Raw genomic sequence first — 126,084 nt, forward strand, 5'->3', positions numbered from 1 at the left:
TAGTAAAAATCTCTATGGCGACATGGGTAAAAGGATTTCACATAACCTAGCTAAGTTTATCATATCATTATAGTTAGGGAGAATAATCAGAATATCACAAATGATTACTCAACTTTTACTTGTTTGACACTTTAGTCACTCACTTTTTAAATATATCATTTTGGTTACTCAATTTTAACTCTGTTTAGTCACTTTGTTATTTTTCCGTTAAATTACAATATCAAGAATATTTTCGTCCAACTAGCCTTAAAAAACTGAGAAGTCTAAATTGGATTAATTAGGAGAAGTGACTAAAGCGAGATTTTGATGAAATTATCCACTAAAAAAGGCATATTTACAGAAATATTGCCTATTTAATTGAGATTTTGATGAAGGATTTAGAAAATTCACTAAAGTGATTGATAGAATATTAGTTGGCCGGGTGACCAAAGTGATATATTTGAAAATTGAATGGCCAACAAAGTGTCGAATGAGTCATAGTTGAGTGATTATTTGTAAATATTCTCTCTTCTAGTTATAATTATCAAAATATGCATAGATCATAAAGACCATATTACGATTAGAGGTATGTTCTACAAAAAATGAAAGACGCATGATTTCATCCTTTTTGGACTCTTGTATATATACATCAATCGGACGCAATTGATTTGATGTATCAAATGATCATAATTTTGCCATACTGGAAAATAAACTTAAATTGTAGCTAGCAAGTATGTCCATTGTTTAACGTTAACAATAAACATATATTACAAACAATATCATGTTAGACATGGATAGAATAAAATCGCAAAATTCAAAATAATAGACTATATGTATCCTACCCAAACACAAAAAAAGTATGCCTATAGAAAAAAATTATACATGATGTATATTGATGATATTATTTGATACTACTCCCTCATTTTGCCCCACTAAATTTTTCCAACTAAAAGTTTGTTCAAGCCGTACTAGTACTGTATATATGATTTGATTAATCATGGTGGATGTGTTTATTTTTATCAACAATGCTTAAACCGAGGTGACTAGAGTTTGAAGGTAATGGACAGTTTCTCTCTTTTCTGTGGTGACTAGTTTTATCACCTTGAACCAACTTTTCAGTTTGCATAAAAATGGAAACTTCAACATTTCCTTCTCTCCTTTTTGCAGTATCTCTTATTAGCTCCGTGTTTGCTCTGTAAGGATTATCATACCATTTCAACCATAGAGTAGGAAAGATCGATAATAGAAACCACAATAGCAATCTTGAAATTGGCTCATATATACAGCTAGTAGTCACATTTTCAAAGATTTCTAGGTCTCAAATGGCAAACTAGATCAATGCATGAGAATCGGTAATTGTCCTGTAATGAAGAAACACGAGCCACTTGACAACAATAGAAAAACACTCTAGAGCTCACAATCGTTAACTTTGTCATAATAGAGACCTAAGCAATCACAACTTTTACCCTATTCCGAAAAGGCAGAAAGAAATTGATCACTAAACTTGAAAGCTATATAAAAGGGTAAAGAGCGAGTCAATATATCTGGAGACCAACAAGAGTAGAACGCTAACAGTATGATGAGGATTTAAGGATACCAATTGAAAGTAGACAGAAAGAAATAATCATTTATATATAAACCATCCAATAATGCCTACTATCAAGGATAAATGGAAAATCCGTTAATGTCAAAACTCCTTTAACATAATATCCCCATACCATAATGTACATTATATATCAAAAGCAAGTCCCTGCTTCAGCAACATCTCCATTCTATATTTTAGCACTATCATTGTACGTCTTCATTGTGAGACTGAAGACCACCATCAGAATTGAATGAGTTGTTGCAAGATACACACAGAAGAAATTACCACCAGCAAACTTTTTGGAGTGACTGCTCAGAATAAATTATGAGGAATCAAGAACGAGGATGAGATGTTGTAACCTATATGCAATGTCTAGATGTGATTGTTCAGAAAAGCCATGCTTCACATAATGTTACGAAAAATCGCATTTTTCAAAAAACTTCTTCTTGCAAAATATTGAAAATTCTTTGCAAAACACCAAATGCAAATAATAAATTTGTTGCTAGGGTCTTTGTAAAGCACGGAGAAAATTCCTTGCAAAACACCAAATGCAAATAATAAATTCGTTGCTAGGGTCTTTATAAAGATTCATTTGCAAAAAAGCAAATACAATAAACAAATATAGTATGTGCTACAACCAAGACCATTAAATAAAAGAATGATCATAACGAAAAAAAAATTTGATGAGGAATTAAAAATGAGGGAAGGAAAACAAGGATCAAGTGTTGGTGATGAAAAACTATAGGTGATGCAATGTTATTGCTAATGCATGGCGTGACACGACTAGATGTGACCCAAAAAATGTAACAGTACTCCACACAACAATAAGTAATAAACCCATTTTCCTTTTCGCTATTGTCTTCTCTATATCTCTCTATCAATTTTTTTCTCTCTCTACGTCAATTTTCTTCTGACATTTATACCTAGTTTGTAGCGCAGTAGTAGTACTACGCCTGCATGTACCGGTTTGCTTTTTCTGCTTTGACGAGGTCATGCAATCATGTTTACATGCACGATGATGATGATGCATGGTTATTATCCCCAGGATGCATGATACATCATTATTTTATTCATTTTTCCTCTTAATTCATCTCTAAATATGTATATATCAATTGACAAAACATTCTATCAACAAAAATCACTCATCCACAATCAAAGATAATTGCTCAATGTTTGTGAAGAATGAAAAAAAATATTCACGTTCTAGAGTCGTAATCGAGTCGGATATTTTTAGTGATTCCAGTTTGGGTATCTAGGCACATAATTTAGTTCAATTTGTTCGCCCATTGTCCCTAGGTATTGATTCGGAGATTTGTATCTTAATGGCTTTGCAATTTTGCTTTGTTCATCGCTTTTAGAGTATGCATCGATGGTATTGATGAGATTGGTCACCTTAATTAGATTGGTCACCCCTTCTTAGTATCATCACCGTGGGTGAGATAATTTCACGGCCCTAAACCACCTATTTCAATGACAAAAAAATGATAGTCGAGAGAATCCGGCTATTATTTATGAGGAAAAAAGTTGAGATTAAAGAAAATTAGGAAATCAATCTAAAAATTATATTCATGGAGGTAGCTTAGGTACTATTAAAAATGACGGATAATCTTTAGAATAGTAGCTTGTGTGACTCATCTTCGGTTATGGACGTAGACAATTGAACAGCTCGGTTTTTCCTCTTCTTTTTCTACAAAAAAATATCATGCAAATTGTTTTTTCTACATAATGAAATGTCAAAAGGTGACTCTCTTGCAAAGAGATAAGGGATCGGCGAGGATAAAAGTGACTGCAAGGATGCTCATAAACAATGTTCTAAACTTGTCATGCATGGTGTTGGAAATAATAACGGATTAACTTGACTAGCCTAAAAAAATTAAACTAACATTGGAACGTATTATTGCAAAAATTCAAATATCCTCATAGATGATAAAATTAAATAGTTTTTCCTATACACTTCAATTCATGTATCATTTACAGTAATACATATCATCTTATATGCAATGTTTAGATATAAGAAGCAATTAATATTTTCGTTACATTACTAATATGTGACCAAAAGTGCTACACTGCACTCATAGCTCAAGAAGGAGAATAAGCTGCTCTACAACTCTAACCAATAAGTCTCATCCATATAGTGAAAGGGTCTCCATCTGTTGTTGGTATGCAAAGGGGAAAGAAAAATCGTTTATTGGGGAATCAGTTTTGATCTCTCTCTCTCTCTCTCCCTCTTCGCATCTATTTTCTCCTGGCAAAGATAGTGGAAGATTTTGTTTTTGTTTTTATATATTCTCATTGATAATGATCCCTAGTTTCTACTTTCTAGCTCTACTACTACTGTACCCAACTACCCTTGTTTTTCTCCGTTTGCTAGGATATGTGTGTTCATTTTACTCATTTTTTTGTTAATTCAAAAGCCTTCCTCCCTCCTCCCTCTCAAGTCAAAGGTTAAGAGAGGCAAAAAGCCACCTTAACCTTTAAAATTTATTAAAGAAGAAACAAATATACTAGAGAAAGGGGACTAGAAAACCAAACCTTCCATACAAAACTGAAACAAGCTACAGAAACCAAACTATCGAAATATAAATAAATTTTTTTGTATTTTAATTAGGTATTACACTTTAATAAAGCAGGGGCAGTTTACATTGGTCACCCCTTACTAGTACCACCACCATGGGTGAGATTATTTCAAAGCCCTAAACCACCTATTTTATTGACAAAAAAAAATGATAGTTGAGAGAATCTGACTATAATTCATGAGAAGAAAAAGCTACGATTAAAAAAAAATTACGAAAAAAATCCAAAAATTATAGTCACGGGGGTAGCTTAGGTACTATTAACGACGATGGAAATCCTTAGAATAGTAGCTTGTGTGACTCATATTCGATGGGAAATACAACCATCTTTAGCAACTTCGAGTAATGTTGCAACATTTTGTTTGTATATGCATGCATACAATTAGCTTGTCGTGATGTTGGGAATAATAACGGATTAGCTTCACAAGCCTAAAAAATTTGAATTAACATAGGTACCATACACTCTAATTCATGCATCATTAGTCTTTTCATTTACTTCTGCTGAGTCTAATACTACTAATTTGAACTCCTTCATTGATGATAAAATTTGAATACTACTAGTCTAATACTACTAATTTGAACTCCTTCATTAGTCTTTTCGAATTAAGTCGATGTGTGGGTTGTTGCCTGTTTGAGGTGTACGTGATGAGCTAGTAAAAGTCTCTATGGCATGGGTAAAAGGATTTCACATAACCTAGCTAGGTTTATCATTCTAGTTATAATTATCAAAAAATATGCATAGATCATAAAGACTTTGTTACGATTAGAGATATATTCTGGAAAAAATGAAAGAGCATGATTCCATCCTTTTTGGACCCTTGTATATATACATCAATTGGACGCAATTGATTTGATGTAGAAATGATCACGATTTTGCCATACCAGAAATAACTTAAATTGTATCTAACAAGTATGTCCATTGTTTGGCTTTAAAAATAAACATATATATATTGCAAACAATATCATGTTAGACATAGATTGAATAAAATCACAAAATTCAATATAATAGAGTACTGTATATATATATACTACTCAAACACAAGAAAAGTATGCCTATAGAAATAAATTATACATGATATATATCGATGTTATTCTTTGATATCACTCCCTTAATTGGGATTCTTTCCCCACTAAATTTTTCCAACTAAAAGTTTGCTCAAGCCATACTAGTACGATATATGTGGTTTGATTAATTATGGTGGAGGTGTTAATTTTTATTAACAATGCTTAAACCAAGGTGACTAGGGTTTGAAGGTGAGGAACAATTTCTCTCTCTTCCATGGTGACTAGTTCTATCACCTTGAACCTACTTTTCAATATGCATAAAAATTGAAATTAACTTCAACATTTTCTTCTCTCCTTTTTGCAGTATCTCTTATTAGAAAACCTCTACGATGAAGTCGTTCATTCCTCGATCTTGATATATATGTCATTATGGATGTAGACAATTGGACATCTTAGTATTTTTCTTTTTATCACATCAACAAATCATAATTATAATAACTAGTTTTACATGGGTTTGCACATCCAACTTACGAAGGGGAGACTTATGCGACTAAATCAAATGATACTATGCTTTTTCCTTTTCTTTTTATAAGAAAAAAATATCACACAAATTGTTCTTTTTACTTAATGAAATATTAAAATGTACTTCTCTCTAGAGGGATAAGGGATCGGCGAGAATAAAAGTGCCAACAACAATATTCTTGTTATGATGTTGGGAATAACAACGGATTAGCTTGACTAGCCTAAAAAGTTTGAACTAACATAGGTACCCTCAGAGCATCTCCCATGGTAGGCTAAAAGCCAAATGGTTTTAACCTACCAAAAACAGAATATTCCCTCTAATATGCTTTTTTAGCCTATTAACAAAAAGCAGTGCTGCCACCGTATGCCAAATTTCATAAGCCAAAAATCAAATATCATCACATCCAACGGCTATAATTTGAAAATGACTATAATTCCAAGCTCAGAATATATTTTCGAGTATGGTTTTGACGAGGCTATCAATAAAATTAGTCGTTTTAGTTAAATGAAAATAAATATATCATAAAATTAATGATTACACATTTATTTAAAAAATTCTAAACATATCAAATATTGGGCTCATAATGAAGATCTCAACAAGATATTTACAATGATGTAATTTTAATATTTAGTAACATTATAAATAATCCATGTATATAGGAAAAATGATTTTTCTTAAATGTAAAATTCATGTTCTTAAATAAACAAAAAAACAAAGTCAGCAGGGCCCACCATTTGGCTAACCAAATCTTAGCCCAAATTTGGCCTAGCAAATTTGAGAAGGCCAAATTTTTTTCTTGATCCATGGGAAATAGCTTACCGTGGGAGGATGTTTTAGGCTATAAATGGGATTATAGCCTACGGTGGGAGATGCCTTCATTGATGATAAAATTAGGTATTACTTATTTCCATACACAAAAGTACTATTCACCTGACGTACTGCACTACTTTCAAGTTTCACCCTTTCAAATTTTTGCATCCCAAATTCCCAATTTAGCTCTAAAATGATACTAGACTAGATCAGCGTATCATTAGCTCCCACTAATCTACTACGTACCATGCATATAGTTTTTATTTCTTTATTTTTGAAGTAATTCCTATAAGAAAAAAATAAAGATAACAAGTTTTGGAGTGAGGATCAGGCCAGGAACATATATAGAGTTGGTTCACTTGTGCATTAATACTATCAAGTGATTTTCTCAACCTCAAAAATTAATCTCACTTAAATCTTTTCATTTGGATTATGTAAGAATGCTCCCGAATATGTCCGTATTTTATACAATGCCATTTCAGTCCTAATCGATCAATGGATGAAATATTTCGTACATTCATGGTAATCTCGATCATTTGATATAATAGAAATGCGTACGTGCACTGTCAAAATATATGTATTTGATTGGCCAATTTTATTTTTTTACAAAATACATATTGGTCAAAAATTTGATATGATATACAAAATTTGAAAAACTTTGACAATAAGAACTAGGGTCCTAGTTTTTTGTTCGTTAATTCGTAAAACCATTTTTGTTTGAATTAAGCTGATGTGTGGGCGCACTATTGTCTGTTGGAGGCCGGTGTACGTGATGAGCTAGTAAAAGTCTCTATGGCATGGGTAAAAGGACTCCACAGTCCATATATCCTAGCTAGGTTTATCATTCTAGTTATAATTATCAAAATAAGACTTTGTTACGATTAGAGATATGTTCTACAAAAAATGAAAGAGCATGATTCCATTTTTTTTTTAGACCCTTGTATAGATGCCATCAATAGGACGCAATTGATTTGATGTAGAAATGATCATAATTTTGCCATGCCAGAAAATAAACTTAAATTGTATCTCCATTGTTTAACGTTAAAAATAACATATATATTGCAAACAATATCATGTTAGACATGGATCGAATAAAATCGCAAAATTCAAAATAATAGACTATATGTATCCTATCCAAACACAAGAAAAGTATGCCTATAGAAATAAATTATTCATGATATATATTGATGATATTCTTTGATACTAAATTTTTCCAACTAAAAGTTTGCTCAAGCCGTACTAGTAATGTATATGTGATTTGATTAATCATGGTGGAGGCCAGTGTTAATTTTTATCGACAGTACTATGCTTACACCTAGGTGACTAGGGTTGAAGGTAATATCGGTTTCTCTCCCTTCCATGCATGGTGATTAGTCTTATTACCTGGAACATACTTTTCAGTTTGCATAAAAAATGGAAACTTGAACATTTTTTTCTTCTCTCCATTTTGCACTATCTCTTATTGATTAGCCTTGTGTTTGCTCTGCAAAGGATCATCATGTCATTTCAACCGTACCACAGAGTTAAAAACTGAACGATACTCTTTTTCTAAGAAGAAAGAATAAACAAATGAAGGATCAATAATAGAAACCAAACAGCAATCTTGAAATTGGCCGATGGTAAATTTTGCAAAATATTGAAAATCAGTGGAAAACCTGCATTTTGTTTCAGCTTAATTCCCTCGTTAAATCTCTTGATCAAGATGAACTAGCTGATTAGGGTTTACAATTAGTTGGAATTAATTTCAAGGTTGTTGTTGTTTTTGCGCGCTTGGTTTAATTGGCTCGTTATATTAATTAATATTACTGCTTCCTCAGTAGTGGTTTCCGATCACAATTGCTTAGCTGTGGCCTGCGATTTTCGTCAAAAAAGTAGAGATTCTCTTTCACTATTCCGGCAAGATCGAGTTGCAGAGTCTCTTTTGTTTTCTTTGCATTGCTCGCAGTTTGCTGGAATTAAATTTTGTTTACCAAAAATGGAAAACTTTCAGGCATTGACTTATGTAACTTCCGGCCTTAATAGGAGGTGGCTTCCTCGAGAAGTTATGCGGCTTACGTTTAGTTGTAGTTTTACTGGAAATGTAACTAGTCTGTAAAACATTGTAGGACGGAGTGTTTTCCTTTTTCCGGTAAGATCAAATCCTTGTCTGCAGTAAATTGTAAAAAAAGGGGTCTGCCATTGGAGGATGTGTAACGTGCTGCTCATACCATCCAAATTAGAACAATTGGGAAAAGCCATGCTTCACATAGCATTACATTACTAGCACTACAAGAAAAATAGCATTTTGTAAGGAATTTTCTCCGGGCAAAATATTGAAAATTTCTTGCAAAACACCAAATGCATGTAAAGAATAAATTCATTGCTAGGGTTCTTATTAATTGTAAAAGATGCCTTTGCAAAAAAGCATATACAACACGAACAAATATAGTATGTGCTGCGACCAAGACCATCAAATAAAAGAATGATTATAACAAAAATCAAGCTGTAGAGCCGTAATCGAGTAGGATATTTCTTGTGATTCTGGTTTGGGTTTCTTGGCACACAATTTAGTTCAATTTGTTCACCATTGTTCCTATGTATGGACTAGAAGATTTGTCCATCTTAGTGATTTTGCGATTTTGCTTTGTTCATCGCATCTAGAGTCAACATCGAGGGTATTGGTGAGATATATTGATCACCTTAATTAAATTGGTCACACCTTATTCCTACCACCGTCACGTAATTTCACGGCCCTAAACCACTCATTCCAATGACAAAAAAAATGATAGTTGACAAAACTGACTTCATGAGGAAAAAAGTTGAGAATAAAGAAATTACGAAATCAATTCAAAAATTATAGTCACAGAGGTAGCTTAGGTACTATTAACGACGATGGATAATCCTTAGAATAGTAGCTTCTGTGACTCATCTTCGAGGGGTAATTCTTAGAATATATACGCACCAAGGTGACTCTCTTGCAGAGGGATAAGGGATCAACGAGGGTAAAAGTGCCTGCAAGGATGTCAACAAACGATGTTCTGAACTTGTCGTGCATGGTGTTGGGAATAATAACGGATTAGCTTGACTAACCTAAGAAAAAATTAAACTAACATTGGTGCATGTTATTGTAATTAAGAATTCAAATATCCTCATAGATGATAAAATTAGGCATTAGTTTTCTCATACACTACAGTTCATGTATCATTTACAGTAAAAACATTTCATCTTATGTCCAATCGATCTCTAGATGTAAATTAATTGCTAGGAGCCTAGGAGAAGAAGCAGGGCTTTCGTGACTACTAATATGTGACCAAATTAAAGGGATTCTGTCCCCACATTTGATCCCTCCCTCCCCTCGTCTATTTCCTTCTGAGTTCTGACAAAGATAGTAGATGAGTTTGTTTTTGTTTTTATTCTAGACGATAGTTTCTAGCCCTGCTGATACTGTACCCAACTTCCCATTTGCTTTTTCTCCTTCTGCTGGGAATGTACTTTCATTTACTGATTTTTTTTCCACTTAAAAAATTAAATAAAATTCAAAAGCCTTATTTCCTTCTCTCTTTTTTTGCTGAAGTCAAAGGTTAAGAGAGGCAAAAAAGAAAGCTTAATCTCAATATATTTTTATTTTTTGAATGAGCTCTATAATTTTATTAAAGAAGAAAGAAATATACAAGAGGTACCAAACTCTCCCATACAAAATAGAAACAAGCGGTAGAAAAACCAAATTATTGAAATGCAAATAAAATTTTATGTATTTTGATTAGGCATTTCATTTTAATAAAGCAAGGATAATTTCGAAATATAAATAAAATGAAATAAGCCACCTTAGATTGGTCACCCCTTATTCATACCACCACCATGGGTGAGATTATGTCACTGCCCTAAACAACCCATTTTAATGACAACAAAAATGATAGTTGAGAGAATCTTATTATTATTCATGAAGAAAAAGTTAAAATTAAAAAAAAAATTATGAAATCAATCCAAAAATTATAGTCACGGAGGTAGCTTAGGTACTATTAACGATGGGTCCCGTTAACGACGATGAATAATCCTTAGAATAGTAGTTGTGTGACTCATTTTCGATGGGAAATACAACCATCTTTACTCGAAGTTGCTAGCGTAGCAACATTTTGTATGTATATGTATATGATTACGCCTTGCCCTAATAATGTATTTATTTTTGCGTTAACTTTCATCGGCCTTAAATCGATCATTTTACTTCTTTCTTTTTGTAGTTTCAAATTGTTTGCTATCAAAGGAGGATGAGTAACTTTGTCTAATTAATGCTAATAGCTTGAACTCCTTCGCGAGAGTGCAACAAGTAATTCGGGGAGTGGGAATAAAACTTGCCTTCTATATACGGAAGATCGATCCTTGTGTCTCTTCTATCCCTTGATTCTCTTCTCTCGTTGCCCTCTTATTATGCATATCGATCTTCCTTTGTTATATCCAAGATGGGGTAAGCTAAAGTTCATATTATTCTACAGTGAAAAAGGGTTTTTATATTATTGAGTAAATCATGTCCAATGAAAAGGGTTGGAATCTCTCTCTGTTGGTGATATCAAAAATGTATTATGCAAACTAAAACTGTGCTTTACTTTACAATGGAACAAAGGAAAAATCCGGAGTTAAGGGGCTTACCTACGGTTGTGGTACAGTATAACTCATGGCAAGGTGGGGGCTTGATTGCTGTCAGCTATGAGGCCCGGAAATATGGTGTGAAGCGGTACGTATATGCACTAGTCCCAGGCCAGAACTAGAATTTTGAATGAAATCTGGAAATTGAACATCCCGCCAAAAGCAAAACTCTTTGCTTGGCTCTTGACAAGGAAAAGATTACGAACTAGAGAACGAATAGCTAGATTTAATGCTAATTTTGATACTGCTTGTCCGTTCTGCAGTGTAGGGGTTGAGGATCTAAACCACCTCTTTTTCTCTTGCCCCTATGCTTCGGATGTTTGGAGGACAGCTGGGATCTCTTCTCTTGGTTTTAATACATTTGATGATTGGTTTTCTTCTTGGTTCGACATTGGATATGAAAATATTTCTACTGAAAATTGTGTTCTGATTTGCTGGAAAATTTGGGAGGCAAGAAACAACCTCGTCTTTAGGCAGACAGTCTCCTCACCTGCCTCAGTTGTCTTCTCCTCTGCGGCAATTGCTAAAGATTTCAGATGCGCCAACTCGGTGTCCATTTCAACTGCTTCTTCAGAGTCGGCCTCCCCTCCGGTTCTTCGGCCAAGACGTTCAGACATTAAATGGAAACCTCCCTCTCCTGGTTTCTGGAAGCTAAACTTTGATGGTTCCGTCGTTGGAAACAAAAGTGCTGCTGCGGGTTTTGTCCTTCGAGATGAGCATGGTAACCCTATTTTTGCGGGGTCCAGAAATATTGGCATCTCCTCAGTTCCTGTTGCGGAAGGAAATGCTCTTCGTGATGGACTCTATCATGCCCTTCTCCTCGGATGTAGGAAGATTTTAGCTGAAGGTGATTCCAAGCTTCTGATTGACGTTGTCAATAACAAGTGTGCCACTCCGTGGAGGCTTCGTACTCTTGTTAGAGATATCGATAACCTTTCTACCAATTTTGAGCACATTGTCTTTTCTTTCATCCCTCGGGAGGCAAATTTTTTGGCTAATGCGATCGCGAATCAAGGTCACCTTTTGAAGACTCCTACTACTTGGAAGGGAAGACTCCCCCTTTCAGCCCTTTCTGCTTTCAACTTTGATTCTTTTAGTTTCGGTTGTCCTAGGGGCTTCCGGTTGTAATTTTTGTTTTTGCTCCTCAAAAAAAAAAAAAAAAAATATGCACTAGTCCTTTTTTTTTATTTGTAGACAACCGTGTTTTGTTTTTGTCTGAGACAACAATGATGGCATATTTTGCAGTTCAATGCGAGGTGCTGAGTCAAAGCAAGTCTGCCCACAAATTCAGCTGGTCCAAGTCCCAGTAGCACGTGGTAAAGCTGACCTGAACTCATACCGGAATGCAGGTTCAGCGGTCTCTAGTCTTCGAGAGACATCAATTTCTTGAGTTCTTTCTAGTAATCCTCATAGCGAATTGAACTCATGGTGAACTTTCTTAAATTTGTAGGTGGTTTCTATTCTATCAAGGAAGGGTCGATGTGAGAGGGCTTCAATTGACGAAGTGTATCTTGACCTTACCGATGCAGCAGAAACCATGTTAGCTGAAGCTCCTCCAGAAAGCTTGGAAGAAATTGAGGAGGAAGCTCTCAAGTCACATGTTTTGGGGCTCGATAATGAGGTTGGGTACAATGCCTTTGGACATGTCAATACATTTTGTTAATGTATTTTTAATGCAAACCTGTATTTGCATTATCATCTCGAACTTAAATGTCTGAAGGGTTGACAGAGATATATTCATTAATTATACAAAAACGGGTCCTTTATAGCATAATCTGATAAATGGGTGGTTTCGTTGATTTCTTTGATTGTGTGCACATATGGAATAGAGAAGCAGAATCTATCAAAAGTTCATGCAATGATTATCTTTCTGTCATTTTCCCTTTTTTTATAAAGATCCATCAGTTTGCAGAACACAGCAACATAATAGTTAGCATCTAGGTACCACAATTCATTCCTCTGGGTGGGGTGTGTGTTTATAAATATTCACTTTTTGAAATCTTATCAGAGGTAGAACTATTAACTGACCCCTGCAAGAAAGGGATATTTAGGAAGGGTTTCCCATAGGCATTCACGAGAGAGAAATTGCAGTTTTATTTTTGTTTCTTGTCATTTAACTGATGTTCAATATTCACTGCATCACTATCCCCTGCAAATACGTATTTAGAAATGTGAACTTTGCTTTCCCTACTTTTAAGCTTTTTCGTTTTGCATCAGAAATAATTGTGACACTGATATTGGTTTTGATTCAGGACGGAAGTGAAGCCAAAGAAAATGTGAGGAAATGGCTTTGCAAAAGCAATGCTGATCGTCGTGATAAGCTATTAGCTTGTGGGGCTCTCATTGTTGCAGAACTTAGGTTGCTAGTGTTGAAGGAGACAGAATTTACTTGTTCAGCTGGCATTGCTCATAACAAGGTAGAAATTGAAATTGTCCTATGGTTTCAATTATTCTTTTTTCTTTTGCTTATACTGACTATCTTCTGTCAAAGACAATTACCTTTATCAAGAATTTGGTTGTTTTTGGACTCAGCTCATGTGTACTTTTGTTATTAGATGCTGGCCAAACTTGCAAGTGGTATGAATAAACCTGCACAACAGACTGTTGTGCCGTTATCATCTGTGAAAGGATTGCTAGAGTCCTTGCCAATTAAGAAAATGTAAGGTTGTTATGTTTGATCCAGAATATAAAACCCTTTTGTCAAATTGATATGCCACAAAGTCACTACAATTTGCAAAATAAGAATGCATAGTTAAGTAGCAATCTTTACGTTCAGGAAACAGCTTGGAGGAAAGCTGGGGAGTTCCTTACAAACTGACCTGGGTGTTAACACTGTCGGAGATTTATTGCAGTTTTCAGAGGAAAAGCTACAGCAACGCTACGGAATTAATACTGGGTAATCACCTATCATTGGAGTTTGAAAATTCTTCTGTGGTATTATTTGAATTGTTTTTTTACCTGTAATTTTCTACATTTGACCACATTTATTGTACATTTGAAATTTTTCATTCTCTAGGCTAAATATGATCTGAAAAAGTACCTCAAACGTTCATAGTTACTATTATTTTTTCTAGCTCGTTGGGGTAACTTGTTTAATAGCTTGTTAGGATCTCATTTCCGATCATTATTCATGATGCAGTACCTGGTTATGGAACATTGCAAGGGGGATAAGTGGGGAAGAAGTTGAGGGGCGCCTTCTTCCGAAAAGCCATGGTTCTGGGAAGACATTTCCTGGACCTCAGGCTTTGAAGACGATTTCTTCTGTAAGTGATTCTCCTCAATAGATTAGTACTTTTTACAGTTGTTGGTGTACGATCTTGCCATTGCTTGTGGTGGTGTAAGGAACATATGTTAATTCTAGAAGACATCCTCCTACCTGGTTTCTGTCTCGTTTTGCAGGTTCAACACTGGCTTAATGAACTTTGTGAAGATTTGAGTGAACGTCTTCACTTGGACTTGGAAGAAAACAAACGTATCGCTCATACACTAGTGCTGCATGGCAACGCATACAAGGTACCTATCTATTTTCTAATTTGAACCTTTTTTATCCTGTCATTTTTTCCTCATGAATTTAGATTCTAGTAGATGTTTTTCATTTTTTGTTTTGTTTTGTTCTAATCATGAGTTATCCATCAGGCCAGTGATTCAGATTCACAGAAGAAGTTCCCTTCTAAATCTTGTCCCCTTAGGTATGGGGCTGCCAAGATACAAGAAGATGTTCTTAATCTTTTTCAAGCTGCATTACGTGAATACTTAGGTCTATTCACAGCCAAAATCCAAGGAAGTCAAAATAACCAATGGGGAATAACATCCCTCTCTGTTTCAGCAAGTAAAATTGTTCCTATACCATCGGTAAGTACACAAACTTGGTTCTTAGTGTGTTGTGGTTGGTCCCCATTCTTTTTACCAATTCCACAATCCACATAGATTTCTAGATTTCTCTCTAGTTCTGGTCTCCTAAATATACACAGAAGTGTAGAACGACTTAAAAACACTAGAACATGAAATTTGCAGTTTGTACTTGCAGAATTTTCTATAGGATAGAATTTTCTTAGATGCAATTTGTGTTTTAATTACTATACTGGGGTAGTATTCAAATATGTATCTCTGCATGTTATCATTGTTATGTATTTACAAGATTCATATTTCATATGAATTTGCTTCCTAGTAAGGGTATAAGAAATCCAAGGTCTGGCACTTTTCCTTGTGGAGAAAAAGGAAGTTCCTCCCTTGTGATTTTTCTCCCAGATCTTAGCTCCCATTCTCCAGTACTTTGTTTTTGCCAATCATCTCAGTAATAAATTTAGTTACTTTTCCATCAAATTGCTTCACCGGCACATAGTAAGCCCTATTGGTATGTTGAATCTTCTGTAAGATATGATGGATATGCTATGTGATGCTGACTGCATTCATTTGATTGCATGATCTCATGATTCATACATAAATTTTTCTGCTGGGGAATATGCTAATAATGTGATACTCTTTCATGTGCAGAATCCGTGTTGCTTTTTAAAAAATCAAGCACAAGATGAATTCATGCAAGAAAGTTTACCCTTGCCAACCTCAGGTATTATCCTGCACTGAATATCACTCTTGGTTATCCCACATATTTTCCCTTCCATCCTATAACAAAGGGTATCTATGTAGGGAGCGAACACTTCTCAGGAGTGAATCAAAGTCAGCTAATGAAAAATTCTTCTGGTGAAGACCCTTCTGTTAAATTGGCCATGCCTGGTTTCAGAAGATTGGAGCAGAAAAGGAAAACAGTGAAAAACAAGGTACACAGATGCCTTTTGATCATATCTTTAATGGCCTTGTTTTTTGTATCGTATTGCAATGCTGTCATGAAAATGCAACCTGAACTTAATCTATTAGGAAATACTGGATATTTGGATTCTTTGTACACCAAGAGAATGTCTCTGAATTTGAATTGACATCATTCATGTAGTGGGTATTGGGCAATATTAAAACAGCAAAAAGCAAGGAAAAATGATTAGCACTTTAAGATCAAGTAACATTGGTATTAGGCCAAAGCATGTATCAAGTAATTACTTGAGGGTCTAGTAGTAACGGGGAAACTGACGAGCAAAAGTAGTATGCAACAATAGCAGTTCTCTTCATGTTTCATAATCCAAGTGCTTATATTTGAGCGTGCATAATACTTTTGTTGACTTTTGGTTGATACTTTGTGCAGGGAACCTCTTCAATATTGAGATTTTTTAAGAACCAAGATCCATCTTCCTCTCCGAAAAAGCTAGAACATGTAGAAAATACTGAAGATGCTAAAGCACTGCTATCTGTTGGTAAGTTCAGTGTCCTCCGGCTATCTGTTTTTAATGTTAAGAGTTTTTGTACAGGCCCTCAGTCTAGAAGTGATAATTATTTGGATCATAATCAATCTGAGTTGCCAAAAGAAAGGCCTTTCGAAGAAACTGGGACTTCTAGTGCACCTAGTTCATCTCAATTTGAACAAAGAAGGGGAGTATGGAGTTACAATAATGACGAGATTGACCCCTCTGTCATTGATGAGTTACCACCAGAAATTCAACAAGAAGTTCGTGCCTGGCTCAGGCCTCACAAGCGGCAAAATGTAGCGAAACAGGGTTCTAGTATTGCCTCTCCCTTATTGGGAGATAAGGGAGAGGATCCTCTCCTGAGCTCATTCCCCTCCTGAGCTACCTGAGCTTTTCATTAGATTCCAACACGTGGATATAATAAATCTAATGGTTTACAAACTATTCTTGTCTGTCTTTTTTCATATGTTCATGGCTTCATTCACTCCTGCTGAGACTAACTCTCCTTCCAATTCTTCTTCTTCTTCTTCACTCAGCACCAAAACAAACAATGACTAATCAAGTGGGTTTCAATGAATTTCATACAGAAAGAGTTTTGATTTTCTTCAAAAAAAAAGAAAAAAAAAACAAGCAGTGTTTAAAGGGCATATCCAAAACTGTGGAAGCCGGATTCCTCACACTGTTAAGCCCCTAAATTTCCACAAGGTTGGCCAGTATCTGAAATGCCCCAAATGGTGAATTTGTGTAGTTGAAAGTGTATCCCGTATTGCTTGAGGAGATAAAAACTGAAATTTTACAGGGAAGAACATTAATGGAACACCCAGCCCCAAATCAAACCAATTGCAACCCCAAATTCAGCCCCAAAACAATAAAAGGTGCAAAAACACAAATCTCAAGTTGCTATCCTAGATTTCCATTTACATACCCTTTTTTGAAAAATTAACAACAATATTGATTTGAGATGAGTGGGTTCGACGTCAGGGGAAGTGATTGAATGATCTCTTGGTTCTTGTTAAGAGAATCCAATTGAGATAATGACACCTGCAGGAGAGAGCCATTGAATAATAAATCCTTGAGCCCAACAAGATATGTATGATCCCTTCTTTTCTTTCAACCAATTGCATCTAGGGTTAAGCCATGGATATGTATGGTAGAGAAGAACGCTGACAGGAAGAGGGAAGAACAGGGAAAGAAGAGAAAAGAGATTGATCTGGAAAGGGTATTATTGTAAAATTAGTAACCACATAATATTTGGACCGTTGGATGTAGTATGAGCCACGTGCCTTTATCTCCTCAAAAGCTTAGGCAGCTCAGGTGAGAAATGAGCTCAGGAGAAGATTCTCTCCCTTATTTCTTACCCACAAGGAATGCATAGTGTTAGAGAGATTTGTGTAACTGAAGATCCATGCTTTGTATTTTGTACCATTGAATACTGTTTATGACTTAGTTTTGATTGCATGGATCTTCAGTTACACAAATCTCTCTAACACATAGTCTATGATATTCTTATGTAAATAGGCGTTATATATGTAAATCCAAGTAATTGTACAGAATCCAAGAAGGCAAGAACGTTGGAGCTTTGTTATGCGAGAGCTTTATCATGGCAGCTCTCTAAGACTGAAATAGATAATGAGGTTTACGCTGTAGAGCAGAAAGTGTGAGATGAATCATAAATTATATTTGTTATTAAAGATAAGGATGTTGCAATGTCAGTGATTCCTTCTTCATGGCAGCCTGCAGTTGTATGCTAATCATTGAACCCTATATAAATCTTGAACTTGAATTTGTGCATCTGTTTATTAAACAATGTTGTTAGACCCAATTTTTTTTTTTTTTAAATCAAGGATATATTAATAGAAGGGCAGATCACCCCATGTTCTGACAATCATAGTTGATCGTGTCCAGAATGAAGTCTGGAGAATGTTGTCATACTCAAATTGTTTAGACATGATGATCCTTTATTCTTAAAATTAGTAAAGAGACTTCAAATTAGTTGAGTTATTAAAAAGTGGATGAGGGTATCGAACTTGAGATCTTTACCAAATTGGTTTGCGAAAGACCGAAAAATACCGAAAACTAAACCCGATTGCCCAGGGTCCGAATGACGGACCAAATTAAAAACGGGTCGGGTTAAAGGGTTTTGGGCTTTGACCCGTCCGTTCCTCTGCGACGTCCACTCCTCCCTTTACCTCTTCCCCGTTGTCCTCCAATTTTCCCAGAGGACTCGGTAACCGAAGTCCCGGTCCTGTCCCGAAATTCGTCGGTACGGGCTGGGATCAAAATCTGAAATTTACTGTTTGGGCCCGTCCCGTCCCTTCCCGTAGAAACGGGCCTGGTACCGGTACTAGCCCAATCGATACCGAGTAATCCCATCCCGTCCGGTCCCGTTTAAATTAATTACATTAAATCTTTATTTTTGACTTGGTTGTTATACTGCATTGCTACATAATCGGCATTCCTTCATTCCTTCATTCCAGTTTTTGACTTGGTTGTTATATTGCATTACTGCATGATATGCAATACTGCATTTCTGCATTATCTGCAATACTGCATTCATGCATTATTGCATTACTGCATAATCTGCAATACTGCATTACTAAATTCTTGCATTACTGCATAATCTGCAATACTGCATTATTAAATTCCTGCATTCCAGACTTCCAGTTTTTGAGTTGGTTGTTTGCAGTTTGTACGTATTGTCCATCTACATTAGATCATTTCTTCTTGTCATTTTACATTGTTTGGTTTGTTTTAAGGCAAAATTGAATGTGTAGACTTATAAGTTGTAGTTCTAGGAGGACATATGTGTGTACAGGGGAAAAAAAAAAAAAAAAGGGTCTGGGATCCCGAAATGGGCCTGAGCCCGACCCGATCCTAATCGGTTTCGGTACCAACTTTGAAAAAACTAACCGGCCCGTCCAGGCCCGTGCCCACCCCTAGGTAAATGACTCACCCTCATCTTGAACTCCAACACCATCCTCATCTTCCACCGAATTGGTTCCCGTTCTCAGGGGCTCCTTATCCTTGTCACCCTTCTGACTCGGTTTGCTTTTGGATTTGGACCTCTGAGCCCTAATATCATTTAACCCATCAATTCGAACAGAGCTTACACTTGGCCCAAACAAAACCCCAGGTCCAAATGTTTAGGACCCAAGCCCATACTAGTTCCCTCCCACTAGAACTTACCCGAAACTTCTTTCAACTTTAACTCGCCATTGCCAAGACTTGATTTAGGTAATTCCTTCACATTACGCTCCAATAAATTTAATACCATGGATTTCGGATCCCCTCCAGTCCCTGGATTGAACTGCCAATCATGCGGATTTTTTTGCCGGAATCACACTTGTCATCAATTTCAGTCTTTTCGTCGTCACCTCCACCTCCGACGCCTCAACACCGCCGTCCACCTCCATCCCATCCGTATCCCGTTGAACATCCATTTCAAACTCCTCCCTGGATCGGACTGTTAAACTTTATGTTTTTGAATAAGATAGTTGGGTACGTTGGGTATCCTAATTCCTAAGAAGTCAGTTTGTTTACCAAGTCTTTAGGAGTGAAGTTGAGTAGGAGTCTTATTTCGGTTTACTTCCTTAATTTGTGTAAAAGCTGTTTCAAGTGCAGTCTATATATGTAATTGAAACAGAGGAAATAATATATGCTTTTGAGTCGAATTGCTCAGTAAGCTTTCAGTTACAATTCTCTCTTGCTTTTAACATTGTGGTATCAGAGCCCCCACTGGGCCTGAGGTAGAAGGAAGCAGCAGCTTTCTTGCAGTAGAAAGTGAACATGGCATCCGACAACAACAACTATGTGCAACCAGCAATTCCACGCTTTGATGGTCACTATGACCATTGGAGCATGCTTATGGAGAATTTTCTGAGGTCCAAGGAGTATTGGAACATCATTGAAACCGGGATTGCTGAACCAGCCGCTGCTGGAGAAGTGTTGACGGCTGCACAGAAAAGGGTGCAGGAAGAGCAGCAGTTGAAGGATCTCAAGGCGAAAAATTACTTGTTTCAAGCAATTGACCGCACAATTTTGGAGACTATTCTTCAAAAGGACACATCCAAGCAAATTTGGGATTCAATGAGAAAGAAGTATCAAGGATCAGCCAAAGTGAAGCGTGCACAGCTTCAAGCCCTCCGCAAAGATTTTGAGACTCTTCAAATGAAGACGGGAGAGTCAGTCAATGATTACTTCTCAAGAGTCATGGCTATTGCAAACAAGATGCGAATCCATGGTGACAAGCTGGGAGATGTCACCATTATTGAAAAAATTCTTCGATCGATGCATACAAAATTTGACTATGTTGTATGTTCAATTGAGGAATCACATGACATTGATGAAGTTTCGATTGATGAGCTGCAAAGTTCGTTGTTGGTTCATGAGCAGAGAATTAATCAAGGGGCTACAACAGAGGAGCAAGCTTTGAAGGTCTCTTCCAACACTCCAGTTGCTTTTGAGGGTGTAGGACGTGGTCAAGGAAGAGGCAGAGGCAGATTCAATTCCTATTCCAGAGGCAGAGGGCGTGGTCAAGGATCAAGGTTTGACAAATCCAATATTGAATGCTTCAATTGCCACAGGTATGGCCATTATAGGTCAGAATGTCCTAATTTCTTTAGAGGTCAGGGAGAAAGATCAAATTATGCTGAGATAGAAGAAGAAGAAACAACCTTATTGATGGCATGTCATAACAAGGAAGAAAAGTCTAATAATCTGTGGTATTTAGATTCAGGATGCAGTAATCATATGTGTGGCAATAAGTTGTTATTTTCTGACTTGGATGAATCCTTCAGAGATATTATGAAGTTCGGAGACAATTCTACTGTCTCTGTTATGGGGAAAGGAAGTATCAATGTTCGTATGAAAAATGACGTTGTTGAAAGAGTTCCCAGTGTGTTCTATGTTCCAGATTTGAAAAGCAACTTGCTTAGCCTGGGTCAACTACAAGAGAAAGGCTATCAGATCAGCATTAAAAATGGAGTTTGCCTCATTGAAGATTCAACACGAGGTGTAATTGCTCGGGTTAAAATGACATCAAACCAATTGTTTCCCATAATTATTCAAGATGATGGACCAAGTCTCCAAGCTTGTCTCTCTGCAAAAGTAAAAGACTTGGCATGGCTGTGGCATTTTCGGTATGGGCATCTCAATTTCAATGGGCTGCAGACTCTAAGACAGAAAAGCATGGTGACAGGTCTTCCACATATTGTCTCTCCATCACAAGTGTGTGAAAATTGTATTGTTGGCAAACAACATCGTGTTCACTTCCCCAGAGGAAATGCATGGAGAGCTCTAAACCCATTAGAGCTGGTTCATTCAGACATTTGCGGACCAATAAATCCAACCTCTAATGGTGGTAAGAGGTATTTTATAACGTTCATTGATGATTATAGCAGGAAGACATGGGTATATTTTTTGCAAGAAAAGTCTGAAGCTTTTACGGCTTTTAAGAGTTTCAAAGCTCTTGTGGAGAATGAAGTTGGAAGAACAATTAAGGTCTTGCGAACAGATCGTGGTGGAGAGTTCAACTCTAAAGAGTTTGCAAGTTTCTGTGAGATGAATGGCATTAGAAGGCAACTCACCGCAGCTTACACACCACAACAGAATGGCGTTAGTGAGAGGAAGAACCGTACAATCTTGAATATGGTTCGAAGCATGCTGTCAAACAAATGCATTTCCAAAAGCTTCTGGCCTGAAGCTGTGAATTGGAGCATCCACATATTGAACAGAAGCCCAACATTTGCTATCAAGAACATGACTCCTGAAGAAGCCTGGAAGGGACACAAACCAGCGGTGGATCATTTCCGAATTTTCGGATGCATCGCTTTTGCTCATGTTCCAGATGAGAAGAGGAAGAAACTTGATGACAAGGGAGAGAAGTGCATTTTTCTTGGCATCAGTGAGCTCTCAAAGGCTTACAAATTGTACAATCCTATCTCAAAGAGGATAATTGTTAGCCGTGATGTTGTATTTGATGAGAGTAGAACATGGCAATGGACTGTTGGTAGCAATGGGAATCATATTTCAGCAGATCTTGATAAAATGGATGAAGAAGAAAGAAGTCAGCAGCCACCAAGTTCTATTACCACTCATGTAGCAGATTTGCAGTCATCAATCACACCTACAGAAGTTGAAAATGATCAATCACCTGGCTCAAGACCTCAACGAACAAGAAAAAGGCCAAATTGGATGCAAGATTATCAGGTTAGTGGAATTAATCGAGATGATGATCCACTTGTCCATTTTGCTCTTTTTATGGGATGTGATCCTGTTTCTTTCCAAGAAGCAGTTAAGCAATTAAAGTGGCAGAGAGCTATGGATGAAGAGATCAAGGCCATTGAGAAGAACAACACTTGGGAATTGACAGATCTTCCCAAGGGGCAGAAGTCTATTGGAGTTAAATGGGTTTATAAGACGAAGCTCAATGCAGATGGTGAGGTGGACAAATACAAGGCACGGCTGGTGGTTAAAGGCTACAAACAAGAATATGGGATTGATTATAGAGAGGTGTTTGCTCCAGTTGCGAGGCTTGACACAATCAGATTGGTTATCTCAGTTGCAGCTCAGAATTCGTGGCCTATTTATCAACTTGATGTCAAGTCAGCATTTTTACATGGTGAGTTGCAAGAAGATGTTTATGTTGAGCATCCTTTGGGATATGTGCAACAAGGGAATGAAGAGAAGGTGTACAAGTTGAAGAAGGCACTATATGGACTAAAACAAGCACCCCGAGCTTGGTATAGTCGTATAGAGTCTTATTTTACACGAGAAGGCTTTGAAAAGTGTCCGTATGCGCATACTCTTTCTATAAAGTCTGAAGCTGCTGGGAAGTTCCTAATTGTCTGCTTGTATGTAGATGATCTCATCTACACAGGGAATGATGAAGATTTATTTAAGAGCTTCGAGCATTCAATGATGGCTGAGTTTGAAATGACTGACCTGGGACTCTTGCATTATTTTCTTGGCATTGAAGTGGTGCAATCTGCAACAGGTATTTTCATTATGCAAAAGAAATATGCTATGGAGATTTTAGACAGATTTGAGATGAAGACTTGCAATTCAGTTGGAACACCAATTGAACCAGGATTGAAGCTAACTAAGGATCCTAAGGGCAAAAAGGTTGACAGCACTTTGTTTAAGCAGATTGTTGGAAGCTTGATGTATCTTACAGCAACAAGGCCAGATATTATGTATGCAGTAAGTCTTATTAGCAGGTATATGGAGCATCCAACTGAGCATCATCTTTCTGCTGCAAAAAGAGTGTTACGCTACTTGAAAGGTACAATTGATTTTGGTATCTTTTATAAGAAGGGAGAAATGTCAGAACTTGTTGGGTTTACTGATAGTGACTATGCTGGAGATTTGGATGACCGAAGAAGCACTTCTGGCTATGTGTTTATGTTGAGTGGTGGGGCTGTTTCATGGTCTTCAAAGAAGCAACAGATAGTGACTTTGTCAAGTACTGAAGCTGAATTTGTTGCTGCAGCAGCTTGTGCTTGCCAAGCTATTTTGGCTGAGAAGGTTGATTATAAAGTTTGGTTTTGTTCAAGAGGAACCAACTTCAGTGTTCTGTGACAACGTTTCTGCAATTAAGTTGTCAAAGAATCCTGTTTTACATGGGAGGAGCAAACATATAGATGTCAGATTTCACTTTTTGTGTGATCTGTGCAAGGATGGTGTTGTTGATATGATTTTTTGTAGTAGTGAAGACCAACTTGCAGACATTTTGACAAAGCCACTCAAGCCTGCAGTTTATGTGAAGCTGCGAGAGTTACTTGGAGTATGTTCAAGGAAGGATGTTGATTCTGATGGAAAAGAGCTCAGCTGCTGGAGTTTTCTGTGCTATAAACTGATGTCGTAGGGACATTCAGTTTAAGGGAGGGTGTTAAACTTTATGTTTTTGAATAAGATAGTTGGGTACGTTGGGTATCCTAATTCCTAAGAAGTCAGTTTGTTTACCAAGTCTTTAGGAGTGAAGTTGAGTAGGAGTCTTATTTCGGTTTACTTCCTTAATTTGTGTAAAAGCTGTTTCAAGTGCAGTCTATATATGTAATTGAAACAGAGGAAATAATATATGCTTTTGAGTCGAATTGCTCAGTAAGCTTTCAGTTACAATTCTCTCTTGCTTTTAACACGGACAGTACCACTAGACTCAAATTCCGGGGTTTGCATTGTCCATTGCTTCTTTGCCTTAGCAAATAAGCCGAACTTTCTTCCTTCCAAATGACAATATTCTGGGTCTATTGAATATACATCATTTGCTAAAGTCCGCCATCTTCCAAACCGTTCCTCCTTGATCACCCCCTCCTGGTGCATGTAGTAAACATCCATAGCTCACGCGGTCCACTCTCCTACAGAAGAAACACAAATACGGGAGGTGCTCATACTCCAAAGAAAACTTCCAATACGCTCAGCAAGCCTTGGCGTCATAAACGCGGGATTAATACCTTTAACTCGAATCCAGAAAGCTTGGGTGTCCAAGTCCAACACAACAGATCTTGGATCCACCCGACCATCTGTAGTAGACAGCACTATGAGAGCATGATCAAAACACCATGGACTCCCCTTCAACCCTCCGCCTCCGATTTGAAAGAGAACATTCAGCGATCTGAATCCTCCCATTGAAATATATTGACTTCTTCACGAGTTGTCCAGATCCTTTTCATCGTACTCCTTAACGCATCCACACAGTAGGGTTTGCTTGTCAACAATTTCCCTACTAACCAAAACTTTTGTGCCACAATCTCATTTGGATCCTCAATCTGGACCACATTCAAATCCTCCTCATCTACTAACGCCATTCTTCTAGTCAGATCCACAATATATGGTTTCCTCCATCTGACACAACCACCGAGAAACACCTACCAACCCCCCACCTCACGCAACCGAAACCCCACCACATAAACAGGTGGTGAAGAAACTGATTTGAGTGGGTACTTCAGATTCTAGCTAGCCACCAGGAACTCCAAAAAACCCTAACTCTCGAGTTGAGAGAAGAGACTATTCCCGTATTGTACGTTTGTTATTATTTGTTAATTAGGCTCTGATTAATAATTGAGTGGTTCTAGTTGGACCTCCAAATTTGCTATTTGGACCTCCCATACTTAATACACCTCTAATTTACTTTTTAGAATACTTGAAAAGCTAAGTAGACCTCCTTATTTTTACCAAAATGCCCTTGAATATGAGATACAACAATCTGTTATTCTACTTTTTATCTCTATCTTCAACCACGAGAAGAAAAATGAATCAAAATCACATGACATTGCTCTATTATTATTTATTAGTAGGTCTCTCCTCTATCAAAATTAATCAGACAGTTGGTTCTCGATCTTGATATGTTATTGGAACCCCTTTGAATTTGCTAAAAGAATGTTGTTGTCCTTATTTGTCTTTTCATATAAGTTGACAAAGACAATTAATAACCTAAAAAAATTGGAGGTCCAAATATCAAATTTGGAGGTCCAACTAGAACCACCCTTAATAATTTATAATTATAAAGATAAAATTATTTATTTATTTATGTTGACAAAAATAAAAAGTAAAAAAATTATAAACTACCTACCCCATAACTTGTTAGAAAAGAAAAAGATCTTCCAAATGGAAAAGACAAATTCGACACTAGGTTGTTTGCAATAAGATATGTTCTAGTTAAAAACACTGAGGTGTTAACCCTAGACCATATCTTTCTTCTACTTCTCAACAGGCTTGATTTCTAGTTACCCTGTTCATGGTCTGACTTGATTAGATTGCTTTCATATGGTAAACTACTTCTTATATATTTGTTTTGATTTTTTTCCTATATTTGGTTATTATCAGTCCGTAATTTAAAGCCGTATACCATGTTTTTCGATCTATATGAATTTTTTTTCTTTTTGAACAAATCGATATTCATGAATTGCAGAACCATATGATACAGTACTATTTCTGATGAAACGGTTTCGATCTTTGTCAGCCATGGTAAGAAAGATACTGTCTCCTGTCCAGTTATATTATGCATATTCGTCAAAAACTAAAGAGCCTCGTTAACATAAGTTCCTTACATATTCTTTTCTAGTATGACTTGATGATGGTTAGATATTAAGTTATTAACTAATGTTCGATCTCTTGTAATTGCAGCCATCGACAAGGGACTGCTGTGAGTTATCTGGTCACTCCCACAATCTAAATCTGAGAAAAAAACCGGCGGTAAGAAATATTTAACACGAGCTGCAAATAATTATATATAGCGGAATGAAAATTTAATTCTATTAGTAGATTTATCAATCTTTTGGATAAGGGACAGTTGCGACTCAAACTAGGGCACCTCTAATAAAGAGAAAGAAAGTAATGCATATTTCGGTACCTGAATTTTAAACTACGTACTTCCCGTCAGCCATTTTGGTACCTCCTTAACTTTGCCCTTAAAAATAAGGGTGAATGATTTCAACTAACTTTCTGTACATATAAACAGGTATCTGATGCAGTGCGAGCGCTTCCTTTTGATATCATCACTGAGATTTTGAGCTGGTTGCCTGTAGATTCTTTGCTAAGGTTCAAGTGTGTGTGCAAAAAATGGCGTTCCTTGCTTCTAGACTACAATTTCATTGCAAAACATATGGTTCGGGCGAGACCTCTGCAACTTTCCTATAAAAAAGAATGGGACCCTTACAAATATGATACGGTTCTTTATGATGAAAACTTCAAACATATTTCAGATGTGGCTGGCTTGCTTCTGGAGGAGAGTCTTACTTCTCGAGTTTTCCGAATCAGAAACTTTGCAACGCATCAAGTACTTTACTTGCCTGATGCACACGGGAAATCTAGGTCAGTGGGTTTTGTTTTTGATTCATCCACTGGTGAGTGTAAAGCGGCATGTTTTCATTGGAAACAGGAGGGTGACTCTGGCTTTGAAGTAGCCTTTGAAGTTCTAAGTATCGGAAAGGATGATCGATGGAGGACTCTGAAGCTGCCCAAGCAAAATGGCGAACCGTACGTGGGACGATATTTTACAGCAGCTAAGGAAGAAGGGGCCGCTCATCTGGTGGAAATTATTAGAGATGGACAAGATTTCAAGCTAGAAGTTCAATCTCTTGATATATGGAGTGAACGTTTCACCATTGCCACTCTGCCCCGGGGAGCTTTCTTAGACTTGAAAAGAGTTACAATTTTTCTTTGGAATTACTATGTAGCTGTTGCTGATATAGTAGAGGAATCCCTTAACGTCTTGGTGTTGGAAGACTTCAAGGAACACAAATGGAGGAAGATCATTGTTCCCTTGAAATTCTTGAAGGACAATCCAGGTTTAAAAGATGAGATTTGCCCTCAAGGAATTTGGCTAAATGACCTCCAGTTGCACAATGGAATGAGAAAGTATATTCTCGTGTATGATATGGAAAGGAAGGTGATCAAGGCGACGCATACCAAGTCTGTGGAGAAAATATATGAATTCCGAAAGCCAAGCCTGGTTACTCTCAAGGGAATGAAGAATGAATACTAGGGAGCAGTTATTATTTCCGTACCATGGAATCTCTTATTGTATTTCTAGAGAGGTTTGCTCCTTTTCATTATTATAGCATAGCTACTGGAATTCTGGAAACAAGTATTGGGTGTTGATGTTGGTTTTGATGCATCAAGTGTGGGCTAATTAGTTGTTATGTTTTGGCAATAAGGTATTTGGTCATGTTTTGGTTGTTACAGGCAAAGTTTACTTGAAACAAACTTGGTTGTTAGTTGTTACTGCCCAACTTGGTAGGCTTGTCTCTTACAGTGCTGGCTCTCTGCCCTGCTGGGATTTTAGAACTACAAGTACGTAAACTTATGATCATGAGCAGTGAGCAATTATCATAAGAACAGGCAACACATTAACAGTTCTTAATTTCACTTCTTTGTCACGACCACAATGCATACAGTGCGACATTGCTGGAGTAATTGCCTGAGATACTTCACGGAGCAAAAGCTTATCTAGTATATATCGAATCTTTTATATTGAATCAAAATATCTCAAAGGTCAATGTGAAAAACCATACAACTGCATCATTATTTTCTTGACATACGAAAGCTCCGAAAACTAACTATTATAATTATATAATAACAATCTTGCAACATCAGCTTCTACATGAGGCCTCATCCAATATGATATACTACCATGCTGCCCGCTACCATGTTGCATTGGGCATCAGTGAAAGGCAGTCACAACACATTGCAGTTTACATTCAAGTACCTTACATTCTTATTGAAATGAAGGCAATGTCATTCGGGTTAGAAATGGAATGGAAGTTGATGTGAGAAGTATCTTCTTCAATGGCCCCATTACGTGGTTTGTTGTCTCTTTTTGCAGGTTCAGCTCTGGTCTAATGAACTTTGTGAAGATCTGAATGAATACAATTGGACTTAATTAGACGAACTCAAACTGGTTAGACGAACATAAGCTAGTACTGGTAGCCACCGCAAACACTAGTTGGCAGGGCAGTAATTCAGATTCACGGAAGAAGTTCCATTCTAAGTCATGTCCCCTAAGGTATGGGTCGACTGCCACGATGCAAGAAGTTGCTCTTAGTCCTTTTCAAGCGGCATTACATCAGTACTTTGAATTTAATTAATATCCACTAAAATTTAAGAAATAGTAAAAATAACCGATGATAATTTTAACCTAGCTGATAAAGTGATAAGTGATAAAAAGTTTTAAGTCATTACAGACCATAGAACAAGAGATCATAGAAAGTCAACAACCTATAACAATCCGTAAATTCAAGTTATTACGTACAGACCATGATTTCTCCAAATAAGTTCCTTGAGAAAAAAAGAAGAAGAAGAAGAAGCAGAAATAAACTTCAGTATTCACTTCACTTGAACTCTAGAAGCTCCAAAAGTACCAACTCCATCAGACTTCACCTTCATATAGGAAGAAGAAGAAAAGTTAGCGTCTGGTAATAATTAACTTTCAATCCCAGAAGAAATGATTTTTAATCAGTAACAAACTTTCAATTCCAAAACAAACATTCAATCAGTAATGAAACAGAAAAATTCAAATGCAAAGCAATGTATTGTAAACAAACAAGATTGTGAGATGCTTTGCTTCCTGGCATGGAGATCATCATAGCTTCTTTGTGAAACAACAAAAAGAACAAAAAGCAATGCATTGTGAAAAGAGTGCAGTGTTCTATGTACCGGATCATCGATCACCATCCACCATCCAACAGGCTAGCCATTACTAAGTGAAGTTATATAGAGACTCCTAAGTATGCTAATGGATTTTCAAATCATGTCAAGTAAAAGATAGCAGCAAGTTGAAACAGAAAGAGAAATATTACACACGTACAGCAATCAGCATCAGCATATTATAGGTAATATGCATGCCCTCTCACTTTGCATAGTAGTCTACGATACGCTAGCTAGGATCCACCGAAACTGAGTTGATTCACAGATATCATACATTAGATTATTGCAAAGCAGGACTCACAAACACAATAAAACTTGAGAGTAAAACAAATCCATGACACACGAAACTTGCAAAGCAAGACTCACAAACACGAATCTTAAAGGTAAAGCGAATTCATTCTCCAGGACTTACATAGACCCTGAGATTCCTAGCGATTATCTTTCTCGGACTCTGATTCAGGTTCAAGCTCTTTGTCGACAAGGTTAAAGACATTATCGATACCCTGCCATGTCTCTTTTGCATACGGACGTAGATGATGGAGTATATTAGTTTCTTGATCATAAATTGAGGCGAACACTATATATAATTGCATATAAATTGTACACTTACTAAGTGCCGAGCATGCCAACTCCCTAATTGCCAGCTCATTCTGCTCCGGATTCGTTTCTCTGAACTTCCGTTGCTCATTCAGCGTATCCCACCTCTTGATGTCATGAATCTCTTGTTTGTCAAGGTTCGAATTAGGCCCCAAAAATTTCTTTAACTCCTTCAATCGATTAATTCTCGCCTTCTCATTGTCCAACCACGCATTGTCCTTGGCAACACTACGAAGTGCCTGCTCGTAGGCTCCCTTCCAGTTCCACTCTCTTGCCTCGGCCTGATACTTATCAGTATTTCTCCGCCTTCTCTCAAGCCTTCTTTTCTTTCTTTCCTCCTGAGCTTGAATCCTCGAAGCCTCCTGGTGATCATCAAAATCATTATAGGAAGCCAAAGAAAAACCCAAACCAACAAAAACACAACCACTACAGATAAAGCCAAAACTACCTCTGAACCAGAAGCATCCTCATCTCTCTTTCTTTTCTTTTTTACAGAAGACACCTCCTCCTGATCTATCTGAAAACAAACGTACAAAAGAAATAAAAAGCTATTGTAGCAACCCAAGAGATAGAAACCCAAATCAAGAAAAACCAAACAGATGCACAGCCGTTAAAGAATGTTAAAACTACCTCTAAACCTGCAGAAGCGTCATTGTCCTTGTTCACCTCCTGTTTCTTGAGCTTCTCATTCTGAAAACACAGAAAACATAAAAACCATTGTAGAAAATTGAAGGCCAAGAGAACCCAAACCAAAAAAAAACCGAACACATCCATTTTAAAACTACCTCTAAGCTTGCAGAAACATCTTTCTTCTTGTTGATCACCTCCTCTTTGTTCATCTGAAAACACATAAAACGTACACAAAATCATTACAGAAACTAGAAGCTAGCCAAGAATAATCCAAATCAACAAAACAAAGTCATGGTAAGAATAGTTTACAGATGAGTTAAAACTACTTTCGGGTTAGAATCTTTCTTAACATCAGATGGTGCAGAACCAGAGGAAGCCATGTTTGGTTTTGCTTTTGCTTTTGGTATGGGTTTTTGACGGAGCTCGGTATTAGAGAGAGAGAGTAGCAATGCACAATGCAGAGCCAGTACTGTATAGCCTCAATGAGCAAGCATGAAGGGCAATCCAGTAAATAAAAACAAATCCAGCCCCTCTTTCAATCATAACTAACAGACAAAAGTACTATTCACCTAACGTACTGCACTACTTTCAAGTTTCACCCTTTCAAATTTTTGCATCCCAAATTCCCAATTTAATTTAGCTCTAAAATGATACTATCAAGTGATTTTCTCAACCTCAAAAATTAATCTCACTTAAATCTTTTCATTTGGATTATGTAAGAATGCTCCAGAATATGTCCGTATTTTATACAATGTCATTTTAGTCCTAATCGATCAATGGATGAAATATTTCGTACATTCATGGTAATCTCGATTATTTGATATAATAGAAATGGGTACGTGCACTGTCAAAATATATGTATTTGATTGGCCAATTTTATTTTTTTACAAAATACGTATTGGTCAAAAATTTGATATGATATACAAAATTTGAAAAACTTTGACAATAAGAACTAGGGTCCTAGTTTTTTGTCCGTTAATTCGTAAAACCATTTTTGTTTGAATTAAGCTGATGTATGGGCGCGCTGTTGTCTGTTGGAGGCCGGTGTACGTGATGAGCTAGTAAAAGTCTCTATGGCATGGGTAAAAGGACTCCACAGTCCATATATCCTATCTAGGTTTATCATTCTAGTTATAATTATCAAAATAAGACTTTGTTACGATTAGACATATGTTCTACAAAAAATGAAAGAGCATGATTCCATCTTTTTTTTAGACCCTTGTATATATGCCATCAATAGGACGCAATTGATTTGATGTAGAAATGATCATAATTTTGCCATGCTAGAAAATAAACTTAAATTGTATCTCCATTGTTTAACGTTAAAAATAACATATATATTGCAAACAATATCATGTTAGACATGGATCGAATAAAATCGCAAAATTCAAAATAATAGACTATATGTATCCTACCCAAACACAAGAAAATAATAGACTATATGTATCCTACGTACCCAAACACATGCAAGAAAAGTATATGCCTATAGAAATAAATTATACATGATATATATTGATGATCGATATTCTTTGATACTAAATATTTCCAACTAAAAGTTTGCTTAAGCCGTACTAGTAATGTATATGTGATTTGACTAATCATGGTGGAAACCGGTGTTAATTTTTATCGACAGTGCTTACACCTAGGTGACTTGGGTTGAAGCTAGGTAATATCAGTTTCTCTCCCTTCCGTGGTGATTAGTCTTATTACCTGGAACATACTTTTCAGTTTGCATAAAAATGGAAACTTGAACATTTTTTTCTTCTCTCCATTTTGCAGTATCTCTTATTAATTAGCCCTGTGTTTGCTCTGCAAGGGATCATCATATCATTTCAACCGTACCACATAGTTAAAAACTGAATGATACTCTTTTTCTAAGAAGAAAGAATAAACAAATGAAGGATCAATAATAGAAACCAAACAGCAATCTTGAAATTGGCCGATGGTAAATTTTGCAAAATATTGAAAATCAGTGGAAAACCTGCATTTTGCTTTAGCTTAATTCCCTCGTTAAATCTCTTGATCAAGATGAACTAGCTGATTAGGTTTACAATTAGTTGGAATTAATTTCAAGGTTGTTGTTGTTTTTGCGCGCTTGGTTTAATTGGCTCGTTATATTAATTAATATTACTGCTTCCTCAGTAATGGTTTCCAGTCACAATTGCTTAGTTGTGGCCTGCGATTTTCGTCAAAAAAGTAGAGATTCTCTTTCACTATTCCGGCAAGATCGAGTTGCAGAGTCTCTTTTGTTTTCTTTGCATTGCTCGCAGTTTGCTGGAATTAAATTTTGTTAACCAAAAATGGAAAACTTTCAGGCATTGACGTCTGTACCTTTCGGCCTTAATAGGAGGTGGCTTCCTCGAGAAGTTATGTGGTTTACGTTTAGCTGTAGTTTTACTGGAAATGTAACTAGTCTGTAAAACACTGTAGGACGGAGTGTTTTCCTTTTTCCGGTAAGATCCAGTCCTTGTCTGCAGTAAATTGTAAAAAAAAGGGTTTGCCATTGGAGGATGTGTAACGTCCTGCTCATACCATCCAAATTAGAACAATTGGGAAAAGCCATGCTTCACATAGCATATTAGCATTACATTACTAGCACTACAAGAAAAATAGCATTTTGTAAGGAATTTTCTCCGGGCAAAATATTGAAAATTTCTTGCAAAACACCAAATGCATGTAAAGAATAAATTCATTGCTAGGGTCCTTATTAATTGTAAAAAATGCCTTTGCAAAAAAGCATATACAACATGAACAAATTTAGTATGTGCTACGACCAAGACCATCAAATAAAAGAATGATTATAACAAAAATCGAGCTGTAGAGCCATAATTGAGTCGGATATTTCTTGTGATTCCGGTTTGGGTTTCTTGGCACACAATTTAGTTCAATTTGTTCGCCATTGTTCCTATGTATGGACTCGAAGATTTGTCCATCTTAGTGATTTTGCGATTTTGCTTTGTTCATCGCATCTAGAGTCAACATCGAGGGTGTTGGTGAGATATATTGATCACCTTAATTAAATTGGTCACACCTTATTCCTACCACCGCCAAGTAATTTCACGGCCCTAAACCACTCATTCCAATGACAAAAAAATGATAGTTGACAAAACTGACTTCATGAGGAAAAAAGTTGAGAATAAAGAAATTACGAAATCAATTCAAAAATTATAGTCACAGAGGTAGCTTAGGTACTATTAACGACGATGGATAATCCTTAGAGTAGTAGCTTCTGTGACTCATCTTCGAGGGGTAATTCTTAGAATACGCACCAAGGTGACTCTCTTGCAGAGGGATAAGGGACCAACGAGGGTAAAAGTGCCTGCAAGGATGTCAACAAACGATGTTCCAAACTTGTCGTGCATGGTGTTGGGAATAATAACGGATTAGCTTGACTAACCTACGAAAAAATTAAACTAACATTGGTGCGTATTATTGTAATTAAGAATTCAAATATTCTCATAGATGATAAAATTAGGCATTAGTTTTCTCATACACTGCAGTTCATGTATCATTTACAGTAAAAACAGTTCATCTTATGTGCAATCTCTAGATGTAAATTAATTGCTAGGAGCCTAGGAGAAGAAGCAGGGCTTTCGTGACTACTAATATGTGACCAAATTGAAGGGATTCTGTCCCCACATTTGATCCCTCCCTCCCCTTGTCTATTTCCTTCTAAGTTCTGACAAAGATAGTAGATGAGTTTGTTTTTGTTTTTATTCTAGACGATAATGAGCCCTAGTTTCTAGCCCTGCTGATACTGTACCCAACTTCCCATTTGCTTTTTCTCCTTCTGTTGGGATATGTACGTTCATTTACTGATTTTTTTTTCACTTAAAAAATTAAATAAAATTCAAAAGCCTTATTTCCTCCTCTCTTTTTTTCTGAAGTCAAAGGTTAAGAGAGGCAACAAAAGACAGCTTAATCTATATATATATATATATATATATTTTTGAATGAGCTCTATAATTTTATTGAAGAAGAAAGAAAAACAAGCGGTAGAAAAACCAAACTCTCCCGTACAAAATAGAAACAAGCGGTAGAAAAACCAAATTATTGAAATGCAAATAAAATTTTATGTATTTTGATTAGGCATTTCATTTTAATAAAGCAGGGATAATTTCGAAATATAAATAAAATGAAATAAGCCACCTTAGATTGGTCACCCCTTATTCATACCACCACCATGGGTGAGATTATGTCACGGCCCTAAACAACCCATTTTAATGACAACAAAAATGATAGTTGAGAGAATCTTATTATTATTCATGAAGAAAAAGTTAAAATTTAAAAAAAATTATGAAATCAATCCAAAAATTATAGTCACGGAGGTACCTTAGGTACTATTAATGATGGGTCCCGTTAACGACGATGAATAATCCTTAGAATAGTAGCTGTGTGACTCATTTTCGATGGGAAATACAACCATCTTTACTCGAAGTTGTTAGTGTAGCAACGTTTTGTATGTATATGTATATGATTACGCCTTGCCCTAATAATGTATTTATTTTTGTGTTAACTTTCATCGGCCTTAAATCGATCATTTTACTTCTTTCTTTTTGTAGTTTCAAATTGTTTACTATCAAAGGAGGATGAGTAACTTTGTCTAATTAATGCTAATAGCTTGAACTCCTTCGCAAGAGTGCAACAAGTAATTCGGGGAGTGGGAATAAAACTTGCCTTCTATATACGGAAGATCGATCCTTGTGTCTCTTCTATCCCTTGATTCTCTTCTCTCGTTGCCCTGTTATTATGCATATCGATCTTCCTTTGTTATATCCAAGATGGGGTAAGCTAAAGTTCATAATATTCTACTGTGAAAAAGGGTTTTTATAATATTGAGTAAATCATGTCCAATGAAAAGGGTTGGAATCTCTCGATTTCTGTGGGTTTTGTTAGGGTTTAGTATTTATTGTTGAGTAAATCATATGTCCAATTTTAGACCGACCCTCCACCATTGTTTTTCCATCTCTATTTGATACCTGGGTTGTAGAAGCAAACTAAATAAAGTTCATTTTGTTATTAAGAAATGCATTGTACAGTGAAGTTGCTTGTTTCTTTCGGATGCATTTCAAAGTCCGATTCATTAATTCGTTAAACCATTTTTGTTCAAGTTAAGTTGATGTGTGGGCTGTTGGAGGTGTGCGTAATGAGCTAGTAAAAGTTTCTATGGCATGGGTAAAAAGATTTCACATAACCTAGCTAGGTTTATCATTCTAGTTATAATTATCAAAATATGCATAGATCATAAAGACTACGTTACATATAGAGGTAAGTTTAAAAAATAAAAGGAAGCATGATTCCATCCTTTTTGGACCCTTGCATATATACATCAATCGGACGCAATAGATTTGATGTTAGAAATTATCATAATTTTGCCATACCGAAAAATAAACTTAAATTGTATATAACAAGTCTGTCCATTGTTTAACGTTAAAAATAAACATATATATCTGATACGCTCAAAGCAAGCGTATAATTTAACCCTGAAAATGTCATTAGTAGTATAAGCAAGTAGGGATCGTTCTATTCCGGGGATTGAGGGTACACCTGTCAATGTAAGACAATTTAAACAATTAAAATAAAACAAAGTATAATATTTACACATATATACATCATGTACGAAATTAAGGGGGTTTTAAGGTTTTGGTTTTCGAAAAATAAACTAAGTAAAGAAAACAAAGAAAACTAAAAACATAATTACACGAATGGAATGAGAGAACAAAGATCAAAACTGAAACTATGATCAAATTCGATTAAACCCTAATATTGTTCATCTAAGTCATGAGAAAGGAGTTGATCATGTGAAATATTCAAAAGCAAATAATTTCCCATTTTTTACTTTTCAATGCTAATTAACCTAAGTGAAAGCACAAAGATTAATCCTATCAAACATGTAATCAAGCCCTAGAAAGCTAGTCAATCATGACATGTTTAACGCATGAAACACATAGAAAGGCTATCAACTCAAGTGTGCAACTTAGTATGAAAAAGTCCACCTAATTGCAATCCTCTTTAATTAAATTCGGTTTTTGTCCAAAACCTTTACAACTTCGATTCAAGTTACACAAAACAAAAAGTTGATTTCATGTTCTTAAATCTAGCACCATTCATATCAAAACCCTAAGTGTTTCGAACCACATAAGATTAAAATACAAAAGATATCTATAAAGCAAATTTAATTAAACAAACTCACATAAGCAACTCTCGAATTACAATAATAGAATCTGAAAATTTCATTCAATCATATAAAATTTCAGAATTGAAAATTTTGTTCAATCATGAATGTCAACTAAAACAAAACCAACGAAATTCAAACAAAGGTTACAAAGTAGAGGTCGAATTACACCGTGGATGGAAGATGAGAATGGATGATTTTCGTTGGAATCCTTGAAGCTTGAAAGCAAGTCTTCAATGGTGGATGGTGGAGGAATATGTCACGGCTCCTTCTTCTCACTTCGGCCTTGCTTGAACTCCGTGGCTTGCTTTAGAGGATGGAGAGAAGATGATAGAGGCTCACGGCAACAATATGTATTTTCTGATTTTTTCTAAGGTGTGTGGAACCCTTCTCAACGTCAAAGAGGTGGGTATATATAGGAGCACGGCTAGGGTTCACAAAGCAATCAGAATTTTCCACATAGCTTCAACCAATGATAATTCGCCAAGTAAGCTTGTGATGTGGTCCAACCAATCATAGAATGCCAAGTAAGCCTTGTGATGTGTTCCAACCAATCATAATTCTCTAAAATACCTCCCTAATATTTAATTGCCGAATTTCCTTGAAATTATTCTGATTTTCTTCATGAATTTCGGCCAACATTCCTTTAGGGAATTTAGGGATGAATCTAGACGCCTTTTGAGCTTTTCCTTGGTGCACACATATTTTCCTTCCATAAATATCTCCCTTGAATCTCTCTTTGCGTCATCTCCTTGATTATTTCTGATTTTTACGTTGGCAATCACACCAATTTACTCCTCCAACAATATTTCTTTCCATAAAAATCTCCCAAGAAAATCTCCCCTTGAAATCCTCAATCAATCATCTTTAATTCCCACGTTGTCACCTTGTTTTCCTTAGGTATTACACGGCAAATTTAATCTCCAAGGAAAATATATTTTCCTTTTTAAAAACTCTTCCTTGATTTCCTCTTGCTTTGGACGGCAAAGCTCTTAAGTCTCCACATTTTTCTCTTGACGTCACAAAAAACCTAGATCACATAGGCCTTCCTCCATTTTTGCCGAAAATCCAAGTCTCTTGATATTTCTTGGGCTTCTTGCGTCACCTCCTTGCCATGTCATCTTCATGAAGCTTCTCTTTCCATTTATGAACTCAATTCAGCTTATTTATTCCAAAGACCTGAAAATAGAAGCTTTCTAAAATAAGAAATGGAAACTTTCCTAAACTAAAATGGAAACTTTCTAAAAATGGAAAATAGAAACTATAAAACGGAAACTTTCTACAATTAGGAACTTTTCCAATCAAAGAATGGAAACTTCCCTAAACAGAGTTTTATTAAGGAAATAACGCAGAAAATATAGGGAAATAACAGTTAAAACGTCGCATTAAAATGCTCCTATCAATATCGCAAACATTAACATGATAGACATGAATTGGACAAAATCGCAAAATTCAATATAATAGACTATATGTATCTTACCCAAACACAAAAAAAGTATGCCTATAGAAACAAATTATATATACATGATATATATTGATACTATTCTTTGATACTACTCCCTTATTTGAGATTATGCCCCACTAAAGTTTTCCAACTAAAAGTTTGCTCAAGCCGCACTAGTACTTAATATATATGTGATTTGATTAATCATGGTGATTGGTGAAGGTGTTAATTTTTATCAACAATGCTTAAACCGAGGTGACTATGGTTTCAAGGTAACGAACAGTTTCTCTCTCTTCCATGGTGACTAGTTCTATCACCTTGAACCTACTTTTCAGTATGCATAAAAATGGAAACTTAACATTTTCTTCTCTTCTTTCTGCAGTATCTCTTATTAGCTTTGTGTTTGCTCTGCAAAGATCATCATATCATTTCAACCAGAGAGTTAAAAACTGAATGATATTCTTTTTCTAAGAAGAAATTAAGAATAAACAAGTGAAGGATCAAGAATAGAAACCACAACAGCAATCTTGAAATTGGCCGATCGATGATAAATACAGCAGTCACCTTTTCAGAGATTTCAAAGTCTCAAACGGCAAACCAGATCAATGCATCAGAATTAGAAATTATTTGTCCTGTACTGAAGAAACACGAGCCACTCAGATAACATTAGCCAAAAAAACACGTACTCCAGAGCTTTGTAATCCATAACTTTGTCATAATAGAGACCTAAGCAATGACAACTTTTACCCACTTCCAAAATCGATTGATCACTAAACTTGAAAGCTAAATACAAGGGCAAGGAGCAAGTAAATATATATGGAGACCAAGAGTAGGAAGGATTTCAAGATACCAATTGGAAGTAGACAGAAAGAAATAGGGATTTTATTAAACATAACGCCTACTTGAAAATCATTTATATATAAAAACCATCCAGTAATACCTACTGTCAAGGAGAATCCGCTAATGTCAAAACCCTTTTAACATAATCTTCCCTGTACTACTCTCCATACCAATAATGTACGTACGTTATATATGAAAAACAAGTCCGTGCTTTAGCAACATCTCCATTCTACATTTTAGCACTATCATTGTCCTCTGTGAGACTGAAGACCACCATCAGAACCAATTACTTGTTGCACGACACTGAGAAGAAATTACCGCCAGCATACTTTGGAGTCGTTGCCTTTTATTTATCAGTAGCAGGTTTCTTTCCCTTCTTTGCAGGGTGTGGTCTATCGCTGTGGGCACCCTTCTTACCATCTCTTACAAGAGAATACGAAGTAAGCAATGGCGAAAATCTGTAAAGTTTCAGTACGTTGTCTCACCTCCGCTTGAGATGCCCTTGTATTGGAACTTCATCGTTTAACACAAGTGACAAGAAAATATGGATGCAAAATCTCTCATCTATTACTTGAAAAAGGTCCCGCAAAAGTTCTCATCTACTTGTAATTACAACATCTAGTCACACACTTACACCCAACCATTTGTGTCGAGAGAGTAGAGATAGAGAGGGAAATGCATTAGATATAAACTGAAATAAAATGTACCTGTAAGTCTGTAACACTATAGCAACTTGGTGGATGAGACACTTGGAACACCCTTCTAATTCTTTTACCAATTACAAAATATGACCGATTGAGCTAGATCGACCTATCTTGTATGTGAACATCCTACGTTAAAGTCAGATCGATCAGTTTTAAAACCCAGTTCTCTTGTTGAATAAGATCACATTATCATAAAAGAAAAATGTTAAATGCTAATCCATCTGGTAAAGGTTTTGGCTCAAAACTTAAACCTTAGTTAGCGCGCTTTTTTATGAGCACTTGGGCAAACATGGAACCAGCGTGTATGTTAGCAAAACCCTGTATGTCTCTACTAATTTACGCCGCCGCAGGGATATAAAGTTGGTTTTTCTTTCTTAAAAAAAAAAAAAAAATTGATTTGGAGGGAAAAGAAAGAAGAAGAAGAAGAAGAAATGCCAGTGGCAAGACCTGAAACGTCGGATTCGAGAGTCATTGCTCATGTAGACATGGACTGCTTCTACGTTCAAGGTTCCTTAATTCTCCTCCCTCAATTTCTCTCTTTTCTCCCTATTAGGGTTTACAATTGCGTAAAATGGCAGGGATGAAATTCCGATTTAAGAGAGACCCATATCAATTTTCTGGTTGAAGCATATATCTTTGTGGTGCCCATTTATAAATTTTGTAGCTTTTGCTTCAGAAGATTGAAAACCATGGGATTTTTTAGTGTTTTTGGAGTTGTGTTCATTATACTCTTAATCTGTGATTGTAGGTTGCTATGGATTCTTGTAATTCATCATTGTTTCTTCTTTTAGTAAGGAAATTTACATTCTTGATTTGACTGGAGGATGGAAATCCAAGAGATGACAACTAATCTAAGCAAACAAAATTCTAAATGTTGAATTTTTTGACACACTAATTTCATTCTCGACACTGATTGCATTGGGAGAATGCCTGGATAATTTTTACTTTTATCGGCTAATGTTGGTAGACGGTTCATGGGTAATGACTGACAATGTTGGATACTCCTAGTGGTAGAAGTTTTCTTCTCTGATTGCCCCATGTTGGTGATATCAAAAATGTATTATGCAAACTAAAACTGTGCTTTACTTTACAGTGGAACAAAGGAAAAATCCGGAGTTAAGGGGCTTACCTACGGCTGTGGTACAGTATAACTCATGGCAAGGTGGGGGCTTGATTGCTGTCAGCTATGAGGCCCGGAAATATGGTGTGAAGCGGTACGTATATGCACTAGTCCTTTTTTTTTATTTGTAGACAACCGTGTTTTGGTTTTGTCTGAGACAACAATGATGGCATGTTTTGCAGTTCAATGCGAGGTGCTGAGTCAAAGCAAGTCTGCCCACAAATTCAGCTGGTCCAAGTCCCAGTAGCACGTGGTAAAGCTGACCTGAACTCATACCGGAATGCTGGTTCAGAGGTCTCTATTGTTCGAGAGACATCAATGTTTTGAAGTTTCTTAGCATCAGTAATCCTCATAGAGAATTGAACTAATGGTGAACTTCCCTATTTGTAGGTGGTTTCCATTTTATCAGGGAAGGGTCGATGTGAGAGGGCTTCAATTGACGAAGTGTATCTTGACCTTACTGATGCAGCAGAAACCATGTTAGCTGAAGCTCCTCCAGAAATCTTGGAAGCAATTGAGGAGGAAGCTCTCAAGTCACATGTTTTGGGACTCGATAATGAGGTTTGGTACAATGCCTTTGGACATGTCAATACGTTTTCTTTATGTATTTTAATGCAACCCTACATTTGCATTATCAATTTGAACTCCAATATCTGAAGGGTTGAGAGATATATTCTTTAATTATACAAAAATTTGTCATGGGGTCCTTTATAACATAATGTGATATATCGGTGGTTTAGTTGATTTCTTTAATTGTGTGCATATATGGAATGGAGAAGCATAATCTATCAAAAGTTCACACAATGATCCTGTTTCTTTCATTTTCCTGTTGTTTTAAAGATCCATCAGTTTGCAGAACACAACAACATAATAGTTAGCCTAGATACCATAGATAATTCCTTTGGGTGGGGTGTGTGTTTATAATTTTCAATTTTTGAAATCTTATTGGAGGTAGAACTATTAACTGAGCGCTGCAAGAAAAGAGATATTTAGGAATGGTTTCCAGTAGGCCTTCACGATAGAGAGAAATTGCAATTTTATTTTTGTTGTAATCATTTAACTGAAGTTCAATATTCATTACATCACTATCCATTTTATATGCAAATAAGCATCTAGCAATGGCAACTTTGGTTCCACTACTTTTAAGCTTGTTCATTTTGCATGAGTAATAATTGTTACACTGAAATTGGTTTTGACTCAGGAAGGCAGTGAAGCCAAAGAAAATGTGAGGAAATGGCTTTGCAAAACCAATGCTGATCGTCGTGATAAGCTATTAGCTTGTGGGGCTCTCATTGTTGCAGAACTTAGGTTGCTAGTGTTGAAGGAGACAGAATTTACTTGTTCAGCTGGCATTGCTCATAATAAGGTAGAAATTCAAATTGTCCTATGGTTCAAATTATTCTTTTTCTTTTGCTTATACTGACTATCTTGTGTGAAAGACACCTACCTTTATCAAGAATTTGGTTGTTTTTGGACTCAGCTCATGTGTACTTTTGTTATCAGATGCTGGCTAAACTTGCAAGTGGTATGAATAAACCTGCACAACAGACTGTTGTGCCATTATCATCTGTGAAAGGATTGCTAGAGTCCTTGCCAATTAAGAAAATGTGAGTTTTTTTATGTTTGATCCAGAATATAAAACCCTTGTGTCAAATTGATATGCCATAAAGTCACTACAATTTGCAAAAGAAGAATGCATAGTTAAGTAGCAATCTTTACGTTCAGGAAACAGCTTGGAGGAAAGCTGGGGAGTTCCTTACAAACTGACCTAGGTGTTAACACTGTCGGAGATTTATTGCAGTTTTCAGAGGAAAAGCTACAGCAACGCTACGGAATCAATACTGGGTAATTACCTATCATTGAGTTTGTAATTTCTTCTGTGGTATTATTTGAAATTTTTTTTTTTTACCTGTAATTTTCTTCATTTGACCACATTTATTGTACATTTGAAAATTCTTGTTCTCAAGGCTAAATATGATCTGAAAAAGCACCTCAAACGTTCATAATTACTATTATATTTTATAGCTCGTTGGGGTAACTTGTTCAATAGCTTGTTAGGATCTCATTTCTGATCATTATTCATGGTGTCATTTCCGATCATTATTCATGGTGCAGTACCTGGTTATGGAATATTGCAAGGGGGATAAGTGGGGAAGAAGTTGAGGGGCGCCTTCTTCCGAAGAGCCATGGTTCTGGGAAGACATTTCCAGGACCTCAGGCTTTGAAGACGATTTCTTCTGTAAGTGATTCTCCTCAATAGATTAGTACTGTTTGCAGTTGTTGGTGTACGATCTTGCCATCTCTTGTGGCGGTGTAAGGAACATATGTTAATTCTTGAAGATATCCTCCTACCTGGTTTCTGTCTCGTTTTGCAGGTTCAACACTGGCTTAATGAACTTTGTGAAGATTTGAGTGAACGTCTTCAGTTGGACTTGGATGAAAACAAACGTATCGCTCATACACTAGTTCTGCATGCCAACGCATACAAGGTACCTATCTATTTTCTAATTTGAACCTCTTTTATCCTGTCATTTTGTTCTCATGAATTTAGATTTTAGTATATGTTTTTCACTTTTTGTTTTGTTTTGTTCTAATCATGAGTTATCCATCAGGCCAGTGATTCAGATTCACAGAAGAAGTTCCCTTCTAAATCTTGTCCCCTTAGGTATGGGGCTGCCAAGATACAAGAAGATGCTCTTAATCTCTTTCAAGCTGCATTACGTGAATACTTGGGTTTATTCACAGCCAAAATCCAAGGAAGTCAAAATAACCAATGGGGAATAACATCCCTCTCTGTTTCAGCAAGTAAAATTGTTCCTATACCATCGGTAAGTACACAAACTTGGTTCTTAGTGTGTTGTGGTTGGTCCAGCCATTCTTTTTATCAATTCCACAATCCACATAGATTTCTAGATTTCTCTCTAGTTTTGGTCTCCTAAATATACACAGAAGTGTAGAATGATTTAAAACACTAGAACAGGAAATTTGCAGTTTGTACTTGCAGAACCCTTAATATGATATGCCAGATTTTGATACTTGGTCACTTTTTCTTACCCCTTAAAATACTCAATAAATCTTATGATCATCATCTGCTGGTTGGTGCTGCTGCTGCTGAAAATAAATTGCTTATCTAATTAATAATCTAAATCATGAATTTTAGTTAATATGTTACAAATATGTAATCTGTCAGGGAACAGCTTCAATTATGAAATACTTTCATGGTCATCAGCCATCCTCTTCGACAAAGCAATCACAGGATAATTTCATTGAAGAATCTGCGCCTCCACCACCTTCAGGTGTTTCTAATCTCCCAGTTGCTTTTGTATTTTATCCTACTGTTGCTTGTTCTTTCACTCTGAACAATGACTTGTGCATACAGGTAATGAGAACTACTTGGAGCTGAATGTAGATAAGCCACAGATTGAGTTACCTTGTGAAGAAACTACGATCAAGTATGCTGTGCCTAGTTTGCATCAACTGGAAGACAAAAACAATTTGTTGAATGACCAGGTATTTTTGTTATTTTTTTCTTTTTTGAGTCATCATTTTGATCAGCTGCAACTCAACTCGTGGAAATTTTATATGATGAATATTAAGCAACCATAATGTATCAAATATATACTATAGGATAGAATTTTCTTAGATGCAATTTGTGTTTTAATTACTATACTGGGGTAGTATTCAAATATGTATATCTGTATGTTATCATTGTTATGGATTTACGAGATTCATATTTCATATGAATTTGCTTCCTAGTAAGGGTATAAGAAATCCAAGGTCTGGCACTTTTCCTTGTGGAGAAAAAGGAAGCTCCTCCCTTGTGATTTTTCTCCCAGATCTTAGCTCCCATTCTCCAGTACTTTGTTTTTGCCAATCGTCTCAGTAATAAATTTAGTTACTTTTCCATCAAATTGCTTCACCGGCACATAATAAGCCCTATTGGTATGTTGACTCTTCTGTAAGATATGATGGATATGCTATGTGATGCTGACTGCATTCATTTGATTGCATGATCTCATGATTCATACATAAATTTTTCTGCTGGGGAATATGCTAATAATGTGATACTCTTTCATGTGCAGAATCCGTGTTCTTCTTTAAAAAATCAAGCACAAGATGAATTCATGCGAGAAAGTTTACCCTTGCCAACCTCAGGTATTATCCTGCACTGAATATCACTCTTGGTTATCCCACATATTTTCCCTTCCACCCTATAACAAATGGTACCTACGTAGGGAGTGAACACTTCTCAGGAGTGAATGAAAGTCAGCTAATGAAAAATTCTTGTGGTGAAGACCCTTCTGTTAAATTGGCCATGCCTGGTTTCAGAAGATTGGAGCAGAAAAGGAAAACAGTGAAAAACAAGGTACACATATGCCTTTTGATCATATATTTAATGGCCTTAGTTTTTGTATCATATTGCAATGCTGTCATGAAAATGCAACCTGAACTTAATCTATTAGGAAATACTGGATATTTGGATTCTTTGTACACCAAGATAACGTATCTGAATTTGAATTGACATCATTCATGTAGTGTGTATCGGGCAATATTAGAACAGCAAAAAGCAAGGGAAAATGTTTAGAACTTTAAGATCAAGTAACATTGGTATTAGGCCAAAGAGCACGTATCAAGCAATTACTTGAGGGTCGAGTAGTAACGGGGAAATTGATGAGCAAAAGTACTATGCAACAATAGCAGTTCTCTTCATGCTTCATAATAGCGTGCATAATACTTTTGTTGACTTTTGGTTGATACTTTGTGCAGGGAACCTCTTCAATATTGAGATTTTTTAAGAACCAAGATCCATCTTCTGCTCCAAAAAAGCTAGAACATGTAGAAAATACTGAAGATGCTAAAACGCTGCTATCTGTTGGTAAGTTCAGTGTCCCATCTCCCCTTCTCCTTCTCTCTTTCTGTTTTTAATGTTGAGTTATTGTGCAGGCCCTCAGTCTAGAAGTGATAGTTCTTTGGATCATAATCAATCAGAGTTGCCAAAAGCAGGGCCTTTCGAAGAACCTGGGACTTCTAGTGCACCTAGTTCATCTCAATATGAACAAAGAAGGGGAGTATGGAGTTTCAATACTGACGAGATTGACCCCTCTGTCATTGATGAGTTACCACCAGAAATTCAACAAGAAGTTCGTGCCTGGCTCAGGCCTCACAAGCGGCAAAATGTAGCGAAACGGGGTTCTAGTATTGCCGATTATTTCTTACCCACAAGTCTATGATATTCTTATGTAAATAGGCGTTATATATGTAAATCCAAGTAATTTGTACAGAATCCAAGAACGTTGGAGCTTTGTTATGCAAGAGCTTTCTCATGGCAGCATAGATAATGAGGTTTACGCTGTAGAGCAGAAAGTGAGATGAATCATAAATTATATTTGTCATTAAAGATAAGGATGTTGCACTATGTCAGTGATTCCTGCAGTTGTATGCTAATTATTGAACCCTATATAAATCTTGAACTTGAACTTTGTGCATCTGTTTATTAAACGATGTTGTCATACTCAAATTGTTTAGACATGATGATCCTTTTTATTATGTTTATTCCTTATTTAAAAAGAGGAGGTGAGTTTCGAACTTGAGATCTTTACCAAATTGGTTTCCAGACCGAAAACTAAACCCGATTGCCCATTCAAACCGGTCCGAATGGCGGACCAAATTAAAAACGGGTCGGTTTAAAGGGTTTTGGGCTTTGACCCGTCCGGACTTAATACGCACCCAGCTTTGTGCGCAAGACACCTGCTTTATTTCATAGAGAGCTCTCTGTTTCAGATTTTTCCAATCTCGAAACTCTTGCTTGCTTCTCAGACCATCTTCGCCATTGTCGAAGATCCACCTCTCAGGTCAACTTCTCTTCCCTCTGACCCATATATATGTGTATATAAAGCTTCAATTTTGTTTATATTGAATCGTTCTTCGTCAATGGTGTGTTTGATTTGATTGGAAAAGCTAAGAAACTATGCGAAATTCGTACGAGTCTTTGAGTTTTGGGTTCTACGGAGAAAACCCAAAAGTGGGTTCTGTGTGCTTTGTCAATCAAGTTGAATTTTTGATCCTCTGAGAAGAATTCAGTCATAAAAGAATGAACTTTTTTTGTTTGTTTGTTTAGTTTTGGACGTGGTGTGTGATTAGGGTTTCAGTTCGGTACAGGAGTGTGATATTTTCTTTTCGGATGTTGAGATTAAGTGTCGTTTAGGGTTAAGTAGGGAATTAGAGGCAGGGAACACTAGAAAAGAAGCGGCTGAGTCTAATTAAGCTTTAGGGTTTAAGTATGGATAGTGAGATTCAGGTTGCTTACTTGTTTTTAGGTTGAAGTTTTGAAAATCAAAGTTCTTGATAACCTGGTTTATTGGCTTTTATTGGATTCTATTCCCTGTGTCACACTTTATAGTCTGGAGGTTGTCTGTGCTTGAGCTCTCCTTGTTCTTGGTCTAGTGCTTTCTACTGCTTGGATTGTGTGCCTTTCGGTGAATATAGGAAGCGTTGGTAGTTGAGGGATGTTCTAAAAGGATTACAAATACGTATGTGGATTACATGGAAAGATAAATCAATCAATACTGCATCAACTTCAAATTTAAGTCCAAATACCTCTTGTAACGTCAAGATAGTGAAGTTTTTATTCTGAAGCGTAATGTTCATTAGCTTATTGTTGCGCACACTAGTTATTGAAGGGTAAATCTTGTAAATATTGTTTGTTCTTATTTTGGCAGAGTTCAATGTTTTCAGTCATTCTGTTTAGAAAACAATGCTTGCAGGATTGAAAAATGTGAAACAGAAGCTTTAGCCATTGGTTCAAATGGCTTGAGAGTTCTTAAAAGAAATGGCCTAGTGCCTACGGATGTATTCATACTTTGGTGGAACTGAGTTAGCCTTGGTTCCACTGACATGATGAAAACCAGAGTTTCAGTGATATAGCTGAAGGATGCTCCTTCCACCACTCTTTCTCTATTAATGGTGTCTGAAAATCAAAACATTGGCCATTATTTTGATCATTGGTTTTTATCTGTTGTCTTGTTTGATTATTAACATTTGAAGGTGTATTTGGCTCACTTCTTCCTTGCTTCTCCTCATTGACCAGTGACAATGTTAACTGGTGGTTAATTTTCAGCTGGATAGTTTTACTCGAGTTTTGTTTTCATTATATTGATGCAATCTTTTCCTTAGAGTTCTCTCATATAAACTAATACTTTTTTTTTTTCTCTTTTCCCTCCACATCTTCTACCTTTACGGTTGGTTGGAAGAGCCACCTGAATATATATACCATCATTCTTTGTGTCAGTATTTTTCTTTTCATCCTAAGAAAAGGATTTGGGATCTAATTTATAGTTGTTATGGTTTGGTCAAAGAATTCAAAACTGTGTTTTATCCAAGAATCAAGATGTCATATATATTTGAGAAAAGATGATTGCTTAGCAGCGGAAGTTTGAGAGTGGTTTCATACATATACTGTTTTATGAAACTTATGATTTAATTGATGCTTTATTGACTGGTTTAACTTTTCTGAAGACAGCATTAGAATTCCATGATTTAAAACAATTTTTCATTTTTACAGTTAGTTTTTTCATGAATACAAACTATCAATAATTTCATGAACACCGATGTTCTCATCCTTGCATGTAATTGTGTATTATACATTTCTTGTACACTGATATTTCTTATATTTCGATGTAACTTCTCAGAGTGATATAAGATGTCTCGAAGATATGATAGCCGTACAACAATCTTCTCCCCAGAAGGCCGTCTCTACCAAGTTGAGTATGCCATGGAAGCCATTGGAAATGCAGGAACTGCAATTGGTATATTGTCAAAAGATGGAGTTGTGTTGGTAGGTGAAAAGAAGGTGACTTCCAAGCTCCTTCAAACCTCTACATCAACTGAGAAGATGTACAAGATAGATGACCATGTTGCATGTGCTGTGGCTGGAATAATGTCTGATGCCAACATCCTTATCAACACAGCTAGGGTTCAAGCACAGCGCTATACATTTTCTTACCAGGAGCCAATGCCGGTTGAACAATTAGTCCAATCTCTCTGTGACACTAAACAAGGCTACACACAGTTTGGTGGGCTCCGTCCATTTGGTGTTTCATTTCTATTTGCAGGCTGGGACAAGAATTATGGTTTCCAGCTTTACATGAGTGACCCAAGTGGAAACTATGGTGGCTGGAAGGCTGCAGCTATTGGGGCAAACAACCAGGCAGCACAGTCGATGCTTAAGCAGGACTACAAGGATGATATAACAAGAGAAGAGGCTGTTCAGCTTGCACTGAAGGTGCTCAGTAAGACAATGGACAGCACTAGTCTGACCTCAGACAAGCTTGAATTGGCTGAAGTTTTCGTATTGCCTTCAGGTAAGGTGAAGTACCAGGTTGTCTCACCGGATGCACTGAGCAAACTCTTGGTCAAGAGTGGAGTGACACAACCCGCTGCTGAGGCCTCATAAGTTATCTTGTTCTGATTCTAATCAGCTTTCGGAAAATGCTACATTTGGCTTGTACTTTCATTTGTATGACTTTCTAAAAAGACATGATGGAATCTTGCTCTGTTTTAAGTTCACAACTTTTAATTCCTCCAGGTATTCACTTAAATTAAATCCTGATGAAATTCAGTATGAGGATCTGTTTTATTTGTGGGTTTTTTGTCAGTATGTGCTAAACGATGCTTCAGTTGTAGAAAAGTTATACTCCTTGATGAAAGTTTTCATTTGAATTGATGCTAATCCTACGGCTTTCATTGCATGAATGTGGAACAACATAGTAGAATTTTCGCAAACACAATTTCACACTTAGATGTGCTTGTGATGTGTTCATCAAGTAAGCTTCATGGTCTTGGAGGTTGGATTGGTTGTGTATCTTGGGATAAATTCAAAAACCAGAAACCTAAAATGATTGAAGGTGCTTTCAGGTTGATAATACCACATGCGCGTCCACGGTTTTCTTCATGTCCATGGTCCTTTTCCTTTTCCTTTTTCTTTTTCTTTTTCGTCATCAGACTTCTAGTTCTATCGACTTCGCATTGTAACCCTCAAGTTTCAGTTTATTTGTACTTTGCCACCCATGAATTCAATTTTTTCTTCACACTTTACATGCAAGGCAAAAATCGAAAAAATTAAAAAAAAGATAAGAAAACGACTACCATATTTTATTTTTGTATTCAGTCTGAAGTCCTTTCTAAATGACTACATTTTCCTCTATGTCTATAAATTAATCATAACAAGGGTGGTCTTTATTTTATAATTCAAGTAGGGATCAATTTCAGTTGCCAATCACATGAGAAAACGACTTCATTTCTATCTTTTGCTTTTTTAAATAGTTCAATACTTCCATACCAATCCACCTGATCCTTTCAACTTCAATAGGGGAAGCTAAGCCAAATGTACAAAATTATTAAAACTGTATAATTCTCAATGAGATTGTATATTTGCTTTTAATTTTGATCAGTTTAGTTCTGATTATAATAGGGGCTTATGTTGTAATTTTTTTTCCTCTTAAAAAAAAAAAAATGAGACTATATAATTCTCGATGAGACTTTTAGAGGTCTTTTTTTTTCTTTTATAGTGAGGAAAGACTTTTAGAAGTCTTTGGCTTCATGCCAAAGTAATTTTCTTTCATATTGTACCAAAAAAAGAAGTAAATTTCTTTTACAGAAAGTAATTTCTATATCAAGCACAGTATCTTGACTACAAAACTAATAGTGTTTTACTCTTGTTTACTTGCAAAAAGGGGCTTAAAGAAGCAACAAATAAAAGTGAGGGGTAAATATCAAAAGCCAATAAATATGGAAATCAAATATAAACTAGCAGCAAAACCCAGGGACGCAAATACAATTAACTCCAGCTGCGGTATTTAATCTTCTCTTCTTGGAAGTGAAGGAAGCTGATTTGACTGTTGGTCATATATAAAAACCCAGGAGCCTATATTCTACCTTATTAGTTTCTTTATATGAATGTGATGCTGAAGCTAACTCTGAGGACTTAGCGTTTTCACCGAAGAAATTTAGATTCTCCTCCATGTTTTAGCATCTGGGTAAGCTTCAAAATCTCTTCTTGTTCAGTGTTTTCAATCTTGTTGGCTTATGGAATATTGGGTTCGTGTTGGTTTTGTGTCAATTTGAGTTGAACTGAGCTGATATCTTTTCATTTTCAAGCTGCATTTCTGTCATGGATGATGAACTTGTTGCTGATAACATATTGCCTTCCTTCTTTAGTGCTTTGAATCTGAATCTTTTATTGTTTTCAACTTGTTTGTGGAAGGCTTTTTGTTTATGTATTTTTTATTGACTGGTTTTTGGCAAATATGTATAGAAATGGATTGGAGTATCTGCATTTTTCATCAAGGTCTGAACTTTTTGTTTGTGGGATGAAGAGGAAGTCTCAAACTTTACTGATCCAAATAGTATTTGTAGAGATTTGGACATCTGGGTAAGTCGAAATCTGATTTTTCTTTCAGAAACAGAAGTTGGGCTCCTTTAGATTCAAGATTCTAGTTAATCAAAAATCAAATGCTGAGCCATGGGCTTTGGTTGTCAACAATAACACAGAGGTTAACTTCAATGCGGTTTTGTATATTACCTTTGGCTCTTTCAATGAAATTGGGTCTTTGAATGCTTTGCCTCAGTTAGTGGTTTCTCATGTCTGTATGTTAGAAGCAATGCTACAGTAGGAAATGTAAATATTTGATACAGCTGAATGTTTTGTATTCCAATTTTCTACATTGAAATGGTATTCATATAAGTTTCAATTTTTCAGGGAACATAGTAAGAAAAAAGAATGACAGTATGTTTATGCCAAAGGGATAATAAGCCCAGTCTATGATTTGTTTGGAATCCTTTGCATCTTTATCTTCCCATACTGGCATCACTGGACAGCAATGCTATCAAATTAGAGCTACAGAATTAAGTCAACACTCATTACATGTAATTAGAACTGTATTCTTCGTCACCTAATAACTCTACTATCAAAATGCAGGGATTGTTGGAACTGCTGAAAAGGTCGATTGATCTGCGGAATTATTTGGTGTTTTCATCTTAACATATACTGAAAGCACCTAATTGGACAGTTTCTGACCATTTTCAGTTTTGGGGTTTCACCATACAACAGTTTTACAATGTCATTGTTGTCAAAGTTGCGGTGCATCACGGTGGATGTTACTGGTACATTGATAGCTTACAAGGGGGAGCTTGGTGACTACTATTGCATGGCAGCCAAATCCGTGGGGCAGCCATGCCCTGACTACAAAAGGATGCATGAGGGCTTCAAAAATGCTTATAAAGACATGGCCAGCAAATATCCTTGTTTTGGGCATGCTGCCAAAATGCCCAACATCGTATGGTGGAAAACTTGTGTCAGAGATTCCTTTATCAGAGTAAGATAATTGAAATACCATTAGATGTTTTGGTATGACTGCTTGTGAAAGCTAGCTTCTTTCTAATCATTGTTTATCACACACAAGCTTTGGTAGTACTTGCATGTCTTTGGAGGTTCTGAATGATTCACAGAATTTGATATCTGAATAATGAAAACAACATCCCCCTTAGCAGCATTGTGTCGATAAAACAGTCATCAGCTATTGAATTTGCTTCAATTACTTCCTTATCATGCATTATGAAATGGGATTTCTTGTTTTGGTAATAGGCTGGATATCATTATGATGAGGAGACATTTGAGAAAGTGTTTCGACGCATATATGCATCCTTTGGTTCCGCTGCTCCTTATAGCATCTTTCCCGATTCCCAACCATTTATGAGATGGGTCCGTGAACAAGGTCTTATAGTTGGAATTGTTAGCAATGCAGAATACCGGTATCAGGATGTTATTCTTCCAGCCTTGGGTTTGAACCAGGTAAATAGCTCCGTTATTCAGTAAGCAGTATCTTGAACTTCCAAGTCTAATGATAATGTTACGTGATCCATGTTACGGATTGAACTAAAATCCTGATTGGATGTGAAGTGAAATATTTGAAGTTATACATGCATGTGCACGCATCGTTATATTGACAGATAATAGTTTGTGAAAATGGCTTGCACGCTCCTATTTTGAACCACTGATCATGATGTCATGGAGTCACTTTCACTTAAATGAAAACCACTAATTATACTTGAAGCAGTCACATACATTTCTGTTGGGATGACAGTACTGTATACATATATGCACATCAATCCCCTTGGGCGATAGAGAAGGATTTCTTTTATGTTCTAATTTTCTCCCCTATATGTCACCATGATAGTTTATCTCAATTTTTGTTCAGGGATCTGAATGGGACTTCGGTGTGTTCTCTGGTCTCGAAGGTGTGGAGAAACCAGACCCAAGGATTTATGAGATTGCGCTTAAGAGGGCTGGGAACCTAAAACCAGAAGAGGTTCTGCACATAGGGGACAGCATGCGCAAAGACTTTGTGCCAGCAACAAGTATTGGGATGCATGCACTGTTATTGGACAGGTTTAAGACATCTGATGCTGAGGAATGGAGGAAATCTGGTGCGGTTGTGCTTCCTGATTTGGAAGCAGCAAAAGAATGGCTTACTTCAGAGAAGTCAGCATGCTGAGGGGCTTTTTTTACTGGAAATGCGTTGTAATTTAACTCCGTTTGATCAATCGAACTTTGTTGACTACTACTTGACAGCAGTTCTGTTTCCCCAATTTATTTCTATAGAATAACTTCACCTTACTTTTCTGGTGTTTGATTGGGGTAGGAAAGATGAAACCAGCCCAGAACATGATTCATTATAGAAGATATGTTCTGAGGTTCCTGCAAAGAGATTTAGCCTCCTGCTTTCTCCTAGCAAAATCTTATTTTATTTTCTTTGATATTTTTTTTTCATTTTGATATCGCTTGGATCTGCAGCAACCATTCCTTGATGAATCCAAAAAGAAAAGCGTTCATTAAGTCGAAACGACAACCGTGCATTGCAAAGTCGCATTCTCCTTTGGTTGGCTCCATGTTCCTTGTAAATCTGAAATAATTGCATAATCAGATAATCTTTTGCTGGTTCCCTTTCCAAACAACTAACAAATATTTTAAGCTCTTAATCTCTTTGGCTTTGTGGACAAGGGATCTCTAATATCCACCCAACAACCATTTAAGATATTCCTTGAGATTCATATAGTGTGATGGTGAATCAGTCACGTTAATAAAGCATCCTCTGTGATCATTACATATGAAATGATTAGGTGACCCTCAAATTTGGCACCCATCTTACGCTTTCCTTGATTTTATATTATGACAATAAGCAAAACCCAAACATCTCCTTTTCAACACAAGGATGAGAAAGCTAGTGCCTTGTATTCATTTACACGATCAGCTGAGTCACATCGAACTCATTTTCATCTTAAAATTATAATTTTCAGCAATTATTTTTTTTAACAAAAATTATACGGTGTATAAACGCATTGGTGCATAAATGTCGGTTAATCTTTATAACAATAAACTAATTTTGACCAACGGTTGAGTGATGATAAATTTATCTACAACAAACTTCATCAAGTTGGTCTACATTTAGATACATCCAGAGACTACCAGACCTTTTTCTTTCAATATTCATGTGTTTTTGTTTTGATTCTGATTTAAGAATTTTTTTTCTTTAAACTACAGTCTTTGTGTTTTTCTTTTTGAGAGGGAATTGTTTCAGTTTTTAACAACATTGAAAACTAAAGAAATGGGACCAATTCCAACCACCAATAGGGACCCCAACGTTGTGGGGACAAGTACAGAGACAAAGCTCACTTGGGGTTCTACAGGCCTTTAGCTCTTTGCTTCTTGTCGCTGTAATTGCCACTTCTGCCTCAGCTTTATGCTTATTCTATTGGCTCTCCTCACCTTTTTACAGGCCCTCTCTTCTTTTCCTCTTCACCTCTCTTGTGACTTGTTCAGAGTTTCAGAACCTCCAAAGCAAATGCAGCCCCAAACCCACAACACCAACTTAGAAAAGCATCCATCTTTGAGAAGAAGAACAAGAACCCATTTGCATGTGCACCCATTTTTCCAAAGATTAATGCTTTAAAGATCTGGAATGGACTCTTCAACCACTTGGGTTCAGAGTTAAGTTCATCTCTTTTTCTCTGAAACCTTTCTCTTTCCTTCATTTTCTGTACATTTTGCACGTTTTAGTGGGTTCAGCGATGGTTCACATCTTCAAGGTGTGACATTTTTGCATTGTGCAAAAACCATGCTTTTAAATTCTGGGTTGTGATGAAGATTGGAGAATGTTAGTCTTTGGCTGCTCAAAGATCTCTGAATTAGGTCCTTGTTGTTTTTCTGCTTCTGGGTATTGTTGTGCTGAGTGTTAGCAATGAAATTAGGTCATCAGCAGAGTGATTTTGATGCATCCCTTGAGGAAATTTTGAATGGGAGTTTCAGGAAATTTACATCTGGTTTATTGCAAAATGATCCGGAGTTATCTCCAGGCCATAGCTCCAATGGGAGTAGTTTTCGGAGGTCGAGTTCTATTATGTCCACACATAGTTTATCAGGCAATTCAGCTTCAAGCAAGTTTGCTCCTTCTAAAAGAAGAGTGTTCAAGGGCTTAAAAGACTATTCTAGGAAACTTGTTGACCTGGAATTGTTCACTCATAGTCTTGAGGATTGGGTTTTGGAGAATTCGTGTGAAGATTCAGCCAATGGGGAGCAGGCTTTTAGTGCTCCCTTTATGATGGATGAATTGCGCAAGTTGGATTTGGCATTGGAGGGTGTTTTGTTTCAGCAACTACTGCGAATGCCATGTTCGAGTTATGGTTCAAGTGGTGCAAATGAAGATGAGTATCTTGCATTGGAGGACTTCCTTCATGCCATAGTGAGTGGTTTATGGCATGCATTTTGGCATAAAAGAGCACAACCACCAATGTCTGTATCTTGTCCACGCGGTCTTGGATCAAAATTTTATACTGTGGATAAGGCGATAGCAAGGGGAAGGCTTAATGAGATGAGTGGTTTGGCTTTGATGTCGAAAAATGGGAGTGATCAACAAGTTCAGTGGGATCAGATTATGCAGTTTGCTTTATTTAAGCAAGATATATTGGCAGGTAATGAGTTGAAATTATCGTCTTCCATTATTTGTGAAGCCCTCTTTTATGGTTTTCATATACTTGTTTCTAGGAGTTTGAGCAAGACTAGACCTGCAAATAGCAGTTCTGTTTTTCTTTTGGTTTTAGATTCAAGGTATGGAGGCGTAGTGAAAGTAGGTGGTGATCTTAGCAAACTTGAATTAAACTCAAGTAACCCGTACAAATCTGTGGCTGAATGGATAAAAAATTATGCTGAAGTCAGTGTTTCGCCAGTGGACCGGATATGGAACAAGTTCGGAAATGCAAATTGGGGGGACCTAGGAACCCTACAGATACTTTTGGCGACTTACAACTCCATTGTGCAATGGAATGGACCACCAAGGAAGTCAATTGCCTCATTAGTTTCAGATCATAGCCTTCGTCTTCAGAAGCGTAGGATGGAGTTCTGCCTCACTGAGAATGAGATTGGTCTAGTTCCGTACCAACAATCTAGCCACCAGCAAGGACAAGGAGAGATTGTTGAACTTGAGCAAACTAGTAGTCGAGCTTTCAAAAGCAAAGCTTCACGTTTAAATCTCAAGCAGGGTGAGGTATTGCTACTGGAGGATCAACAGCAGGGTCAGAAAACTTTCCAAGTACAGGAGTCTCTGGTAGGAGGGAGCCATTACTTCTATAGTGCTGTTTGTCTAGATTGTCCGACAGAGTTGTTGACTTTATATGTCGGTGCCCATCCATCCAGACTTGAACCATCATGGGAGGATATGAGTCTCTGGTACCAAGTACAAAGACAAACAAAAGTACTAAACATCTTTAAGCATCAAGGAATCACAAGTAACTATTTGCCGGAAATTTTTGCCTCTGGCAGAATTTTGCATTCTGGTCCGTGCCAGAAGCAGGCCCCCGGGGGTCGATGTGATCACCCGTGGTGTGGGACTCCTATACTAGTGACATCTCCAGTCGGTGAACCTGTTTCATATGTTGTTTCTCAAGAAGGCCCTCTTTCTGCTGAGGAAGCAATTCGCTGCTGTCGAGACTGCCTAGCTGCTCTAAGAAGTGCAGCAATGGCGAATGTCCAGCATGGTGATTTGTGTCCAGACAACATTATTCGGGTTGTTGGTGTACAAGGTGCAAGAAACAATGTTCTCTATGTTCCAATATCATGGGGTCGTGCAGTTTTGGAAGACCGGGACAGCCCAGCTATAAACTTGCAATTCTCTTCATCTCATGCACTTCAACATGGGAAACTTTGCCCATCATCAGATGCAGAAAGCCTTGTTTACCTCATGTTGTTCATGTGTGGGGGAACAATGCAGCAGCAGGATTCAATCGAATCTGCATTGCAATGGAGAGAAACAAGCTGGGCAAAGCGCTTGATCCAACAGCAGCTTGGTGAGGTCTCAGCTCTTCTAAAGGCATTTGCTGATTATGTGGATAGCCTTTGTGGAACACCATACCCCGTTGACTACGATATATGGTTGAAAAGATTGAGCAGGGCTGTGGATGGTGGAGCCGATAGAGGTAAAATGATTGAAGAAGTAACTGCTACATTGAGATTGAAGGATGTAGCCGAGTCCTCAGGAACATCTGGAGGTGGTAGTTGATTTTTGGGGGGTTGTGTTGTTGTAATTACATTTCAACTGCATTTTCTATTTTGCAATATTGGATTGTAAGATCTAGAGTTGGCGTCTTACCTGGCATTGTGACTGAGTGCAAATGTAAGAATTGTTTTGTTCATGAAAGATTGAAACCCTTGTTCTTGGTTCTGGTCTGTTTCAGTTGGGCACAAAAGATAGCCCTTTAATGTAGGAGTACCCCAGCTCTCATCACTGCATAAGGTGTTCTAGCTTAAAAAAAGCAGACTGAAAAAAGAAGCGCGTAATAAAAACTAAAAAAATCAAAACTGGACTTGACACAGGAATTTTTTTTCGGTATATTAATGTACCGATACATTAAGTAGACTTGATTTGATATAGAAGTGGACTGACTCTATATATTAGTAAGCCAGCTTAACTTGATCTCGAATTAATCTATCTCTGTATCGAGTTAGTTTACATCTATACCAAATTAGTCCTTCTCGATGTATCGGTATATTGTAATTTTCACCTAGATTTAAGTGTTAAAGTGAGCAAATACTTTTGTACAGTAAAAAAAAAAAAAAAAACTTAACATTTATTTTCATAGAAGAAAATTGACCTTATCAGCCAGAGACCAAAAGGACCCAACTAGACAGACATAGTATCCACCCGAATCAGCAAAACCCTAAACCCTCAAAGCTGTTTAGTCATTCCCTAATAGAAAGTTTCAACCTTTTCCCTGAAACTGTTTTCGCTTTCAGTAATTTGAAACTTTGTGTAAGTTCTAAAGGCCACCTCTTTTGGGTTGCACTCCATTTGTTCGATGAAATTCCTCTTCAGTCTGTCTACATAGTACTGATGCTCTGAGCACTGCTAGTGCCGATATGGAGAATCACAGCAAAACCCAGCTTCAAAGTTTCCTCAAACATCTTCCTCCTGTTGAGTTCTGCTGTGTTTATGGGTCATCACTACACCCAAATCGTGACAATGCCAAGGTTTGTGCTTTGCCTCTATCTTTCTCTTTGCTCATTTGACATTTGGTTTTTACTTAAATGCTAAAGTTTGAATCTTTGCTTTGCATTTGTGAATTCTGGGTTTGTAGTCAACAATGGTGGATTGCATTCTTGGAGTATCAGATCCCCTACAATGGCATTCTGAGGTTAGCTTTAGATTGCAACTCTTACCTTTATGTTTCTTCTGAATGTTTCAAGAGTTTCTCATGGTGTTTTAGTTCTTTTGGTGTGTTGTACTACTTAGAATCTGAAAGTGAACAAGGATCACTATGCCTCTTGGATGTCGCTGCTCGGTGGGGCCAGACTGGTATGCTCTGTCTCTGTCTCCGAGTCTTTATCATCTTTGAGTTTGATTTTATTTTCATTGACTTGAACTGTATCCCGTGTTAGGTTACTAATGTTGCAGATTACATAGGTGTGGGAGTGCACTTCAATCCTTTTGTTAGTTGGAACGACAAGGTATTGATCACTCAACTACTTGTATTTTTAAGAATAAGCTATTATTTGGTGTGTGGGAGCTTTATGGTCCTGCTTTGAACTGATAGTGTGTTAGTATTTTGTTATGCATTCTGCAATCTTTTGAATCGACAGAATTTTTTGAGGTTCGTCTCATAACTACTGTTATTTGCAGATGTTCAAGTATGGGGTTGTCAGCATGCACGACTTGGTGCAGGACATATCAAATTGGGAGAGGTTCTACTTGAGTGGCCGGTTACAAAAGCCGGTACGTTGTTTGTACCTTATATAGAAGGAACTTCAGTTTTGTAATTCGCCTTTATATTGGTTTTAGTTAATGCCTCATTTGCACTACTGTCTAGTTTCTAGCCTTCTAGGTTCTAGCAGCACCTATAGCACTGCATGATGATGATAAAGTATTGGATCTTGATGAAGTTGTAGTAACATACTTGGAAAAAATCCTTTGGCTGATTTGATATAAACGATTTTACCTTATTGAAAAATCTTCAAGCACTAGACATCCGAGCCTAATGGAAACTCCTAATGGAAACTAAGTGTTTTCTATCACATGCATCGTAGTGTTATAATAAATATTACTTTGTATAGTATGTCATGGGGTTAAAAATTCATACTTGGATTGTCTCATATAGTACATGGCATGATGCTCTATTTATATCTGAACCTCATGTTTTTGATATGTTGTACAGGTTCAAATAATTTCTGATAATTTGAATGTTGGAAATGTAAACTCAGTTAATTTGAGGGCTGCAATAGCTGCTGCTCTCCTTCTTTTGCCATCCAAGTTCACTGAGGTCTGATTCTTTGTCACTGCTCATTTTTGTTTGAGTTTTTTAAGTTTTATAACAAATTCTCTATAATGCAGGAGGATCTGTATGCCAAAATATGTAGCCTCTCATATATGGGTGACTTGCGTATGCTCTTTGCAGAAGACAGAAATAAGGTAAGCTCATATACACCTTACATAATCTACAAAGGGAAAGCAACAATTGGCAGGTCTTCTAATTGTGTACCAGAGTAAAATATAACCTTTCATCTTGTTTCATTTCTTGCTCTACTGCAGGTGAAGAAAATAGTACAAGGGCAATTTGAGTTGTTTCGGTCAATGTATAAGCCATTTATTCAAGAGTATGAGACTAATGAGTTGTTGAGATACTCATTGTCTGGAAATCCTCCACCAGTCCTTTCTCAGGTCTATTTTGATCCTTCCATTGTCAATATGAAGATGATACAAAATTATATCCCCAATTTACTATAAACTTTAGACCAAGCTGAACGTGCAACCTCCATCAGTCAAATCCTTGAACATGAGGCCTAAACTCAACCATGAACTCCAGCATAAACACTTAATTTATGAATCTATATGTACTCTCTATTTGTTTACGTGTTTTCAGTTTCCTGTTAGTTAGTTTTTTATTTAAAAAAATGAAAAAGAACAAAAGAATTGCTAGAACCTTTCGTTTTATACTGCATGCTGTACCCATGAAAGTTGAATTCAGTTAAAGTGATACTTATGTGCATCTTTGATCGTCAGGAAACACTTTTAACCCCAATTACTTTACCCAACAAAAGGTTGATTTTATGGATCTATGGAACTTGTTTGCTTTCAAGACTTCTGTACAGTCACTGTTCATAATTTAAGAAGCTTAAGACTTTTTTATTTTTTAATTATTTTTTTTTATTTTTTGAGAATAGAAGCTTAAGACATTATTCCCTCTTTAAACAGGATTGTGATTTATCAGCAGCTCGATCCCTTGTTTCTTCTCTGCCCCCACTGGTCAGAAGCCAAATGGGAGTGAAGCTTGGAGAAAAAAAAAGGCTGTGCGACTCTGGTATGAACTTCAACTCCTACACATTCTCTGTGAAGACAAAGGTTTCTGAATTATTGATCTGAACTCAGAGTAATATGATTATATGTTAAAATGTTTGTAAGTACAAATTCTTGTGCCAACATCCATGAATATGTGGTGTGATACTGTTTGACTCAACTAGGATGGTATTATACATATGATTCTTGTATAATTTGAAGTCAGTTTATTGCATTCATCATACTTCAATTTAATTCAATTGCAGGTCGAGTTATTAACGAAGTTGTGATTGGCTCAAGACAAGAGGCTGCTCAATGCATGCAGACAATTTTGAAGCGAAAGGTAATGGTTTCAAGTGCAAGACAGGCTGTCTCTGGTCTGCTGGCTGTTGGTGGTGTTAATGGCATGAGATATCTTGGTGCTAAAATGCGCAAGGCTTGGAATTCGTGGAGATGATAATGTACGTTTCTTTTTATTTCTTTCTACCAGTTTTAGTGTGAGACTAGTTCAGGCATATAAGAGGGTGTTTCAAGCATGATCAATTGGTCTCATTCCAAAAATAAATTGTTATGAGGAAGAAGCAAATTTTGTATGAAACATATATCACACTACAAAAGAAGCAAAGTTGTTTACGCCTATTCCTCTCCAACTATCCTATCTTTTTTTTCTCAAACTATCGGCTCAAATCTTTAGCTCCACCCTTTTTTCCTCAAAAGTTTGGTTTCGTCTAATGACCATATGAAAATGAAGACAATGCCTCAAACCATCATTATTGTGGAGAACGACTAGTCTTAGTATGCTCATTCCCATTGAATGATTAGGTAAGTATCATCATCCATGATTTCTGTGGCTCCTTTTGAATAACCATATATTGAAGCTTTGAAGTTATGCATCATGGTTGAAATGTAAACTAAATATAATGCACGTGTTCTCAGTTTGATATGGTATCTGTCATGCACAAGAAAAATAGCCATGCTATCATTGCTATGAGCTAAAAAGCCGGTTCATTTAATATGTAGACCCATCAATCTCATATGGAAAAGACACATAATTTGGGAAACGGCAGTATCTCCACAAGTTTGGAATAGATAAGGACAGAGCTCGGCGAGCAGAGGAATTTCCACATTAAATGACAATGCAAGTACCTATTATTCAAGTAAAAATTGTAGTTTTCTAAACAAAGCACGTCAAGTACGACAATGTTTCTTACGTAGAATCCAAGAAAATTTGTCCACTGGATTGTTAAAAACAACTTGGGCTAGTCTGTTCAATCGTCTGCATCATTTGACATTAAACCAACTGTTGTGGATGGAGCTCAGCTCACAACCTCTAGTCTCAACACCAATAATTGAACAATTCTGAAATTAGGGGATTAGAATCCAAACCAATCTTTTAACATTTCACACTACATAAGTGAAGGGGAAGGAGGCAAGGAGAGTAACCAATATTCTTATATTTCAGTTGCCTTAAGTTTTAGTGAAGAGAATATAAGGGAAAATAGACCTAATGAGTTCCGAGGGAGAAATTGGTGAAGAAGTCCAGCCAAGAACCTACTGGAGATGGAGCAAACAAGATTTCCTGCCAGAAGAGTCCTTTCAAAATTGGAGCGCATATCGAACTGCCTTGTCACAGACGCGCCACAGGTTCAAGGACCGACTCATAAGCAGATCAAATGATGAAAATGAGACTAGGGAGCTCCCGAAACAAAGTGAGAATAACATGAAACGTTGCCTCACATGGTGGGATCTCATCTGGTTTGGTTTCGGTTCAGTAATTGGTGCAGGCATCTTTGTGCTTACTGGGCAAGAAACGCATAGACATGCTGGACCAGCTATTGTCTTGTCCTATGTTGCTTCAGGTATCTCGGCAATGCTCTCTGTCTTCTGCTACACTGAATTTTCAGTCGAAATACCAGCGGCTGGTGGATCTTTTGCTTACCTCCGGATTGAGTTAGGAGACTTTGTAGCATTCATAACAGCAGGAAATATACTTCTTGAGGGTGTTGTAGGAAGTGCAGCAGTTGCCAGAGCCTGGACTTCTTACTTCACATCGCTCTTGAATCGTCCCTCCAACTCATTACGCTTCCACACAAATCTCACTGGGGGCTACAATCTCCTGGACCCAATAGCTGTTGTTGTTCTGGCTGTAGCTGCTACAATTACAATGATCAGCACAAGGAAAACCTCTTACTTGAATTGGATAGCATCCGCAGTCAATAATGTTGTAATATTGTTTGTATTGATTGCAGGGTTTTCCCAAGCTAAACTCTCAAATATGAAACCTTTTATGCCTTTTGGGCCTAAAGGGGTCTTTCAAGCAGCTGCAATTGTTTACTTTGCTTACGGAGGATTTGACAACATTGCCACCATGGCCGAAGAAACCAAAAATCCATCCAGAGACATACCGATTGGATTGCTTGGATCAATGTCAATCATAACTGTTGTATATTGTTTAATGGCACTTTCACTGCCTATGATGCAGAAATACACAGACATAGACCCAAATGCAGCTTACTCTACCGCATTTCAAAGTGTGGGCATGACATGGGCCAAGTACCTGGTAGCTCTTGGTGCTCTCAAGGGAATGACCACTGTTCTTCTGGTGGGAACACTTGGACAGGCTCGGTATATCACTCACATAGCACGAGCCCACATGATTCCACCATGGTTTGCTCTTGTCCATCCAAAGACAGGAACCCCCATAAATGCTACACTCTTGATAGTTGTTTCAAGTTCCTGCATTGCTTTCTTTTCAAGCTTGGACGTCTTGACAAGCCTGTTATCGGTGAGCACACTCTTTATCTTCACGTTGATGGCTGTTGCACTTCTAGTGAGGAGATACTACGTGACAGATGTCACCCCAAAACCACATCTCTTGAAGCTAGTTGTTTACTTGGTGATCATTATTTCTTCCTCAATAGGGACTTCAGCTTACTGGGGATTGAATCCCAATGGTTGGATTGGTTATGTTGTGACAGTTCCTCTTTGGTTCTTTGCAACTTTGGCAATGTCAGTGTTTCTACCTCAACAGAGGTCACCAAAAGTCTGGGGGGTTCCACTGGTTCCTTGGTTGCCATCCTTGTCAATTGCCACAAATATTTTTCTCATGGGATCTTTGAGTTCTTCTGCTTTTGAAAGATTTGGAATATGCACTGTTGTGATGCTTATATACTATGCTTTCTTTGGCCTTCATGCAACCTATGATATGGCCCATAAGAAAGGTATGCCAGAATCGCCAGAACCACTGAAAGTTATCAATAGCAATACTAGAGAGAAGGCAGAACCTTGAAATCACCCCTGAATGTCAATGATAGCAACATCAGAGAAAAGGAAGATCCCTGAAACAGAAGTACTCTGAATTTCTTTGTAAGGAATGCATCCTCTTCAGTTTGATTTCATATTATGACACAACTATTTCTAAGCCCAAATTATTCTAAATTGTAAGAGTAAAGAACTATCCTACTTATAGCTGTTGATTACTTTTAATAGAATGATATCAAATTTCACAACAATCTTGATTTTTGATAGGATAATAGAATGCAAGCTGACACCATATGTAAATAAGAAAAAAATGTACTAATCTGCATAGAAAGATTTACGAGACTGGGTTCATGGCCTCTTAGGCACATTTGTGAGAAGGCACTAATATGATGGGTATGCCGAGATTTTCTTTGAAATATATATAATCTACAAAGGACTTAAAACTGAACTTTGTTGTTCACTTTCCTCAGTCTTCTGGAGCAACTAAACTGAGTAGAAAAAGTACTGGTGCAGGGCAGAATTCCAAATCATTTTTGGATCTCGGGCTAGGTATTAATAAATTCAGTTATATGTATCTTGGCTCAGTCCTAGGTTTAAGTTAGTGACAAATGGCTTAAAGTATCTTGACAAACGAGTTGAACAAACTCATATTTGGGTTGATGTGGTCTTTGTTATTGGGTGGACTGTGACTTTTAAGAGCCTATGTCAGTTGAAGTTGGGAATCAGATCTGAGTTTACTATAAGAGTGGTCCTGAGCTCTCTCATCCTAATTACATTATCTCAATTTTTTTCAAGAGTTTGTTTGCCTCTTGTTCTCCTAGTTCACTTTTTTGTAGAGTGCTGCTAGATATGAATACCTTGGGGTATAGAATAATAGAAGTCACTCCTTGCAGTTGGAGATAGTGGATCCTACATATGTATCTACACTAAACATATACACAAGGAGTGGGAGTTTCATTTGGTTTCATCACTCACATCCATCAAGAAGCAAGAGAAAGTTACTCCTCAGCACATATCAAGACAACCTAAAAAAGTGTCACTGATGTACATAGAGCTAATGGTAGTTCCTTGTGCTAGTAAAGGTTGCAGAGGGCTGATTTTAAGAGTTAATATGGTTGTCAGGTTATAAAAGTTGTTTCATCTTTCTAGCAGGAACACCTTCCCATCTATATCTAATCATAGACAAAGGAAAAAGTAATTAAAGGTTCAAGACAATCAATGACCATAATATGCGAAGCATAAGATAAGATGACAGTTTTTGAGTCTGTACCTGAATACAAATTGACTATTCTACCAATAGAAATGTCAATTCCCCAACAAGCCTATTGTTTACTTGTCCCGGGTTAACCTGTAACAACTGTAAGCAAGGAAAATTCAAAACTGTAATTGTGTATATCTCTACCACAAAAAATAAATACCTAGTACAAGATTTGATTGCAGTTGGTATAGTTTCAGTCAAGTGCACCTGACATATGCTGTTTAGGGGACTGAATAGGAGGACCTCTTTTGAACGTTTGCACATTTTCACGTAACAGACATTCCACTCATCAATATTTGCAAAAGTGCCACTGTAAGACGCCTTCATCAGATCCAACTTTTCAGAAATGTTTCATAAGAGAACAAATTGGTAGAAAGTTAAAGTAAACAATGTTGATAGCACTAACCCTATTCTGCTGGATCACATATATCATTAATCCTTCAATCAATAATAATCCTCAGTTTTTCGATGTTTCCCTTTCCAATACATTTCAACAGATATAACATGTAGCAACAGAATGTTGTGTAATAAAACAATCAGTGATTCTAAAATACATTACTTCATGGGATTCAAATTTGCTCACCACCAAAGTAACCACTCAATATAAAACTGCCAAGTGTTATAAAACATTATTATAGTTAATCATGATGTTTTATTAAACAAATAAATTTTAGATATTAAATTAATTCTACATGACGTGGCAAGTTTTAATTGGGTGGTGATATCACCACAAAATAAAAATGGTGAGCAAATTTGAATCTTACTTCATGCAGCGAGCTCTCCTTGGTATAGTATGTCCTTTTAAACCCAAAATAAAAAAAAAATAGTATAAAAGATTGTCTAAATCAAATGGATTAAAATGCCTACTCTATAAGCAAGCAGACTTCATGCCGAAAAATAGAAGCATAATCAATGGTCTAATGCTTTGAAAAGGAAAAAATGAGGCCTTACTCATAAATTAGCAATATAGGCTGCTCCAACATTTGTCAATGGCTGCTCTAACCTTCTTAGGCTTGCAAAGCTCTTGTACGACTCTTGTCCAAGTAGAGGCTGTCGGCGGCAAAAACTTTTTCAGCATCACTTCAACAATTCTGGAAGCACCTACTATCCTCTGCCGCTTAATTAGCCGGACAACTAGCCCATTTAGGAACTCCCTCCCATCTTGAGGTGGGTCGAGCTTTTCTCCCAAAGTTGTTAGGAAGATGTCACAAGTAACTAAGTCAGGATCACAACCCCGATCCAACATACTGTTTAAAAGATCAACGGCACGTGAGATGTTACGCTGCTTGCAGAGAGCATTCAAAAGTATGTTATAAGTGATGACATCGGGCTGACATTCAGGTTCCTGAGAAAGCATTTCATTAAAAAGTTTCAAACCCTGCTCAACCAATCCATCGTTGCAAAGGCCATGAATCATTGAGCTATAAGCCACAACGTCTGGTTTATATCCTCTGGCAAGCATCTGCTTCCACACCATCAAGGCCTCTTTAACTTTCCCGTCCTTGCAAAAACCATGAATTATGACACTGTAACAGACCTCATTACGTATAACATTATTGTCTGTCATTTCTTTCCACAAAAGAATTGCTTTATAACCCTGACCTGCCTGGAAGAAACCCTTCATTAAGGAACTGTAAGCGTAGGAATTGGGCATGCAACCATTATGCACCATCTCACAGAATACTTCCTTAGCTTCATCAGGTTTTCCATCCAAACAAAGACCATCTATAAGAGCACTATACACCACGGTGTTGGGTTTACATCCCTTTTCCATCATCTCCTTCCACAATTTCATTGCCTCTTCAGATTTTCCCTCCTTGAACAATCCACTAACAAGAACTGAATAAATATACTCATTTGCACGACGCCCTCTTTCTTCCATAGATATCAACACTCGAGCTCCATCAAGAGATCGTCCTTGCTTAACAAGTCCATTGATGATTGTCCCGTAGGTGACATCATTGGGCACACATTTATTCAAAACCATTCTATCCAAAAGACTCACTGCCTTCTCCAACTTCCCCTGGAGACACAAACCATGTATAAGTGTGTTATAAGTCACTTCATTGGGAATACACCCCTTAAGAAACATATTATCAACAAGCTTTGCCGCACGCCCCAAGTCACCCTTCTTGCACACTGCATCAATCAACACATTGAACGTCGCAGGACTCGGTGAGCAGCCCTCAATCTGCATCTCATCCAACAAAAACACGGCCTCGTCAATCCGATTCACCTTGCACAACCCATCCATCAATGTACAATACGTAAACACATCAGGAGCACAATCCCTGACCGGCATTTCCCTAAACTTCTCGACAGCCTTATCAACCAATCCAAACCTACACATGGCCTTAATAATCAAATTATAACTAAGCACATTCGGCAAAATATTCATGTTTCTATCACCAACAACATGATCATAAAACTCCAATGCATGGGCATAATGACCCTCCTGTACAATAACATTAAGAACCGAATTAAACGACTTAACAGTCCTCCTACACTGAAACTCATCTACCATTCTATGAAACAAGTCTACAGCTTTATTGGGCAAATGTGCTTTCCCAAAAGCTCTAAACACAGCAATGAAACTCCTCTCAATAAAAACTCTCCTTTCGCGTTTCATTCGATCCAGAACCTTCTCCAAGGACCCAAAATCCCCCAGACTCGCATAGTTCTCAATGAGTGAATAAAAAGTTGAATCACCTGACTTGTAAGACCCAAAGTTCGGACCTTTCCTGAAGATTTCGTCGGAAATTGGGGGCTCTGGTTCGTCATTGTCTGATGGAACTGAAAGAGATGAGAGGTGACATTGGAGTGAAGGAGATGAGAGGTCAATTGGGAAGAGGGTGTGATTCTTGAGGCGTTGGTGGATTGAGGAGGTGAGGAGCTTTGAGTAGTGAGTTGGGCATTTTGGCATAGGGTTTTAGAAGGGGTTTATTGGGTTTAAGGGTGTTTCAGAATCAAAGAAGTGGGTTTTGATGGGTTTTGGGCATTTCAGAGAGAGGGAAAGTCTCACAGAGAAGTGGGTGAAGGGTGTGGAGCTCAAAAGCTATGTTCTTTGGGGGGTTTGGAGGGTTTTTGAGCTCAACAGAGAGCTAACCTGGGAACTCTGATTGGGAGCTCGCTATTTTCTACAATCAGAGGGTTTTTGTTTTTGGGATTCAGCAAGTTAATTGTATTTACTGATTTAACGCAGTGAAAAGATAATAATTCTTCATTGATTTACTGCATCATAGTAAAAGGACTGATGTTGAAACAAAAAATATAATTAGCCCAGGGTTATGGTGAAGGGAGGTTGAGAATTTGATCATTAGATTGGATTTCTCTCCAATGTAATTTTTCTATTAAAAAAAAAAATATATATATATATATATATATATACACACACACAGTGACATATCTCATATATACAAAGTTATTTGGACTGCAGCTCAACCCAATTTCTCCCGAAAAGTTACATATGCCGTAAAGTGTATTACATTTACATTAGTTTTTCATAGACCAAATTGTTTAGGCATTCGTTTTATCTCAGGTCCTTGGTTGAGTTGGTTCGTACACCAATAGTTTCTTTCGGACACATTTTTTAAACCATGCTCTATGAATACTAAGTTCATGCCACAAGTCAGGCTGCGGCCACAAACCTAGTCCCGAGCCCTAGTGCTCGAGACCTCTAGTGGTTCTGTGATAAAAATACGAGTTGTTCATATTAAAGCTCAAACTTGGCTTGTTTCCTTTACGAGCTGAGCTCGAACAAGCTAAAATCATGTCAAGCTCAATACGAACTAAAGCTTCTCAAGCTCCCCGAAGCATTTACACTCGCATTACAATTCTGGTAAAACATGAACTTAAGACCTGTAACTCCCAACTTCGGAGCATGAACAGTCACATTACAACTTTTGTTCTGGTAATCACTAATTGGCAACCAGAAATAGAGCATTGGATTAGGTTCGTTAATAACTTCTCTTTACAAGTACGACTTCGTAAAATATGAAAGCAAGCATGAAGAAGATCCAAGCATTGCAGATTTCCAAATTCCAATACATCAAACATATCTCATACAGAAATATGTTACTTGTGAACATTTGCATTTCTCTTGTGTTTTGAAATACCTGGAACTTTTATCTAACTAGGAGGCTAATCATTAAAAAGCAGTCCTCCTGTTATTCATCATAATACTAGACACCAAATCTTAGAATCATATAACAGCAAAGATAAAATAATTATTCCGGAACTTCATCAGCAGAGGAAACCATGTTGAGGACATGAAGAAGATCTCCAACCTTTATGACATTTCCCTTCACGCCAGCAATCAGAGAGTCTTTGCAAACTAGATACTGCCCGAAGTAGACCTGAAAAACAATTTACAATGCTACAATGTGATCATGTGTATAGATGGAGGAATAGGGTGCAAAAGCCTTCAATTAGTTATAAGTTTATAACTCACCCTTCCCCGCTGTTTCCGAGATGGATACACAGTTGCATCCGATCGAAATTTCTTGAGAGTTTCATTTGGCTCAGTTCCTTGAATGCCAGTCTCTTGATTCACCGTAGGTATCTGAAATACAGTATGTAAACATCAGAGGGTACTATTAAAGTACTCAGGTCCTGTTGATGAGCATAAAGGTTTTGACAAGTTGATTTCAGCAGCACATTGTTTCTTTTATTTCCTTTGATCACACTACCTATAGGGGTATGATTCCCAAAGCAATATTCAACCCTGTTTTGTATAAACCTCGCATGCAGGCCTTGCTTAGCTAGAGTTTAACAATGTAGCTATGATAATAATATTTTGCTTATAATACATATTCTTGCAAATAAATATCCCAACCAAATGTCCAAGGTTCACAGACATGAAGTACTTAACCAACGAGATACTACACCTTTAACAAAAGAGAAAGCCCCAACTCTGGTGGCTTTGATGGTTTAAGGTGATGATAGTTAGCATGCGCATCGAAGTATTTAGATTCCAATTGTTAATTACTACAAAATACTACTATTGAGGACAAAATGCATTGGAAATAGCTTGACAACCATCAGACAGGCAAAAAAAAATGCGGAAGGGATATAGCTCTTATACGGTTATACCTTGCAGCGGTAGCACAGCATGCAGCATTGAAATGTGAACTTGTTTATCCTGACATCTGTCCATAAGTCTTCTGAAAATGGTTCACAACCATCAACAAGAATGCTGTGACATGCAAACAGAAGTATTTGAGAATCAGATCTATGCATATTTATTATGAAACTGATAACATTGAGGTCTTCAATAGAAGTACGTACTGGCAACAATAAGCATTACAGTATACATGCTATTGAAAATCAACAAAAGTTTCACTACCGAAAACAAAAGATCAAATTTGATGCTTGTCAAACAATATAAGGAGATGTTATATAAGAAGAAAACTACTTGGGTCTGAAACGGTTAATCGGTACAGGGTCCTTCAGATGCTCATTTAGTGTATCCAATGATGCCTGCAAAAGTACAATGAAAAGATCTAGGTTGGAGCCCCCATCTCAGAAGCAACTAATATTTCCACTTCTCAATCTGCCTAACCTGAGACGCTATTAAGTATGGAAAAATGTCAGAGAACATGATTTGCTTCCCCCCAGCATATTCAGGTTCCACAGGTTTATGAGACCAAAAGGAAGGTTTCACAGGTCTAGTTTCTGAAGCTGCATTTAGAATACAACACATTCAAATTTTTATTTTCTAGTCTCAAATGTGCAAAATATAATGATATCAATACATACATAATAACTGCGCAAGATGCAATTGCGTACGTAGCTGAACTGAAAATTGTAATTTATATATACCACCGCTATCAGAAATATTCTCAGTAATATATCAGTGCCTGACTCTTTTGAAAGTACGTACCACATGAAACTGTACCTGCATTAAAGCGAACAAGTCGACTAGGTTTCCCAAGATAGTTAGAAAACCATTTTGATGCATCAGCTCCCTCGTCTAAGGCAGCACCAGACCATTCCCATATTGAAACTCCATTTGCTATTTCTTGTGGTGGACTCATAGAAATCTTCAGTTCATCCATGCCAGGTGCTTTTAATACTGAAAAGTGAATGACAGATCACTTCCAAGTTATTAAAACAGAATAACTCAGCAGGAAACTCTGAATGTTGAGACACATTAAGCGTAATGGTCATGCATTATGAGGAACAACTTTGCTTATCAGTATTGCATCATAGTGGTGTTTTTTTAGAACTGGTTTTACATATGGTGACTAGATTTCAAACTAAATTTAACGTGAGAGATGAAATAATGATAACGAAGATGAGCGCAATAATGTGACTACTTTTAAGTATGAGAAGAAACATTAGACTATTAACATAACTCCAGAATTAGATTACATGTGACTTAAGTGAGAACACAGAAAGGCTAAACAAATAGGAGTCAATCACAACATCTCCAGCTTAATATTAACTTTTTTTCCGCTGCAGAAAGCATAGTTTGAGTGTACTGTGGAAGTTTTGTAGAATGGACAAACATTAATGCCTTTACCCAGATAAGAGCTGCTAGTAGGTTCCCAACCCTCTAGGAATGCCTCGTTTGGTAGCTGTACCTCAACACAAGCAAGCTTTGGTTCAACTCTTTGAGTATATGCTCTCCTTTTTTCATTTATAACTAACCATTGTCGATCCCATCGAAACCCTGTACATCCAAAGCAGGAAGGGACACGCAAAGATTACTATCTCAAAACCTAATTTGAGAGAGTCTAGATAATACTCCCTCCTGGAAAATCAGAGGGTACAAGAAAAGTTGGATCATGCAAAGACAACACCTCCAACAAACTGATAATAAGAACTAAGAAACTGTGGGGGAAAAAGAACAGAATAATCTGCTTTAATTAGCAAATGTACATTTCTTATTAGGCATAATATAAAAGAACAGAATTCCATGTCGTATTCAAGGATAAAGCTCAACTGGGTCAAAAGGAATAATATTGATTAAAGTACAAGAAATAGAACCACAGAAGAAAATTATACCAGTAGGGGTGATAGGTGCTTCAGAAACCGAAATCCCTCGACATGATTTAACTGGATATATGAAGATTGATGAGACTTTGGCTATGGCTTCTTGTGATGGTTGCTTCTCCATCCTCTCTTAATGTTGTTATGCAGTCTATAGGCAGCTGAGCTATACAGTCTATAGGCAGCAGAGTCTGTTCTGGTTTGCTTCAGATTACATGTGACACAAATAATTGAGAGTGAGAGTCAACATCAAAAACCAGAAAGACAACCCACCAAACTTAACCCTTTGCTGATTATAGTATCCAGATTTGGTTGAGACAAAGAGCCCAAAGTTTGCCGCTTTGCCAAGCATCTTTTGTGGGGCAGAGTTAGAACATGGCATGGTCAGCTGTGATGCAGCATCTCTATGTAGTTACTGCCAAATGTCCACATTTTGAACTCATTTTAATCCCTCCAAATGCAGCAACCCTTGATTCTTAGAAGGATACTTCTTCTCTACTAAACTACTCACAACCACAACTCACCCCATTCTCACACTCAGGCCTCGTTGGCATAGAAAACCTTTGCTCCCAAACCCGGTTCACTCTCTTCTGAGCCGCCATTGCGACCTACATTGAAATGACTCATACAGGTATATATAGCACCAGACAACTTGAATTTGTGGAAACAGATTCATGCCCATTGTGTCAAACTTAGGTCTGTATTATCTTCAGTGACTGGCTAATACCCTTGACAATGTGTGTGGCAAAACTTCTTGAAAATACCATAGTTACGTTCGTTGTAATGTGTATTTGCATTTAGTCAAATGTTATTTCATATCTTGCTATAGCATTTTGGGACATATATATAATTCTGGTGTATTTTGCAAACACTAGAATGTCATACTGACTTAGATTAATTGCATCACATAACAGCAATGCATTTTCCTATGAGCATTAATCATATTGAGTTGCTTAATGGACTGAACTACAACAAGTGGAAGAGTGATATAGAATTGAATATGGGGATCTTGGACTTTGATCATGTGTTGAGGGAGGAACCACTTGCAGAATTGGCCACAAATGCAAGCAAAGAAGCAAAAGACAAGTATGCTCAGTGGCATAGGCACAACAGAATGGCATTGATCTGCATGAAAAAGAGTATGACAGATGCTGTTAAAGGAGGAATTCCTGATTCTGAGTATGCTAGAGTTTATTTTAACTCTATTGCTGAGAAGTACAAGGTGTCTGACAAAGCAAAAATATGGAATTTGATGAACAAGCTTATTAGGATGAAGTTCAATGGCCAAGGGAGCATAAGAGAGTACATAATGAAGGGGATAGACATCGCTGGAAAGCTAAAAGGTCTGAACATGACCATTGAGGACTCCTTTCTGGTACACCTACTGCTCAACACATTGCCAGATCAATACAACCACCTCATGTCAAGAGTCTCTACAACACTCAGAAAGAGAAATGGAGTCTGAATGAACTCATTTCAATATGTGTGTAGGAGGAAGAAGAGATAATTAAGAAAGGCAAGGCAGTAAGTGTGAATCTAATGACAAAGCCAAAATTTAAGAAAACTTTTGGCAATAAGAAATTCAAGGGCAGCACTTCAAAGAATGCTGTGAAACCTGAAAATGATAAGGGAAAATGTCTCAAAATCTCAGGTCCTGTGAAATGTTTCTTTTGTAAGAAGTTAGGCCATTTCAAGAAGGATTGTGAGGGATTCAAGAATTGGTTGAACAAGAAAGGTACGTTTCTGTCAAAAACTATTTTTCTTAGAGTCTAAAGTTTTTAATTTTGACAACTCGATCATGGTGGTTTGATACTGGCTCACCTATACATATTGTCAATTCACTACAGGGATTATCAAGGATAACAATCCCAAAAGGGAATGAGACAAGTGTTTGCGCAGCAAATGGCCAAAGGGTGGCAGTTCAAACAAATAGGAATTGTTGAATTATGTTTTAGGAATAATTTTGTATTAGTACTGAACAATGTTTACTGTATTCCAGCAATAAAGAGAAACCTGATCTCAAGTTCTCAATTTGTATTAGGTGATGACTATGGCTTTTCCAGTAATAATATAGATATGTATTTCTATTTTAAAAATGTTTGTTTTGGTGATGCTAAGTTTTTTGTTTTTTGCTTTTGAGAAACTGTCAACTCAATTTTATTAATAATAAACAGAACAAAAATTACAATGGATAGATGTAGATGTAGAAACTACATCAAAATATAAAATAACAAAAGAAATACTAGATGCAAAAAAGCATTGGAAATAAAACCTAACAAGGGTACGAAGGGATGCAATTAAGCATTTGATGAAGCACCAGCCAGAGTCCGGGCATTTGGTGATGCTAAGTTGATAGATGGTCATTGGTTAATCGATTGTGTCAATAATGCAGTATCCCAACCTCTAGATGTTCTGTCAATAAACAAATCATCAGGATCCAAAAGGAAGAGCAATCCTAGTTCTTCATCTTTTCTATGGCATACGAGGAATTAGGACACATTTCTAACTCTAGGCTGCAAGAACTTGTTAAGCAAAGTATTTGACCTCAATTAGATTTTGGTGATTTTGAAACCTGTGTGAGTTGTTTGAAAGGCAAGATGACTAATGCTAGAAATTTTGGTTCTAAAAGAGCTGAAAACTTGCTTGAACTGATTCATACAGATGTATGTGGTCCTTTTCCAATCCAAACCATTTGTGGAAATTGTTATTTTGTCACCTTCATTGATGACTTTTAGGTATTGCTTTGTTTATTTAATTTCTGAAAAGTCTCAAGTCTTAGATGTTTTTAAAGTGTTCAAAACAGAAGTTGAGAGACAAACTGAAAAACTTATCAAAATGGTAAGATCGGATAGAGGTGGTGAATACTACAGAAAGTATACTGAGAAAGGACAACACAAAGGTCCTTTTGCCATGTATCTGGAAGAATGTGGCATTAAAACTCAATATACAACACCATACACACCTCAACATAATGGTGTCTTTGAAAGGAGAAATAGAACCTTAATGGATATGGTAAGGAGCATGTTTGCAAGATCTGGGCTTCCAAAGTACTTATGGGGGGAAGCCTTAAAGACAGCCAACTACATATGCAATAGAACACCAAGTAAAGCTGTTAAAGGAACTCCTTTTGAGCTTTGGTGCAGATACAAGCCTAGCTTGAATCATATGCATGTATGGGGCTGTAAAGTAGAAGCAAGAGTCTATAATATAGAGAAAAATGATAAGTTGGACTCACTCTCTGTCAGTGCTCATTTTATTGGTTATCTAGAAAAATTGAAGGGATTCAAGTTCTACAACTCAAGAAGAGGCAATATAATTTTTGAAACAAACAGAGCCACATTTTATGATGAAATATTTGATGATATTGAAAAGACAGATGAAGGCTCAAGCACAGAACAAGCACATCAGAATATGGAAGAATGGTTCGTCTATCAGGACTGCAGTAATGTTTCAATCCTAAATCAGGACTGCAGCAATGTATCAATCCCAGATCAGGATTGCAGTGTTACACAAGTCCTAGACAATGGAACACAACTTGCAGAAGCAGTAGCATCTGAGAATGAAAACACAGTAAATGAAAATCAAGTTCAGCATTTTGAAAGTGTGGAAAACTCAGAAATTGATATTGCTGGTACATCAGAAGTAGTGAGAAGATCTACTAGAACCAGAAAACCAGCAATTTCTAATGACTAAGTTGTACTTAACTGAAGCTGACCTTGATTTGGGGGAAGAAGATCATGTGTCACTAAAGGAAGCTATGCAATCAAAGCACAGTGAGCAATGGAAGATGGCAATGCAGGATGAGCTTTTAAGCATGTCCAAAAATGAAGTTTGGACTTTGGTGGATAGAACAGAACATATGAAACCCATAGGTTGCAAATGGGTTTTTAAAACCAAAAAGGATGCAACTAGAAAGGTAGAGAGGCACAAGACTAGATTGGTAGCAAAGGGATATAATCAAAAGGAAGGTATTGACTTCAATGAGACATTTTCTCCAGTTTCAACAAAGGAAGCATTCAGAGTGATCATGGCTTTGGTGGCACACTACAATTTGGAGTTGCACCAGATGGATGTCAAGATAGCTTTTCTAAATGGAAGTTTGCTTGAAGAGATATATATGTTACAACCAGAGGAATTTGTTGATGATGAGAAGAAGGTCTGCAAGCTTCAAAAGTCCATTTATGGACTCAAACAAGCATCCAGACAATGGTTTCTAAAGTTTGATGAAGTCATTACCAAGTTTGGATTTGAAGAGAATAAGTTAGATGAATGTATATACTGCAAGGTCAGTGGGAGTGAAGTGGTGTTTTTGATCCTATATGTAGATGATATTTTGCTAGCTAGTAGCAATATCAATCTACTAAAATCTACCAAGGAGTTTTTGCTGCAGAACTTTGATATGAAGGACATGGGCGAAGCGCATTATGTTCTTGGAATTGAGATTACTAGAAACAAAAGCTTGTGCACACTTGGTTTGTCTAAAAAGAACTATATTGATAAGATGTTGCAGAGGTTTGGTATAGAGAAATGCAGGTCTGGTGAATCACCTATGTCAAAAGGTGATAAATTACATAAAGGTCAGTGTCCTCAAAATGCATTGCAAAGGAAAGGAATGGAGAAGATACCATATGCTAGTTTAATTGGGAGTTTAATGTATGCTCAGGTTTGCACTAGACTCGACATAGCTTTTGCTGTGAATATGTTGTCAAGATACCATTCGAATGCAGGACATGAACATTGGGTGGCTAGGAAGAAAGTTTTGAGGTATTTGAAGAACATAAGAGATCATATGCTTGTGTATAGAAAATTGGAGGATCAGGAATTGAGAGTAGAAGCTTACACTGATGCATCATACAAGCAAGACTCAGATGATTTGAAATCAACATCAGGTTATATTTTCATGCTAGCTGGAGGTGCAATCTCTTGGAAAACAAACAAGCAATCCTTGACAGCCACTTCAACGTTTCAAGCGGAATACATAGCCATTTATGAAGCTACTGCACATGCTTTATGGTTGAGAAATTTCATTTTGAGATTGGGGATGGTGGATTTCATAGAAAGACCTCTGCCTATTTATTGTGATAATGCTGCAGTAGTATTCTTCTCAAAGAATAACAGAAGAATATCTGGTTCTAGAAACATAGATGTTAAATACTTCTAAGTTAGAGAAAGTGTCAGAGATAAGGAAGTGGAGGTGATTAAGATAGGCACCAAAGAACAACTAGCAGACCCCTTAACCAAGGCATTATCAGTTTCTGTTTTCATTGATCATGTTAAGAATATGGTAGTGTTAGACTCCATAGATATGTGATGCATTTTATGTGAACTAGTTGTGTCAACTTTTATATTTTAATAAATCAGTATCTTCATGAAATTCATCATCTGATATCTTATCATTTGAATAAAATTAGTTTTCAACATTTAGTTGCTGTATAGGTAGAACATGTACATTTGCAGAACCATGTATATATAAGGAACTTGATAATGATATACCAAATCATTGAATATGTACATATGCAGAAGAACCTGATACTGATGTGCCAAATCAGTAGGATAATGCAGCACTTCATCTAGTTGAAATTAATTTTGGATCAAATATATGTTACAAATCGATTACTGTAAATATTAAACAAGTACAAATCACACTTGAGGTAGTTCCTGTAATTTTGCTTGCTATATTGTGATTGCAGAAGATTAATGTTTTGCTAATTCATTATAGTCTTCTGTAGTTCAGGAAAATTGACAGAACTTTGAGGACAGATAGTGTTTTTGAACTCTGGTGCACACTTAAGAAACAACTCATTAATACAATAGATTATGTGTGATGTCTAGTTCAGTGGGAGAGTGTAAAGCCTCATTAGAACTAGACATAAGCATTGTCTAGTTAAGCTGATATTTTTGAGAAGTTTAGAGTTCAAATAAATACTAATACGTTGTATATATAAACTTGTAATCGAAAATAGTTTTATATATATTGAAATCTGTTTGAATTTGAATTTCAAATAATTTGAATTTCAAATGGTGTGGTTATCAATATCAATCCAATCTGACAAGGATAAGGAAGTTATGCAGCAGTTCCTTAATGGATGGAATTGCATAACTGTTTTGTCTCATATAAAGGATAAACAAGGCCTGCATTGATCCCTGCTAGAACACCAAACCTCAATCAAATTGTCCCATTAACAATCTGAGATCAAGGGTGGATCTAGGAGAAGAACAATGGAAGGAGGCAATGGAACTAGTTAGTATCTCTACACACCCTTTGTCTTTTATTTCAATTCATATCGTATACTGCCATATATATATATGCTTATTGTGTTATAGGAATATTGCAGTGATTTATGCATCCTAATTTAGGATCAGAATAAGATATCAGTCCTATATTTGTCATAGTTGATTTTGTTCATGTAAATTTGCAGACATTAGGATAGATATACTGTTGCAGTCCTAAATTATGATACAACTATTACAGCACTCCTAACATGCAAATTATAGTATAACTTCTAACAAGATTGAGAGAGATGAAGTTACTTGGAATTCACAGGTTGCTGCATCAAGTGCATCGTGTCAGTTTGAGGATTCGAAACTTGCTCTAGAGGCATTTACGAAACAGGACTTTATCAAGATTAGGTTCATAAATGATGCGGGAAGCGTGAACACGATAGTAAGAGGCTCCGTCAAGCGTCGAAAGCCATATGAGATGAGGTAGAATCCACTAGCAATTACGGGCACAGCCGTAAGAAAAATAGAGAAACTTCTCTAAGATTTGGTTTTTTATTGATATCTTGAATCAAAATTACAATCTAAGAGATGCCTTATATATAGGGCACATAGCATAAAGCTAATACAACTAGAAAATAAAAAGAATAATTTATTATAGACTAAAACTAGAAAACCTCATTAAATAAAAATCAGAAATAAAATCCTAGATACTAAAGAATATTACGCAAATATATAATTGGAATCCCAACCTAGATTTTGTTTGAGAATCCCGATATATCCAAATTTATGATTAATTCCATCATTAAGAAGTCTATTTGAATACCAGTTTTCAATATTCAAATTATTCTTCTTGATGTGAAGACGCTTCTTTCTTTTCGAGATTCTTTGTTGAAATTGGCTAAAATCTCGTCCTACATCAATAAACGACTTTTTATTACAAGCTCAACCAAGTAAACTATGAAGCAAGCATAAAGAATATTAGAAAATTACTCATAAGTGTCACTTTGAAACTTTAATTAGCTATAAGGCCACATAAATTTTTTTGTACACATAAGGCCACTTTTATTTTCAAATTATTTTGTCTATGACAATTATGCCCTTCCACTGTTTCTAACCTCTCAAATAATATATATATATATATATATATATATATATATCTCTCTCTCTCTCTCTCTCTCTCTCTAATCGAGATGCCGTTGTATACCTCAGGAGTTCGCCGGAGACGACCTGGAGGCGTGAAATCGATGTCGTTGCAGACCTCACGAGCTCGCTGGCGACGACCTGGAGGCATGGTGCGACCGGCACAAATCGAAACGATGCTGTTACAGACCTCACAAGCTCGCCGGTGATGACTTGGAGGCATGGCGTGATCTACACGACAAAGTCGTCATGGTCTCCGGCTCTTCGACGAGGCCTCCACAGCCACCATTGCCTCTTCCTCCACCTCACCTCCATCGGAACCTTAAATGAGGCTTCTTCTCCGGCAACGATGACAAGGCCCGCAACCTCTTCAACTCGAATCAAAATCCCCAACCGGTGGCTTTCTCTTCAGATTCGATCTCAACCACCACCAGGTACATTGTACGGTACCTCTAATCCTAGATCTCCACCTCTTTTAATTGCTGGGTTCTGGTTTCAATTTCGTTCTTGTAATCGATTTCGATGTGCCTGATTTGATGCATTGTTGGCTTTGGTGTGTTTGCTCGAGTGGTAGTAATATTTTGTCTGTGGCATAACTTCGAACACCTGGTGTGCAGTTTAATACAACTTGTTTGTAAGCAAATTTCTGTAAAATCTTGTGAAATTATTACTGTGGGTCGTGTTGTATTATGTTATTGGAACTTTGATTTTTGATCTTCTGCTTATCATAAGATGGAAACTTGTTGCATGGAATGGAATCAAATTGTTCCTTTTAATAAAATGGAGAAATCTTTGCTTTGTTGTTCTGATGTGATTTGTTGGTAGTAGCTTTTGGTTTTTGTGAGAGTAGGTTTTGGTGTTGGTTAGTGTAGCTCAGGGCTTGAATACCGTATTGTTTTCACTCAAACTTGCGATTGTTGTGTCAATGAAGCTGAAAGATATTATCACAACTATGATAGTAGGTTTTTAAAACTATAGAAGTGGCTTTTTATTTTCATAGTTTTGTCAGACTTTGAGAATAGCTTTCTCAGTTTATGGGAGTAGTTTTTTTTCTACTTGGTAGTAGCTTTTGGTTTTTGTGAGAGTAGGTTTTGGTGTTGGTTAGTGTAGTTTTTGTTTTACTTGATAGTAGCTTTTGGTGATGGTGAAAGTAGCTTTTGTTACTGGTGATGGTGACAGTAGCCATTTGTTGCTGGTGAGAGTATCTTTTTGTGTCCGTGACAGTAGGTTTTGTTAATGGTGTTAGTAGCTTTTGATTTTTGGGAGCGTATCTTTTATTGGTAACAGTAGCTTTTGTTGTTTGTGACAGTAGCTTTTGTGACCTCGCTGGAGGTTGCCGGAAATTTCATCAGAGTAGCTTTTGTTGCTAGCTACAGTAGCTTTTTGCGTTAGTGACAGTAGCTTTTGTGGTCGCTGGAGTTGACCAGAAGTTGGCCGGAGATCCGCCGGAGGTTGACCTGAAGTTGGCCGGAGTTCGCCGTAGGTCGGCCTGAGACCCGCCGGAGTTGACCGGAGACCTCGCCGGAGAGGAGAGAGAGAATAAATGTTGATTTTGTACTCTAGTGGCATTTATGTAAATATATTTATGTAGTGGCATTTATGTAAATATATTGGTTTTTAATATCCAAAATATAACATCTTTTTTAACGTAGTGGCCTTAAGAAGGAAAAAACTAGTTTGTGGCCTTATGGCTAAAAAAATATTCTAAGATGCACTTATATGTAATTAACCCAAAGAATATCCAAGCATTGCATATTTCAAGGATATCTCATATTGTCATACTTTGAATCTGTTTGCATTCTCTTCTTTTATTTAACTACCTGAAACTCTAAACTAAGCGGGAAGCTAATCATTAACAACTAACCATTTTTGTTATTCCTAATCTAGACAGCAGTTCTAAGTATCATCTAACAGCATGGATAAAGTAGTTCACAAAATTCAAGTTGCTGCTTCATCAGCAGAAGAGACCATCTTGAGGACAGAAACAAGATCTCCAACCTTCACGACATTTCCCTTCACATCTCCTATAACAGAGTCTCTCCAAACAAGATTCTGCCCGAAGTAGACCTGAAAAATTACTCACAATCTTAAATGTGATCATTTGTATATATGGAGGACTATGGTGGAAAGTCTTGAACTAGTTACTCACCCTTCCCTGCTGTACGTTTTCTTGTTGGACGTAAAACTGCATCAGACCGGGTTTTCTTAAGAGTGTCGTTTGGCTCAGGTCCTGCAATGCCAACGCTTGATTGATTGTAGGTACCTGAAATACATAAAAGTGTCATAGTAAGGATATCAGGATTCATCATAGATGTCTTTTGAAAATGCTCAGCTCACTGATGATTTAAAAGTTATAGCAAGTCTGTTTTAGTCTTTTAGAAGCAGATTTCATAAACTTCCATAGAACATGAGCATCTAAAGTCTGGAAGAGTTCTCCCAAGATGTTGGGCACTATGGCAGCTTAGCAACAACTTGGGGTTAAATGGGAAGTGTAATTTCTATAGCCGAAATTGTTATATGACCACAGAAACATACGACCCTTACATGCAATATGCTTTCTTTAATCCTTGCAATTTTAGATGTGGAAATAAATTCCATCATATAACCACTTGACTTCTAAGTTCTAATACACATGGTTGCAAATAAGATATCCACAACAAATGTCTAATGACTCCCAGCCATGGCTTTAAGTTAGAAAAATTGAGGCGGTGAGATTTTACACCATCAACTTTTCAAATCATTAGATTAAGAGTTGGATTTCTCTCCAATGTAATTTTTAAAAAAAAAAAGAAAAAGAAAAAGTACACACAGTGATGGATCTTATATGTACAAAGTTATTTGGACTGCAGCTCAACCCAAATTTCTCCTGAAAAGTTACATATACCATAAAATGTAGGGAAAATGATCATGTACCCAATTTCAGCTTAAAAATTACCCACTTGCTTCACCAACTGTTTTTTAACCCCATTTACCCAAAACACTTTAAGGGATTATTTCCCTAATACCCAATTAATTCTTTTTTATTCTTTTTTGGGACTTTTTTGCCCTCTCCTTCTTTTTCACTTAGAGGGAGAAGTCATCCTCCACCTTGCCGGCCTCCGGTGACTAGTGGTCGGGCGCCGACTCCGGTGACCGGAATCCCGCGACCAGTGACAGGAATCTGGCAACCGGTCACAGGAATTGGGAATCCGGCTACCGGAATGGTGTCCGGATTCCGGCGTCTGAATTTATTGCCCCCTAATAATACCTAGTAACCATATTATTGCCCCCAGTAATCATATTATTGCCCCGCAATACTCATATTATTGCCTCCCAAATTTATATTATTTTCGTCCAGTGAATTGTATAAACTCCCAAAACCAAAATGAATACACTACAGGGCACAATTGATCATATTATTGCCCCCCAGTAGTCATATTATTGCCCCCCAATACTCATACTATTGCCTCCTAATAATCATATTATTGCCTGAATAATCATATTATTACCCTCCAATAATCATATTATTGCTCTCAAGTGAGCCAAAATAAATACATTTCAGATACAAAAAAAAAATAAAAAATTTCAATATACCAAAAAAAAAAAAAAAAAAAGTGCTCTGGGCACCCACGTCTAAAGCTGATCGTGATTTCTCGCCGGTGCTAGTGTAAGAGAGAGATAGGTGATTGGGCTTGGTTGTATTGGAACTCGATTGTGTACGAGAGAAGCATGGGGTTGATATCGTCAGTGTCGGGGCGAGAGACGGAGATGATGGTGGTGGTGGGCAACTCCTCGAAAATCCTCGGGGGCTGGAACAACAAGTGCCGGAACGATAACAACTACAATGGTGAGGCTGCGGAGGTTCGGGATCGCCAATCAATCGAACGGCGATGAGAACGTTGTAGTGGCTGGAGCTCCAACTGGAGCTTCTTCGTCGTCTTCAGGTTTGGACTGCATCTCCGGCACGGCGATCGGAGAGAGAGAGAGACAGACCGGAGGTGGAGATAGATCATGGGGAGAGGGAGAGAGAGAGAGAGAGATTGGAGGTGGAGATCGGGGGGAGAGAGAGAGAGTTTGGGAAGGAGAGAGAGACTGAGAGGAGAGGGATGAGTTTTAATTTAATTAATAGGGGCTAAAATGTCAATAGATGTTAGATTGAGTAAATGGGGTTAAAAAACTCTTGCTGGAGTAAGTGGGTAATTTTTAGTCTAAAATTGGGTAAGTGGTCACAAACCCTAAAATGTATTACATTTACATTAGTTTTCCATAGATCAAATTATTTAGCCATTCGTTTTATTCCAGGTCCTTAGTTGAGTTGGCTCGTACACCAATAGTTTCTTTTGGACGCATTTTTAAAACCATGCTCTATGAATACTAAGTTCATGCCACAAGTCAGGCTGCAGCCACGAACCTAGTCCCGAGCCATAGTGCTCGAGACCTCTAGTGGTTCTGTGATAAATATACGAGTTGTTCATGAGCTCATATTAAAGCTCAAACTTGGCTTGTTTCCTTTACGAGCTGAGCTTGAACAAGCTAAAATCATGCCAAAGTTCAATACGAACTCAAGCTTCTCAAGCTGCTCGAAGCATTTACACACATTACAATTCTGGTAAACATAAACCGAAGACCTGTAACTTCCAACTTCGGCGCATGAACAGTCACATTACAACTTTGGTTCGTTAATGACTTTTCTTTACAAGTACGACTTTGTAGAATATGAAAGCAAGCATGAAGAAGATCCAAGCATTGCAGATTTCAAACACTTCAAACATATCTCATACAGAAATATGTTACTTGAACATTTGCATTTCTCGTGTGTTTTGAAATACCTGGAACTTTTATCTAACTAGGAGGCTAATCATTAACAAGCAGTCCTGTTATTCATCATAAGACTAGACCAACTCTGATGCAGAACAGATGGCGGTCCAATTTCAAGAACAATTGGATCGTGCCAAAGGTGGAAAACGAAAAGTGACTAGTAGACGTGAAATGGGCCTCCGGAGTCCGATTGGGACGCACTTTACCTTTTCGGAAAGGGAATCGCGCCAGAAATCAAACTCGTCGCTTTACCACGACCTGTGACCTTTTTCGGGCTTTCGAGGTCATTTAGGGCCTCAAAACTGCATTTTTCTATTTTACCCGTTTTTGGTTTTCTTAGTTATTTTTGGGTTGTTTTCGTTTTTATCCATGGGCCTTAGGGTTTCGTTGTTAGTCGCCCTAGGGTACTTTTCTCTTATATCTTTTATCAATAAAATTTGAGATTATTCTCTTTTATCTCTGGTGGACTCCAGAATCTTTTGCTTAGGTTTATTGCTGGTAAACCTAGTTATCAATCCGTCTGCGTCAAACTCTTAGGATCATATAACAGCAAAGATAAAGTAATTATTCCGGAACTTCATCAGCAGAGGAAACCATGTTGAGGACATGAAGAAGATCTCCAACCTTTATGACATTTCCCTTCATGCCTGCAATCAGAGAGTCATTGCAAACTAGATACTGCCCGAAGTAGACCTGAAAAACAATTTACAATGCTACAATGTGATCATGTGTGATGGAGGAATAGGGTGCAAACGCCTTCAATTAGTTATAAATTTATAACTCACCCTTCTCCGCTGTTTCCGAGATGGATACACAATTGCATCCGATCGAAATTTCTTCAGAGTTTCATTTGGCTCAGTTCCTCGTATGCCAGTCTCTTGATTCACCGTAGGTATCTGAAATACAGAATGTAAACATCAGAGGGACGATTAAAGTACTCAGATCCTGTTGATGAGCATAAAGGTTTTGACAAGTCGATTTCAGCAGCACATTGTTTCTTTTAATTCCTTTGATCACACTATCTATCCCTGTTTCCCAAGGAAATATTCAACCCTGTTTTGCATAAACCTTGCATGCAGGCCTTGCTTAGAGCTTAACTATGTAGCTATGATAATAATATTATGCTTATAATACATATTGATGCAAATAAATATCCGAACCAAATCTCCAAGGTTCACAGACATGACTTATGGTTAGAGAAAGTACTTAAACGATGAGATACTACACCTTTAACAAAAGAGAAAGCCCCAGCTCTGGTGGCTTTGATGGTTTAAGGTGATGATGGTTAGCATTCGTATCGAAGTATTTAGATTCCAATTGTTAACTGCTACAAAATACAACTTTGAGGACAATATGCATTGGAAATAGCTTGACAGCCATCAGACAGGCAAAAAAATGCAGAAGTGATATAGCTCTTATACCTTACAGCGGAAGCACAGCATGCAGCATTGAAATGTGAAATTGTTTATTCTGACATCTGTCCATAAATCTTCCGAAAATGGTTCACAACCGTCAACAAGAATGCTGTGACATGCAAACAGAAGTATTTGAGAATCAGATCTATGCATATTTATCATGAAACTGATAACATTGAGGTCTATCTTTAATAGAAGTACTGGCAACAATAAGCATTACAGTATACATGCTATTGAAAATCAACAAAATTTTCACTACCGAAAACAAAAGTTCAAATTTGATGCTTGTTAAACAATATAAGGGGATGCTATATAAGAAGAAAAGTACTTGGGTCTGAAACGGTTAATTGGTACAGGGTCCTTCAGATGCTCATTTAGTGTATCCAATGATGCCTGCAAAAGTACAATGACAAGGTCTAGGTTGGATCCCCCATCTCAAAAGCAACTACTATTTCCACATCTCAAGCTGCCTAACCTGAGACGCTATCAAGTATGGAAAAAGGTCGGAGAACATGATTTGCTTCCCCCCAGCATATTCAGGTTCCACAGGTTTATGAGACCAAAAGGACGGTTTAACAGGTCTAGTTTCTGAAGCTGCATTTAGAATACAACACAATCAAATTTTTATTTCCTAGTCTCGAATGTGCAAAATATAATGATATCAACACATACATAATAACTGCGCAAGATGCTATTGCATAGCTGAGTTGGAAATTGTACGTAATTTATACCACCACTGTCAGAAATATTCTCAGTAATCAGTGCCTGACTCTTTTGAAAGTACCACATGAAATTGTACCTGCATTAAAGCGAACAAGTCGACTAGGTTTCCCAAGATAGTCTGAAAACCATTTTGATGCATCAGCTCCCTCATCTAAGGCAGCACCAGACCATTCCCATATTGAAACTCCATCTGCTATTTCTTGTGGTGGACTCATAGAAATCTTCAGTACATCCATGCCAGGTGCTTTTAATACTGAAAAGTGAATGACAGGTCCCTGCGAAGTTATTAAAACAGAATAACCTAGCAGGAAACTCTGAATGTTGAGACGCATTAAGCGTTATGATCATGCATTATGAGGAACAACTTTGCTTATCAGTACTGCATCATAGTGGTGTTTTTTAGAACTGGTTTTACAAAAGTTGATTAGATTTCAAACTAAATTTAATGTGAGAGAAGAAATAATGATAACGAAGATGAACGCAATAATGTGATTACTTTTAGGTATGAGAAGAACATGAAACTATGTAACATTAAGAAACTCCAGAATTAGATTATATGTGACTAAGTGAGAACACAGAAAGGATAAAAAAATAGGAGTCAATCACAACATCTCCAGCTTAATATTAACTTTTTTTCTGCTGCAGAAAGCATAGTCTGAGTGTACTGTGGAAGTTTTGTAGAACGAACAAAGATTAATGCTTTTACCCAGATAAGAGCTGCTAGTAGGTTCCCAACCCTCTAGGAATGCCTCGTTTGGTAGCTGTACCTCAACACATGCAAGCTTTGGTGCAACTCTTTGAGTATATGCTCTCCTTTTTTCGTTTATAACTAACCATTGTCGATCCCATCGAAATCCTGTACATCCAAAGCAAGAAGGGACAAACAAAGATTACTATCTCAAAACCCAATTTGAGAGAGTCCAGATAATACTCCCTCCTGGAAAATCAGAGGGTACAATAAAAGTTGGATCATGCAAAGACAACACTCCAACAAACTGATAATAAGAACTAAGAAACTGTGGGGGAAGAAAAGGTTAATACATACTTCATGGAAATTGTACTTGAATAATCTGCTTTAATCACCAAATGTACATTTCTTACCAGGCACAATATAAAAGAACAGAATTTCAAGTAGTATTCAAGGATCAAGGTCAACTAGGTCAAAAGGAAAAATATTGATTGAAGTACACGAAATAGAACCACAGAAGAAGATTATACCAGTAGGAGTGATAGGTGCTTCAGAGACCGATATCCCACGACATGATTTAACTGGATATATGAAGATTGATGAGACTTTGGCTGTGGCTTCTTGTGATGGTACCATCTCCATCCTCTCTTAATGTTGTTATGCAGTCTATAGGCAGCAGAGTCTGTTCTGGCTGGTTTGCTTCAGATTAAATGTAACACAAATATTCTCAAAAAAAAAAAAATGTAACACAAATAATTGAGAGTGATAGTTGAACCTACCAAAAACCAGAAACCTGAACCTAACAAACGTAACCTTTTGCTGATTATAGTATCCAGATTTGGTTGAGACGAAGAGCCCAAGGTTTGCCGCTTTGCCCTAAATTGACTAACATCTTTTGTGGGGCAGAGTTAGAACATGACTTAGTAGTCAGCTCTGATAGTCAGCAAATGTCCACATTTTGAACTCATTTTCATCCGTCCTTATCCACCAACCCTTGACTCTTAGAAGGATTACTTCTCTACTCAACCACTCACTACCACAACTTATTCCATTCTCACCCTCAACCGTTGCTGCATCCTCTCGGTTTGAGGATTGGGAACTTGCTCTAGAGGCATTTACAGGACTTACCAAGATTAGGTTCATAAATGACTTTTCATTACAAGCACAACTAAGTAAACTATGAAGCAAGCACAAGTAATATCCAAGCATTACACATTTGAAGGATATCTCATACAGTCTGTTTGCATTCTCTTCTTTTATTGAACTACCTCGAACTCTCAACTAAGCAGGAAGCTAATCATTAACAAGTAACCGTTTTTGTTATTCCTAATCTAGACAGCAGTTCTTAGTACCATCAAACAGCATGGATAAAGTACTTCACAAAATTCAAGCTGCTGCTTCATTAGCAGAAGAGACCATCTTGAGGACATAAACAAGATCTCCAACCTTCACGACATTTCCCTTCACACCTCCTGTAACAGAGTCTCTCCAAACAAGATGCTGCCCAAAGTAGACCTGAAAAATCACTCACATCTTAAATGTGATCATCTGTATATATGGAGGATTATGGTGGAAAGTCTTGAACTAGTTACTCACCCTTCCCTGCTGTTTTCCTGTTGGACGTAAAACTGCATCAGACCGGATTTTCTTAAGAGTGTTGGTTGGCTCAGTTCCTGCAATGCCAGTAGCTTGATTGATTGTAGGTACCTGACATACATGAAAGTGTCATAGTAACGATATCAGGATTCACCATAGATGTCTTGAAAATGCTCATACTGATGATTTAAAAGTTTTGGCAAGTCTGTTTTAGTGTTTTAGAAGCAGATTTCATAAACTTCCATAAAACACGAACGTCAGCAGTCTGGAAGAGTTCTCCCAAGATGTCGGGCACTATGGCAGCCTAGCAACAACATGGGGTTAAATAGGAAGTGTAATTTCTATAGCCAAAATTGTTATATGACTACAGAAACATACAACCCTTACATGCAAGACTTCCTTTAATCCTTGCAGTTTTAGCTGTGGAAATAAACTCCATCATATAACAACTAGACTTCTAAGTTCTAACACACATGGTTGCAAATAAGATATCCACACAAATGTTTAATGACTCCAGCCACGACCCTCATTTGAAAATTGACGAGGTGAGATTTTACACCGTCAACTTTTCAAATCAGACCTTCAAGAGAAAAAGTGAAAAAGAAAGCTGTTAAAATTGTTAGATCTGGTAGGCCTTGTTAGCTCCCCTGCCTGTTAAATGACCGATTTTTTTACCAAGTGGCTCAATGTTTACAATACACAACACCATTTAGTAAAAGCATTTAGACTCAACTGTAAGTACTACCACATATGAGTTTGAGACACGCATCTATTGATTGTTTTTTGAAAATAGAGAAGTCATCAGACGGGCAAAAATTGCAGAAGGGATATAGCCTCACCTTACAGCGGGAGCATAGCTTGACACCTTGAAATGTTAGCTTGTCTATCCTGATATCTGTCCATAGGTCTTCGGAAAATGGTTCACATCAGTTAACAAGAATGCTGTGACATCAAAGTAAAAGTTCCAAGATTTAGAATAATGCATAGTCATTTAAGCTCTTTAGATTAACAAATTTTTATTAACAAAGGAAGCGAAGTACAAATTTAATTATTACAGAAGGAATATGATATAAGAAAAGAAAAATTACTTGGGTCTAAATCGGTTAACTGGTATGGGTTCCTTCAGAAGCTCATTTAGCGCATCCAGTGATCCCTAACTTACAATGACAAGATCCAGGTCAGAGTTCCCATCTTAAAAGCAACTTACGTTTCTGTTTTGACTTTGACTAACCTGAGACAATAGCATGTATGGATACATATCGGAGAACATTATTTGGTGTCCAAGAGCATATTCAGTATCTACAGGCCTAGTTTCTGAAGCTGCATTATAACAGAACACGGCCAAATTTATTTATCCATCCCCTAGTTCAAGTGTGATAATGTGATGATATCTAACCACATAAATAACAGCATAAGATGCCATTGCATCTCTGAATTGAAGTTTGTCTGAAATACTATCAACTTCTAATTAATTTTCCCTAGGTGGTGCGCTCAGTGCCTGATTCTTTGAAAGCACCACGATAAACTCTACCTGCATTAAAGCGGACAAGTCGACTAGGTTTCCCTAGATAATCTGAAAACCATTTCGATGCATCAGCTCCCTCATCTAAGGCAGCACCAGACCATTCCCATACTGAAACCCCATCTGCTATTTCTTGTGGTGTACTCAAGGAAACCTTCAGCACATCCATCCCAGTTGCTTTTAATACTGCAAAGTGAATGATAGGTGGTTCTAAGTACACTCCATGTGTTGAAGGCATTGATTACAAACGCGACTACTTCTAAGTACATGAAGGATGTGAAAAGCAAGAAAGAGTACAAATCCATTAAAACATGAGCACTAAACTCCAGAACCAAATAAGCATGACAGGGCAAAGTGATAATCAGTAAACCAGAATTAAGTACGAGCGAACCAGAACATCTCCAGCTTAGTTATAAATTTCTGCTGCAGAAAGCATAGTTTGGTCTTTGATGTCTAAAAGGAAAACAAACTTCATAGCAAGAAGAAAAGAGGATTGATGTTCTCACCTAGATAAGAGCTTTTAGTAGGTTCCCAGTTCTCTAGGAATGCCTCATTTGGCAGCTGTACCTCAACCAAAGCAAGCTTTGGCTCAACTCTTTGAGTATATGCCCTCCCTTTGTAGTTTACTACTAACCATTGTCGATCCCAACGAAAACCTGTACATCCAAAACAGACAGGAAAAATCCTCATTTTAAATACTACCCAATGTTGTAGATATTAATCCCTCCTGGAAAATCAATCTGTATAGACAAAGTTCTAATCAGGCCAATAAAATAACCCCGCAAAATAATATATTAAAAGAACATTAAAAGATGAATATCATGTAAAACTCAACAAATATAGTGATCATATATAACTGAGTTAAAAGAAAAGATTGATCCTTGATTTAGAGTAATCATGCAAACAATATGGTTCAATAAACTGAATTTATTCTCCATGAACATTTCTTTCTTTGTGGGCCTCAACAACAAGTAGAACATATTAAGGGGAGAAATGGTGAGGTTGGTTATACCAGTAGGAGTAACATGAGCTTGAGAAACTGAAATTCCACGGCATGATTTTACTGGGTATATGAAGATTGATGCAACTTTGACTTCTGAAACTGCCTTCTCCATTTTCTCTTCAGTCTTGTTCTGGTTTGGTATAGAGGAAGAGCCCAAAGTCTAGTGCTTTATCAAAGTGTGATAGACTGCTAAAACCTGTTAAAAATTTACTTTTACTGTGGGCTAAACCTTATCTCTTTAGAGCAAGTCCACCCGTTGAGGTTGGCTGGTCAAGACTATTCACTGCTTTTTGCCTTTCATTTTCACCTTTTTTCTTGACCAGTCAAATGTCAGTTGGCAGGTCAAGAAATTGACCCAAAAAGTGACACATAGTGACTTTTTGTGAACAGTATCTAACTGGTCAAGAAAAATGGTGGAAATGAAAGGCAAAAAGCAGTGAATAGTCTTGACTAGCAAACTTCAACAGGTGGACTTGCTCTTACAAGAGAACTTGAACTACAAAAACTCTGTTGCAGCTTCTCGAAACTGTCGTAACTACCAAATGTCCTCCTCCTCCTATACTCACCTCCTCTCCCCTCTCCCCAAACCTTTACACACATTTTCTTCCCTCCAAATCCAACAACCCACAACTCCCAAAAGGACCACTCCACAACTCAACTCCTCTCTTCTCAACCACCCCACCACCACCACCACCACCTCCCCACCACCCAAACCCATCTCCGATTCCCGTACATGGATCGACACCATTCGCTCCCAAACCCGGTCCAGCCACTACAAGTTAGGCCACAGCCACAAACCTAGTCCCGCCCCCTAGTGCTCAAGCCCTCTAGTGGTTTGGTGATAAAAATATGAGTTTTTCGACAAATGGTGATAAAAATATGAGTTGTTCATGAGCTTATATCAAAGCTATCAAAGGTCAAACTTGGCTTGCTTCCCTTACGAGCCGAGCTCGAACGAGCTAAAATCATGCCAACCTCAATATATACGAACTCAAGCTGCTCTGAAGCATTTATACTCCCATTACAATTCTGGTAAACATAAACTTAAGACCTGCAACTCCCACTTCAGAGCATGATCAGTCACATGTACAAACTTTTGTTATGGTAATCACTAATTGGCAACCAGAAATAGAACATTAAATGTGCAAAATATAATGATATCAACACATACATAATACTGCGCAACATGCAATTGCATAGCTGAACTGAAAATTGTAATTTATACCACCACTGTCAGAAATATTCTCAGTAATCAGTGCCTGACTCTTTTGAAAGTACCACATGAAACTGTACCTGCATTAAAGCAAACAAGTCGACTAGGTTTCCCAAGATAGTCCTAAAACCATTTTGATGCATCAGCTCCCTCATCTAAGGCAGCACCAGACCATTCCCATATTGAAACTCTATCTGCTATTTCTTGTGGTGGACTCATAGAAATCTTCAGTACATCCATGCCAGGTGCTTTTAATACTGAAAAGCGAATGACAGATCCCTGCTAAGTTCTTAAAACAGAATAACTTAGCAGGAAACTCTGAATGTTGAGACGCATTAAGCGTTATGATCATGCATTATGAGGAACAACTTTGCTTATCAGTACTGCGTCATAGTTGTGTTTTTTAGAACTGGTTTTACAAAAGTTGATTAGATTTCAAACTAAATTTAATGTGAGAGAAGAAATAATGATAACAAAGATGAACGCAATAATGTGATTACTTTTAAGTATGAGAAGAACATGAAACTATGTAACATTAAGAAACTCCAGAATTCGATTATATGTGACTAAGTGAGAAATAAGAAAGGATAAACAAATAGGAGTCAATCACAACATCTCCAGCTTAATATTAACTTTTTTTCTGCTGCAGAAAGCATAGTTTGAGTGTACTATGGAAGTTTTGTAGAATGAACAAAGATTAATACTGTTACCCAGAAAAGAGCTGCTAGTATGTTCCCAACCCTCTAGGAATGCCTCGTTTGGTAGCTGTACCTCAACACAAGCGAGCTTTGGTTCAACTCTTTGAGTATATGCTCTCCTTTTTTTTGTTTATAACTAACCATTGTCGATCCCATAGAAATCCTGTACATCCAAAGCAAGAAGGGACAAGCAAAGATGACTCTCAAAACCCAGTTTGAGTGAGTCTAGATAACACTCTCTCCTGGAAAATCAGAGGGTACAAGAAAAGTTAGATCATGCAAAGGCAACATTGCAACAAACTGATAATAAGAACTAAGAAACAGTGGGGAAAAAAAAAGTTAATACATACTTCATGGAAATTGTACTGGAATAATCTGCTTTAATTACCAAATATACATTTCTTACTAGGCATAATATAAAAGAACAGAATTTCATGTAGTATTTAAGGATCAAGGTCAACTGGGTCAAAAGGAAAGATATTGATTAAAGTACACGAAATAGAACCACTGAAGAAGATTATACCAGTAGGAGTGATAGGTGCTTCAGAGACCGAAATCCCACGACATGATTTAACTGGATATATGAAGATTGATGAGACTTTGGCTGTGGCTTCTTGTGATGGTAGCTTCTCCATCCTCTCTTAATGTTGTTATGCAGTCTATAGGCAGCAGAGTTTGTTCTGGTTTGCTACAGATTCAATATAACAAAAATCCTTTGCTCATTATAGCATCCAGATTTGTTGAGAGAAAGAGCCCAAAGTCTGCCGCTTTCCCCTAAACTGATAAGCATCAGCATCTTATAGGAACATGTCATGGTCAGCTCATTGTAGGAACATGTCATGGTCAGCTCTGATGCAGCGTCTCTAAATGTGGTTACCGCCAAATGTCCACATTTTGGAACTCATTCTCATCCCTCCAAATCCAGCAACCCTTGACTCTTAGAAGGATTACTTCTCTGCTCAACTACTCACTACCACAACTCACCCCATTCTCACACTCGGGCCTCATTGGCATAGAAACCCTTCGCTCCAAAACCCGGTTCACTCTCCTCTGAGGAGCCATTACAACCTACATTCAAATGACTCATACAGGTATAGCAGCAGACAACTTGCATATGGGAAACAGATTCATGCCCATGTTGTCAAACTTGGGTCTGAATCATCTTCGCTGGCTGTGGCTGATACCCTTGGCAATGTGTGTGGCAAATGTGGGATGTGTTTGATGGAAAGATTGAGAGAGACGAAGTTTCTTGGAATTCAAAGGTTGCTGCACCGTGTCAGTTTGAGGATTGGGAACTTGCTCTAGAGGCATTTACGAATCCGAACATATCAAGATTAGGCTGATTGACGGCTTTTCACTACAAGCTCAACTAAGTAAACTATGAAGCAAGCATACATAATATCCAAGCATTGCACATTTCAAGGATATCTCATACAGTCATACCTGAACCTCTTTGCATTCTCTTCTTTTATTGAACTACCGGGAACTCTCATCTAAGCAGGAAGCTAATCGCTAACATGTAACCGTGTTTGTTATTAATTTACAATCTAGACAGCAGTTTTTAGTGTCCTATAACAGCATGGATAAAATACATTACAAAATTCAAGCAGCAGCTTCATCAGCAGAAGAGACCATCTTGAGGACATAAACAATATCTCCAACCTTCATGACATTTCCCTTCACACCTCCTGTAACAGAGTCTCTCCAAACAAGATTCTGCCCGAAGTAGACCTGAAAATCACTCACAATCTTAAATGTGATCATCTGTATATATAGAGGATTATGGTGGAAAGTCTTGAATTAGTTACTCACCCTTCCCTGCTGTTTTCCTGTTGGACGTAAAACTGCATCAGACCGGATTTTCTTAAGAGTGTCGTTTGGCTCAGGTCCTGCAATGCCAGTCGCTTGATTGATTGTAGGTACCTGAAATACATGAAAGTGTCATAGTAAGGATATCAGGATTCATCATAGATGTCTTTTGAAAATGCCCAGCTCTTAATCATGATTTAAAAGTTTTGGCAAGTCTGTTTTAGTCTTTAGAAGCAGATTTCATAAACTTCCATAAAACATGAGCATCTGCAGTCTGGAAGAGTTCTCCCAAGATGTTGGGCACTATGGCAGCTTAGCAACAACTTGGGGTTAAATAGGAAGTTTAATTTCTATAGCCGAAATTGTTATATGACCACAGAAACATACAGCACTTACATGCAAGATTCTTTAATCCTCGCAATTTTAGCTGAGGAAATAAATTCCATCATATAACCACTTGACTTCTAAGTTCTAATATACATGGTTGCAAATAAGATATCCACAACAAATGTCTAATGACTCCCAGCCATGACTTTAAGTTAGAAAAATTGAAGCGGTGAGATTTTACACCATCAACTTTTCAAATCAGACCTTCAAGTGAAAAAGTGGAAAGAAAGCTGTAAAAATTGTTAGAGATGGTAGGCCTTGTTAGCTCCCCTGCCTGTTAAATGACCCATTTTTTTACTAAGTAGCTCAATGTTTACAATACAAAACACCATTTAGTAAAAGTATTTAGATTCAACTGTAACTGCTATATGAGTTTGAGACACGCATCTATTGATTGTCTTTTGAAAATAGAAAAGTCATCAGACAGGCAAAAATTGCAGAAGGGATATAGCTTTACCTTACAGCGGGAGCATAGCTTGACACCTTGAAATGTTAACTTCTCTATCCTGATCTCTGTCCATAGGTCTTCGGAAAATGGTTCACATCCGTTAACAAGAATGCTGTGACATCAAAGTAAAAGTTCCAAGATTTAGAATTATGCATAGTCATACTGATCATAAAACTGACAAGACTTTGTCTAGAGTTAAGCTCTTTCGATTAACAAATTTTTATTACCAAAAGAAGTGAAGAGCAAATTTAATTATTGCAGAAGGAATATGATATAAGAAAAGAAAATTTACTTGGGTCTAAATCGGTTAACTGGTATGGGTTCCTTCAGAAGCTCATTTAGTGCATCCAGTGATCCCTAAGTTACAATGACAAGATCCAGGTCAGAATTTCCATCTTAAAAGCAACTTAAGTTCCTGTTTTGACTTTGACTAACCTGAGACAATAGCATGTATGGATACATATCGGAGAACATTATTTGGTGTCCAGGAGCATATTCAGGTTCTACAGGCCTAGTTTCTGAAGCTGCATTATAACAGAATGCAGCCAAATTTATTTATCCCCTTGTTCAAGTGTGATAGTGTGATGATATCTAACCACATAAATGACAGCATAAGATGCTATTGCATCTCTGAATTGAAGTTTGTATGAAATACTATCAACTTCTAATTAATTTTCCCTAGGTGGTGCACTCAGTGCCTGATTCTTTGAAAGCACCACGATAAACTCTACCTGCATTAAAGCGGACAAGTCGACTAGGTTTCCCTAGATAATCTGAAAACCATTTCGATGCATCAGCTCCCTCATCTAAGGCTGCACCAGACCATTCCCATACTGAAACCCCATCTGCTATTTCTTGTGGTGTACTCAAGGAAACCTTCAGCACATCCATCCCAGGTGCTTTTAATACTGCAAAGTGAATGATAGGTGGTTCTAAGTACACTCCATGTGTTGAAGGCATTGACTACAAACGCGACTACTTCTAAGTACATGAAGGATGTGAAAAGCAAGAAAGAGTACAAATCCATTAAAACATGAGCACTAAACTCCAGAACCAAATAAGCATGACAGGGCAAAGTGATAATCAGTAAACCAGAATTAAGTACGAGCGAACCACAACATCTCCAGCTTAGTTATAAATTTCTGCTGCAGAAAGCATAGTTTGGTCTTTGATATCTAAAAGGATAACAAACTTTATAGCAAGAAGAAAATAAGATTGATGTTCTCACCAAGATAAGAGCTTTTAGTAGGTTCCCAATTCTCTGAGAATGCCTCAATTGGCAGCAGTACCTCAACCAAAGCAAGCTTTGGCTCAACTCGTTGAGTATATGCCCTCCCTTTGTAGTTTACTACTAACCATTGTCGATCCCATCGAAAACCTGTACATCCAAAACAGACAGAAAAAATCCTCATTTTAAATATTACCCAACTAGAGATTGTAGATATTAATCCCTCCTCGAAAATCAATCTGTGTAGATAAAGTTCTGATCATGCCAATAGAATAACCCCACAAACTAATATACTAAAAGAACATCATAACAGAAAAAGATGAATATCATGTAAAACTCAACAAATATAGTGATCATATATAACCGAGTTAAAAAGAAAAGACTGATCCTTGATTTAAAGTAATCATGCAAACAATATGGTTCAATAATCTGAACTCAACAAGAAGGAACAAACTTGCCAGTAGTTAAAAGCTAAAGAACTCAACTGGGTCAAAAGCAATATGAATGGAAGTAAAACAAGTAGGGGGAGAAATGGTGAGGTTGGTTATACCAGTAGGAGTAACATGAGCTTGAGAAACTGAAATTCCACGGCATGATTTTACTGGGTATATAAAGATTGATGCAACTTTGACTTCTGAAACTGCCTTCTCCATTTTCTCTTCAGTCTTGTTCTGGTTTGGTTTAGAGGAAAGAGCCCAAAAGTCTGGTGCTTTTATCAAAAGTGTGATAGACTGTTAAAACCTGTTAAAAATTTACTTTTACTGTGGGCTAAACCTTATCTCTTTACAAGAGAACTTGGAACTACAAAAATTCTGTTGCAGCTTGTCAAAACTGTCCTAACTACCAAATGTCCTCCTCCTTCTCTACCCACCTCCTCTCCAAACCTTTACACACATTTTCTTCCCTCCAAATCCAACAACCCACATCTCCCAAAAGGACCACTCCACCACCCAAACCCATCTCCGATTCCCGCACATGGATCGACACCATTCGCTCCCGAACCCGGTCCAGTCACTACAAAGAAGCCATCTCAACGTACATCGAAATGACCCGTTCCGGTATCGAACCCGACAACTTTGCCTTCCCGGCGGTCCTCAAGGCCGTCACGGCCCTTCAAGACTTGAACTTGGGGAAGCAGATACACGCCCATGTTGTCAAATTTGGATACGAGTCATCTTCTGTCACCGTGGCGAATACTCTTGTCAATGTGTATGGGAAGTGTGGCGATATTGGAGATGCGTATAAGGTGTTCGATGGAATGACTGAGAGGGATCAGGTTTCTTGGAATTCCATGATTGCTGCTTTGTGTAGGTTTGAGGAATGGGAGCTGGCTTTGGAGGCGTTTCGGTCGATGTTTTCGGATAATGTGGAGCCTAGCTCGTTTACTTTGGTGAGTGCTGCACTTGCTTGTTCGAATTTGGATAGGCGTGATGGCTTGAGGCTTGGGAAGCAAGTTCATGCGTATAGTATGAGAATGTGTGAGTCGAAAACGTTTACTGTCAATGCTTTGATGTCTATGTATGCTAAGTTGGGGATGGTGGGATACTCGAGAGGTGTGTTTGAGTTGTTTGAGGAGTGTGACTTGGTTTCGTGGAACACCATGATAAGTTCACTGTCTCAGAATGACAGGTTTGTGGAGGCATTAGAGTTCTTCCGGTTGATGATTCTCGAGGGAATTAGACCAGATGGGGTGACGGTTGCGAGTGTTCTTCCTGCATGTTCTCATTTGGAGATGTTGGAGGCAGGGAAGGAAATTCATGCTTATGCATTGAGAGCCAATGAGTTAACTGGGAATTCTTATGTGGGCAGTGCTTTAGTTGACATGTATTGCAACTGCCAGCAAGTTGAGAGTGGTCGTAGAGTTTTTGATGCTGTCACGGAGCGGAGAGTTCCACTTTGGAATGCAATGATTACTGGTTATGCACAAAATGAGTATGATGAGGAGGCCTTGGACCTGTTCCTTGAAATGTATGCTGTGTCAGGGCATAGTCCAAATGCCACCACAATGTCGAGTATTGTGCCAGCATGTGTGCGGTCTAAAGCATTCTTGGGGAAAGAAAGTATCCATGGTTTTGTAGTAAAGCAGAGTCTGGAGAAGAACAGGTATGTGCAAAATGCACTTATGGACATGTACTCGAGGATGGGGAGAACAGAAATTTCAGAAACTATATTTAACAGCATGGAAGGAAAAGACATTGTATCATGGAACACCATGATCACCGGTTATGTTATTTCCGGACGTCATGATGACGCACTTAATCTGCTATATGAAATTCAAAGAGTAGAAGAAAACAAGAACACCAATGGTACTGGGTATGATAATGAAAGAAGGGTTCCCCTTAAGCCAAATACTATAACACTCATGACTCTTCTTCCTAGTTGTGCTGTATTATCAGCACTCGCTAAAGGGAAAGAGATCCATGCTTATGCTAATAGACATTTGTTGGCACTAGATATTGCTGTAGGTAGTGCACTGGTTGACATGTATGCTAAATGTGGCTGCTTGGATTTATCTAGAGCCATGTTTAATCAGATGCCGTTAAAGAATGTGATCACCTGGAATGTGCTTATCATGGCTTATGGTATGCATGGAAGAGGAGAGGAAGCCTTAGAATTCTTTAGGAATATGGTGGATGAAGGAAGATGGAATAAAGAGATAAGGCCTAATGAAGTTACATTCATTGCAATTTTTGCAGCTTGTAGTCATTCTGGGATGGTAGATGAAGGTCTGAACTTGTTCCACACAATGAAACAAGACCACGGCATTGAACCTGCACCAGACCATTATGCTTGTGTTGTGGATTTGCTTGGTCGGGCTGGTAGTGTGGAGCGAGCATATGAAATCATCAAAACCATGCCTTCTAAGTTTGATAAAGCAGGTGCTTGGAGTAGCTTGCTTGGCGCTTGTCGACTTCACCAAAATGTAGAGATTGGAGAAATTGCAGCTAATCATCTCCTGCAGCTGGAGCCCGATGTGGCTAGCCACTATGTTCTACTCTCCAATATCTACTCATCTTCTGGACTTTGGGAAAAGGCCATGGATGTCCGTAGAAAAATGAAGGAAATGGGAGTAAGGAAAGAACCTGGTTGTAGTTGGATTGAGTTTGAAGATGAGGTTCATAAGTTTTTGGCTGGGGATCTGTCCCACCCACAAAGTGAGCAGCTCCATGAATATCTCGAAACCCTGTCAGAAAGGATGAAAAAGGAGGGTTATGTGCCTGATACTTCTTGTGTACTTCACAATGTTGATGAGGACGAGAAAGAAACTTTACTTTGCGGGCACAGCGAGAAACTGGCAATGGCTTTCGGCCTCCTCAATACCCGTCCAGGGACTACCATTAGAGTTGCCAAGAACCTTAGAGTCTGTAATGACTGCCACCTTGCAGCGAAATATATCTCAAAGATGCTGGACAGGGAGATCATTTTAAGAGATGTAAGAAGGTTCCATCATTTTAGAAATGGAAATTGTTCATGTGGAGATTATTGGTAAAACAAAGGTATCATTCATATTTTTCTTCAAGATTTGGTACCATGTCAGAATTTGTCTGAGTTTTCAAAACGTCTTGAAGCTCTGAAGTATGAGGCACATAATGGTGGTTAGGTAAGAGATGATTCAGAATTTTACTCATGATGAGTTTGACATGTTCAATAGTCGATGCCAATAGATTGGCAAGGTACTGTCATGTATAGCATTCATTTGATTGTAAGATTTCTTGGTAAGTAAAAGAAAGTTTAAATATCTCAGCATTGTTTCATTTACAATTTGAGTCGCAGGATTACTAACAGAGTAAATGAACATAATTTATACTAAATCCAATGCCGGTGACCTAAGGAGAGCAAAAATTTGCAAAGCATATTAAGGCTCTGCAAATTTTCGCTGTCCTCTAAATCTTTCTGAGCAAAGCAACAATGGCGGATGTGAAGATGGCTGATGCTGAGACGTTTGCTTTCCAGACCGAGATCAACCAGCTTCTGAGCTTGATCATCAATACGTTCTACAGCAACAAGGAGATTTTTCTTCGCGAGCTTATCAGCAATTCATCTGATGTAAGTCTTCAATCTCGTTTCTCTGATGTAATTTCAGTGCAGTGCTTTGTTAAATTGCAGCGATTTGATTCAGGAGATTGAAATTTTTTTGAATCAAATATTGATGTTATGTTAATTTTGGTTGTGATGTGTTTAGGCTCTGGACAAGATTAGATTCAAGAGTCTTACGGATAAGAGCAAGCTTGATGCTCAGCCGGAGCTTTTCATCAGGATTGTTCCGGATAAGACCAACAATATTCTCTCCATCATTTATAGCGGGATCGGCATGACCAAAGCAGGTACTTAAAATCATTTTTGATTTCTTTTCGTTATGATCGTGTTTGGTTTGTGAGAAAGTGCATGTTTAGAGAAGATGTTTATAAGTTAATTGTGCTGTTATGATGCAATTTTGTGAAAATATGTGATTGAAATTTACACAGGGAGTTATCATAAAAGTGAAATCTGATGTTGAAATTATCCACAAATGATTAATCTGGGTAGTTGATGATATGAAGAACTAAAACTAGACTATAGTTTCTTCTTTAGTTACTGAATCTACAATTTGGTTTCTAGCTTTTCGGATATGCTGTTTCTGTTGTGCTACTCCTACTCTTCTCTGTTTTAATCCCTCTGGTCTTCTTAGCATTTGTTTCCAGCCCAAGAAGAAAAATTAGACTATAGCCTTTTCCTGATTGTGTTGGTGGACAGTGAATCTAATTCAAAGTAATAGACAGAAAATAAATGCTGGTTTGACAATATAAAAAGTGCATCTAATTGTACTGATGATTTTATTTATCAACGTATTGTGGTGAAAGATCTAACTGAAGTATGTGTCATGTGTATGTAGATTTGGTGAACAATATGGGCACAATTGCAAGGTCTGGAACCAAGGAGTTTATGGAAGCATTGGCTTCTGGAGTTTCTGATGTGAGCATGATTGGACAGTTTGGTGTTGGTTTCTATTCGGCATATCTTGTTGCAGAGAAGGTCATTGTGACTACAAAGCACAATGATGATGAGCAATACATCTGGGAGTCTCAGGCTGGTGGTTCATTCACAGTGACAAGGGATGTCAATGGCGAGCAGCTTCGCAGGGGCACCAAGATCACTTTCTTCCTCAAGGAGGACCAGGTAAACATCTAAGTCCATCAGTTTGTTTCCTTCAAAATGATTCCATGTGACTGAATGGTTTTCTAACTGAATGTTTATTTTGTTATTGAACAGTTGGAATACTTGGAAGAGAGGAGGATCAAAGACCTTGTGAAGAAGCATTCCGAATTTATCAGCTATCCCATCTACTTGTGGACTGAGAAGACAGCTGAAAAGGAGATCAGTGATGATGAAGAGGATGAACCCAAGAAGGAAGAGAAGGGAGATATTGAGGATGTTGATGAGGACAAGGAGAAAGAAGGGAAGAAGAAGAAGAAGAAGATCAAGGAAGTTTCTCATGAGTGGGAACTCATCAACAAGCAGAAACCAATTTGGCTGCACAAGCCTAAGGAAATCACCAAGGATGAATATGCCTCATTCTACAAGAGCTTGACCAATGATTGGGAGGAACACCTTGCTGTGAAGCACTTCTCTGTGGAAGGACAGCTTGAATTCAAAGCCTCCTCTTTGTTCCAAAGAGGGCTCCATTCGACCTGTTTGATACCAGGAAGAAGATGAAAAACATTAAGCTATATGTGAGGAGGGTGTTTATTATGGACAACTGCAAGGAGCGCATTCCGGAGTATCTTGGATTTGTCAAGGGTGTTGTGGACTCTGATGACTTGCCACTCAACATTTCTCGTGAGATGCTTCAACAGAACAAGATCCTGAAGGTGATCAGGAAGAACCTTATGAATAAGTGCATTGAGATGTTCAATGGGATTGCTGAGAACAAAGAGGATTACGCCAAGTTTTATGAGGCATTTTCAAAGAACTTGAAGTTGGGGATTCATGAGGACAGCCAGAACAGGGCCAAGTTGGCTGACCTTCTCCGATACCACTCCACCAACAGCAATGACGATCTCACAAGCTTGAAGGACTATGTAACCAGAATGAAGGAGGGCCAGAAGGACATCTACTAAATTACTGGTGAGAGCAAGAAGGCAGTGGAGAACTCGCCATTCTTGGAACGCCTCAAGAAGAAGGGATGTGAAGTTCTTTTCATGGTGGATGCAATTGAGAGTACACTGTGGGACAATTGAAGGAGTATGATGGGAAGAAGCTCGTGTCTGCTACAAAGGAAGGTCTGAAGCTTGACGATGAAACTGAGGAAGAGAAGAAGAAGAAAGAGGAGAAGAAGAAGTCTTTTGAGGATCTTTGCAAGACAATCAAAGCCATCTTGGGAGACAGGGTTGAGAAGGTGGTTGTGTCTGATAGAATTGTCAACTCACCTTGCTGCTTGGTCACTGGTGAATATGGATGGAGTGCAAACATGGAGAGGATTATGAAGGCTCAGGCACTCAGGGACAACAGCATGGGTGCTTACATGTCCAGCAAGAAGACCATGAAAATCAACCCTGACAATGGCATCATGGAGGAGCTGAGGAAGAGAGCCAAAGCTGACAAAAATGACAAGTCTGTCAAGGACCTTGTGCTGCTGCTGTTTGAGACAGCTCTGCTGACATCTGGATTCAGCCTTGATGAGCCGAACACATTTGCCTCGAGAATTCACAGGATGCTGAACAAATTACAGATATACAAGATCCTTTGTATACAAAAGCTCTTAATTTGGACCTCCTAGCTTTTGTTTTTCTCTTTGGCTGGCTTTCTCCTCCCGGCAAGTAAACTATTTCTATTCCTTTTTAATTTCTGAAAGTGAGAGTTTTCGTGGTTTTACGCGTATGAAGGTTTGGGTTCGTCATTTCTTTGATATTTTGAAGGAGGTTTGAACTTAACTGGCGCTTAGCATTGACGAAGACGAGACTGTTGAGGATGCGGACATGCCTGAGCTGGAGGATGCGGCTGAGGAGAGCAAAATGGAGGAAGTGGACTAAGCTGTCACTGGGTTTGTGGAGTGGTCTGAGCTTGTGGATATTTCCTACTGTTAAGAGTAGTTGTGTGAGTCTGTCTGTGTCGTGGGTTTTGGGGAAGAAGGTCCTTGGTGATCTTCTCTTAGTGTCTCTTACGTTTTTATGTTTCGCAGTACTTCTATGTCATAATTTGTGAACTCTGTTACAAATTTGATATAATTTTGGTTCCCCAATATCTATTTTCTGTGGCACTTAATGATTTTCTCTTAGTCTACAGTTTATTCTTAGGCATGCTTTTTATATTTTTTTGATTTGACAAAGTTGTCAAAACAAGAAAGAACAGTTGGAAAATCAAGCTACCAAGCTCTGAGACTTGGGAATAAGGTTTCTGTAAGCCATCTGTGTAGATGATGTGCGTGTTCATCATAATCAAAGCACTTTGCCAATGAAATTATGTTCTTAATGAGAACTTGAAACAAAATGAAAGCCTGAAAAGATTGTGTATGAATATCTTTTTTGTCAGCTGACTTGGAGACACAGATTTTGGAGTGCACTCTTTGTGTTGTAGATACTGAGCAAGGGGAATGGGGGAATCAATGGCGGAACTATATGGGGGCCGGAGTGGGCCCTGGCCCCCCCCCCCCCCCCCCCCCCCCCCAATTATTTTGAAAAATGCTGCTAAGCTATTGATTGGCTTGTGTTTTTATCCTAATTAAAAGTAAATTAAACTATAATTTACAATCATGGCCCCCAAATTGAAGTCTTAACTATAATTACTCCTTGTAAACTGATAATTATAATAATTAACTTCATTAGTTGGCTTATTTAGCTTATAGAATTCTATAAATTATTAATTAAGGCGCATTTAAAGGAGAATATTAATGGATGCTTAATATATGGCATCGAAAATGAAGAAAAAATAATTTTTCGTTTTTGTTATTCAATATTTGTTTGTATTTGAATTTTCTAGTAAATATCAATTGTTGAAAAAAAAATTTATCAATATTTTTGGCCCCCCCATTGAGAAGTTTCAGGTTCCGCCACTGGGGGGAATATCACTGTCATGTATAGCATTCATTTGATTTGTAAGATTTCTTGATAAGTAAACAAAGTTTAAATATCTCAGCATTGTTTCATTTACAATTTGAGTCGCAGGATTACTAACAGAGTAAATAATTACCTATGCTAAAGCGCTATCTCCCCGTGAACAGTAAATGTCAAATTGATTTACTCATTTACCCCTGTTTGTTTCTTATTTACGGTGCTACCATTGCTTCCCTCCCTCCCGAGTAAATTACAGCCTACCCTGCCACCTGTTGATCTGCTAAGCAACCATGGCGTGTCGAAAGCTGCGCAGACAGAAAAAGGAGAGACAGAGAGGGGTTTTCTTCTCTTCTACCGGCCATCACTGCATCAGTTTGCCTGACGTGCACAGAAAGAAGAAGAGGGGGACGAGAAGAAGAAGAGGAACTGGGTAATTAGTATTGATGTGAAGCACCTAGCTTTTTTCAGGTTTTCAATTCGTGTTTTTTTATGCTTGATTAGTTTTTGTGGTTTTGTGTGTTAATTCGTTTTTCCTTTTCATGTCTTCAGATCAACACTTGCTAATCAAATCATCAAGGTAAATTTTTTTTTTTTCAAACTCTGTTTGAATTGAATTATGGGTCATTGTGATGAACTTTGTTCTGTATATGATATCAGGGTCGCAATTTTTTTTATTTTTTTTGTTTTGAGAGTGTTCTGGTTTTAGACCCAAATATATGTAGAGATGTTGCACTAAGTAGTTTACAGTCTATCGCAGCTTGCAGGAGTGCTATCAATTCTTCTTTGTTTAAGCATTGGCTGAAGAACACCAAGAGTGAAAATGGGTTCCATGTCTTTTTAACACGAGTTCAGGTAATTCATTCCATTCATGTGGGTTAATTGATTATGATTTCCTCATCAGTTGACAAAGTTGTACTGTTGTAGAATCTGAAATATGGTTTTAGTAACAGGCTTTGTTAACGTTTGGATCCGTTGGGGATCTAATTAACGTAAAGAAAGAGAGAGAGAGAGAGAGAGAGAGAGAGAGTGACACGAGATGTATAGTGGTTCGTTTCCCGCCTTAGCGGGAAACTACGTCCACTTGAATGTGCACTAGTGTGTCGAGCCTTGCGGCCTAACAAGATTACAAGAGATGTAATGGGATTGAGATGGAATGAATGGTGTTTAAGTGGGAGGAGAGTTCCTTTTATAGGTGAAGGAAGCCATCTCCTTTACATTTTCTTAGATGTGGGACAAGAACCCACTATTCTAGTCTAGAGACGCATATTGTGGAGGCAACTTGGCAAGGCCGGGAAGGTGGCTTCCCGGCGACGGATTTGCGACTTCCGGATACCGTAGCGTAGCTTGAACATAGGGCTACAAGATGCAAGTAGCGGTTGGATCCCATGAGGGTGTTGTTTATGCTTGGTGAGGTAGCAAACTAGCCTTGCTAGTAGAGGTATCTACAAGTCCCCGAAGTCCCCAAGTAAGAGAAGCTTCTTGGTTGGGGATTTATAATCATGAAGTCATCAAGCATAAACAATGTCCGAGAGGCGCCTAGCCCCTACAAGTCCCCGAACTCCGTAAGCAAGAAGGGACTCTTTTAGCCTACACAATGAGACAAAAACGCGCATATGTAGAATGCTTGTTGTATTGGTTACCGCTCGTATTAATGGAATGCGAAAAGAATTCGTTTTGTTGCGAACAACAAATGGTAGAAGAACTCAATATTCCATTAATGTGTATGAACATGTAAAATATTGGTAGTTGTATATGTGGATCTTATGGCCATATAACACGCACAATAGATAGTGGCAAATGTAATGGGTGTCCATAAAAATTTGTGGGAGCAGTCCCGGTGACATCGTATGAAGCGTTTGTGAACTTGGGGCTTAAGTAAAGCATGTTGGACATGATCGAGCAAGTTGGGTTGTTCGAGCAAGTTGGGTGTAGTTGAGTGTGTAGGCGCTGTGCGAGCATGCGAGGCGTGGCCCAAGCGCAAGTCGTGGCCATACTCGATACCCAAGCGAGTCGTAACCCGAGCAAGTCGTTTATCCGAGCATGTTTAATTAAGTCGTAAGTGTCACTAGCTTCTAGATGCATGTCACATGAAAGTGCATTTAAGCATGTATGTGTGTAGCATGTACTTGTAGTAAAGTTGCTAATAACATGTTGTAGGCATGCTTAAGGGTTATAGAGACATGTATAGTCATGGCATCGGCGGTAGCTCAAATTGTAAGAGCGTAAAGATAAGAGGAAGGCACTTATCTTATGCCGATTTGGAGGCTAGCGGAGTTGGCCGAGCATGACGATCCATTGCTCGTGGCGGATAAAATACTCCGATAATGTCCGTCAACTCGTATTTGAGGTTGAATGCTCGATAGAAATAGTTGAATTTCCTTGAAACAAAAATATATGATTAATATGTAGATTTGAAAAATCAACACTAATAATTTGCATATGTGCTTTGATAAAATTGTGAGCAAAGTGTATATGGCACAAGTGAGATAATCATGTTGCATGGATATACATATGCAGCAGCTTATGTATATGTATATATGCCGAAGCCCACAAAATATATATGGTGAGAAGTATGAGCCTATTTTGTCGGTTCTTGCATGCAATACACAACATGCATGTGCATAAATATATAATAGTGAGCCTTAGTTTTCACTCAGGAGTATTGTTGATCATGGCATTGAACATGTTCACGTGTATTGAATATATAGCATGTTCATAACAGCTCTATATGTGTTCTGAATAGGGAGAAATAAATCAAGTCCAATTATATGTGCCCATGATACTATGTATGTGCATCAAGTGGAATTGGATGTGGGCATCAATTATTCCACTTATGAATAGATAACATAGCCCATGCGAGCTAGCTAGGTGTCCTGTTGACAGCTAATGTATATGCATGTGGCACGAATTTATGGTAGTTGATACGTGTAGCATATAGAAGAGCACATACGTGTGCATGGTTATAAGGGTGCGTCAAGTTATTTGATAACAATTAGAGGCATGCACGATAATAACTAAATGTATCAAAGGCATATATAAAAGTGTATTATATGTGTGCACAGAAGATAAGCATAATTTATATGGCCCAAGCATATATTGCTAATCATGCCTTTGCTGACTTGTGTGAAGGCACAGGCACGTGTGTCCCAAATAAGAGATAAGAAACTTATCTTGATGGTTGGTTCTGCTGCAAGTTCAGTGAAGAGACCAGTGGCCTGAATGTTCGGCGGAGTACAGTGGAAGTTGCCTAGCTGTGACTTGGTGCTCAGCGGAGACGCTGGATGGCAGGCCTAGCGGAGGCTGGTGCTCAGCGGAAAAGCTTCTGGCTAGCGGTGAGTTGCTAGCGGCGTTGTGGCTCCTAGCGGAGCTTTGGGATATCAGCGGAGTTTGGACATCAGCCGTACTTGGCCGACGGAGCTAGCTTGAGGTTGATTGATTAGTTGTTTAGTTGATGCCAGATCAAAGCCTCATGGGTAATGACTGAGCTTCATGGGTAATGACTGAGCACCATTCTCCTTGACGCTGATCGAAGAAGAAGATGGAAGTTGTCATGGGTAGCGCTAGCAGGAGGGTGGCCTTGGCCAGTGAGTTGGAGCTTTGGCCAGCGGTGAAGCTCGGCGGAGCTGGCTAGCGGAAGAAGTTCGGGTTAGCGGAAAACTCGGGTCAGGGAGCAGAGGCTGGCGGAGCTCTGTCCAGCGGAGCGGAGTCTTGGGACACCAGCGGATCATGGACGACGGAGGTGCTCGGCGGAGGTTTTACCGCTAGTGTCTCGTAGCGGTGGTTGTCCGGCTGATGCAGGCTAGCGGTGGCCGGTTGCCAGCGGAGCGGAGCTTGCAACAAGTCTTGGAGGAAGGCTGGCCGGCGGAGCGGAGTTTTGGAGTTCAGCGGAGGCGCTGATGATTGAAGCTTGCTTCCTAGCGGAGCTTTGGCCGCTGAAGAAGTGTGGCGGATACTTGCCGCTTGTTAGCGGTGTACAGTGTACAGTGTGGCGGAGGATTTTCGGTCGGAGGTTGGCTAGCAATCCGTTTCCAGCGGAGGATGGCCTACTGGAGGTAGCAGTCGAGCTTGCTGGCGGTGAAGCCTTGACTGGCGGAGCTCCTTTTGGCGAGTAGGAAGCTAGCGGATGTTGCTTCTGCTGGGAGTAGCTGGCGGGAAATGTACCGCTGATGCATGATTCGAAGAATGAACATGGGTGCCCAGAGAAGTTTTCTGGGTGTCGAGAGCAGTGAGCGGCAAATTTTTTTTTTTTTTTGGTTTAGCGTTGACTACTTGAGCTGGCGTTGACCAATCATTGACTGGTCCATGGGCGTTGACTGAGCCTGTGGGCGTTGACCGGAGTTGACCAGCCATGTTGGGCGTTGACCGGCCCCGATGGCACAAGTTACCGCTAAGAATTTCGATTATATAACTCAAAGAAAGAAATTATTTTGAGCTCGGTTAAGATGACTTAACTCAATGGTAAGTGACGAAGCTAGCCTTTGTGTTGGCTTCCCACAGACGGCGCCAATGTTAACGTTTGGATCCGTTGGGGATCTAATTAACGTAAAGAGAGAGAGAGAGAGAGAGAGAGAGAGAGAGAGAGAGAGTGACGCGAGATGTATAGTGGTTCGTTTCCCGCCTTAGCGGGAATCTACGTCCACTTGAATGTGCACTAGTGTGTCGAGCCTTGCGGCCTAACAAGATTACAAGAGATGTAATGGGATTGAGATGGAATGAATGGTGTTTAAGTGGGAGGAGAGTTCCTTTATAGGTGAAGGAAGCCATCTCCTTTACATTTTCTTAGATGTGGGACAAGAACCCACTATTCTAGTCTAGAGACGCATATTGTGGAGGCAACTTGGCAAGGCCGGGAAGATGGCTTCCCGGCGACGGATTTGCGACTTCCGGATACCGTAGCGTAGCTTGAACATAGGGCTACAAGATGCAAGTAGCGGTTGGATCCCATGAGGGTGTTGTTTATGCTTGGTGAGGTAGCAAACTAGCCTTGCTAGTAGAGGTATCTACAGGCTTATATCATATCCCTTTAATCGTTTCTAATTCTTTGATTGATATTTTGGGTGGATATGTGCGGGAAGCATATAGGTTTTCTGAAATTCCAAGCAGATCAATAAACAAACAGGGGAAAAGGTAAATCCATCAATGTCAATCAGCTGCGTGCTTCTCTTGAAATTGTACTTTACTTCATCTATTATTTTGAATTTTTTTTTTTCCATATGAACTTAAACTTCAAGGTCGATGTGAATGTTGAGGACTGTATCTCAGATGAGCTAATAAAATATATCTGTGATAGGTATGTAATTTGCTGCTCTTATTAAATGTTTTGGTTTCTTAGCATTAAGCTGCAACTCGGATATGGTATGTTCATAGTTGGTCTAGGTTTAATTAAGAAGTTTACTAGGATTTGCTTCTCATAGATGTTCTTCCCTATGTTTGTGTGTGCAATATTTCATTGCAAATTCATTTGTGCCTTTAGGTTAGTGGATCACTAAAACTGGATTTCATATGTTATGATTAAACTGGTGGAATGGCATATATTTGGTATGATTCATTAGATGTCTTATCAACTTGCGAAAATGAAGAGTTAAAGGGGTGATCAATTCTGTGGAGGTGTAAATGTCATGATTTAGAAAAGAAAAAGAAAAAAAGAAAAAAAAAACACCAGGAAATATTAGGACTACTAACCTCATTCTGTAATACGGCTACTAACCTCTGAAGTAAATCTCTGAATGCTATCGTATTAAAGTAGTATAGTATAAGTGAAGTGAATCTAACATGTAATTAATCACGGAAATAATGTATATTTGTTGATGTATTGCTCTGCTATACATGATCTCCCTGAGAGAAAATATAATGGTTCCTGCAATTTGTTTCAGGTATGACGAAAGGAATGAAATTTCAATTCCATGTTCAATAGATAAGATCACAAAGGGAAGGCAGGTTTGGACTTTGGAGTACATTTCTTAACTAGCCAATGTTTTTTAAATTTGAGACTGAGTTAAGGAGATTAAAGGTGCAGTCAAATCAGTGGAGGAAGACCGCTGAGGCAGCTACTGTTATTTTTTCAACAGGAAACAACGGGAAGTTTGTGGACAGAACAGGTTCCCATGACAACCAACATAGCACAAATTTTAAATCTAATTGGTTAAGTTATAGTTTGACCGGCAATTAAACCCAAGAATTAATAAATCAACAAGGAACGTAGATAATTCAATTTAAGCAAAACTGAACAATAAAGTAGATAATTCAATTCAAGCAAAACTGAACAATAAAGAGGAATCGGATTAACTCAACCCATGAAAGCACTATAAAATAAACCACTGAAAACCTTTTGTCCAACATCAAACAAAACAACCTTGCATTAGCACAGTAAATTAAGCACAAATTGCACATTTGGCTTTAAGAATGGCTAGAGTTGATCAAAATGTGTTTGTCAACGTAGGTTTGGTGTTAGTAAGTGTAGCACTATTCATGTCATCATTTGCAGTAGCTCAAGAATATGAGGTTATTTATCAAGTTTTTGAGGATGCTGCGGCGAGCCCTATTGGCATTGAGGTTAACTATTTCGTCATTGATGATGAAAACGGTCAATATGCGTTGCCTCCTAACCTATCACCGGAATCTTATAAGAAGTTGGATGAATGTGTAAATAAGATTACAGAATATTATGCTGAAGAGATCTTGGCCAGAATTTTTAAAAGCGAACCTCTCACTACGGATAATTGCAAAGCCCTCCTGCATTTGGGATATGATTGTCACATTCGGTCAGTGAAAACTCTGCTCTCACGTCCGGAACTAAAAGAAAAGGCTTCTGAGATACTGCCTAAAAGTGTGCAGATTTGGGAAACATGTGCCTTTGTTGCCCCTTCTCCTTTCTAATTGATCTTATTGCACACTAGCTCATGTAATCCATCCATACAAATTAGTTAATTACAATATATTGAACTGTGAGCTTCTTTTTGTCATCATGTTAAATTTAACAATGTCTAAAAAATTTTAAGCCCTTTGGAAACTCTTTGTTTTTTTTTTTTTGTTTTGAAAAACTACAAATGAAATATATTATAGTAATAAGATAGAATATAACAGAGTGAACAAACTCATGATTTGAACCTTGTTTATACTAAATCCAATGCTTAAGATTGTCGACAACTGAAGATAGGTTGAATTCTGCAATCTGCATATTGAAAAAATTATCTGAAACAATATATCCTCCCACATACAACAACTAGGACCACTGTCTACAAAAATGGGACAGCAAAAATTGAGTTTATCTTCAAATAAACTGAACAAAGTTTCAAATACTACTGGTCTCTTTATTCAAAACACTACCCAAGAACTAACTTCAACATGTCAAAATACTAGCTCTTGCGCTTGGAACGTTTTCCTTGACCCTTCTTGGGTGGTCCTTTTCCTCGACGCTTCAACATTTCAAGCTTGTTTGTGCGCCTGTAGGGTAGCAAGTCGAGATGCATCAGGACTATAAGCTACTGAGAAGTTCTCGTTATAATTATAAAACCATCACAAAACAATGTTCAGGTTAAGTTCATGTGGTGCAAACCAGTCTTTTTGAAATAGACTGCAAGATTCAAATAAGAGGGGAAGAAACAGAAAGGAGTTCTGATTTCTTAATATGAAATTGGTTGCTTATAGAATCTGCAGTATCAAGAGGCTGACTCTTCCGTACAGAGTAGACACCATGAAAGTGACAGACATTAAACTACAACCAAACCATTATCCTGCTTCCTTATTCTGTAAATCGAATGCAGTACGTGATGTAATCTGTGACCCTTCTACAATGCATTTTTTTTTCCATTAATAATGAATTAGTACACTGTTCGTTCGAAATTTCATACAACAGTGAAACATAAGCAAATGGCTAGACAATAGAGTGAAGGAGACGGAGAAGAAAGCATACTCTTTTTCCTCAGCTTCCATGATAAGGGGGTCATCTTTCCTGATGTCGTGTGGGTACCACTGGGCAACTTTCTCCCCAATCAGCTTCTTGCGCAAAATCTTATGCGCGGACTTCAGGCCTGTCGGGTTAAGCACATGCCCGAATATCCTTGCCCTAGCCTCAGTCACCCCAGTATTAACCGCCGCAGTCAAAATGCTCTTTAAACTGCCAGGCGCCATCTCACTTTGCCCCTCTAGTTTAAAGAAGAAAATATTTTCAGCTCTCAAGGGTTACTACAGTATTCTACAAAAGTGCTGCCAAAGGCACCTAAGCTATTCCTACCTCTTTGCAGGCTACAGCTGCTAAAAGCACCAGGTAAGGCAATCGACACTACCATATCGTCTTAAGCGGCATACATTAATACCGAAATGAAACTTGAGGGTTCATAACTGTGTTTATTTAACTTGAGGCACCCCACAATTTTTTTTTATTTAACTTTTTTTATTTCCTTTTATACCCCCATAATATAAATAAATAAAAAATAATGCCGACAAAACACTGCCCAGATGACTCGGGAGAAATGTAGAGCAGAGAAATGTAGAGCAGTAGAGATGATGATGAGAAAAACAAAGTTATTTCGTTGGTTTTGGATGACAACACAACTGTCTAGGTTACTTTTATAGTTTGACTAGTTAATAAGGGTTATGTGCAGTTGTCTGGTATTAAATCTTGCACTAGTTTAGAGAAGTTGTGTCACTCTATATTCAAGTCCTCATAACTACTTTGCCCAAAGAAAGAAAAACTCGTTGACAAATTATAGGTGCGAGAGATTATTCAGAGCACCGCCGTGCACTTGCACCAACATAAATGAATGGTTAGATTGCATTAAATACACTTTTTGTTTATTAAAAATAAAGTTGATAATAAATATCAAGGGTTGAGATTATTTTATAAGTGTTGGGTCACTTACACCGTCGGTGCATAGAATAATTTCCATATAGGTGCATGTACTGGTTTTCCACCACTTTAATTTCTTATTTCTCATTGATCTTTCGTTATTTGTGAAATTTAGTTGCATGTGTCTGATATAATTCTTTGCTTTATTTTTCTTCTTGTTTTGTATTCTTACACCTAGAGGTCAGGATTATTGAACTGCTCCCTGTTTGACGCGTAAATCCTGTAGGGGTGCAAACTGTCTCTTTTGAGCGAGTGATTGCGCAGGCGTGCCAGCACCGCGGGGTGCAGTCGTTGGGGTAGTCCCTTGACCTGACTTCTTCTTCAAGCGCTGTGGACAAGGAGAGCACCAACCTCGTCACAGGGTTCTTCTCTAGCCTTTCGGAAAAGGACTTTTGCCTTACGGATAAGGACTTTGGGTGTGATCTCTTCGGTCACCAAAATTGATACTCAACGTTGTAGGTTGAGCAGAGCAATCACTGGGAAGTTCTGAGAAAGCACGAAGTTTGCTAAAGCGTATCTTTAGCTTCGCTGGGTTGCGAGGGCGTTACCCTTGCTTCGCTGGTTGTATCGGTGGCAGTAGTACTGACAGTCGGCTCGCGAGGAGACTAGGACTGGAAGCACGGTCGCCGGGTTGATCTGGTAATGCTGACAGTCGGCTCGCGGGGAGACTAGGACTGGCGGGCGGTCACCGGGTTTCAACAAGGTTGAAGGTTTGCTCCGGGGAGGCTTTGTAATCGCTGGGATTGATTGATTAGAGAGAGGTCCTCTTTGTGTCCTTGAACCCTAGTATTTATACCTAGGTCTTCGACTGTTCCTTGCTACCGAAGGATTATTGATTAAAGATTCCTATTCAATCTTTGCTACTTGACTCCAATAAGGTTTCGTTTTCCTTCTGGATTACGGAATGGGCGAAGCTGTAACCCAAACCCAAGTAGGCTTATTTTTGGGCCGCAGGTATCGGCCCGCTATGCTAAATCCACTAAAGGATCTTGCCAAAATTACTTTTGGGCTCAAACATTGCCCCCCAGGCCCCGAAAGCAAGCCCACGAAGATGTGACTGCTTGAAGGGGACTAAAACGACGCGCTGATCGCTTGAAACGATGTCATTAATGAAGGTTGCGTCCTTTCGTTTGCAAAAACGCCTCTCTGTCGTATCGTTTCCCTCACAAAAATCCTTATTTAAACCCAAAGCCGCTAGACCTGTCACATCAGAAACCCCTCCAGTCTCTTAAGCCCAGAAAAATCCATTTCATCCATTACCTCCTTCGCAGAAACCCAGAAATGGCTCCCCCAAAGAAGATAATCATCGATCAAGAGGAAGAGTTGAACGAAAAGGTTGCCCATACTTGGGGAACCAACATTGGTACCCGCATTCATCTCCACACACCTATCCATCGACCCCTGCTCCTTCGATTCTCCGACCACCAAACCGGACTGGGTCCAGCGCCACGAGATGCTATTCCTGACGACGCTATCGCTCTCTATGGCCTACCAGTCCGTCGACCCATTCCAGTCCTCCGAAGGACCCCTAGAGATTTTAGTAGTTGGGGCGTCCAGAATCATCGAGCCAAAATAGGACATTGGCCGTCCTCCATCAGTGCAGCAGAGACTTCTTGGTATCGCGCAGCGCGGGCGAGGGATCTGGCTCGTTGGAACGCAGCAGGTATCACGCATACTATCGATCTATGTTTTAATCTTCCTCGCGGCGGCAATCGCTCGCCACTCGCTGCTTTCCTTTGTTTCTGGAATACCGCCACCAACACTTTTGACTTTAGATTTGGTCAAATGAGTGTCACTCTGTTGGATGTTCTCGCCATCACTGGCCTGCCCATCGATGGCGAACCCTATGTGCATGGTCAATTTGATTCTGTCAACTTTACTTCGACCATGGCCCAACACGGTCGCAGTGCCCACAGTGGCTCTTACCCGCGATGGCTGGCGTATTATAGCCGGGAACACAATGCGACCGACGGAATCGCTTTTCTGGAGTATTGGCTCTGCAAGTTCATATTCTGCACCTCTTCCTGCAAGCCCACTGGTACTTGGACTCTTCTAGCGACGACCCTCCACAACGGTCGCAATATCGGACTTGGGCAGCCAGTATTAGGAGCCCTTTACCGCATGCTATACCAGGCCACCATGCACCCATTTGAGACTAGCATGTCTGGCCCCTTTTGGATTTTGGATTTCTAGATCCAAACTTATTTCCCGTTCTTCCGTCGTGATGACATCCCGTTACTCCCACCGGCCGATCAACTCTTGGGTCGGTGGTTCTGCCGCGAGGGGAGGTATTCATCCCCCCCTTACTCCGAGTGTTTTTCTTATCTGTACCTTTTAAACGAGATGCCATACTGCGACATAATTTTGGGTAGAAAATGCCCCTCTTTACTCTAATATGGCTTTCTTCGTGGCGATCCTCGCTACACTGATCGGGCACGCTTGGTTTTTCGTCGCGCGATCTCCTGTTCAGACATCAGGATCGCTGCCGAGGAACTTAGCTACGAGCTCTATGATCCCAATCATTTTGCTCACCAATTCGGCCTTGTCCAATTGGTGCCATTCCCTCTATACGACGCCTGGAACTACAACACTTCCTGGCGTAGATTCGGGCCCCCCATTGGATCGGTGCCAGCGCAAAGTATGCTTGCGCTCGTTGATCTTCCTGACTGGGCCCAAGTTATTGATGCTGTGGACGGGGCTAAAGAAGGATACGAAGACTGGTGGGCGGAGGTTTCAGTTAATTGCTGGACTCAGCAGGACGACGAACTCTTCGCAGCCCTTTTGGAGAACTGAAAAACCCCTATCCTGTCGATGTTGAAGTGCTCGCTCGCTTTCCCGAGGATGCGACACGGTCCCAACCTTTTCCGGCGACACAACCTACGCGAGTTCCTCGCCCGGCACAGGCTGGTATTGTAATCCGCGAACCCCCTCAGGAGGTAAGTATCTGAACCTTATCCTCTGCAATTTTTCATTTTCTTTCTACTCACCCCTCGCTATGTCAGGGAACTACGCCACGCACTGGTGCCCGCACAATCCGTACTTCCCCGGCCGCTGGCCAGTCTGGAAAGCAGAAAGCGGTGCTCACCGAACCTGAAGCTGAGGAATCTTCTTCCGACGATGATAATCCACAAACTGTAAGAACCCTCTACTCTCAGGATCATGCCTCTGATGAATCAAGTCTAACTTTACAATTTTGGCAGATCGCAGCTGCTCTGGCCCGCAAGCGCAACCGCTCAGACCCTCGCACTGACCCATGGGAAGAGGATGAACCACTCGCTGATCGACTGGTAAGAGATAGAAAAAAAAAAACATACTAGCCATTATCTATCTTTTAGTCCAACTCCTATAACTGTTTCACTCGCAGATCCGTCGCCGGCCCTCCGGACACACTGGGGAAGGCTCTTCCGCTGCTGGTGAAGGAACAACTGCCCCGCGGGCCCAAACACGCACGGATTCTTGTAATCTCCCACCTCCTGCCAGCAACGCGAGCGATGTGCATTTGGCTTTGATTTCGGTGCAGGTTATAGTTGACAGCTCGCTCGAGCTGGACGAAGGAATAGCCCCTTCAAACTTGCCGCCTGAGGAACCGATCGCTGCACAACCTTTAATGCAGGTAGCGCTTGATCTCCTCCCTGACGAAGCAACTCAAGAGCCTGCGCCGATAGCAATTCTGCATGAGCCCCTGGCTGTAGAGGTACACTTTGAACCGAAGGCCTTAGTCTGTTTTATTTTCTGTGCACTTTAAAAAGCCCTTCTTAACCACAGAGTCCTGATCCTGTCGGGGAAACAGCAACCGCTGCAGAGGTGCCTGTCGCTGATCCGGCAGACCCAGTCGGTGGAGATGTGGTGGTCCAGGATCCTGCCCCCCATGTCCCTGAAGTGGGAGAAGGAGCAAATGTCGAACCGGAGCCAGAAACGGTCCCTGTTACAGAGCCCCAGGAGGCCTCTACTGCTGCTGTTGATACTGATGCTCCTGCTCCACCTTCCGAACCCCCTTCTAGGCTGGAGAGACTTGTTCGCGTACTCGAAGTGGCCCCTCCAGGAGTCATAGATGAAGCCAGGGATGGGTTGCAGCGACTTCTAGGTCCTGACATCTTGTTGCCAGGTGCGCCCGCCAGAGCTCAGGAATACTTGATGGTTCTTCGCCGCGAGCGAACCATTACTGAGGCTGAGTTCACCGAGATATATGAGCTGTTACAAAACCTTCCTGAGCGGATCAATAAACGAACGAACGCGACCGCACAAGCGAGGCAAGCCCAGGTCCACTATCGGGGCCTTGCACACCAAACGGAGACATCTCATGATTTCTTGGGCGATAGAGCCATCCTTGTCAGAGACTTGCGCATCACGCAGAATCATCTTCGGACACAGATCCGGGACCTGCAAGCCCAACTGACTGCGGTGACGGCCCGGCTTGAGCATGAGGAACCTCTGTTAGAGCAACCCTTAGCAGCTTTCGAAGCGATGTCTCAAAATTTAGCTCAGGCTCGCGAAGCAGCCAGACAAGCGGAGCGAGCTGCTGCCGACGCCAGTTTTCGTCTGGATGAACACTTACTTCGCTTGACCCATGCGGGCCGAAAACTTTAGGCCCATGTTAGGCCCAATTTGTATGAACAATATTATATTTATCTAATATATATTTAGCCCACTTTACTTGGCCCAAATATTACTTTAACTCCGGTAGTTACTGACCTCGAAACTGTTGAAAAGATAACCCCAATTTGGGCGGTTACTTTCTTGAAGACTGCCCCGCTTCCCACGCGTTTTCAAATCTTTTCATTTTCGAGATTCTGGCATTCAATTCCATTGATTCTCTCATTGATGGCGTTGAGAGTACTTCAACTGCCCATTGCGCGGTTGGGATTACTACGACTGGTACTATAAATACCTGTACTAGGGAGAATAAGCAACCAAGCCATCATGTCTTCTCCAGAGATAACCTCACGAGCTTTGCTGCTCTTCCTTCAGTTTCTAAAATCCTCTTCCTATGATCTCACCCTTAGCCACATATTCATAGGCTTCATGGCTTAATCTCAAGACCTGGGTAGGCCTCATGGCCTAATCTCAGGTCCAGTGGCATGTCTTTGGTTTTTGAAAATCTGGATGAACTTGCCAGTCTCAGTTAAACCGAAGAACATGTCACGCTCCTAACGCGGCAGAACCCTATTCTGAGGGTTCCCTCTTCTCAGACTGTTCGCGTGGAGCATGGGGAAGAAGGGCGGAAGGCCACGTTGAGGCCGACTGTTCTTCTTTCGCGGTCTACCTCCAGGGCCTGACTACGAGACTTCTGTTTTTCCCCTGGAGGTAGATGTGGTTGTGGGTCGCGCTCGCTCTGGATACCAACTCCATCCCGGAGGACAACCAACTAGAAGGGTTGGGATGGATTATTTCCTTCCCTCTTCCTCCGGTACAAATGAGAGCAGTTGCGACCCAGATCGGAAGAGGATCTGGGTGAAGAGAAGAAGAGTGCCAGTGGTACTGCCCATGTCCTCCTTGCCACCGCAAGATCCAGAAACTCTTAGAAGATCTGAAATCCTTATGATTCTTTAAGCCACTTTTGGCCTTGTAATTGCAAATGTAAATGTTTCTAACTGTACTGCTTTTGGCCGCAAAGCCACTTTATGAATGAATGTTTTTATAGTTCAAAGTTATTGTTGTAAAATAAGGCCTCTTGTATAGGCCCCCATATATATTCTTAACACATGTTGTCAAGGAAAAAATACAATCAAAGTTGGAAATTATTCCAACATAAAGCCTCAAGAGCAGGCCTGGAAATTAATCAAGAAACTAATCGAAAATAAGATCGAAAATAAGGCCTCTAGAGCAGGCCTGGAAATGTATAGTGTTGCCCCCCTAGTGTTCGTAGGCGAAGCAAATACTCGAGATGAAGGCCTGAACGTAAAGGTGGTGTGAGTCGAGGAACACTATGATTGCCCCCCTATCTGGGACAAAGGTTAGTCCGATGGATCTTCGAACTCCCAAACACTAGGGTAATATTTCTTCAAGAATCGCCCGTTGATGGGGTTGCGATGGATGTCCCCATCGATGTCCTTGAGGTGAAAAGCCCCGCGCTCCAAAATTTGGTGAACGACAAAGGGCCCTTCCCATCGCGGGGTCCATTTACCGCGGCCTGTTAACTTTTCGCCAAGGGGTAAAACAGCTTTCCAAACAAGCTCCCCTTCTTTATAACTACGACCACGCGTCCGCTTATCATAGGCGCGAGCGATACGCTGCTTTTCCATGACCAGATTATCCAAAGCCGCTAACCGCTGCTCGCTTAAATCTTTGTGTTCCTGCCACATTGCCTGGACGTAGTCTTCTCCGATCAAATGATGTTGCTCTTGGACGCGTAAGGAATGAACGTTAATCTCCAAGGGTAGCACAGCGTCGTGGCCAAACATAAGGGCATACGGTGTCGTCGCGGTGGGACTCCTCTTAGAAGTGCGATAAGCCCAAAGTGTCTCGTACAAAGTATCGTGCCATTGGCGAGGGTTCTCTGCCAGCATTTTCTTTAGTAGGGTAATAATTATCTTGTTGCTAGCCTCCGCTTGACCGTTGGACTGAGCGTAATACGGGGTACTGTGGACGAACTGGATGCGGAAATCCGTGACTAGTTGCTCGACGGGACCTCCCATGAACGCTGCCCCCCGGTCTGAAATGAGCACCTCAGGGACACCAAACCTACAGAGAATGTTACGAAAAATAAACTGGCGAATGGTGCTGCCGGAGGCCTCCTTTAATGGCTCCGCTTCAACCCATTTGGTGAAGAAGTCAGTGGCGACGATGATGAACTTATGTTGGAGAGACGAGTGGGGATGGATCATTCCAATCAAGTCCAGTGCCCAGCCTCGCGCAGGCCAAGGCTTGATGATAGGTTGCATAGGAATGTTAGGAACATGCTGGACTGGACCATGTGCTTGACAATCTGCGCATCCTTTGGTGAATGCAATACAATCCTTTAGAATTCTAGGCCAGTAATAACCATGTCGCCTAATAAGCCATCGCATCTTGGGTCCCGCCTGATGAGCTCCACATATCCCTGTATGCGCTTCACGCATTAATCGTTTAGCTTCGCGACCATAGACACACCGAAAGTCCATGCCATCTTCCCCACGTCGTCGCAACTCGTCACCCCTGAGGAGATAATTTAGAGCGAGAAAGCGAATCTTTCTGTCAGCGGTGGGGTCTGGGCGCTTGAGGTAAGCAACCAGTGGGATGCGCCAATCCACATCTATAGGTTCTAGCATCGCGACCACTGGATCATCTCGCGGATCAGGCCGTGCGAGCCATGAGGGCAGTGTGAGACGCTCAACCTTCAGAAGACGCTCGCGAACTCCATACTTCAATGTAATGCTCGTGGCCAGCTGAGCGAGCTCATTGGCAGCGAAATTGCGCTCGCGGGGAATATGCTCCAATTCGACATTGGTAAACTGATCCAGAAGCTCAATGGCACGATTCAAATACGGCATAAGCAGCCAACTTGCACATCGATATACGTTTTGAAGCTGGTTTATAACGAGCTGAGAATCGCCGCGGATCTGAACGTCTCTTACACCCATTTCTAGTAAGACTTCGAGCCCGATAATAAGAGCTTCGTACTCGGCCTGATTGTTCATGCATTTGAATTCTAATTGGAAAGAGTAAGAGAAACGATCGCCAGTTGGATTCTCTAGAACAATCCCTGCTCCGGCCAATGTTTCGGTTCTAGAGCCATCAAAGAACAATACCCAGGGCTGTAAGGCGACTGTGGCCTGGTACCAAACTGCGTATTCTAGGATGCGCGCCAAATCTGGCCGTGTCATAGTGACCGACGCTATTTCCAACTCCTTTACCGTGGGAATCTCCAACGTAGGATGATGTGCCAGAAAATCTGCAATGGCCTGCCCCTTAACGGCTTTCTGAGGGATGTATTGTAGCGAAAATTCTAAAAGGGCCAGGACCTATTTGCCAATGCGGCCTCTCAAAATAGGCCGCGATAACATGTATTTGACTAGATCCGTTTGAGCGATGATGCAGGTAGTAAAGGATAACATGTAGTGCCGCAACTTGCACGCTGAAAAATACAAAGTCAGACACAGTTTCTCCATAGGGGTGTACCTCATCTCACAATCTGTCAGTGTCCGGCTGAGGTAAAATATAGCGTGCTCGATACCTCCTTCATCATCCTGAGCGAGCAGGCTGCCAATGGAAGCCTCAGATGCTGAAATGTATAACTTCAGCGGAATTCCAGCTCTAGGTGGAACTAGGACAGGCGGACTCGCGAGGTAGGTCTTGATTCTGTCGAAAGCCTCTTGATGTTTAGGCTCCCACACGAACTCAGCATGTCCCTGTAGTTTCAGCAATGGGGAGAAGGGCTGGATTTTACCTGCAGAGTTAGAGATAAAACGTCTCAGAAAGTTTATCTTACCCAGCAAGCGTTGCAACTCCTTTTTTGTTCATGGGGCGGTAGCATTGATGACCGCGCTCGCTTTGTCTTCAGGGACTTCGATGCCTCTCTGGTGAACAATGAACCCTAGAAAATCTCCCGCTCGAACACCAAAAACGCATTTAGCTGGATTCATCTTGAGCTTGTGTTGGCGCATGCGCTCAAACACCTTCCTGAGATCGGTGATGTGGTCATCCTTCCTCTGAGACTTCACCACTACGTCATCGATGTAGACCTCTAAAATCTTCCCCAGTATGTCGTGGAAGATCAGGTTCATGGCTCTCTGATATGTTGCTCCGGCATTCTTCAGTCCAAAAGGCATAACCACGTATTCAAAAACGCCCGCGAAGTCGGGACAACGGAATGCGGTTTTATGTCTGTCTTCTTCTGCGACTGGAATCTGGTGATGCCCCGCGGTGCCATCCATGAAGGATAGTAATTCATGTCCCGCTACAGCGTCTACTAACATATCCGCGACCGGCATAGGGTAGACATCTTTAGGTGTAGTGACATTAAGGTCTCTGTAGTCAACGCAGACCCTCATTTTGCCGTTCTTCTTGCGAACTGGTACGATATTAGATAGCCACTGATTGTATTTGGCTACCCTGATAACGCCGGACTTGTGCATTTTCTCGACTTCCTCTTTGACGAGAATTTGGGTCTAAGAGTTCATTCGTCGCGGCTCTTGTTTCACAGGCTTCTTGTCAGGGAGTGTTGGTAATTGATGGCACACCAAGTCCGGTGACAGGCCTGGCATATCCTCATACTTCTCTGTGAAGCAGTCTTTGAATTCATGTAATAACTCTATGAGCCCCTGTTTCTCGCTAGGCTCCAAGTAAGCGCTGATGGCCACTTCTATAGGTTCATCTGCTGTTCCAAGATTAATTTTCTCGGTAGGATCTTTGACCTTAGGAGGTGTGTCATCCAGCGCCGCTGGGGCGAGCTGAACATCAACCTCAGCATCTTGTTCCTGGTCAGAGAGTTCCTCATGGACGACCTCTAAGGTCGCGACCCGCTCATAGGCCTCTTTTTCCACTAAGTACGATGACAGTCTGTCGTATAGCGAGTGGAAGGCCTCTATCCCTCCTTCTGGAAGGGCGTAATCCATTAATCATTTAAGGGTTTGGGCACAGCTTGGCCAGGCCTTTCCAAGCCCTCTTTTGCGAGTGTCAGCCCCCACTGTGCCAATTCAGAGGCCGTCACCCCTGTGGGGCGGCCTTTATCGTCGATGCCACCGACCTGTAATGGAGTGATGGGCTCCAAATAGTACCTGGCATCTACATAGTTTGCGGAAACGGGGAATGGACGAGGATCGCTTTAATCACCTCCGCTTTATCAATCTTCCGGTTCCACATTACGAGCTCTTGATGAAGAGTCGACGGAACACAATAACTCCTATGGATCCAATCTCGGCCCAAAATTGCACTGTAGGCCGCATAACAATCTGTTACAAAGAAAGCATAAACTCCCTCAGCTGGGCCAACTTTGATGCGCAGGAAAAGAAGTCCCAAGGTTTTTGTTACGGTCCCTGTGAAGTTCTTGAGTGTAAGGGATGTAGACTGGATCTTCTCTCTCTTGATTCCGAGCAAGTGCATGGTTCTGGTAGTGATGACATTAACAGCCGCGCCGGTGTCAACCATGATCTTGCTAACTTTGGTGCCGCTCACATCGGCCGTGATATACAAGGGTTTCATGTGTTGGACCATAGGGGGTGTTGGCTTAGTGAAACGCATGAAGAACTCTGTGTTATGAGCCTCCCCTGTCTCAAGGAGCACAACTTCTTCCACAGGTGTCGTGACCGCCGACGTGATCTGCAACGGCTGCAGACTATTTTCTCCTTCTTCAACGCAGTCCTGAGCTGCGACCGGTAATGCATACCGCGCGGGGAGTACGAAAACCATGTTACAGGATATATCAGTCATATCCGTCTCCTCCACGTCAGGTTCCGGATCAGGCTTGTGTTCGTTGACAGGGACGGCAGTGTTGAATTGCTTAGCCAAGCGATCGACTAATGACTCCTCCGTAAGGCCTTTTACCTCATACTGCTCGCCCTCTTGTACTACAGGTGTGGCAAGGGTGAGTCGGGCTTCGGTTCTCCTTTAGTACTGACCTTGGGGGATGCGACCAATACACTCTGGACCCTTTTCGGCCTCCACTGTAAAGTCTCGGCAGTCCTTTCCTTGCCCCCCAGTCTCTGAAAAACCAAAGGTTTAGCCTCTGGTTCTTCGCGAAATAGCTTGCGCCTGACGTGAGGTTGTCTTGTCGGTGAAGTTTCAGTTCGAGACATTGGAGGTATCCTTTCTTCAGTGATCCTGCAAAAAACACTGGGCTTGTCTGCCCCTGTTGCTTGTTTTTGGAGACTGCGGGGGGCCACTAATGGCTTGGCCGCGAGTGCCTCCATTTCCTTTTGATACTGTTCAGGTGATTTGACCAGTTGTGAAGGCTTGATCAGGCCCTGGTCAAGGGCTTCTAGTGCGCGCTTGGCTTCTCCAAACCTTCGCTGCAACTTCCTTTTCTTGGAAGAACTTATCTCCACTGCCTTCCCCTTTTCCCTGGTGTACCATTTGCCTTCCTTGATTGTATTAGCTGAGGCAGGAGGGATGTAGGGCTTGGTCAGAATATTCTTGCACTCAGTCCTGGCCTTCTCCTCTTGTTTCTGATTGTTCGCGGCTGCTCTCAGCTTTTTGAACAAGTTAGAATCCTTTGGGGATGGGTGAAGATTCCATTTCTTCTCTATTTCTTGGGCTGGAAGGTTGATAGTTCTTAGAGGATGAAGCCCATTTGACGGGTGGGAGAGAACCAAAGTGAAATGTCTGCTCAACCTCTTCATGTGACACCTGAATGCCGCACTCTTCCTTGCATCGCGAGCATAAGACCACGGGCGAGGCCTGGCTTTTTTTCTCAGCCGTGCACCTCGCAGGTGTTCCGCCTGCGGGGGACTTCCCCCCTTGCTCATTCGAGCCCAAATCGAGAGTGGGTTTCCGTTGCTGTTGTTTGGTCCAGTTTATATCGACCATGTTGACCCCAGTATCAGGAAAAGGATCCAAGTCTACTAGCACTGCCGCCGTGACTGGAGCTTCCACCTGCAAACTACCATTGTTAAGCCATACCTGAATCTGGTCTTTGAGTTTCACGCAATCGGCAGTGTTATGATTCCACAAATTATGGAACTTGCAATACTTCTTCCCCTTCAGCTGCTCCGGTCGAGGAAAAGGTCCAAAATCAGTCTTCACCATCTTCGCGGCGATCATTTCGTCGAGGATCTCATGGGCTTTGTTGGCATCATATGTATATGTTGTGAACTCGGGTTTGGTGAAGGCCATTGATTTGAGCTTAACGAGCTCCTTGGAAATTTTGAGCTGCTTCAATGATGGACTCTTTTTTCCGGTTAACTCGTAGGCCGCTATATCATTTTCCTCTTCCTCTTCATCATCCTGAACCACTTCTTCAGTGCTATGATGGTA

The 126,084-nt window shown here is 38.8% G+C and overlaps 15 protein-coding genes and 2 pseudogenes across 28 annotated transcripts; 10 read left to right on the forward strand and 7 right to left on the reverse strand.

Moving 5' to 3' along the window:
- The first annotated feature begins 11,061 nt into the window (after positions 1-11,061).
- Positions 11,062-16,883, forward strand: LOC112165261 (DNA polymerase eta). 3 transcript variants are annotated; one of them, XM_024301731.2, is made up of 12 exons: positions 11,062-11,183; positions 12,341-12,452; positions 12,546-12,716; positions 13,348-13,512; positions 13,651-13,754; positions 13,872-13,991; positions 14,235-14,358; positions 14,495-14,608; positions 14,732-14,947; positions 15,590-15,662; positions 15,743-15,873; positions 16,290-16,883. In XM_024301731.2, the coding sequence occupies exons 1-12, from the start codon at positions 11,062-11,064 to the stop codon at positions 16,767-16,769; spliced, it is 1,932 nt and encodes a 643-aa protein (XP_024157499.1). In that variant the 3' UTR covers positions 16,770-16,883. The 3 variants fall into 3 exon arrangements, with proteins under 3 accessions (XP_024157499.1, XP_024157501.1, XP_024157502.1); XM_024301733.2 differs by having other exon boundaries at positions 11,139-11,183; positions 12,341-12,444; XM_024301734.2 differs by lacking the exon at positions 11,062-11,183 and having other exon boundaries at positions 12,347-12,411.
- A 9,962-nt stretch (positions 16,884-26,845) lies between these two features.
- LOC121049380 lies at positions 26,846-27,900 on the forward strand. Of its 2 annotated transcripts, none has more exons than XM_040506333.1 (2): positions 26,846-27,163; positions 27,266-27,900. In XM_040506333.1, the coding sequence occupies exons 1-2, from the start codon at positions 26,990-26,992 to the stop codon at positions 27,869-27,871; spliced, it is 780 nt and encodes a 259-aa protein (XP_040362267.1). In that variant the 5' UTR covers positions 26,846-26,989; the 3' UTR covers positions 27,872-27,900. The 2 variants fall into 2 exon arrangements, with proteins under 2 accessions (XP_040362267.1, XP_040362266.1); XM_040506332.1 differs by having other exon boundaries at positions 26,846-26,992; positions 27,090-27,900.
- A 1,087-nt stretch (positions 27,901-28,987) lies between these two features.
- LOC112203244 (stress response protein nst1) lies at positions 28,988-31,205 on the reverse strand. 3 transcript variants are annotated; one of them, XR_005800662.1, is made up of 8 exons: positions 31,086-31,182; positions 30,915-30,968; positions 30,760-30,819; positions 30,578-30,646; positions 30,143-30,491; positions 29,945-30,046; positions 29,693-29,781; positions 28,988-29,265 (listed from the first exon to the last, which is right to left on the reverse strand). XR_005800662.1 is itself a non-coding variant. In XM_024344237.2 (7 exons), exons 1-6 carry the CDS (start codon positions 31,137-31,139, stop codon positions 29,961-29,963), a joined length of 672 nt encoding a protein of 223 aa, XP_024200005.1. In that variant the 5' UTR covers positions 31,140-31,182; the 3' UTR covers positions 28,990-29,265; positions 29,945-29,960. The 3 variants fall into 3 exon arrangements, 2 of the variants coding, with proteins under 2 accessions (XP_024200005.1, XP_040363106.1); XM_024344237.2 differs by lacking the exon at positions 29,693-29,781 and having other exon boundaries at positions 28,990-29,265; XM_040507172.1 differs by lacking the exon at positions 29,693-29,781 and having other exon boundaries at positions 28,991-29,265; positions 31,069-31,205.
- A 9,079-nt stretch (positions 31,206-40,284) lies between these two features.
- On the forward strand, positions 40,285-46,522 carry LOC112165260 (DNA polymerase eta). Of its 2 annotated transcripts, XM_024301728.2 has the most exons (16): positions 40,285-40,429; positions 41,016-41,136; positions 41,225-41,336; positions 41,433-41,603; positions 42,244-42,408; positions 42,546-42,649; positions 42,768-42,887; positions 43,158-43,281; positions 43,418-43,531; positions 43,655-43,870; positions 44,233-44,338; positions 44,422-44,552; positions 45,125-45,197; positions 45,278-45,408; positions 45,810-45,918; positions 45,987-46,522. In XM_024301728.2, the coding sequence occupies exons 1-16, from the start codon at positions 40,354-40,356 to the stop codon at positions 46,271-46,273; spliced, it is 2,160 nt and encodes a 719-aa protein (XP_024157496.1). In that variant the 5' UTR covers positions 40,285-40,353; the 3' UTR covers positions 46,274-46,522. The 2 variants fall into 2 exon arrangements, with proteins under 2 accessions (XP_024157496.1, XP_024157498.1); XM_024301730.2 differs by lacking the exon at positions 40,285-40,429 and having other exon boundaries at positions 41,088-41,136; positions 41,225-41,295.
- A 216-nt stretch (positions 46,523-46,738) lies between these two features.
- Positions 46,739-49,681, forward strand: LOC112165266 (proteasome subunit alpha type-4). The gene is made up of 2 exons (XM_024301744.2): positions 46,739-46,894; positions 48,731-49,681. The coding sequence occupies exon 2, from the start codon at positions 48,742-48,744 to the stop codon at positions 49,492-49,494; it is 753 nt and encodes a 250-aa protein (XP_024157512.1). The 5' UTR covers positions 46,739-46,894; positions 48,731-48,741; the 3' UTR covers positions 49,495-49,681.
- Positions 49,682-50,847: 1,166 nt separating this feature from the next.
- LOC112165264 (haloacid dehalogenase-like hydrolase domain-containing protein 3) lies at positions 50,848-53,850 on the forward strand. 4 transcript variants are annotated; one of them, XM_040519430.1, is made up of 6 exons: positions 50,848-51,076; positions 51,355-51,471; positions 52,018-52,040; positions 52,150-52,414; positions 52,684-52,890; positions 53,297-53,850. In XM_040519430.1, exons 4-6 carry the CDS (start codon positions 52,157-52,159, stop codon positions 53,591-53,593), a joined length of 762 nt encoding a protein of 253 aa, XP_040375364.1. In that variant the 5' UTR covers positions 50,848-51,076; positions 51,355-51,471; positions 52,018-52,040; positions 52,150-52,156; the 3' UTR covers positions 53,594-53,850. The 4 variants fall into 4 exon arrangements, with proteins under 4 accessions (XP_040375364.1, XP_024157509.1, XP_024157506.1 ...); XM_024301741.2 differs by lacking the exon at positions 51,355-51,471; XM_024301738.2 differs by having other exon boundaries at positions 50,849-51,076; positions 52,018-52,414.
- A 4,254-nt stretch (positions 53,851-58,104) lies between these two features.
- LOC112203917 (phosphatidate cytidylyltransferase, mitochondrial) lies at positions 58,105-61,622 on the forward strand. Its single transcript, XM_024344815.2, has 10 exons — positions 58,105-58,617; positions 58,725-58,781; positions 58,880-58,942; positions 59,026-59,094; positions 59,267-59,359; positions 59,799-59,903; positions 59,975-60,052; positions 60,173-60,301; positions 60,836-60,941; positions 61,183-61,622. Exons 1-10 carry the CDS (start codon positions 58,507-58,509, stop codon positions 61,371-61,373), a joined length of 1,002 nt encoding a protein of 333 aa, XP_024200583.1. The 5' UTR covers positions 58,105-58,506; the 3' UTR covers positions 61,374-61,622.
- Positions 61,623-62,247: 625 nt separating this feature from the next.
- Positions 62,248-68,579, reverse strand: LOC112203915 (pentatricopeptide repeat-containing protein At4g20090). 3 transcript variants are annotated; one of them, XM_040506153.1, is made up of 5 exons: positions 68,145-68,362; positions 66,387-67,890; positions 65,643-65,745; positions 65,448-65,534; positions 62,248-64,213 (listed from the first exon to the last, which is right to left on the reverse strand). In XM_040506153.1, the coding sequence occupies exons 1-2, from the start codon at positions 68,214-68,216 to the stop codon at positions 66,394-66,396; spliced, it is 1,569 nt and encodes a 522-aa protein (XP_040362087.1). In that variant the 5' UTR covers positions 68,217-68,362; the 3' UTR covers positions 62,248-64,213; positions 65,448-65,534; positions 65,643-65,745; positions 66,387-66,393. The 3 variants fall into 3 exon arrangements, with proteins under 3 accessions (XP_040362087.1, XP_040362085.1, XP_040362086.1); XM_040506151.1 differs by having other exon boundaries at positions 66,387-68,579; XM_040506152.1 differs by having other exon boundaries at positions 65,643-65,756; positions 66,387-68,579.
- LOC112203916 (cationic amino acid transporter 5) lies at positions 62,389-64,522 on the forward strand. The gene has a single exon (XM_024344813.2). It carries the CDS (start codon positions 62,424-62,426, stop codon positions 64,203-64,205), a length of 1,782 nt encoding a protein of 593 aa, XP_024200581.1. The 5' UTR covers positions 62,389-62,423; the 3' UTR covers positions 64,206-64,522.
- An 850-nt stretch (positions 68,580-69,429) lies between the features above and the next one.
- On the reverse strand, positions 69,430-72,654 carry LOC112165533 (mitochondrial amidoxime reducing component 2). Of its 2 annotated transcripts, none has more exons than XM_024302079.2 (8): positions 72,444-72,654; positions 71,959-72,108; positions 71,317-71,508; positions 70,996-71,114; positions 70,849-70,913; positions 70,527-70,629; positions 69,886-69,996; positions 69,430-69,790 (listed from the first exon to the last, which is right to left on the reverse strand). In XM_024302079.2, exons 1-8 carry the CDS (start codon positions 72,553-72,555, stop codon positions 69,662-69,664), a joined length of 981 nt encoding a protein of 326 aa, XP_024157847.1. In that variant the 5' UTR covers positions 72,556-72,654; the 3' UTR covers positions 69,430-69,661. The 2 variants fall into 2 exon arrangements, with proteins under 2 accessions (XP_024157847.1, XP_024157848.1); XM_024302080.2 differs by having other exon boundaries at positions 71,332-71,508; positions 72,444-72,650.
- Positions 72,655-81,656: 9,002 nt separating this feature from the next.
- Positions 81,657-88,443, reverse strand: LOC112165534 (mitochondrial amidoxime reducing component 2). Of its 2 annotated transcripts, XM_024302082.2 has the most exons (9): positions 87,944-88,443; positions 87,432-87,581; positions 86,802-86,978; positions 86,478-86,596; positions 86,331-86,395; positions 86,009-86,111; positions 85,373-85,483; positions 85,118-85,280; positions 84,380-84,670 (listed from the first exon to the last, which is right to left on the reverse strand). In XM_024302082.2, exons 1-8 carry the CDS (start codon positions 88,053-88,055, stop codon positions 85,152-85,154), a joined length of 966 nt encoding a protein of 321 aa, XP_024157850.1. In that variant the 5' UTR covers positions 88,056-88,443; the 3' UTR covers positions 84,380-84,670; positions 85,118-85,151. The 2 variants fall into 2 exon arrangements, with proteins under 2 accessions (XP_024157851.1, XP_024157850.1); XM_024302083.2 differs by lacking the exons at positions 84,380-84,670; positions 85,118-85,280 and adding an exon at positions 81,657-81,857.
- Positions 88,444-88,602: 159 nt separating this feature from the next.
- LOC112165537 lies at positions 88,603-91,877 on the reverse strand (annotated as a pseudogene).
- Positions 91,878-94,841: 2,964 nt separating this feature from the next.
- Positions 94,842-98,023, reverse strand: LOC112165535 (mitochondrial amidoxime-reducing component 1). The gene is made up of 8 exons (XM_024302084.2): positions 97,868-98,023; positions 97,318-97,467; positions 96,821-96,997; positions 96,525-96,613; positions 96,382-96,446; positions 96,099-96,201; positions 95,258-95,368; positions 94,842-95,176 (listed from the first exon to the last, which is right to left on the reverse strand). Exons 1-8 carry the CDS (start codon positions 97,968-97,970, stop codon positions 95,048-95,050), a joined length of 927 nt encoding a protein of 308 aa, XP_024157852.1. The 5' UTR covers positions 97,971-98,023; the 3' UTR covers positions 94,842-95,047.
- A 104-nt stretch (positions 98,024-98,127) lies between these two features.
- LOC112165531 (pentatricopeptide repeat-containing protein At3g57430, chloroplastic) lies at positions 98,128-101,110 on the forward strand. The gene is made up of 2 exons (XM_024302078.2): positions 98,128-100,814; positions 101,092-101,110. Exon 1 carries the CDS (start codon positions 98,165-98,167, stop codon positions 100,805-100,807), a length of 2,643 nt encoding a protein of 880 aa, XP_024157846.1. The 5' UTR covers positions 98,128-98,164; the 3' UTR covers positions 100,808-100,814; positions 101,092-101,110.
- LOC112165532 lies at positions 101,080-104,538 on the forward strand (annotated as a pseudogene).
- Positions 104,539-111,749: 7,211 nt separating this feature from the next.
- Positions 111,750-112,223, forward strand: LOC112203247 (protein DOWN-REGULATED IN DIF1 11-like). Its single transcript, XM_024344239.1, has one exon. The coding sequence runs from the start codon at positions 111,750-111,752 to the stop codon at positions 112,221-112,223; it is 474 nt and encodes a 157-aa protein (XP_024200007.1).
- A 289-nt stretch (positions 112,224-112,512) lies between these two features.
- Positions 112,513-113,510, reverse strand: LOC112202510. Its single transcript, XM_024343515.2, has 2 exons — positions 113,260-113,510; positions 112,513-112,790 (listed from the first exon to the last, which is right to left on the reverse strand). The coding sequence occupies exons 1-2, from the start codon at positions 113,475-113,477 to the stop codon at positions 112,703-112,705; spliced, it is 306 nt and encodes a 101-aa protein (XP_024199283.1). The 5' UTR covers positions 113,478-113,510; the 3' UTR covers positions 112,513-112,702.
- Positions 113,511-126,084: the final 12,574 nt, after the last annotated feature.

The sequence above is a fragment of the Rosa chinensis genome, chromosome 5 (genome assembly GCF_002994745.2).
Source record: "Rosa chinensis cultivar Old Blush chromosome 5, RchiOBHm-V2, whole genome shotgun sequence".
Taxonomy (NCBI): Eukaryota; Viridiplantae; Streptophyta; class Magnoliopsida; order Rosales; family Rosaceae; genus Rosa; species Rosa chinensis.

Bases quoted from the DNA above. Each gene is read 5' to 3' on its own strand.
- LOC112165261 (XM_024301731.2), top strand. From the start codon at position 11,062: ATGGAACAAAGGAAAAATCCGGAGTTAAGGGGCTTACCTACGGTTGTG. The intron at 12,453-12,545 runs GTCTCTAGTCTT...TTAAATTTGTAG, and splicing joins ACCGGAATGCAGGTTCAGCG to GTGGTTTCTATTCTATCAAG. The intron at 14,948-15,589 runs GTAAGTACACAA...TTTCATGTGCAG, and splicing joins AAATTGTTCCTATACCATCG to AATCCGTGTTGCTTTTTAAA.
- LOC112165266 (XM_024301744.2), top strand. From the start codon at position 48,742: ATGTCTCGAAGATATGATAGCCGTACAACAATCTTCTCCCCAGAAGGC.
- LOC112203247 (XM_024344239.1), top strand. From the start codon at position 111,750: ATGGCTAGAGTTGATCAAAATGTGTTTGTCAACGTAGGTTTGGTGTTA.
- LOC112203916 (XM_024344813.2), top strand. From the start codon at position 62,424: ATGAGTTCCGAGGGAGAAATTGGTGAAGAAGTCCAGCCAAGAACCTAC.
- LOC112165531 (XM_024302078.2), top strand. From the start codon at position 98,165: ATGTCCTCCTCCTTCTCTACCCACCTCCTCTCCAAACCTTTACACACA.
- LOC112203917 (XM_024344815.2), top strand. From the start codon at position 58,507: ATGGAGAATCACAGCAAAACCCAGCTTCAAAGTTTCCTCAAACATCTT. The intron at 58,618-58,724 runs GTTTGTGCTTTG...CTGGGTTTGTAG, and splicing joins CAAATCGTGACAATGCCAAG to TCAACAATGGTGGATTGCAT. The intron at 59,904-59,974 runs GTCTGATTCTTT...TCTATAATGCAG, and splicing joins TGCCATCCAAGTTCACTGAG to GAGGATCTGTATGCCAAAAT.
- LOC112202510 (XM_024343515.2), bottom strand. From the start codon at position 113,477: ATGGCGCCTGGCAGTTTAAAGAGCATTTTGACTGCGGCGGTTAATACT. The intron at 112,791-113,259 runs GTATGCTTTCTT...GCTACCCTACAG, and splicing joins ATGGAAGCTGAGGAAAAAGA to GCGCACAAACAAGCTTGAAA.
- LOC112165264 (XM_040519430.1), top strand. From the start codon at position 52,157: ATGTCATTGTTGTCAAAGTTGCGGTGCATCACGGTGGATGTTACTGGT. The intron at 52,415-52,683 runs GTAAGATAATTG...TTTTGGTAATAG, and splicing joins TCAGAGATTCCTTTATCAGA to GCTGGATATCATTATGATGA. The intron at 52,891-53,296 runs GTAAATAGCTCC...ATTTTTGTTCAG, and splicing joins CAGCCTTGGGTTTGAACCAG to GGATCTGAATGGGACTTCGG.
- LOC112165260 (XM_024301728.2), top strand. From the start codon at position 40,354: ATGCCAGTGGCAAGACCTGAAACGTCGGATTCGAGAGTCATTGCTCAT. The intron at 41,137-41,224 runs GTACGTATATGC...CATGTTTTGCAG, and splicing joins CGGAAATATGGTGTGAAGCG to TTCAATGCGAGGTGCTGAGT. The intron at 43,871-44,232 runs GTAAGTACACAA...GTAATCTGTCAG, and splicing joins AAATTGTTCCTATACCATCG to GGAACAGCTTCAATTATGAA.
- LOC112165535 (XM_024302084.2), bottom strand. From the start codon at position 97,970: ATGGAGAAGGCAGTTTCAGAAGTCAAAGTTGCATCAATCTTTATATAC. The intron at 96,998-97,317 runs GTGAGAACATCA...TTCACTTTGCAG, and splicing joins TACTAAAAGCTCTTATCTTG to TATTAAAAGCACCTGGGATG. The intron at 95,369-96,098 runs GTAAAGCTATAT...CATGTATTTCAG, and splicing joins AGCTATGCTCCCGCTGTAAG to GTACCTACAATCAATCAAGC.
- LOC112165533 (XM_024302079.2), bottom strand. From the start codon at position 72,555: ATGGAGAAGCAACCATCACAAGAAGCCATAGCCAAAGTCTCATCAATC. The intron at 71,115-71,316 runs GTACGTACTTTC...TTCTAAATGCAG, and splicing joins TGCAGGTACAGTTTCATGTG to CTTCAGAAACTAGACCTGTG. The intron at 70,630-70,848 runs GTAGTTTTCTTC...TGCATGTCACAG, and splicing joins ATTAACCGTTTCAGACCCAA to CATTCTTGTTGATGGTTGTG.
- LOC112203244 (XM_024344237.2), bottom strand. From the start codon at position 31,139: ATGGCTTCCTCTGGTTCTGCACCATCTGATGTTAAGAAAGATTCTAAC. The intron at 30,647-30,759 runs GTAGTTTTAACA...GTTTGTTTTCAG, and splicing joins ACGCTTCTGCAGGTTTAGAG to ATAGATCAGGAGGAGGTGTC. The intron at 30,492-30,577 runs GTAGTTTTGGCT...GATGATCACCAG, and splicing joins AGGATGCTTCTGGTTCAGAG to GAGGCTTCGAGGATTCAAGC.
- LOC112165534 (XM_024302083.2), bottom strand. From the start codon at position 88,055: ATGGAGATGGTACCATCACAAGAAGCCACAGCCAAAGTCTCATCAATC. The intron at 86,396-86,477 runs GTTAGGCAGCTT...GTACTTTTGCAG, and splicing joins CATACTTGATAGCGTCTCAG to GCATCATTGGATACACTAAA. The intron at 86,112-86,330 runs GTACTTTTCTTC...TGCATGTCACAG, and splicing joins ATTAACCGTTTCAGACCCAA to CATTCTTGTTGACGGTTGTG.
- LOC112203915 (XM_040506151.1), bottom strand. From the start codon at position 68,358: ATGCCAAAATGCCCAACTCACTACTCAAAGCTCCTCACCTCCTCAATC.
- LOC121049380 (XM_040506332.1), top strand. From the start codon at position 26,947: ATGGCGTTCCTTGCTTCTAGACTACAATTTCATTGCAAAACATATG. The intron at 26,993-27,089 runs GTTCGGGCGAGA...AACATATTTCAG, and splicing joins ATTTCATTGCAAAACATATG to ATGTGGCTGGCTTGCTTCTG.